At 47.4% G+C, this 141,183-nt stretch overlaps 4 protein-coding genes across 7 annotated transcripts in view; 1 reads left to right on the top strand and 3 right to left on the bottom strand.

The window, feature by feature from the left end:
* The window catches only part of URB1 (URB1 ribosome biogenesis homolog), a 39,963-nt gene extending 26,176 nt beyond the window's left edge, over positions 1–13,787 (bottom strand). Inside the window, exons 1-13 of the mRNA XM_059466027.1 lie at positions 13,641–13,787; positions 12,474–12,613; positions 11,135–11,286; positions 9,532–9,664; positions 7,530–7,626; positions 6,352–6,437; positions 5,105–5,230; positions 4,307–4,437; positions 3,800–3,995; positions 3,200–3,337; positions 2,636–2,809; positions 1,924–2,071; positions 293–415 (exon numbers count right to left, since the gene is read on the bottom strand). Coding sequence (XP_059322010.1) covers positions 293–415; positions 1,924–2,071; positions 2,636–2,809; positions 3,200–3,337; positions 3,800–3,995; positions 4,307–4,437; positions 5,105–5,230; positions 6,352–6,437; positions 7,530–7,626; positions 9,532–9,664; positions 11,135–11,286; positions 12,474–12,613; positions 13,641–13,779 — 1,783 coding nt within the window. The 5' untranslated portion in view covers positions 13,780–13,787. The remainder of the gene's footprint in view (positions 1–292; positions 416–1,923; positions 2,072–2,635; positions 2,810–3,199; positions 3,338–3,799; positions 3,996–4,306; positions 4,438–5,104; positions 5,231–6,351; positions 6,438–7,529; positions 7,627–9,531; positions 9,665–11,134; positions 11,287–12,473; positions 12,614–13,640) is intronic.
* Positions 13,788–23,085: 9,298 nt separating this feature from the next.
* EVA1C (eva-1 homolog C) lies at positions 23,086–56,012 on the top strand. Of its 2 annotated transcripts, XM_059466175.1 has the most exons (8): positions 23,086–23,315; positions 35,537–35,733; positions 38,983–39,106; positions 42,418–42,570; positions 50,137–50,280; positions 53,661–53,732; positions 54,362–54,454; positions 55,247–56,012. In XM_059466175.1, exons 1-8 carry the CDS (start codon positions 23,189–23,191, stop codon positions 55,642–55,644), a joined length of 1,308 nt encoding a protein of 435 aa, XP_059322158.1. In that variant the 5' UTR covers positions 23,086–23,188; the 3' UTR covers positions 55,645–56,012. The 2 variants fall into 2 exon arrangements, with proteins under 2 accessions (XP_059322158.1, XP_059322159.1); XM_059466176.1 differs by lacking the exons at positions 53,661–53,732; positions 54,362–54,454; positions 55,247–56,012 and adding an exon at positions 51,831–52,481.
* A 3,484-nt stretch (positions 56,013–59,496) lies between these two features.
* On the bottom strand, positions 59,497–67,641 carry CFAP298 (cilia and flagella associated protein 298). Of its 2 annotated transcripts, none has more exons than XM_059494063.1 (7): positions 67,623–67,641; positions 64,933–65,100; positions 63,724–63,791; positions 61,764–61,922; positions 61,304–61,435; positions 59,981–60,076; positions 59,497–59,895 (listed from the first exon to the last, which is right to left on the bottom strand). In XM_059494063.1, exons 2-7 carry the CDS (start codon positions 65,096–65,098, stop codon positions 59,785–59,787), a joined length of 732 nt encoding a protein of 243 aa, XP_059350046.1. In that variant the 5' UTR covers positions 65,099–65,100; positions 67,623–67,641; the 3' UTR covers positions 59,497–59,784. The 2 variants fall into 2 exon arrangements, with proteins under 2 accessions (XP_059350046.1, XP_059350045.1); XM_059494062.1 differs by lacking the exon at positions 67,623–67,641 and adding an exon at positions 66,062–66,404.
* Positions 67,642–67,864: 223 nt separating this feature from the next.
* Positions 67,865–117,432, bottom strand: SYNJ1 (synaptojanin 1). 2 transcript variants are annotated; one of them, XM_059492912.1, is made up of 33 exons: positions 117,350–117,432; positions 115,855–115,998; positions 108,555–108,641; positions 107,943–108,210; positions 105,435–105,660; positions 104,124–104,207; positions 103,565–103,626; positions 103,186–103,282; positions 102,710–102,879; positions 100,838–100,919; positions 99,499–99,651; positions 96,199–96,364; positions 94,972–94,995; positions 91,794–91,985; positions 91,188–91,272; positions 90,073–90,213; positions 89,569–89,761; positions 88,211–88,369; positions 85,904–86,060; positions 85,452–85,569; positions 85,129–85,344; positions 84,686–84,764; positions 83,535–83,697; positions 82,706–82,912; positions 81,950–82,081; positions 81,192–81,230; positions 78,081–78,128; positions 76,507–76,545; positions 76,374–76,414; positions 74,159–74,267; positions 73,086–73,276; positions 71,491–71,511; positions 69,753–69,982 (listed from the first exon to the last, which is right to left on the bottom strand). In XM_059492912.1, the coding sequence occupies exons 2-32, from the start codon at positions 115,976–115,978 to the stop codon at positions 71,494–71,496; spliced, it is 3,870 nt and encodes a 1,289-aa protein (XP_059348895.1). In that variant the 5' UTR covers positions 115,979–115,998; positions 117,350–117,432; the 3' UTR covers positions 69,753–69,982; positions 71,491–71,493. The 2 variants fall into 2 exon arrangements, with proteins under 2 accessions (XP_059348886.1, XP_059348895.1); XM_059492903.1 differs by lacking the exons at positions 71,491–71,511; positions 76,507–76,545 and having other exon boundaries at positions 67,865–69,982.
* Between the last annotated feature and the right edge of the window lie 23,751 nt (positions 117,433–141,183).

Here is a 141,183-nt window from a genome sequence, read left to right as displayed (position 1 = left end):
TGGTCCATCTTCCTGAAACCTCAGAACATTTATGTGGCAGGGTTTAACACATGAGACAAGCGTGAGACAAGCTGGCAGTTCAAAGATCTTCACGTCATGGGATCCCCAGACAAACTGCAGCTAGGGCTGGCCAGCCCAAGGTGACAATCCAGCCTCAGAGGCAGAAAAGCAAACGTTCCCTTCTGCTGGCCAGCCCAAGGTGACAATCCAGCCTCAGAGGCAGAAAAGCAAACGTTCCCTTCTGCTGTATAAACAGCCAGAGAAAACAAAAACACAAATACCCATCACATACCTTTTATCAGCTTGCTGAAATCAAAGTTGCTCTGTGCTACCATGTGGGGCACAACCTTCTGGTACAGACATATGACCTGAAGCAGGGCAGCTTTCAGAAGCAGCGTCTCAGCATCATCTGAACCTAAACAAAATGCTTCCATCATTAGTTCATTCTTCTTTCACAGCAAGAGTGCACAGTGCCACACCTCCATTAGCCAGCAGCAGAATTAATAACTGTATTTCCAGCAGGTTTGCCTAGGAAATTACCTGCTATCTTCCCAACAAGAAGAATGAGAAAAACACCCGTGGAATCTCCAGTTCCATTCCCCCAGCATTCCTGTATGAATACTTCCAAAACTAAATCTGCTTATTCCAGTTCCATTCCCCAGCATTCCTGTATGAATACTTCCAAAACTAAATCTGCTTATTCCAGTTCCATTCCCCAGCATTCCTGCATGAATACTTCCAAAACTAAATCTGCTCATTCAGTGCTTAGATTGAGAGCTGCCATTTCTCATTTGACTCGGAAGTGCTCATACATATAAAACACACCCTGAGCATCTGAATGCTCACTGTAAGAATCCCACCTGTCCTGTCCACTCCTGTGTTACATCCATACAAACATTTGTGCAGCCACAGTAACCAACTGCTAAAAAAACAAGACCTCCTGGGGAAATAACTGGGACAAACAAAATTCTCTCCAAAAATTATTTTTCAGGCATATTATCTCCTCGCCAGTTTCATTTTGTTGCTGTGAAACAGCTCCTAGCACGGAAAGGCCAAGGGCAGGAGGGCTGAGTTCAACAAGAGGAACAGCAGAGCCCTGCACCTGAGGAGGAACAGGTACACCAGTACATTCTGGGGCCACCCAAGCACACAGCAGCTGGCCAGGGAAGGATCTGGTGTCCTGGTGTCCTGGCATCAGGGAGCTGCTCCTTGCCCTCCTCTCAGCACCGGGGAGCCCAAACCAGGAGCTTTGTGTTCAGGTCTGGAGTCCCCAGAAAATGGAGACACTGGGGAGAGTCCAGCAGAGGCTCACAAAAATGGTGAAGGGACTGGAACACCTCTCCTGTGAGGAATGGCTGGGGCAGCTGGGACTGTTCAGCCTGAAGAGAAGGCTCAGGGGCATCTCATCAATGTGTATGAGCACCTGAGAGTGCAAAGATGATGGTGCCAAGCTCCTGCCAGGAGCACCCAGGGGCAGGAGCAGAGGCACAGGGCACAAAGGGAACCACAGGAACACCCTGAGCATCAGGAAACGCTTCCTGACTTGAGCACCCATCGGGTTGCAGAAAGGGGTTCTAGAGTCCCCATCCTTGAGATGTTCAGGAGCTGTGTGATGGGGACCTGGGTACCCAGGTTAAGCAGAGGAATCAGCCAAGATGATTTACAGAGATCCCTTCCAACCCCAACCACTCTGTGATCCAGGGACAGCCAAGTCAAACTGCTTCCCTTTCTAGCAGCAGGGGCAGCCTCTATGCTGAGCTGTGCTCTCAGGCAATCCTAACAGCCTGAAGAACCGAACAGAGAAAAGGTGAGCAGTAAATACAAGTGAGATCTGGATTCCGCTGAAGTTAAGGGTGGGATGAGGGTTTCACATCACTCATTCCCACAGAGATAAGAAGTTGTAACTCCACCTGCTTTGCCTACCATGCTGCTCAGCAGCTTCTGTCTCGGTCGTTGCCTTCACAGTGGAGACATCACCTTCCTTCTTCTCTGCTGGGCCATTGCTGTGTTCTCTCTCTTGCTTCAGGAGGGACTGCCAGACAGCCACTATGCTGGTCATGTCTGGCAAAACCTAAAAGCAAAAAGGGGAAATTGCAACAGCTCTCCTTTGTAAGACAAAGCTCCTGTGATAAATACATCCCCCAACATCCAACAGGAAGATTTGCAGCTCTTCACAAAGGTTGGAACTGACCTTGTGTGCAATCAGAGAATGACCTCAAATCAAGCACTGCACTTCCACTTCTGCCTAACCTAAGTACTGGAAAGAACATTTTATTGCAAAGGCTTCCTGTGAAAAATTTGTTTGGTTCTTCTTCCTCATGGCATATTTTCAACTCAAGTACCCTCTTGTCCAGTAACTTGTCAGTAACCTCTGCTGGCTGCATTGACTTAACCAGGAAGATAAATGCTTCCTGCTCCTGGAAATTGTGTGCAGCCCCACAGCCATGAATGCTGCAGCTCTGTCTCCCCACAAGATTGTATCTGCATTCCCATCAGACAGACACGGCAGGAGTGCAGGCTCCTCCCTCACACCATGTAACCCACAGCCTCCCCAGGGCACCCTCCCTCGGCTGCACCACTGCAGGACAAGGCACAGGGAGAGCAGCTGTCTGCTGCCATTGTCTCTGGCTCCCACCTTGCTGACAGCTTCCCTGTAGAGCTGCACAAACTCCTGCAGTGCAGGCAGAGTGTAGGTCTGTGACCTCTGCCAGGTTTCCTCAGACAAGCAGTGCTGAATGTTCCTCAGGGCTCTTCTCAGCACCGTGGACACCAGAGACAGGATGCTCTGCTTCACCTCTGTGCTGGGCAGCTAAAAGAGGGAAGTGCATTAATGCCATTTCGGTGATTCCTGTTATGCTAGGCACAGAATGCATACTCTGAATGTGGGTTAAAATTGGTCAATGAATCACTTATTTTCTGGATCTTAGCTAGCAGTAAGGAATCCATGGGTTTTCAGATTCCCAGCCTAAAACACTAGGGGACAGTGGCAGAACTGGTGCTTGTGAAAGGCACCTGCAACCAATATCAGTGATTCTAATTCATTTTCCAGTGCTTCACCAAGCCAGATCAATGCTGAGGCAGACAACATAAACCACAGGTAATAATCCAACTTCAGAAATTCCTTGAATGATCCCACACTAAGATGAAACAGTACAAACTAGGACAGAAAAGTCACTGAAATGCTACAGACTGCTCTTACATTTAACCCTTGGGTGAACATTGTTCTGTTGCACACTGCAGGGACTGTTGTCACCATCACCATCAACAGCAATCTGGGAAGAGGAATAAATTCTGAACTCTTAAAAGCATTGGAGATCTCTGGTTGAGCCTCATAGATCTGAAAGAAAAGAAACATAAATTTAAGCCCACTGATACAGTTCTGGAGATGACAGCTTCTTCTGGGGAGCATTTTACAGAAGGATTTTGACTTGTCAGAAGTAACGGCAACATTAAATGTCAATTTTTATGCAAAAATGCTACAGAGCATGCTCCAGACTCAACTAAATGGACCCTCTGTATGGAACCAGCATCCCTGCTAAAGGCCATCCCTTTTCAAGAGATTCCAGATCCTACTTGCCCATTTTAGGCTAAAAAAGAGGCAGCAGAACACTCACAAAGGACAAAAGGTTCAAAAGGTTTTTCCAGTTGAGCTTTGATGTTGCTGCATCTCAAAAAATATGTCCCTGATGTGATGTTTCCCACTGTTTCTTACACCAATTCCTTTTTTACCAGTTTAGTTTCCATGTTTACAAAGCTCCCTGCTCTGAGCATGGCTTTTTACCATCACCCACAGTCTCACCTTCTTGAGCAACTTCATGTTGTCCATCCAAGCAGACTTCACTCTAGGAACAAAGGAATACTGGCTCTCCTTGAAGTATCTGTTCAGTAAATCTGGGCACACTTTGAGAATATTCACCACGAGATCAGCAACCATTTCATCCTCTGTTGCAGTTTTTAAACCAAGCAGGAAGTGCAGAAGTACCACATTTCCTCCCCTGGTGAAGACAAAAAAATTACTTTGAATAAGAAATCCTTATTTTGATACTTTATATGGGATGTGAACTCTGCAGCTTCTCTAACTATTAATTGAAGGCAAAACTATTATTTGAAGGCAAGATCTCTCATCCTCCTGGCATAATTTCTGAGTTTACACTCAAAGAAGTAAGAAATTAATTCACCTGCACATTTTCTGCATGACAAACGTGAATTAACACCACACATTTCAGGGCAGACATGATAAATGCCGAGGTCTCTTTTGCTTCTAGCAAAGAATCCATGTACAAATCCCAGCTGCCCAGTGACTCACTTGCCAGAAGTTCCCAGACTTGGGTCATAGAAGGTTATGCCATGTTTCAGAGAGCAGCATAGGTCCATCAAGAAACTATGCACAAGTTCTCTCACCATTGCTTTGCCCATCTCCTCAGGACCTTGAGCCACCTGTAAGAACCAAAAAGGAGTAAAAAAGGCATGTGAGATTTGGCATCACAGGTATCAGCCTCACTCTATATGGCTCCTCTCAGAGAAATACTAAAACAAAGTTTGGCTTGTGTTCAGATCAAAAAGAGAAACTACAGGACTTGAAGGTCCCCTCCAACCCAAACCATTCTGCGATTCTACAATTCCATTAACTTTCTAAATCCAGAACAACTCAAGATGCCTAGGGATGAGAAGACTCTTGCCAACTCTGGCTGGGAAATCATGCATCATATGACTTACAGGGACTGCCAGGAACTGCAAGAACTCACAGTGATTCAGAACTGAAATGTATGCTTATGAATGGGGTCAGGGCTGCACAGCTCCCAGCAGATCCCTCCTAGACACAGATCTCCCCCAAAGGGTGTTCACGGTACATCAGCATGGGAGCGGCAGGGTCATAAGCATGTGGTAGAGAGGGCACACACAAAGGTGAAAAATCTGTAGCCAAAACCCAGCGAGAAGCAGCAGAAATCTGGGGGTTCTTTTTAAACACACTCAGTGGATTCCTCTCTTTGAGCTCATCAGGCTCAGAGCAACTGGGAGCTGTTTCAAAAGCTGGGGGCTGCAAGAGCAAGGGAAATAAAGGCAGCACAAGGACTAAGAGTAACCAAGAGAGACATGGCCAGACCTTTAAATCCTCTGGGCTGACATCAGTAATGCCATTCCAGCGGTACAGTGACGAGATGTGCAGCAACACTTCTGCAGTGAAAAAACGAACCTTCTGTGTCTTGCTGATGTTTTTGTTATGAACCACCTGAAAATGAGAAAAACGCAAACTCCATTTATTGCAGGTTGTCACAAAATCATGGCAAAACAGCATCACACCTCATTCTTCTAGTACACACCTAAGGGAGAGTTGGCTCTCCTCACCCAGCAGCAGAAAGGCTCTGCCTGTCCTGTCACACTTCTCTCACTGCTCCTGCTGCACCCTGACCCTACAGCACCCTCTGCACACCGTGCATGTGCTGGACAGACAGATGTTCATGTTAAAGAGCACAGATCATGTTTAGAGCATCGCAGCCACAGAGCAGAACCAGGGGAACCTGGGTGTAGACATAGCAAAGCCTACTACAAATGAAGTTTCAATGAAAGGGAAGGAAGTTTCTCAAAAGTTCTTCTGCTGTGCTTTACTGCTGGCATTGTTTCAATTCTCATTTTTCTTGCTGAGCTGAAAGAGTCATACAGTGTGCTGGGATCCACCAATAACACAACAGCTCATGATGTATGATTCCCACACAGGAAAAGCTTCATTTGAAAAACAAAGTTCCAAAGAGCTTTATTTTACATTTAAATGATAGCTTTTTATTATCCTTCTTTTTCGTGTCATTGCAACAGCAAAATGAAAGAACATTTTTGGCTTTAATTGGTCAGTTGAGAAAAGCCCAAGTCTGAGGCAGGCTCCTATGGCTACACTCTAAATTTGAAACTATGTTTTTCTTCATTGTCTCAACTGTTCATGCAACAGCTTATGCAACATTGCTACAGCAGCTTCGAACAGAGATTTAAAAGTCAGATTCTGGAGCTGAAAACATTTTCAAATAAATAAAATATATCACAGGTGCAGCTGCTCTACAAGCAATAAGAGCGCCCACGAAAGAGGCAGGGCCATGCTCAGAAGGTGACAGAGCACAGGAAAAGCCACCACTAAGCCAACTCTCACACCTTTCAGCAATTGCTGCTTCCCTGTTTGCATCCCTGACACAGTAATACAGCCAAGCTACCAACCTCCAACGCACATCAGCAGTCCCACACTGCAGCAGCACTCTGCCAGCAGCCCCAAGAACTGAACACTGGGGGAGAAATCCCTGCAGAACTGCTTTCAGCAGCGAGGAAAATAGAACACACGAGACAACGCAGTTCCAGGGTGTATCATACCTTAGCTGTCAGTGTGGAAAGCAGGAGATTGACAGTAGAAACTCTGTCTTCCTTTATTTCAGAGCGAAGAATAGCTGGAATGAAATCTAACAGACATTTCAAATGTTAAGTCAAAATGTGAAAGCTCTTTTCATACTAAAATCCTCCAGGGAATTCATCCCCATTCCCCTTCCATGTCACATCATTTATCCTGCTGTTACATTCCAGGATGAACCAAAGGCAGCAATCAGAGTTCAGAAGGATGATGTGTCTATGACCATGGTTATGAGCAAGTGATGCTGCCCAGCCTACTCTCATCTTGACTGATTAACACTGCTACAGCATCTGCCAACTTTAAATACATTTTGGGCCCTGAAATGCCACACTAAAATTCAAGTAATTTCATATTCCTCCCCTTGAAGCACTTGTAATTGTTTCACTGAGCGATTCTCAAATGTTGGGAGGTTCCATCTCCAGCTACATCCATCACCTTTTGCCTCACAGTGCATCCCAAAGTGAGACAGCCTCAGTTTACAGAGAACTTGGGGCTCCTACAGGGCAATGAAAGCCATCTGCCCTGACTGGGCCGAGGTGTGCCATCCCCAGCCTGACAGAACCGAACAGCTGCCAGCACCTCGAGGAAATCAGCAGCCCTGGGCTGGCAGGACAAGAGCAGTCAATGATCACAGCCAGTTCTCAGCCCCCTGCCATTACTTGCTGCCAGCTAGCATTGAGCATTTTTTTCTAAACCATAATTCTAGATCCCTTCTGATTGTCTCATAACTTTTCCAAGGGTCTCAATTCACAGGGCAGAAAGGCAACTGAAGAACACCCTTTTCAAAGGAAAAGGAATGCAACATATCCACTGTTACTGTCTTACAAGCAAGGATGGAGGCCGTGAATTTTTTTTGTTTATTGACTCCATGGCCTCAAAGTTTTCTATTAGATTTACAGGTTTTTTATCTGTGTCACCTAAGACTTTATTTTTGCAAAGTTTTAGCAGATAGCATATTGTTCTCAAGCAGGAGAGGTTTATTTACTGCACTACCAATGAAGTTTAAAGCTTTTCAGATAATAAGGTTAAAACTATATATTTAGCTTCTTATTAGTGCTCTCTACCTGGTTCACATTTTTAATTAGGTCATACTTATTATTACCTATAAATGACTGTGCCTTAAAACCAAAAAGTTATGAAGTACCTTTTAGTTCCAGCACCTGTGCCAAGATTGCATTGTCACCAGCAATGAGAAAGGAGAGAGCAAACTGAATGTAGGCCATGCGGACATCTGGTCTGCCCTGGACACACACAGATGGAAATGTAAAATTAAAAAATGTTGTTAGCACACAGATTGTACCCAATTGCAGAATTGATACCGCAACTGCTGATTATCCCTAGAAGCACCATAAATAGGTGAACGAAACAATTTCTATAAACATGTTGCATGCAGCCACAGACATACATTTACACGCAATACAGCTAAAAAACTTCCTGCATTACAGATCACTTTTACATAAAAAGGAAAATGCACTGTTTTATGTGCTTGTCAATTCTCAATGTATGAGACCAGGCCAGAAATTTAAATAAAGAGGAAACACTAACAGCCATTCCATGCCAAACCCTGCATCACTGCACCTCCTCAGTTGTGCCCTGCTGGGTCAGTGCATAGAAATGCCCGTGAAAAGGGTGAATATAAAACTGCCAGCTCAGGCACAGTGGGAGCAGTGAAAGCTTGACCTGTAACAGCACCACAGGATATGAACATTGAATCACAAAATGGTTTCAGTCGGAAGGGACCTTTAGGATCCCCTCATTGCATGCCCTGCCATGGGCAGAGACACCTCCCACTGCTCCCAGCCCTGTCCAGCCTGGCCTTGGACACTTGCAGAGTCGGGGCAGTTCCTTTCTCTGGGCAGCCTGGGCAGGACAACGTCCCATCACCCTCACGGCCCAGGATCCCCTCCCAAAATCCACTGTAAATAAATGCACCTCTTCCAAAGAGCCACCCCCCATCCTACCACTGCATCCCCTGACACAGTCCTGTCATCATTTACCATTGCTTTTAAACCTGCTGTGCAAAATTAAGCTGCATGTAAAGGAGCCTGAAAGAAGACTCTAAGTAAGCAAAAGAAAAGGCAGCAGGGACTCACCAAAGGGTTGAAAGAAGAAATAAAGAGAAATTAACAAGATTTTGCTGTAAGCTTTGGGCCTGGTATTTCTGTATTAAAATCTCACTTCTGATAGCCAGCTGTGACAGAATTTCGCTGAAAGCTGTACAGGACTAAGACTTTTTGGATGCTAGACTCTTTGTACCTTATTTAAGCAGTTTGTGGCCAAAAGACTACACCCAAGCATTTAAAATCAAGGGTGGAGCTACTCCTGCAGACAGCTCCTGCACTGAGGCCAAAATCCATGGAACCTGACAATTTGGAGCTATAAAAGGTGGTTCCAGGGGAAAAGGGATGTGTTGTTTTTTGCCTTCCACTTGATTGCTTTATAAAGAAAAAGTGTGAATTTTCATCTCAGATGGCACAAACCCAACACAAACGTACACATTCACCCTGCAAGTAATCTTTAAAATCAAGAAACAGTATATCAACACTGCAAACAATTCTGGACTTATTATACACTTGCATTTGGAATGACACAAATATTCTTGTTCTAAAGCACTGGTTTGGGTCAATCTTGACTATTTTTAGCAAACAGGGAGGGAACAAGAGATAGTTTCTTCTCGAAAAAGAGGAGTGACTTTTTCTCTTCACTCGCGTATTCCTCTTAAGGATTTCCGGATAAAGACTATTTAGAACTCTTGTTTATGTTTTCAAATGCAATTACTCTGTATAATTACTCTCAATATCCTCTCTCCAATCCCCATTTATTTCAGTGGGACCAAACCACAAAAGAAAAGACTAGTCTTCAGGAGTTTACTATCACTTTCACTCTGCTTCAGGCATTAGAAGGGCAGTTCACAGAAACTGTACATTTCTATTTCTCCACAGCCGGTTGGAAACACACGAGGCACGTTCATGTGTCCAGTTGGGCACAATCAAGGACTTCAGCCTGACACAGGACAGGAAGGGAGAGTTAAGCTCTTGCAGATGAAAATTCAGCAAACACTGGCAACAGCTTTGTTCTGAACAGGCAGCTAAAAAAGCTGGTGGAGCCCTGGCACAGCATGCCGTGGCATGCAGCACCCAATTTACCTGCTTACACCTTCTTTTCAGCAATCCAGGCAGGTACTTGTTGTTGAAGTCAAAGTGACTGTAGACATCCCTGGCTGAGTCCGGGCCCTGAGCCACCATGGCCGACAGCAGGGTAAGGCACCCCCGGCTCACCCTGAAAACAAAACCAAACCCAACAGAGGAAAACCTGCAGGCCGTTCCCAGGGTGATGGTATACAAACTGCCAAACCAGGAGATTAAAGGAGAAAACAGAAGGGAAGTTAAACTATCAAACTAATTATTTTAGGCAGTAATAACAGCAGCTGGGAAAGAGGGGCGAGGGGAGAAAGGAGAAGGAAATGCCTTTTTATGTTCTTCCCCAAAATTAGGCTGTAATGTGAGGCTGGATATTCCCTTTATAGAGTAGTTTAAAAGGGAGATAGTGACAAAATTAACAACTTGAAGATAACCTGTTCACGGCAGTGGAGTTGGACTAGACAACCCTTAATTTTTCCATGGTTCTATGAACCCCTGAATTCCTAGAGGTTTGCCATTTATTTCAACAGGAACATGTCAGTGCCACTATGCACAAGACTGCAGACCTGCATCACCCGAACAGCCACCACCATGAAGAGATCTGTAATCTGTCCATCATGTTTTTGTCATGGGCAAACTGCAAAAAGCCACCTGACTCAAGCAGAGATCCCATCCAGACACACAGCAAAGAAAACACCTCTGCACATCAAAGAGGTTGCACAGGAAATGCAGAGCATCTCCCTTCAGAGATCTGCAGCCTCCTCTGTGCAGGTTCCAGAAGGATTTCTCCAGAACCTGCAACCTTTAAACACTTCATCACAAGTGCAGATCTTGCACAGCCTCAACATTTGTTTCCAGTGCACCTATTTGAGATTCTTTGTCCCACTTAAATGCCTGCTGCAATAAGATCAACTGCACAGTGCAGGAGGCACAGAGCAGTCTATGAACTGGGAAAGCACAGAAAGCTTTTCCAATTCTGCTCCAAGACTGAAAGACGAGTCCTTGCCTTGGACAAGCCAATTTCAGTCTGGTTTTTCCTCTGCTTTCCTCCTCCTGCCAGGTTTGTACTGAAATGCCTGACATTTGCAATTTCTTTCCCCTATCCACACGAGCACGAGAACATGGATAGCTAACAACCCAAAATGACCTCAGAGTTAAGAGACTGAAAAAATTGCATAAGAAAAGCCAGTCTGAAAGAGAAAAATCCATGATAAACATGGAAAGCTGACTCTAAAAAATACAGGGAAATAAAGCACTCGAGAACAGCTCTTTTTGTCATCACAGAAGACTGCCCAGCCCTGTTCCACACCATACATTTCACCCCTCAAGTCAAGCAGCATTAAAATAACAGGACTCAAGGTACCACCCATGCTAGCTCTCACCCTGACAGCCCAGCTGATGAAAACTAGAGCTTCAGGAAAGTATCCTACTGCACTGGATTGTTTGATGTACCAGAGTTCCACAGGCAATTATTTCATGGCAAATGGAAAAGGATTAATAAATGAAGGGGCATTATTAGCAATAAGTCAAGATGAATTTTGCAACATCTAGTACAGTCCCTCCAGATCACTTGACTGAGATTCTCCACCAGAGCACCAAGCAGACTTACCTGTGATTCTCAGAATACAAAGCAGCATAGACCAGTTTCATATAGGAATGAATCAACTTTTTGACAATGTTCATTCCCACAACAGAAAAATGTGAGAGGTCACTGGCTGTCCTCAGTAAAATGGCCTCTAGAGCTTGAAAGATTAACAGCATCTGCAGGATAAAAAAGTATGTTAATATCAGACAATGACAGGTAAGGCTTGAAATTATTAGCTGAGCAAACAGTAATAACCAGCATTAATAAACAGAGCAACCCCACTCCAAGAGGAAAGCTTCCACATCTGAAAGTGACATTAACTTTTAAATTCTCTCCCAAATTAATGCTTCCTCTTTGCAAAGATCACTTCTGAGAGCATGAAGTTTCAAGGAATCAACACTTCAAGAGACAACTACTCCTAAGTGGATGACGAAAAATGAAATGTCCTGGAGAAAAAATATCATGTTCCAATCTTGCAATTAATTCCTGCCAGAAGAATTCAGAATCCACACAGCACTGGGACTGTGCCCATTACAAACATCAGCCTCTCCTAGCAACGGGATATTGAGGGAAGGCTGTCACTGAACATTACAGAGACAAAAATGATGCTGAAAGGCAAAGAACAGCAAGTGATGGTTAAAAAGCCACACAATACAATACTACATTGTAAGCAATGCTGCACCAGCATGCACAGTGAAAAGTTATTGAACTCTTTGTCCATTCATCATATTCTAAGGAGGATAAAATTGTGTCCAGTTGAAATAAGAAAAATGAAGTCACCTTTACTAGTGGCTTCCTAGAAATGCTGATGTATCAGGCACATATCTAAAAACACTTACTTTCACTAGGCTACTTTGGTTTTGCTTTCTTAAATGCTTCTGTTGATCCCCTTATTTCCTAAAAGGCTGTTTGATAACATTTAAATAACCTTAACAGTTTGATTTGGACAGGACTATTGGTTGTGTGTGTCATTAAATAGATGTCCAGGAACATCTATGAACAGAAAGGAGCATCTCCCACTTGGTAGGTGCTTCTGCCACTGCTACTTCCAGAAAAAAACCAAACCCAAACCAAAAATTTACAGAGTTATTTACACCACAAAGCATTATTTACCCATAAAACCATAGAACATCCTGAGCTGGAAGGGACCTACATGGATCATCCAGTCCAACTCCCAGCCCTGCACAAACACCTGAACAATCCCACCCTGTGCCTGAGAGCCTTGTCCAAACGCTCCAGGAGCTCTGGCAGTCTTGGCAGCTGTGACCATTCCCTGGCAACCTTTTGTTGGTTCTTCTCTAGGGTGGGATTGTTGGGACTGTAGCCGCCAGCCCCTGAATGACAGCTCCCATATCCAACTTACTTCACTTTCAGGCTTCCTTTCTCCATCGAGAAGCCTGAATATCTCAGCACACTCCATGGAAATTTTCACGTATCCCTCCACGACATCGTACACTTGGGGCGACGGCAGCGTCTTGGCGATGGACACGAAGGTCTCCAGCCCTGGAAAGCCACCGCGTCACCCGGGCCACCAGCGCCACGTGTGGGACCCGCTCTGGGCCACACAGAGGGGCCGGGCCGTGCCCGTGTGCGGCATCAGTCCCCAGCAGCAGCAGCGGCATCCGTGACATCCCCGCGACGTCCCCCGGGCCGCCCGCCCAGCCCGGGTGAGCCCCCTCAGCCTCGACCGGCCCCCTCAGCGCGGGGCAGTCCCCTCAGCCCCGGTGAGCCCCCTCAGCGCGGGGCAGTCCCCTCAGCCCCGGTGAGCCCCCTCAGCCTCGACCGGCCCCCTCAGCGCGGGGCAGTCCCCTCAGCCTCGACCGGCCCCCTCAGCGCGGGGCAGTCCCCTCAGCCCGGGTGAGCCCCCTCAGCCTCGACCGGCCGCCTCAGCCCCGGTGAGCCCCTCAGCCCGTACCGGCCCCCTTAGCCCGGGTGAGCCCCCTCAGCCTCGACCGGCCGCCTCAGCCCAGGTGAGTCCCCTCAGCCCGGATCGGCCGCCTCAGCCCGTGTGAGCCCCCTCAGCCCGGGGCAGTCCCCTCAGCCCGGATCGGCCGCCTCAGCCCGGGTCAGCCCCCTCAGCCCGTGTGAGCCCCCTCAGCCCGGGGCAGCCCCCTCAGCCCGGGGCAGCCCCCTCAGCCCGGACCGGCCCCCTCAGCCCGGGGCAGCCCCCTCAGCCCGGGGCAGCCCCCTCAGCCCGTGTGAGCCCCCTGAGCCCGGGTGAGCCCCCTCAGCCCGGGGCAGCCCCCTCAGCCCGGGGCAGCCCCCTCAGCCCGGACCGGCCCCCTCAGCCCGGGGCAGCCCCCTCAGCCCGGGGCAGCCCCCTCAGCCCAGACCGGCCCCCTCAGCCCAGACCGGCCCCCTCAGCCCGGGGCAGCCCCCTCAGCCCAGACCGGCCGCCTCAGCCCAGGTGAGTCCCCTCAGCCCGGACCGGCCCCCTCAGCCCGGGGCAGCCCCCTCAGCCCGGGGCAGCCCCCTCAGCCCGGACCGGCCGCCTCAGGGCGCGCCTCTCCCGCCTTGCAGAGCCCCTCACCCTTGGCGGCGGCCGCCGGATCCCGCAGCAGCGCCTTGAAGCGGGCGCCATTGAACTCCTCGTCCCGCGGGCCACAGGCGCGCTTGGCCGCGGGCTCCCCGCTGCGCTCCCCGGCCTCGCCGTTCCGCTTCCCGGCCATGCTCGATCCGAACCGGCCCGGGCCCGCCCCGGAACCGCCCCCGCTCCCGCAGGAAGGGGCGGGAGCAGCCCGGGGCCGTGGAGGAGCCGGACCGCCCTAGCGGGAAGGCTTCCCCAGCTACCAGTGCCGAAGTGGGCAAAAAGAGTTAAAAGTAGCTATTGGAATGGTTTCACGGGACCGTAACCTTGCCACCCCCTGCCATGGGCAGGGACGCCTTTCATTAGGCCAGGTTGCTTCATGCCCTGTCCAGCCTGGCCTTGGGCACTGCAGGGAGCAGGGGCAGCCACGGCTGCTCTGTGCCTGTGCCGCGGCCTGCCCACCCTTACAGGGAACAATTCCTGCCCCATGTCCCGTCTGCAGCAGTCTCTCACCCATCGCTGTCTGCAAGGCCAAGCGGCTTTTTGTCATCCCAGTTTCCCCAGACCGCAGCCCCCTGCGATCCTGAACCAACACGGCTTAAAGTTCGGAGTGGAAGGGGAAAGCACGGAGTGCAGGGAATCGGGGCGGGGAGAGAACTTCCTCAGATACTCCTCTCTCTCCAGGGGAGGGAAAGGCTGCGGGGTGACCTAACCGTGGCTTTACAGTACCTGAAGGGCCCACGGGAGAGACAGAGAGGTACTATTTATAAGGGAGGAGTGACAGAAAAGGGCGATGGCTTCCCACTGCCAGAGTGCAGGCTTAGATGAATTAAAACCTAAACCCTTCCCTTGCTTTCAGCAAGAGTTATTCCAGGACAAGCACAGTGATAAGGAGGAATGGAAAAAGCATTGTTCCAATAAATGGTTTCATATGGAATGACAACAGTGGAAACAGTAGTGGAAGATAGAGTAGATTAGTTCAATAAGAAAAAAATTAAAATAGAAATCTATCGAAATCCAAACCAGATTTTCTTTTTCATATGTGCAAGTAATAAAGGTAACATTAGTATCTTCCTGGGCCTTTTCAAACTGTTTTTCTTTTTGGTTTTTATTTAGCAAAATACTGTAAAAAGAGTGACCCAGAAGAGGGCAACATTCACAGCCGTTCTGAGACCTAGGATGAACAAATGCTTTCACACTGACAGAAGATGCTGCGATGTTTTGAGAGCAGAGGATAGAACAAAATAAAAGAAGCTGAAGTTAGAAGACAGAAAAGGGTAAAATAAAAAGACTACATAAGACTGGGGGGCGTGGAAAGGAAAATGGGAAAATATTAATTACTAGACATTGGGTACAAGGGCTTTTTTAAAGTAATTTATGAGAACAAAGCTAAAAACATATTACTGCTGCTAGTGACATCATGCTCCAAGCTCTGCTAATAATTCCTATTTCTAGGAATACTTAAATTTAACTCACTACATTCCAGCTATTTTTCTGCCTCTTTAGAAGGCAGTGCCATTTAGAATTCACCTCAGTGTAGCAAATTCTGTGCAAAGGTACAGACTTCTCAGCTCTTCCATAAAATATTTTTGGTGGTTCTTCTGGATGATAAGAATCCTTTGTTTCAGTCTTACAGTTTTCTTGAAATCTAAATTTATGGAGGTATCCAAATACATTTGCAGTTCCAGAAATTGATAGGCACATAATGTAGAAGGTTAAGTAACATTCTCAAGAAGGAGTTGCATTGTTATTGAGGGGATGAAAAGGAAGGCCAGAGCTAATAGAACCAGGAAAAAAAGATTTGATTTAACACAGCTTTTAAAAGGCTCAATACTGAGACTGAGATTCTGAGATCTTCCAGCTAGAAGTCCTATTTTCCAGACTTACAAGCCTGATAGTTACCATCACACCATATTTCATAGTTCTAATATTTTAAAAAGTACTGCAGAATGGTACTGAAAGTTATTTTTATTTCATTTTGTTTCAAGTTCAATTATTCTGTCCCCTCGCTGCCTGTGAGGCTGTCAGAGGCTTCCAGGAGGCTGGGGAAGGACACTGCTGCTCTCACTTCCAGCCAGGCCACTTCCATGTTGTGCTGGAGTGCACTTTGAAGCCCGTGTCCTTTCCTTTCTCTGTTCTATCTGACAGCTTTCCTCCCTAAGTCTGCTTTTTGGCAAGCAGCAATTCTGGAGGGCCAGTCAGAGGCCTCAGGCCCAGACAGAATGCATCTGCTCTGCTGTGCCTGTGTGTGCAGCAGATGGGAGCAGAGAATGAGTCAAGCAGCAACCTCTGAGCTGCCCAGCTCCCAGTAAATCAAAATACTCCTCTGTGGTTCTTGCCAGATGAACAGATCATCATATCCAAGTTACACACTGCCCCTCTGGCATTCTCAAGCCTGAAAAACAATTCCTGGTCCCTTGCATGAACCTCAGCCCTCTGCCTTGTTCAAGGAACAGCTCTGGATAGCGGGCTAAGTGAGCCAAGGCACCCTTTCCTGCCTCAGTGAGGACCTCTGAAGCCTTTACTGCCCTGGCAGTGTGTGACCAGCCAAGCCCCAGCCCTGCAGTCCTGCTGGCTTGCCTTTGCCTCCCACTCCTGAACCTTTTCCTGCACTGTGGGATCCTCACCCGTGCGGTCCTGAAGACAAAAATCTGATGTGGCAGAAAGCACAAAGCTTCACCAAGGTTTCCCTTCTGATTCCAGCCTTAAGCACTGCTGTCCTTCTCAGCCAGCCCCTCTCTCTCTATCCAGCCTTTAGCCACGGATGCTTGCTGTTCTGTAGCTAATAGTTGCCACCCTCAGGACTGAGTCTCCTGAGATGCATTTACATCACTCCCCAACCACGTCCTCGTGACCCTTCCCCAACTCAGCCTGATCTCCAGGCCCACAGCCTCTCCCTGCAGATGTGGGGCTGTCTCTGAGTGGGGCAGCTGACACAGCAGTGCATGAGCCCAGCTGTATAGCCCGTGCTAATCCCGGCCCAAACCTGTCCCTTAACCCACTGGTGCTGGGCTGCTGGAGCCCAGTTAAACCTTGAGCCAGCTATCCCAGCACAGCCTGTGCTAATCCCAGCCCAAACCTGTTCCTTAACCCACTGGTGCTGGGCTGCTGGAGCCCAGTTAAACCTTGAGCCAGCTATCCCAGCACAGCCCGTGCTAATCCCAGCCCAAACCTGTCCCTTAACCCACTGGTGCTGGGCTGCTGGAGCCCAGTTAAAGTAACCCCTGTGGTGGCTTCACTTCAAGGCCATCTATCAGTTGTGATCCCCTACCCTACACTGCTAAGAAATGCATTCATTTCTTAAATAATTATTTCATTTTATGTATAAATTAACTATAGAAAGCATTCAGAGGGAATGGATTTAATCCAAAATCCCATCTCTAAAGCTGTAGTTCTCAATGTTTGCTCTTAATTCACACAATTACTCCACAGAAAAGTTTCCTTTGGTTTTTCCCAATATTTCAAGTGTGATACAGAGCTTCTTGTCACATGTTCCTGCTTCCCAGCCTTTGACACCCTGAGGGATCACAGAAGGAGCGAGGGTGGATGCTGCAAGAGATGGGATATCAGGACCCCCTCCTCAGCACAGCCTCCCGGAGGGAATATTCCCAGCACTATCCCTTCTTTGCCATCACGTGTGCGAATGCCCTGTGCCCCACGCTCCCATGATCCTGGACAGCCCGGTGCCAGGCCATACACATGTGTGTGACAGGTCATACACAGTCAGACACAGTCATTGCAGTGCTCCAGTTCCACAAGTTCGGCATGGAGGAGTCCAGGGCATGTGCAAGGTCAGTGTGTGGACCCAGGAGATGAGAGGCTGGCCAGGCTCAAGTAAAACCACAGCTTTTTTTACTCTAGATGCTGCAAAACAAAACCACCTCTCCTCCTCTTCTCCCTCCTCCTCCAATCCCAGAATTATTTCAGCTGCACTGCAAGGAGTGCATTTGAGGCCTGACTAATGGAAATTTGTGTTCCTCCCACAAGGAATATCAGAGCCTGTCGATATGGACAGGGCATTATGAGGGTTTGAGTCAGAGCATGGTGTGAGTCTGGAGCTGGGCTGAGTGCCCAGGTGCTGAAAATGTGTGGAAAGATCAGAAAAGAAGGGAAGAGGACAGGAGAGTGGGGAGGTCAGTGAGCAGGCTGTGAAGAGCTGGAGGAGCTGGAACCACCTCTGAGCATCTACTGCAGCACTCAGGGTATCTTCTGTGTACTGAAATCCTTCCCAGCTTCTGCACATGGAATAATCCCCAAGCATCATCCACTCTGAGTTAGTTTGGCATGGCCACTGAGTCACAGAATTTACCTGAAAGCCCTTACAAACACTGCAAAAATTATTTTCAAATTTTGTTATTTGCCTTTAACTTCACAGTGCTCAGGTCGAATTAGCCTGAGGTCTGGATCTCAAACCTATCAGCTCTCACTGGTTAGATATTGATATGGGCTACTCTTTTCTGAAACACTACCAGTTTTCCATGCCTTTACATATCTAACTTGAGAGGCCCTGAAGCCTGATTTTTTCAAGGCTCTTGGAAAAGCCACAGTTTTTTTTTCAGTGTTTTGACATTGATTCTGTGGCTTTAAAAAGCTTCAGTCTTGAATTTCAAGTACATAATCATTAGTCATTTTGGAAAATCTTAGCTGAAATACTTATTTCTTAAAGGGGAACAGTGACAACAACCATCAAAGGCAGGCTTATAAAACCATAATAAAGCACTTCCACAAAGAGCTTGTTTTCCAAGAGCATGGTCCAGCCAGCAAGTCTGTCCTAATGTCCTTCCTAAGCTGAGAGGCAGGACACACATCTTTGCCAGTGTGTCTTTGAAGCATCATGTCAGGAAGTGACCAGGGACAACTTGGGTGCTTTAAGAGGGCAAGAACACAAACCCAGGACCTTTTCCTTGGTGCAGTTGCTCTGCCTCCACCTTAGGTCATGTTTTCTCTTGTTTCCAGCACAAGCTCTGTGAGATGGGCCGTGCCTCTTGCTTCATGTCTATACAAGTGCCAGGTGCACTGCTAGAAGAAGCAATCTGTGTACAGGAGAAGTGCCAGCACGACTGGCAGCGCTCGGGGGTGAGCAGTGGGGCCTTTCTGCTGTGCCTGGTGAGGTTTCATTCCAGTGAATCGTGAGGAGGCTGGCTGTACAAACCTCATGGGCCACATCCTCTGTCCTGTGAGGTGCTCAGGGTCTCTCTGGTGTTATGGCCAGTTTGGCCAAGGAGCAGCTCGGGAGCACAAAACTCAAAGCTGGTTTAGCTGAGCTTGCTCTCTCTGAAGCGAGTCAAAAAATAGCAAAACCAGCAAATATTTCCCCTCCTTCTAAACCTGCTGCGTGGAGTGCTTACTCAGGATTCATTCAAATTTCTCTTTACACACACGAGAGTGTTTCCTAACTCTGGCTCACCGAATGGTGCCCTCACATTCAAATTACAGTACACTTGAAGATCTTGTTAGATCTTTATTATTATCCATAGCACCTTGTGAGAACTTACAGCATCCAAAACACATTTAGAATTAGAAAAAAATGGTGAACAAGCTTCCCTACAACCATCTTCAGCTTGTATCCATAGAAATAGAGGCTGGATTGGGAAAAACGCAGTCTATTATTTTAAATAATCACCATAGAGTGATTACTGTAAAGTATGTGCTTTGTTTTAAGTGCTCTGACACTCATTTCCATAGAAACAGACGGAGGATAGCAACCCACTTGTTTGAACTGTCCTGTACATTCTGTCTGGGGCAGAATGCAGGAATATAAAATGTTTAAAAATGTGGGAAAAGCCTGGGGTTTTGTTCTTAATTTTTTGCTTTGTTTTGTTTTAATCCTGAAAAGCCAAAAAGAACATTAGGAAAATTCCTGGAAACTTTATTCTGGGAAAATAAAATTAAAATGACAAATGTCAGCTCTTAAAAATTTACAGGGGAGAAAGCAGGAAGAAAAAGCAGTAAGGGGTGTAGTGGTGAGAAGTGTACACACAGACATGTGTGTGTGTGTTTGTGAGAAACTCTTGAGATTTTTTTCTGACAGTTTTTGTTATTGTACAATCAATCTAGTGATTTTTTTCACTAATAGAAAAATTTAGGCCATCTAACTCAACTGTCTCTTCTTTTTTCACATTATTTTTTTAACATTCACTTTCTTTTATTTCACATTGTTTACTTCTTAACTGACACACTAATTTTATTGGAATTCCCATACACTAAGTCATGATATGAGCTTTGAATTGGCAGTTGGAGTGAAGTTCAGGGGAAAATTATTAATGTGGAGAAAAATAAGTTAAGTGCTCAGATTTTGGCTTTGCTTTTGCCAAGCTTGCATGTAACAACACAAATCCTGCATTTCTGGCACTGTGAAATGATTTCTTTTCTCCCCAAGTCCAAAAGAGAGAAACTCTCTGAAGCAGATGTGATATCTCTCCTGGGTTCTAACTCCTGGAGTTTTGTGTGATTTTTTTTCCTTTGGGGGAATAAAAAGGAATCTAATTCCTATCGCTTGTGAGGAAAGGATAAGATTCTGTAATTCAACATGCTGAACATGTCTGGATTAGTTATATTGTCTTGCAGCAGCTGAGTATTGCCAGCTTCTGGGAGCTGCATTCTGCACATCATGATGAACACTGTCTCCCTTCCTGCCTTTGTGTTCTACACTCCTGTCTCCAAGTTTACTATTTAAGCACTACCCATCACAGGGTAAAGGGAAAAGCAGAGATTTGCAAGACTACTTTTCATATTTTAGGTTACTTGGTTTTAGGTTTGTTTTGAATAGCAAAGTAGCCCCCATTCAGAGGGAAAAGAAAAAAACCCACTATATACATACATACACACACACACATACACACATACATACATACATACATGTATGTGTGTAAAAAAATATAGATGCCATTCAGTTCCTGTCAGCCACAGTGTCCATAAGTTTTCCTCCTCCACAGGAAGGCTTCCCTCGAAGGCAGATGTCTGCAAGCAGGAGCAGCCAGCTGCCTCGTGTGCAGTCACTCAGCCCTCAGTGCTTCACCTCCCTGGAGGCTGGCTGTGTTTCGAACCTCTCCCAGTTCAGTCATTCCTCTTGGAAACTGCCTCTGCCTTTGGGTTGCACCTGCAGAGTGCCAAAAGCATCCCAGGCTCATTCCTGCACTTGGGGATCATGGTCTTTTGCTTACAGCACCACCAGGCTAGGAAAAGCTGTGTTGTCTCACTGGGAACAGAAAGTTCACGAGTGCTCATTAGACCTTCTGATTCAAAGCCTTTCAAGCACAGGCATGGGATACTTCCCAGTTATTTTTGATGCTGTGTATATTCTTCTGCAGTGATTGTGTACTTGTCACAGATCTGTAGTCTGCTCAGTCACTCACAGCACACTGAGTGGTCATTGTTGACATCTGTTCCAGGGAGCAATGAGCAGATGTGAGAGAAGGAGGTGAAACACCTCCTGCTAGAGCTGGAACAGGTGGTCTGAACATGAGATATCTCTCTGTTGGCTGTACAGGGAGTGGAGCTTTGGCATCCTGAAGTCACAGATGGGCTGACTGCACCCACCTGAGGTTATGGCAGATACGAGGTCACAGCAGCTAGGAAGTTGGGATGGACAGGTAAGTTCACCCTAATTACCTGAACACCTTTCTAGAGGATCCAAGTGTGGCCTCCAAATGCTTCTCTGTGAAAATCTGTGCTGCTTGCTCCCCAGCATTCATTTCTGCCTTTCGTGGGACCGACCTGAGACAGCAAGTGCAGGGAGGGTCAGATTGAATGATCAGGTACAAGGTCAGGGGGACAAAGGAGGGGAGTAGGGGAGACTCCCACAAGTCTCCTTCCAGTTCCCTGCTGGAAGGCAGCGGGTAACTGGCTGAGTTCAGGGCAAACACTGTCCTTATCTGAAGCAGCCAGCAGCAAGGGCTTCACCTGCAGAGCTGCTGTTCCCTCTCCCCATCTGTGTTTGAGCTGCAGATGTTTCAGAGTGATTTTATACTGTTATTTCGGCATCTTTGATCCCCTTTATCTGAGTCCAGTAACACTTGATGGAGTGTCCCTGACCTCGGACAGGTTCATGTGAAACCTGTTTTGTTCTTATCTGCCCAAGACTAAGGAAGCATAGGCTAATATATGTGTTACCCTGTTGTTTTTCTGTGTGTGAAGAGTAACAAAAGTGGATTCAGATTCAAACATGAAGACCAAGTTGTTCAAAGTTCAGTGTAACCTCTGAAAAGAAGTGCCAAACTTTGGAAATTCAAATCTGGATGCATTCCAACTTCAGTTGGAACAGGAGGAGAGGAATAGATTTAACACAATTCGTTTGGTTCCATCATCTTTCACTGACTCACTCGGGGTGTTTTTTTCAGGAGATCAGTGTGATCATGCATGGATATTCATGTTTACCCACAGCCCCAGGAAAAAAGATCCTTTTGTGCCCCATTTCCAGTGTTGGTTCTAAGCTCTCTTACATGAGGACAGCTCTTACAGGAACTGGAAGCTGTCCTGATTTATTCCCTTGGGTGCCTCATCCCTTAAACGAAGCACCAAATTATATTGGAAGGTAGTTTAGCAGGTAGCAATGACAGTTTGTTTGAACTTCTCACTGGTTCACTTTTCTGTATCACAAAAGATTTCAGGGAACGACTTGAACTCTCTCAAAGTGACTTCAAGATGTTTCCTCACTTTGCAGTGAAGGCTTTAAGCCAAGCCTACACACTCCAGGCACGCTGAACTAGAGTCCGGGACTGCGGTCGGGTGGTGTCAGTGCGAGTTCCTTTTGCAGCAAGGAAGAGTCAGTGCTGTTTGCCCGCTGCAATCCCTCATCCGGAGATGCTGCCAGGCGCAGGTCCCAGCTGGCTTCCCTCAGAGACCCGTGAGCCGAGCTGGAAGGGCAGGAGCGGGGCTGGAGCAGCAGCCTTGGAGGGGTCTGGAACGGGAGCCGAGGTGTGAGGGCAGGAACGGGGCTGGAGCAGCCCTGGCAGGGTCTGGCACGAGAGCCGAGGGCGCCTGGAGTAGGGAACGCAGGGAAGCTGGGCTGCGGGAACAGGGAGTGATGGGGAGCACCTTGCACCTGTCTCGGGAAAAACACAAGCGGGGAAATGTGGTCGCGGTGTGTGTGCAAGTCCGTGACCGTCCTGCCACCATTGCCAAGCAATAATGAGGGGGGAGACGGTGAAATCGAGCCTCTTGTCCGGGAGGGAGGCGCGAACGGCTCGGAGAGGGGTGGGGAGAGCCGGGGAGGGCGGGCGAGGTGCAGCCGGCTCTGAGTCAGCCCGGCCGCGCGATGTGCGCCGAGGGCAGTGCCCGGCGCGGCGCCGCCGGGAGCCCGCGTCCCTCCCGTCCCTCCCGTCCCTTCCCGTGCCTTCCCCGCCGCCCCCGCGCCCCGAGTGCCCGCGGCCGCCGGACCCGCTCCCGCCGCGGCCGCTGGCAGGGCCGCTCCGCCCTCGCCCTCCTCCTCCTCCCACGCGGGGCAGGGGCAGCCCCGAGGGCGCCGGGGGGGCCGCGCCGGCAGCCGGGCCCGGCTGCACCATGTGAGGCGGCGGGGCTGCCCCCCGGCCCGAGCCGCGCCGTCCCGCACCATGAGGGACGGGCATGCGGGGCTGCACCCACGCCGCGCTCAGGTAGAGCCCGGGCGGCTCCTCCGCCTCCTGTCCTGCGTGCTCCTGCTGTGCGGCGCCGAGGTCGCGGCTCTCGCCGACTTCTCAGGTACGGGCGGGCACCGAGCGGCGGCTCCCGGCTCCGGGGGCTCCGGGGGGCTCCGGGGGCGGGCACGCCGCGGGCAGGGTCCGGCGGGGCTGTCAGACCCCGCAGTGCCCTGAGGGGACCGGCGCGTCCAGCGCAGCGCCGCGGGCTCCCGGCCGGAGCGCGCCCGGAGCCGCGGATTCCCGGAGCGCTCCGTGCTCCCTTCGCGGGGCCGGGGCCGGGCCTGCACCCCGGGCAGCGCGGGGCCGACGTGCCGAAAGGAGGCGGGAGGAGGAGAGGGTTAAGGGCTGCCCGAGGGGCCGGCTGGGCAGGGACACGGGGAGCGGAGCTGTCGTTGCGCGGTGGGAACGCTGGGCGTGGAGCGGCCGGGGCCTGACCAAAAGTGCGTGGAAATCCCTGGAAAGGTTCCCACTTTCTCCTGGAGACTTGGAGTCGGGCCCTGAGGGAGCGAACAAGTGCTGCCCTCCTCTCTGCTGGGAGGGAAGCTCGGAGCATGAGAGGGGTGGATGAGGGGAGTCCCTTCCCGGGAAGCAGAGGCACCCGCTGCCGCCCAGGAATCACAGATCTCTGCGAAGGTGCTGCATCACCGCGGGAACTGGGGAAATATCCTTGTTTCCATCAAGATGAGGAAGCAGCCTCTATTCTTTGTAACTTTTCTTTGTAACTTTCACTCTTGTAACTTTTCTGGTGCTCCCGGACATCCCACTGCTGTTATTAAGTCATTTAGAGGGGTTGTTTCTCTCCTCTCTGTGTGTCACAGCGAGCGCAGCATATTCCTGGCAGCTGGAAGCTTAAGGAACTGCCTCTAGGGCAGAAGGCAAACCTTTCCCGTATTGAACAGAGCAGAACTTCCCAAAAGCCAGTCGAGTGCACTGGAACAAAGTTAATATATAATTAATAGCCAATATGTGCTGTTATGCATTTTAATATAGTTCGTGTTGATACAGTTCAATATGCTGGTCATGGTTCTGCAGAAACTATTTCCTCAGCAAAATACAGAAAAATACAGTTTGTAATTTTTAAAATTATGTCCAGCTCCACGAGCCTGACAATTTCTAAGCAAGCAGCCATGAAATATAAAGACCAGAATTATGTACTTGGATAAGCTACATTTCTCATATTAAATTCCTTTCACATATAAAAGGCTCTTAAATGCTTGCTGTCTCATCCTTTGGTGGTGGTTTTTTTTTTTTTTTTTTTTTGCTTAACTGCTGGTTTGGGATGTTAGTTTTGGAATCACATGGTGGTTCTCCACAATAACATAAAACCAATGTTCACATTTTCCTTTTCAACTAGCCACTGAGTTAAAAAATATCCCTTTATGTAGGAAAGTTCCTCTCAAAAAAGTCTGTTCATTTTTAAAATTATGTTATTTAGATAAGGTTATCCAAGATTAAATTCAGAAGTACTCATTGTGCACTGAGTTTTCCAAATAGGTAGAATGACCAGAGAAAAAAGCTGTCTCACCCCAGAGATCAGTATTAAACATGACATGCAGACGTTTCAGTAAATAAAATGTAGAAAAGGAAAGCAGACTCCAGAATTCCTACCAGCCTGGGAAGCTCCCAGGTCTGAACAAATTCTGCTCACGTTTTAATTATAACATGGAGATCTAATCTAGAATGACAGAAAAGACCAAAATACTACTGTAACCTTTAAAAAACAGTATGCAGAGCATAGGGAGAAGTTTTTAGCGGCTCCCAAAGCTGGTGCTGTGTCCCAGGAGCTGGCAGAGGTGAGGGGACACCCTGCAGTGCCATCCTCAGGCCGTTTGATGCTGTTAAAGGAGTACGAGCTCCAGAACAGCAGCTTGCAGAGGAGTCTGTGGAGTTGCTGATTTCCCTTCTTTGCTCCCTCCCTCGGCAGGAGCAGCAACTGGATTCTCCTGGACTCTGCCACAAACCTGGCCTGTTCCAAGCGCCTTGCAGCTGAAAGCGCAATGAGGCCTCTACCCCCAGAGCCCAAACTCTTTTCCTCTCTCCTCCTCTGCTCGCCATTCTGAGAGCTTCCAGAATTCCTTCCTGCCCCGCTGCCAGCCTCCAGCACCTGCCCGTGTCATTTCTGTTCCTCCCCTAATGCAGGTCTCAGTTGTGCCAGCGGTTCCACCCTGCCCGGAGCCCTTTGTCCATCACCAGCCCTCGCCGTGTGTCTGTAACAACCCGGGGATGCTCCCTCTGGGATCTGTGGGATGCTCTGGAAAGGGGAGCAGGGAGCAGTGTATAGGGAAGGGTTATTACTAATATTTATAACTTGGGATTTGGGGTCTGTATTTTTTCTACTACTGACAGCTGCAAGTCCTTGCTCTCATCTGTCTAGCTTTTAACTATGAGAAAAAAAATCTGTCTATTTCGTTGGCTTTTTTGTTTGGTTGCTTAGGTTTTTTTAAGTGAGACATTTCTTCACTGTGCAATAACATTTTGTGGATTGGTATTTTCTAGGGGAGAAAAATGTTCTGAAATAAGACACCAGCAGCAGCTCAAAATTCAACTCTGTGAGAACAACTCAATTGTTTCTCTTAATGGAAATAAGAGTTTCTCTTATTTTGACACAATAGTTTCTCTTATGTTGACACAATAAAGATCTGCATAATCAATGTTTTTCTGGCAGCTTGAAGCAATAAACAAGAAATTTAGATGTTGGACTCGATGATCTTGCAGGTCTTTTCCAACCTTAATGATTCCACAAATCTATATTTATTAGTTCCATTAGTTACTGAAAGTGGAGAAGTGCTCTGAGGCCTGCAGTCCTCAGTGTGATTAATTTTTCAAAGTGGAATCCAGGTATTCATGCCCATATTTAAACTGAAAGAAGAGAGATTCAATCCACAGTTCTGTCCTTAGACCTTCATGAATATGACAGTGGTCCTACAAATACAGAATTTTCTTCCCCTCATGCCTGTTCTTCAAAGCACACCTTGTTAACTAAAATTCTTCTTTATTTTCTCAGTGATCACTGGTATCTTTCACAGTTTGGATCAGGTCCCATTGCAGGGGGCTGCTGTGAATTTTGCTGGTTCTCCAGTCTCTGAGCACCCTGGGCTCTCAGGACAGTACCACAGGAGCCATTTTTCAGGACATCAGGGCTTCAGGACATCAGGACAGCCACTTTTCAGGACATCAGGACAGTCCTTTCCTCACAGCTCCTCTGTGTTCAAGGGCTGGTTCCCAAAGCAGGCCAAACAAGAGTCCGCAAACCCAGCAGACTCTTCCCAGTGTTTCACACTGTGGGTGTCCCAGCTTCTGAGAGAGCGCTGGCTTGGCTGGGATGGTGGCACTCTGTGGGACCTTCCAAGAGCAGGGATCCCGGCTCCTCATCTTCCTCATGCCCTGCTCTCCATGCTGGAGTGGCAAAAGGCCCCAGCTCTCCATCCTATCCCCACCCCTTCCCTGTCTGTGGGACCTTCCCAAGGGCAGGGGTCCCTGCTCCTCATCTTCCTCATGCCCCTGCTCTCCATGCTGGAGTGGCAAAAGGCCCCAGCTCTCCATCCTATCCCCACTCCTCCTCCCACCTTTTCCCTGTCTGCTGACAAAGCAAACTGACCCCTTCTCCATCTGGGAACAAACTCCTTCTCTCTGGGAACAGCGAGGAACATCCATTCACCCCTTTTTGTGCTCCTTCCTCCCTTTGCTGTTCTCCTGCTGCTCTGAGCTCGGGCTGGCCTCGCCTCCTTGGCTCGCTCTCCACTCAGTCTCCCTTTCCTTACCTGAGTCCCAGCCAGGTTTTCTGGGCAGCTCTCAAGCAATGTGCCTGTAACTGAAGATCAAAAATGAAGTAATTGTGATTGCATAACTGGGGTGAGGAGTGACTTTCTGGAGTTAACAGAAAGCAGCCACTTCTCAGGGGTAGAACCTTTTAATCTCTGTCCACTGGTGTCAGGTTTTCTGTCTTTTCCTGCAAAACAGTTCAGACAGCACTGAGCTTCGCTTTAGCTCCACAGACTTGGTCTCCTGACCCAACCACAGGAACAAGTGGATCTAATGAAAAAACAAACCAGTTCACCCAAGAAATGTAATCTGCTCCTGTGACTTCTCTGCATTAAAAGTTTCCATTAAGTTCTGTGGCATTCACCCATCCCAGATTCTCCCAGCTAAAAGGAAAGCAAACAAATGCTTTGTTTGTAGTAATGTGGCAGGATCAATCACTACCAACCACAACGATGCAGAGGTTTTTCTGTTGGCTTTGTGTTGGTCAGATGAAGTCCTGTACAAATTTTCTTGAGTCAGTTCTGTTGACTCACCGTGGCAATTGTAGCATGTCCTTCCAGCAGGATGTTTAAAGAAGTGCTGCAAGGAGTGATGCAACAATGCATCTTCTCAGCACTGCCTTGTCAAAGTCAAGTGTTCATTGCTTCATTGAAGAAAAGCATTTCATGTTAGAAATGTGTTTCATTTCAGCTATGTGTGAGTTAAACCTCAAAGTCTGGTTTAAAGTTTCCCTGAGTGAAGTGGGCTCTGGTCTGGGATTTGTTCTGTGGAATAAAGAAGTGTGTGTCAGAGCAGAGATTTTAGTTTAGATCATGGTGCTGAGACCCAAGGTTTTGTTTCAGGCTTTTTCCTGCAGTTCTTTTTGCCTTTCTGAGGAAGTGTAACTTATGAAAGCACATTTCAGGTGTGTAATATTTTTTGTTAAGTCCACTGATGAATTAAGGGATGGTGTGATGCCCTTGCCCCTAGAGATGTTGGGGAATTCAGACACAGACACAGAACTCGAGTTCCTGAGCTCCGCTGCTCAGAGTCCAACACGTTTGAGTCTCTCAGATTCTCACAATTTGGGGCAGAACTCTCTCTGTTCCCCTGGCACACTGCTGGCACCTGACACCCCATATGCTATTTTTATTCCAAATAAATAGCAGGGATTGGCTTCCCTGTGCCTTCCTGTTCCATCTGCTGCTGAATCCTTCGCAGTGAGGCAGAGCTCCCAGTCTCACCTTTACTGGGGAAAGGCACTACAGACTGTTCCAGACAAATACTCCGCTCTTGTTGGACGTGTCCCCAGACACACAGGGCACTGTCTGACCAGTCAACACTTAGCACAATTCTGTCATCTGCCAGCCATAATGTACAACTGAAACAGAAATATTTTGATATATTACCCAACACAGAGAAAATAGTGTCTTAAGGGAGCTGAGGAGCAGAAGGAGGCGTGGTCATGCCTTATTTGTTCAGCATTGGTGAGTCATTTCATCTGAATTTCTAGGCATTTTAAGAGTTTTGCTTCAAAGGTCTATTGTGTGCCTTCTGGCAACAAATTAAATACCAGTGAGGTTTGGCTCTTAATTTAGAATTAATTTTAAAACATCACTCACTATATAAGACCTAATTGAAAGCCTATGGTCACTGGAACAACTCCCAAGGATTTCACTGGGCTTTGGATGAGGGTCTCAAAGCCACAAATATCTGTTTGTTTTTCTTCATTGTATTTAATCTTGGATGGGAAGACAAGAATTATTCTTTCAGAATAGTTTTGTAGTTTTTAAACTTCATTTCTTTGGGCTAGAACTGAGTAGAAGACAAAGAAATGTTGGTGTAAAGAAAATCATCAAGTGCTGAGAGTGAAGTGGGGAGTGTATTTTTGCTTTTCTAGCTTGGACTTGCTGTACTATAAACCATCATAGCACTGCAGATCTGTGAGCTGCCAGATTTCTGATTTTTTCTGATCTTTTCAGATTTTCTGATTTTTTCTGAATATCAAATATAAATGGGGATACAAAAAAATGCACAGCTTGAGTCAAAGTTGTGTTTCCAAGAGAAAACCTGTGTTTTGTTTTCTGAGGTGGCAATGAACAGCCCCCTGGCTCTCCTGGGGAACATGAAGGTCCATGATCATACATCTGAGTTTTCAGACAAACATTTTCCTCCAGCCCCTGAGGTTCTCCAGCTTGCAGGCTTTGGGAATATTCAAAGTTTTTTCTCTTTGGGCATAAAGAGTCTCTCATTCTGTCTCAGAAACAGTTGCTGCCCACAGAGCCTTTCTCTTGTTACTTCTTGTTAAAGGCACTGGAAGAGGCTACTCTGTGTCCAGATCAAAGGAGGATTTTGGCAAGGGCAGAAAAGAGCTTTAAAGTCTCCCCTAACCCATGGCTCTTGTCAGCTGCTTTAGATGGGATGGAGAAAATCTTCCTTTTCTACTGCACTAGTTCCACGTTGGGTCCAAGACACGTGTTTGCCCTTCTGGCTTCACGGAGTAGCTGAGAGAAATATAACTGGATGTTGGGTGGAGTTTACTGCAGACCCAGGGGTTTGGGGACCAGGAACAGCTTGCCTCTTCTTCCTGACACAAGAAGGAAATAAAAGCAGAAAGCAAGTGAGAAAGCACAAGTGCATAGGGATCTCTCCAGTTCAAGTCCAGGTTGATGAGGCGCGTAAGTGCAGGGTTGGTGTGTAAGTGCAGCATTGTTGTGCAAGTGCAGGTTCATGTGCTTCCCCGCTCTGCAGAACTGTAACTCACAGAACTGCAAGGCTGAGCTGAGTCATGCAGAGGCAGAGGCTTGGTGGTTCCTGGAGAAACTGGGACCAAAATTTACAGGTCTGTTGTTTACTCATGATGGTTTGGCTTTGTTTTTCCAGGAAGAGCTCACAGTTGGCTTCTTGTGTGCTGCTGCTCTCTGAATAAACCCTGTTTAAACTGGAGTGTGGATGAGGCTTTGCACTGAATTATCTGATGGCTACCTGGCCCTTTCTCTGGCCAAAGCAGAATCAAGCTCTTGCTTAATTTGACCCTCAGATTTAACACACAGTGGGAATTAGGTTCAGTAATTCAGGTTATGATTCATGTTATGATCCACAAGGGGGAAAAGGAAGAGAATCTCCTTAGGAAAGCATTCATGTGGATAGAACAGTTCATGGAAAATGTGACTGGTGTCTTGACCACTGCTTTGATTACCCAAAGGCATCCTCACCACTAACTTCAGCATTTTCTTCTTGCAGACTTCATCTGTCAGTCAGGCCAGTGGGAACAAATGCTCCCCTGGCATCAGGCTGCTGGCTCTCCAGGATAACCATCCTGCCACTCCTGCTGCCAGTCCTCTTGCAGCATTCGGCATTGAGACTGAATTGAAAGGGGCAGCTCAGGCTTCAATTGCCATGAAACTTGTAGGAGCTTTGTTTCTTTGAGCCCTGCACCCCTCAGTTTGAAACTGGCCATTAAGTTTAAAAAATGTTGAGCTGAGTAAAGGAGTGGCAGATGGACAGAGGTCAGGATCTCATAAGATTCCTCTCCTTAGAAATGGGCACCTGAAAAGTCTCAAGGACCAATTCTAAGAAAAGCAGCAACTTTGAGTGCTCTGAAGCCAAAGTAGGCATTTGGAAATGGAATGGGGTTTGTGGTCACTGTCTTATTACTGAAACTAGATTATGCCTAGTTTTTCCAGGGAAACATCTATCACTGCTTTAAAAAAAAGATTTAGATAATACAAAAAACCAGAGTGATTATATGGAAAACATTTTCCTTGCATAGAAAAACAACTTTTCATGCTATCTCTGCAATACAAGTGAAAGTTGGTAGGGTTTGAAGTTGGTAGGGTGGTAGCAAAGAGAGCAAGGGTTGAGTAAAACGATGAAGCAAGAAACATAGTGTCATGACTTTTAGAAACATTGCAGCCAATTTGCAAACAGCAGGTGACAGGAATGCCCAGAGAGCCCTGTGCACAGAGAGCCCTGGCACAGCAGGACCTGTGGCACAGGCAGGTGACAGGAATGCCCAGAGAGCCCTGTGCACAGAGAGCCCTGGCACAGCAGGACCTGTGGCACAGGCAGGTGACAGGAATGCCCAGAGAGCCCTGTGCACAGAGAGCCCTGGCACAGCAGGACCTGTGGCACAGGCAGGTGACAGGAATGCCCAGAGAGCCCTGTGCACAGAGAGCCCTGGCACAGCAGGACCTGTGGCAGAGCTGCCCCAAGAGCAGCAGAGGGTGTGGCAGTGGGATTCGGGCTGAAACTCAGGAGTTCATTTCTCCTCAGTGCTTCCTTCACAAGCCAACAGAGAAAACACTGCTGGAGAATTGCTGCAGCACCAAACACCAGTCAATATCAGAGCCGTGCTTCCAATGGTGTTTGTAGTAGAGGTTATCAACTATTCTGCTATCACTGCGTGAAATATCTTCCTTCAGATGCACCCAGCTGCCTTGTGTATTTTTAATGAGAGTTGGCACAGTTCTTCACAGAGAGCTGTGGGAGCTGATGGAGATTTACCGGATGGATTATCCTTCTGGGACTCCCACAACAACAGGTGTGCTATTTCTATCCATTTTGCTCTAAAATAGATGGGTATGTCTTTAAAATGAGCTGGCAAATTTCTGTGCTAATGAAACTAAATTGAACAATACACAGGAACTGTGTTACTAAATCTGTGTGTGAAGGCCCAGTTCTGAGGACCTCCACAGCCTGTGGACTGCTCAGCCTCAGCCTCTAAAAAGACTGCACTGCAAAGTTGCTGTCCTACCCAAAAGACATCACCTGAGCCAAGGCTGTGATTGCTTTTAGTGTGGCTGGGCACTGGGCTCACAGCCTGGAACACTCTTCTCCCTGATCCCTGCATCTGGGGAGCTCAAACACACAGAGAACTTTCAAAATTCCCAGATTCTCAGTGCTTTTCAGCAGAAAAAAAAAAAAAAAATTGGATTTCCATACCTTCAGGTCCACTGCTACTCTTATTGTCACTATTCAAAGTGATTCTGCCAGCTATAACCCCTTAAGAATTCTTTCTCATATAAAGAAATATCTATTTATTCTCCTATGCCAGTTTGGGGGTTTTTTTGTCAGTCATTTTAAAAATCATTTATCAGTTGTCCTTTTCAGTGAAAAGTGATCAGTAGGGCTTTGTCCAGCTGCTCAGCCTCAGTGTTTTGTGTGGTTCTCTGGTGCTATGTTTTTTTAGTTGAAGTTCTTTGTCAAGCCAGTGGATGCTGTGACTAATTTGGCTAATTCTGGAAGAAAGGATTACGCCTGGATTCTGTGCTGGTGTTTGAGTCTCAGTAAAAGATTACAATGAGTGAGTGGTCTGGGTTAGACAGACAGTTGGGTGTGATGATACCTTCTGGCCTCCCAATAATGGGATCTTTTTGTGCCTGTGTGCTTTGGGCTTAACTTCTGAGCCAGCCTCTAATGTCTCGTGCATGATTCCAGATGCAGGGCACTCCGTGCATTGCCATGAGTGTGTGTCCTGGATAAATGGGAAAGTGCCTGGTGGGGCTTTCACACAGGGTGTAGAGATGTTACTGGGACACTGCAGTAGTGCCAGGCTTCCTAATTTAGACAATTCTCATGGCAGTTAGCTTTTTTGGTAGAGTTTCATATTGTTTTAAAGAGTGACATCTATTATTTCTGGAAAAAGAGGAAATTTAAACCCCTCCTCATTACAGAATGATACTTGGAAAAGTAACTGGTACAGCTGAACACCATCTCCCCCTCCACTACCTAACCCAGAAAACAAGGAAATAAAAAACAATATTAGGTTTAAAACATTAAGTAACCTGAGGTTTTTTATAGGGTCTGGTTACGATTCTCTTTGCTCAGGGTAAGACACCCCAAAAGTCACGAGTGTTCTGATTGCCCAGCCCAAGTGAACACAGAGCCATGGCCTCACTGCATGCATGCTGGCTGTGCTCCAGCCCTCCCTGTGCCCTGCTCTTGGGGAAAGGGAATCTCCCTGGCCATCCAGGGGCTGGGGAAGGCCTCTCTGGCCTGCAGGGGACCAGGACTGCAGGGCTGCTGTAGTCCAGCTCCCATTTAGCCAGTAAAAGAAAGCTTTCCCCAAATTCCCAGCTAACTGATACTGATGGAGTAAACACAGTAGGACAGAACAGGGAGCTGCCCCAGGAGGAGGAGTTCAGCCCTCCCAATGCCCTCACTCTGATCACCATGGCTGTTACTACTGGTGTCAGATCAGACCCGATTGCCCCCCAGCTTTACTTTGTTGTTTGGCTGAATTTGCTCCTTGTGGGAAAATCTGTTTCTGAGCAGAAGCCAGTAACAATATGGAGATGCACATGGTCTCAGGAGGGTGAAGCTTCTGCCAGGGGACTGCAGCCCACACTGCCCAGGGAAGGAGGAGAAGCAGCAGCTGCTGAGGAAAATGATGGGTGCAGGGCAGGCAGTGCCCACCATGAGGAGAGGGGACAGGAAAGAGCCTGGGGTTTTTCAGAGGAGGGTGGGAGGAAATTGTGACTTTGGGGTGGGAGTTCTCCCTCAGCACGGGCTGTAAGCTGCCAGGGACTGACTGCTCCACGCGTGTCTGTGTGTGCAATAATGAAAAATGCAGCTTTACCTGGGCTGCCTTGTGAGATGAGCAACTCAGATACTGTGTCACCACTCCTCTTATCAGAGAACATTAGGTTTCAGCAATTTCCATTACTATTTTTATCCCTCATTGTGTGCAAATACACAAGGATTTTAGTGACAGCAGAGTCATGTTTAAGCTGCTTGGAAGGCTGGAGAGCAAGGTATCTTATTTTCACCAGCCCATCTAACGTCATTTTTACAAGTGAACCATATTGCTCCTACAGAATCAGAGCAAGTTTTTTGTAGAGACATTTTCTTACAGGATTGAATAGTTGCAATTGTTGGAGAAAGGTGCTTAGGTGCTGGATTAGGAATTTGCAGGATCAAAGTAGCAGTTAAGATGCCAGGGAACTCATCCAAATCACAGCATAGCTGATATTCTTTAGGGAATACTGGACTGTTTTGTATCCAGCACTCTTGGCCCCACGTAACTTAAAACCCGAAGAACCGAAATGATTGAACCTATTGGGTGGTACCTGTGAGGGTGTGGGGTGCCCACAGCCCATGCAGGGCTGCATGCCCTGCCCCTGTGGCCCCTGTGGCACGGGGGTGATGCCAGAGCAGTGCCACAGGAGCCCCTCTGCAGCCCTGGCCACAGCGGAGTCACCCGGGCGCACCTGGGCACCCGGCCCATTTCCCTGGCACCTCTCGGGAGCAGCCTGACAGAGGAGGGGCTCTGGCAAGGAACTCCAGCTATTTGTGATCTCAGTTACACAGAAAATGAAGGGGATGGGTCTGCTTGTGAACTTGGTTATTGTTTTTAACCCATGAGAAGCTGTGGGGATTGCTGCCAGACCGGTCTCCTTGAGCTCCAGAGTGCAAATGCAGAGCGTGACATTCGTCCTGTCCCAGCTCCAGGGCCCAGCCTGAGGTCAGTGAGGGGAACTGAGCTACAGCTCTGCTGCCCTGGAGGTGCATCTGCCTGGCTCCTGTCCTGCCTGGGCTCTAGACAGGCAACAGGAAAGGTAACAGTGGAGCAGGCTCCTCCACACTCAATAGCTGACAGGGAAGCTGGTTTTCCTTATGCAGATGCACAGCTGGGGCTGGAAAAGATGCCAGGGAACTGACACGTCTGACCCATCCCTGGAAGTGTTCAAGGCCAGGCTGGATGGAGCTCTGAGCAATCTGTTCTAGTGGAAGGGAGCAGGGGGTTGGAATTAGGAGATCTTTAAGGAACTTTCCAACCCAAGCCATTCTATGATTACATTATTTTCCTATCTTTTCCTTGGAATACTAAAGTTTCTATTTAAAAACTTTTCTGAAAATTGCTTGTCTTTGGGGAAAGTTTATGAAGGGCAGAAGTGTGAAAATTAAATGGCATATTTTACTTAAAGGGCAAATTTTAATTAAATAAAAGGAATGACCTTTTTTTCAATATTTTCTTTAAGAAAACTAATTTTTGTTTTAACAGTACAAAAAATCTCCTGATTCGGCCACAACAAGAAATGTTCCCACAAGAAAATGTGAGGGGGTTTTTTCCTCCATTTTATATATATATATATATATAAGTGTGTGAAACACAGCTGCCCACGAGCCCAAAAGTGCAGCACATCCTTTTAACAAGATGTATAAGGAATAATACCTTAGGTAGCTGGAATGCAAGAGCCAGGCCCAGAAAACCCAGCAATGCCCTTCTGGCTGCTGCAGACACACCCTGGGACCGTGAGCAGCCGGGGCTGAGCCCTGGATTGTCCCTGCAACACATCCTGCTGCAGTGCTGCAGTGCTGGGAGGGCTCCCATGCCCTGCCCCAGCCCTCGTGTTCCCAGCCCGAGTGCAGGGAGCACGTCAGGGTGACCCATTCAGAGAGCTGGGTGGCTGCAGGCCAGACCTGTAACCTTGACTGCAGTGCCCTTTCCGGAGGCTGGCTGTGGTTTTGTGATTATCTAAGGCGCTTGTAATTTCCTGTGCTGGTGGTAACGGGCTGAACGTTTTCCATGTTTTCCAGGTTACCTCACGAAGCTGCTGCAGAACCACACGGCCCAGGCCTGCGACGGGCAGCACCTGAGCCTGCACTGCCCTCGGCACTCCACCATCAGCGTGCAGTCAGCGTTCTACGGGCAGGACCCCCGCACGTGCGGGGCTGGGCAGCCTGGAGCCAGCGTGGCAGAGCCCAGGGACTGCGTGGCACCCACCTCTCTGCAGGTACCGCGTGTTGTAAACGTTCTCAAGGTACACAATGGTTTCCCTGCCGTTTCTGTGCAAGTGTTCTCAACCTGGAACGAGACAGCTCTGTAGCTATGACGCCACCCAAAGTGTTACAGCCGGAAGGGTTTGTCTGGACAGCAGGGGATTACCGTGGGATTGTGAGAGCTTTGGAGATTGCCTTCCATTGTGACGAACCTGGCTTTGGAAACCCCATTCCTAAAGTTCCCTAAAACAGTCTGCTCCTTTCCATTCAAGGGCTGCCCATGACTGAGCTGACCAGTCCTAATCCATCACACAGGCCCTCCTTGGCCCCAGGGGAGGATACAAGCCCCGGACAGAGCAGAGTTACAAATCCAGCTAATAAGATAAGATGACATGCTGGGTGGCATTTGGCTTGCTGCATGCCTGTCTTCCCTCACTGCAAAGGCACAGCAACAGCTGAACAGCAAATCCAAAGAACTTCTGCAGGTACCTGCGTTTCTGTGTCTGCCTGATTTGTATCAGCAACATCCTGTGGCTTGTTTGCTGGGCCTGCTTCAGTATAACCTAAAATGATTTATACTTCATCAATTATTACTTTCTGCTGCAGAGACTTTTGTAACAAGGTCTGACTTACCCTGCTGTCAAAGGCTTGCTCCATCTTAGTGAAAAATACCCAGTGTTGTTCCAAATTCAGTAAATCCTTGCAAAAATGAGTAGTCGGTGGAATTGAACATGTTCTGTGTGTTAAACTTGTAAATGCTTTACAGAAGTTTTGATGGAGTTTGCAGCTCCGTTTCTGTCTGTAGGCCACACGTTCCTTCTTGACATCAGGAATGTCTGTTCCCACCACCACTGAGCTGAAGGGCATTATGAAGAGGTTTGGCAGTAAAATCCTCTCTGTAGAAACAGTGTTAGGGCAGTTTTCTAAGTGTGGCTCACCCATGATGTACTGCAATTTTTGAGGACATTCCAGACATGACCTGTGGGCCATGTGAAAGTACATCTCTCCATCAAAACCAGCAGGCCAGAGGCATCCTTAATGTTATATTGCTGGCTGCAGTAAAGTGGCACCAGCTATTATTTTGGGCTTGTGAGTGCCTTTGTGAGGTCTCCATGGACAGCTTTTCCCCTGGAATATAATAAACACAGCATGGGGTAACTGTTCTATAAACTACCATCATCATTTGGCCACTGGGGCTGATCAGAGGCAGGAAAGCATTTTGGCAAGGCCATGAATTTGTGTCAGATACAAATGCTCTGCATCTCAGGGAGTTCCAGTTCTGTTACATCTTGTAAAGTGATTTCTTAGAAAAGAGCAGCAGCGACCTCATGCCTCCCTCCCTTCCCTCTGGAACCTGCAGTGTGCACAGCAGCTGACGGTGCCCTGTAGCTGGGGGAAGCACCGCAGGCACTCTGTATGCCAGAGGGCTCGTGCAGAGCTGGTCTGGCTGCAGACTGTGACTGCCCCTGCTATTTTGGTATCACTGTTTGCTTTTGTGGCTCTGCACAGCATCATGACAGGGCTGCTCACATTAGGCAGCAGAAAACACAAACAGATGCACAGGAGATGATTCAGCTCAGGTGCAAACAGAAGGTGACTCAGCAGGGGACAGCTATCTCTGTTTACTGAAGATGTAACTCTGTTTCACTGGTCCCTTCCAGAACTATCCCAATCAACAAGGAGTTATTTTTTCTACTTGCAACTCTCTAAAAGGAAAATTGACTGACGGAATTAAGTCTGCTGTGCTTTCCTCCCCTTTTAAACTCTTCAGAGTGCATTTAATGCTGAAAAAGTGTTGGATGCATGTCCTCTCTCCCTGCCAATGGGAGCTGCAGGGTCACTGCAATGTGCTGCCAATGTGTGTCACTGCTGCTTGGAGGGAAGGTTTCCAGTGATGACACAGAGACCCAGCCACTGCCAGCTCTCTCAGCCTGGAAACAGGAATGCAGCTTGTGCCACCACAGTGGGAAATCTGTCATTAGGTCTCTTGGTATCACTGAGACCTCTTCTGATGAGAAGCAAAAATTTCCATAGATTTTGAGTGACTACCTCAAACTATCAGAATGGGTTATTACAGTTACTCCTGCCAAGAGTGGGGAGACCTGGAGATAACAAACACCCTCCTTTGTCACAGCCTGCTGGGATTTTAAACACCATGAATCCTGTGTACAACCACACAGAATATCCAGAAAGAGTGTCAGAAAAGCCCTCCATTAACTGAGTTTTGGAGGCAAATAAGAATTCCTAAATATACTGCTGCATTTAACCTGGGTGTTTTTAGGTATTTGGCTTGTGACTGTTAAAAGCTGGACAGACTGGCCCTGGCAATGGTGTCATGTTTTCTGCAGCTGCAGTTCCAAGAGCACAGCTGGAGTGGGAGCACCAGTGTGAGCAGTGCAGGCACTCAGTCCTTTTGCCACACAACACTTTGCATATGACACTGCTGACCTGCTGTGCTCTGGCTCTGCTGCCACTCCCAGGGAGGCTGCACTGTCAGGACCAGGATCTATTGCTGGGCCAGTGAATTTGGAGTAGATATGGCCTTAGAACAGCACTGAAAACACCCCACAAAACCAGACATGGAGGCTGAGGATAGACTTGCACATCTGTGCTGCCCAATCACACCAGTTCTGGAATTTGCTGGTGCCAAGTCGAGTGAATACCTGATAATGCGTGAAACTGCAAGGCAGAAGGAAGTGTCCCTTAAGCAGGAGGCTCTACACACGGCTTACAGCTTGAGTGGCACCTGGCACTAGTCAGACTCTTGCAAGTGAAGGGTACTTACAGAGCATGTTCAGGCCCATGTAAGCAGAGCAAGAAGTGGTTAAGAAGACACCTTTTTTGTTGCTTTCCCTGGACATTGCACTCCCATAAATGTGCCCAGGAGTGTACCAGTGCCTCAGGTATGACAGCTGGGGCTGTGTGTCTCCCTGTCCTCTGGCTCTGCACCACCGAGGCTGTGGTGGCACTCAGGGCACCTTGGCAGCCTCCCCAGGGGCAGAGGGCAAAGTGACAAACACCAAGTTGGTGGCATCCTCATGTGCTGTGAGCGTGGCTGTGATGAATGGTTCCCATAAACTTCCCATGACTCCAAGCCCAGCACAACTGTGGCCTGGATCCAATGATGCAGATGTTTCTTGCATGTTTATAGCCTAAAAGCTGTGATTTCTCTCCTGTGTAGCACAAAGTACAACTAAGTGTTTTCATTGCTGTACAGCTTCATACCTTGTTGTCAAGACTATCCTTTTTGCCCATTGTTCTAGAAAGTACTGGATGAATGCCAAAACCTGAGATCCTGCCAGCTCCTTGTCAATAGTCGGGTTTTTGGGCCTGATCTGTGTCCGGGGACCACTAAATTCCTCCTTGTCTCCTTTAAATGCAAACCTAGTAAGTAATCTTTATCAGGCAAATGTGTTTTTCTGCGTGTTTTGTTGCTTGTTTGGGTTAAAATGCCTCTGCACAAGGCTTTGCATAAATCCATGTGAGGTTTTGGGGCTCTTGGATTGATAACAAATTGTTCTTTTCTACTTTAGCTTAGCTCTCCATTGTGTTTGCAGCTTCAGGGTGCTTTAATGAGCAGTGTACTTTGGCAAGGGCAGATGTCAGACATCAGACTAGAAAGGAAAAATGTTACGGAAATTATTTTCAGTGACATAGCAGTGATAATGTCATACCAGAAAGAGCTGAGCAGCAAAACCACGTGCTTGGGCTAAGGATCCAAATGAAGAAGGCATCCTAGGGAGGAATATGCAAAAAACACTTAAGGAGCGGGGCCCAAAGCTTTCAAAGATTGAAAAATACCTCCTGTGTATGCAATAATGGCCAGAAGATACATGTGCTGACTTGGGCAGAGGCCTTTATTGTAGAATCAGCTGCGCTCTGTGCAGGTATTCCATGCTGAATGTGAAGGGACAAATCCTGCCTCAAAGGGAATCCACTTGGTAAACACGAGAAAGGGGAAGGACGATTAAGATAATCCTGATGAGGTTTCCTCTCCTGGTGGTTTGTAATCGTTCTCATTGTGGCTGTGGTATTGAGAACGAGCTCCAGTAGCCCGGGGGCTCAGCTCTTCCCAGTGAATTCCCGCTGTGGCTGCAGTGGGTCCCAAAGAAAACAGCTGGCTGATGATTTATGGGCGGGTTCACCAGCCAACACACAAACACCGACCTCAGAGAAGCACGACGGGGTTTCTTCGATCAGGGCACTAAGGTAGATATCAGGGGTAGGACAGGAGCAGGGGGCAAGCAAACTGAAGGGCCAGCTCACCATGGGAAGTGGAAGCCAGAGCAGAGAGATGGAGTGGAGCAGGCAGATGTTACCTTTGGTAAAGCACTGACTCAGGAACTCCCAAACAATTAGGGGGAATCATTAGGGGGAAAAATGCATGGAATTTAAAATTTTCATTATCTGTTTTATATCAAAAGTTTAATTACTTTTGTATATTGCAATTACCAATTGTAGATTAATAGTCCATTATTAATAGCAGATGGATTTGAATATCATACAGTGTCTGTGTCATTAGAAATCTTTTTTTGCTAATCAAAAGTGAATTGGGACACTGTTCATTACTTTCAGAAGCTGCTCAATATTTTTTCCCATGGGAGATGAGCTTCTTTGAGTATATAGTATTTTCTATGATCTGAATTTTTAAAAAGCTGATCAAAAATGTATTCAACAGTAGCTGCTGCCTTCAGAATTGAGGACTAGTCCAATTCCAGTGCAAATGACATGATTTCTAGTGGCAGGAAATTGATATTTGTGGGTAAGATACCAATATTGCTAGTCTTGGCAGTGGAAAACACCCTTGCTCAGGAAATCCCTGCAGGATAACTTCAGGTATATTTTGCAGTCTCCTTGCCTTCAAGTGGGCACTGAAGCAGTTGTCTAAATCACTGGGGTTTTCAGCTATTTAGAATTATTGTTGCCATGTCTTTGCAGAGGTTTATGTTGGGCTCTCCTTGCCTGGTACCACTTGGGGTTATATGAAATTCCACAGCCTCTCCAGCAGAGCCAGGCAAACCCAGAGTGCAGCTGCAGGCTCTCAGTCAGTCCTTGGGCACAGACCCCAGGTTCTGGCCTGTTTATGTGTGCACAGCATGGCACGTGCTTCTGCAGAACTCACAACCTGCAGGAGCTCAAGTATTTTTCAAAATGTTTCCAAAAATGTTTTCAAAATATTTTTCAAAATCACTTTTTACACTTAAGCTCGTGGCTGTTGATGAGCTCGAATGGAAAAAACTGGACTTTTACCAGGACCATGAACCCATTGTTTTATCTGTTCTGTTCTGGATGAAACAACAGAGTTTTCATTCATGAGTACAGAGGAGGTTTTTCTCTCCAGCTCCCAAAGAACCAGCATCCACCCTTCACTCACTAACAATGAGGTTTCCCTTTTCTTCTGCTCAGCTCAGGAATCTCCTTTTCCTGTTTTCACATTTTTGAGGACAGAAAAACTGGAAGAGAATAAACTCTTCTCCCTGACCTTATCTGCAGTAGAAAGGGCTGGCACCACAGCTCAGCCAGAAGGATTTAAGAAGGTGGAGTGCCACCAGCAGAGTGGCTGCTCAGGCCAGGAAGAGCCCTGGTGGCCAGGTGGCAGGTTTAAAGGAGGGATAAGCCATAAGGGTGAGCTCAGCGCCTCCCCACCTCTGCTGAGGGTGCTGCCAGGGTGCCTGTGCCAGCTGGGCAAGGGAGGGGGATTATTTCAGGCTCCTAATTCACATCACCTTGCCAGTCCAACTTTGAAATGAGCCCTTGCTGGATGGTGCCACCCAGGGAAGCACAGCGGCCTTGGTGGAGCAGTGCAGGTACAGCTGAGAGCACTGCGGGGCTGGGATGGGGACCTGTTCTGCCCTTGTGCCCTGCCCTTGTGCCCTGCCCTTGTCCCTGCCCTTGTGCCCTGCCCTTGTCCCTGCCCTTGTGCCCTGCCATTGTCCCTGCCCTTGTGCCCTGCCCTTGTGCCCTGCCCTTGTGCCCTGCCATTGTGCCCTGCCATTGTCCCTGCCCTTGTGCCCTGCCCTTGTGCCCTGCCCTTGTGCCCTGCCATTGTCCCTGCCCTTGTGCCCTGCCCTTGTGCCCTGCCCTTGTGCCCTGCCCTTGTCCCTGCCCTTGTGCCCTGCCCTTGTGCCCTGCCATTGTCCCTGCCCTTGTGCCCTGCCCTTGTGCCCTGCCATTGTCCCTGCCCTTGTGCCCTGCCCTTGTGCCCTGCCATTGTGCCCTGCCCTTGTGCCCTGCCCTTGTGCCCTGCCATTGTGCCCTGCCCTTGTGCCCTGCCATTGTCCCTGCCTCGCCCAGCGCTGTCACTGAGTGGTGCCAGCCCTGCCTGTGACTGAGGCACCAGCAGAATGCAACAGGGTCCCCAGGAGACACAAAAGGGAAGGGTGAAACTTCTCTGGCTGAGCAGGAGTGCAAAGAAAGCCAGGAAAGCAGGGAGGCTGTTTCACTGGGAAAGGAGATTGGCAAAATGAGGGTTTTCTGTTCTCTTCAAGATGGAGCCACAGGCCCTAGACGGTCACCTGGGCACAATTCATTTGGAAGGAGCTCTCTGCTCTTGACTTTGTGCCTGGCTGTACAGGTGCCACGTGCCACTTGAACAGCATTTGCAGGAAAGCTGTTTCTGTCCTGCTGCTATCTGCTATTAACAGCCCAGCCATTTAAATTGCCTCACGCTATCATATTGCTGTTTGCTTCTACTCCAGCTGAATACAAAACCAAATCAGCATGTGAGAACCAGGAACTGAAGCTCCACTGTCAGGAATCCAAGTTCCTGATCATCTACTCGGCCACCTATGGCAGATGGGCACACGAGGAGAGCGTCTGCTCAACCCAGGCGGAGCACTCACCCCCCTTTGGTATGTCTGGGCACCACCGAGGGATTCTGCAGGCAGGAGCACAGGGAACAGGAACACAGGGGGGAGAAACTGCAGCTGCAGGAGCAATGGTGTTCTGAAAGCATCTGTGATGGAAAAGAGAGAGATTGTTTCTGAAACTCAAACAAATGGCCCCGTATGAGGGAGGAACATAGGGTGAGAAATGCAGCAAAGTAATGAACTTTCATATAGTTAATCAGTTCTTCATATGATTGGCATCAAGAACTAGTTCCCTTGCCTGTCTTGAATTTAGGTGACAAATAATAAATATCAGCTGTTGGTCTCTCTTCTTCCTCCAGCTTCTGACAGTGACCAGGTGACCTGAGTGTCAGGATTCTGTGTGCTACTGCTCCTTGTTCTCTGATCCCCGTTTGTGCCAGATGTTCCCTGCATTGGCTGCAGACTGTACACACCTGAGTGTCAGGATTCTGTGTGCTACTGCTCCTTGTTCTCTGATCCCTCTTTGTGCCAGATGTTCCCTGCATTGGCTGCAGACTGTACACACCTGAGTGTCAGGATTCTGTGTGCTACTGCTCCTTGTTCTCTGATCCCCGTTTGTGCCAGATGTTCCCTGCATTGGCTGCAGACTGTACACACCTGAGTGTCAGGATTCTGTGTGCTACTGCTCCTTGTTCTCTGATCCCTCTTTGTGCCAGATGTTCCCTGCATTGGCTGCAGACTGCACAGAGGGTCCCTGGGGCAGGGCCATTGCTTTGGATGCTGTTGGATGAGCAGAGCCCAAGGCTGTGGTGGCACACTGGGGAGTTAAACGTCCCTGTGACTTCTCCCTGGCACCCAGTCAGGAATGTCCTGTGTACCTAGGACTAACTGAATAACAGGTTCAGTGGTGACAGCAAGGGCACAAAGGTAACTTTTCACACCATGAGAAGGCCAGCAGATGAGTGTGCTGTTCCAACCCCTTGGTACCACACAGGGAAGGGCTTGCATGACTGACACCAGCCCTGTGCAAAGGCTTAACATTGCTCATTAGAAACATGTTTTACATGCCTATGACAAGCATCTCTGAACATCAAAAGATCAATAATTCATCTTAAGAGCCCTTTGTCTGCAAGCCAATGTTTCTATTTAGTTACATAGATGCTATTAGGAATTTATTGGCTGAAAATCACAATCTGTTCTTAGACAAGAACCTATTTAATATTGCCAGGTCTGTGATTCACACCAGCTCTCTTGGGCCCTTACACAGACTTAGCTGTGCCTGTCTGTCCTGTGGAGAACATTTCAGCAGGTCTCTGACAGGCCCCACAGCCCTCATGACAGTGGCATTAACAGGTGACACAAGGCAGGGCAGAGCCTCTCTGATCAGGACAGGCTGCCACCACACTCATGTCTTGCACTTCACTGACCTCTCAAAATCCCTCCCTTGCCTCTAATGCCGACACTCACAGTCCACAGATCAGAATTCTGCAAACCTTTCCTAAGGATAAAGTTTCCCAGGATAAAGAATCTGCAGGAGCAGCAAGCTGTGCTGTGGCCCCTGTGCAGGAGCAGCTGTGCAGCAGCACCCTGGCTGGCACTGCTTCTGAGCTATGGAAAGCAGCCTAGGACAGCAGGAGAGAGCATAAAGCCTGAGACAAACACAAAGCAGGTCTACAGAAGGTAGATCCTTGTACAGATTTCCTACTGCTTAATGGAAGTGCTTGGCCTCTTCCTGTGTGGTACCAGGGACTTTCTGCAGGAATTCTGTGGAATTTCCAAGAGCCCCTGTGTGGGGTGGGAGTTCACATTCAGTTATCACAGATATTTGGCACTTAGGAGCCAGACCCAACTGGGTCCAGAGATCTCTCTCGAGCCTGAATCTTATTTCTGTGGTTGTGTAAGCACCTACAGATGTGAGTGGGTGCATGAGTAGATTCCTGCAATGACCGCGTACCTTTCTCTCAGAGAAAACAATGGTAATTTCAATGTAATGACTTGGGACAGCTCTTCCCTCCTGAACCAGAACCCATGCACACATTTATGTTTGCACCAAAAGCTGAAGAGCTCCAACACACATCCATTATTGTTTCTGCTCACATTAGTGCAACTCAGCCCAAGGGCAGCACTCAGGCCATTCCAGTTCTTTCACTGCTTCACAGAGAAACTGCGAGGTGACTCTTGTAGCACTGTGCCGAAGAAAAGTTACCCACAGGTCCCAGGCAGGCCCAGAAAGTCTCTGGTGAGCTCCAAAGGTTTGCATTTCTCCCTACCTGACAGGGTCCTGCCAGGTGTGCTGGGTATTGATGGGGTGCTCCTCGAGATGGTGGCTGCCTGCTGGTGTGTGTGTGATAGCAGGGACAGACAGACAGCAGCTTTGGGCTGGCACAGACAGACACCAGCTTTGGGCTGGCACAGACAGACAGCAGCTTTGGGCTGGCACAGACAGACAGCAGCTTTGGGCTGGCACAGACAGACAGCAGCTTTGGCCTGGGACAGACAGACACCAGCTTTGGGCTGGCACAGATGGGCTCTCAAGCATTGCTGTTCTGTGAACCACCTTTAAATCAGCTGGCAGATTTTCAGAGCTTTGCCTCAAAGGGAGCCCAGGAAAACATTTCTTTGGCATAAAGGCTCTTCTCCATACAGGAAATAAACTATATACATCCATCTCTGCTGCGGGAGGGATCTGTGTGCCCTTGGGCACTTGTAGGACCCTGAGCCTCCCCCTCCACCTTTAGCATGAGTACCTGCTCATGCAGCTGGTTCTCTGAGCCAGTTTGATGGTAAAAGCCAGCTTCTGCAGCTGTCCCAGTGCCTGGCACTGTTAAACCTGCACACAATCTCCAGCCAGCAACTTTCCTGTTTTACCAAGACTATCAAAAACTTCACAAGAAAATTCTGGGTGTGGTTCTGGAGCAGATGGTTCTGCCTAGAGGAATCCATTGTGCCCAGCCCCAAAGCAGGAAACTATAGCAGTTTGTTCCTGTGAGTATTGCTGCCTTTTCTGACCCATTATCTCTTTTATATTAACATGTGCAGCAGGAAACAGAAAATTTATTGGTCAGAAAAAGTTAAAGAATTGTGCCAGAACAGGTTACCATAGAGAGCACCAGGAAGATTCAGGTCAACAAACACCTCTCAAATAATAAATTACTCTTGTTAATACATGAAAATACTTGAAGGAAGGCTTGGTAGCAGGTTGTCTCCAGGTTCAGCTTGCAAGCCAGAACACTGCAACATCCTGCCCAGAGATTCCCTGCATGCACACTGGCTGGTCAGATGTGTGTTCCTCAAGCACCACGGCCAGCAGAGCCCTGAGGTACAGCCCTGTCACATTCTCATTGCTCTTTCCAGTACTGCCCTCGCTTTTACCCGGCCCCCCTTCTGGAAGGTGAATTCAAACTCTCCTCACAGCTTGCACTGTGCCGAGGCAAACCCTGGGGCTGGGCTTGGCCTAGTCTCCTCTTCATTCCCAGTGGAATTCAGGGAAGAACGAGGGCTGAGAAAGTCAAGCAAAGGGGGGTTTTGAGAATCCTGTAGGTTCCTTCCAGTCCAGCTAGGTGTCATTTTTTTAATGGAACAGGATTCTGTGATGCTGTGATTATTTTTGTTTGTTTGCTTGCTTGGATATTGTAGCCAATTCAAAGGGCCTCTTACCCACTGACTGATCGAAAAGCTTTTGGTTTCTGTCTCTTAGTAAGAGGTGTATCTTTGCCTGGTGTGAGCCTGTGCCCTGGGAAGCTCTCTTGAGAGCAGAAGGAGCAGCAGTGAAGGTACAAGCAGCTTTAGGCAGATCTGGAAATGTTTCCACACTGCCCTGGCACTTTGGGCATGGGAGACAGGAACCAAATGAATTTTGTGGATGCAAAAGCAAGGATAAAACAGGTCAATTTTGCTTGCACCACAAAACCCCTTTAAGTCAGCTCGCTCTAGGTGCAGACATCAGCTATGAAAAGGCCCTTGCCTGTGTCAGCCTGAGCAAACTGAGAAGATAAATTGGTGCTTCGGGCCCCAAGAGGTGCCAGTAGGAGCCATTGCACCCCTCTGCCCCAGTGAATGTTGTCAATACAAAAATCCCTTAAAAGAAAAGGTTTGCAGTGCAGCAGCAGGATCAGGAGTGATTATTTGAAGGCAGGAGGAGACCAGCCACCATTTTTAGAGTCCAAATAACTTTGCACTGAGATGAACAGGGAGGATCAGGTTTTGCTGGTGGAAGTTGCTTGGAGCACACTGAGACACACATCCCTTTAACCAGCAATGATTTCTTTACCAGCAGGGTTCTTTACCAGGGGTTCTTGGGTCTATTTTTGTGAAAGGTTTGGAAAGGTACACTTGGCCCTCAAGTCCAGAAGGAGCCAGGAGCTCGTGTCTGTGCAGGAGCAGGAGCAGGGAGCGGGGTTCCTGCTGCCAGGAAATGGGGATCAGGCACACTTGGCCCTTGGTGGGACGGACCCCCACCCTGCACACCCATCTGCAAGGATGACAGACACACCACGTTGGGGTTTTTTTGTACATAAGTGCTGCTGCTCACATTGTGTGTTTCTGCTGCAAGCAGCAGTTCCATGGCCCTTTTCTGATGCACAGGCAGGACCCTGTGTCCATGCTCTTGCATAAATTACCATCTTATTTCAGCAGCTTTCTTTAGGAGCCTGCAGCCTCAGCTTGCTCCAAACTCCACAGTTTTCCCTTGTCAGTTCATGTCCCCACAGCTGGTATCTGGGCTCCACAAAGCACAAGCCATCCTGATTTGGAGGTGTGAAATCTTGGCTTGCAGCTGATTTTAAAAGGGAGCTCCTTATTCTTCTGTGTGTGGGCACAGTAAGTGAGGAGCAGTTGGGGATGAAAGCAGCTGGAAGCGTTTGGAGAGGCTGAGACAGGCACAAGATGCTCCAGCACCTGCAGCTTTTGTGTGGCAGGAAAGGGAGGGAAAGCTCCTCCTGTCTGAATTGAGAGCAGCTTTAAGAAAGCAGAAGACAAATTACTCCTCATTAAAGCCTGTGTGATTTATGGCATGTCATTTGCATGCCAAAACTTACCAAAACAAAGCTAATTAGGGAGCTGAAAGAGCCTTTCCTGCAGAAACAAGGCTTTCTGCTCCAACTGTTAAATAGCTGCAGTCAGACTGGACACTTTATTAGTGCATTAAGAACCTTTCCTGACACCCGTGTCCCGGTGCCATCCACGCCAGTGTCTGGTACAAAGGATCCACCACAGCCTTGGTGTGCGACAGGCAGCTCTGGGAGAGAGGCATGGAGAGCGGAGAGCGTTCCCAGGCACACACTGCTGCCTTGTGCACCACCAGCCTGGGAGCACTCTGGGAATGTGCCTCTCCAGAGGCAGCTGATTGAAAACCTATGTACCAGTCTGACAGGCCCCAGGTTATCTGCGTACATCAGAAAGCACCTGGTCAGGAAGAAGCCACGTGGTGTATTTATGTTCATCTCCCAGCCCACGGTGTATTTATGTTCATCTCCCAGCCCATGGTGTATTTATGTTCATCTCCCAGCCCACGGTGTATTTATGTTCATCTCCCAGCCCATGGTTTCTCTGGGGCCATTCCATGGGATTCCTTCACTCCAAACACAGCCTGACCTCTCCTCGTTCAGTCACAGCAATAAGGTGTCTGACCAGGAGGAGGGTAACTTATCCAAGATAATCCCATCATAGAACTGCTGGGAAGGCAGCAAGGCCACATGTAAACCAGACAGAATTTTTTACTAAATCACTAAAACCCAAAACCTTTTCACAACGCAAGAAGTTTTAAATAAGTTTTTTAAGTTATAACACTTTCCAGGTAACGTGTGTCCTGTCCTGCAGAAGAAGCAGCCCCGGTTTGCATTTACTCACCTGTGACACCAGGCAAGCCTTGGGGGCTCTCCCAAGCTGGCCTGCCAAGAACTGCAGGCCGTAATGATAAACATAAATCCAACATGCATAGAGATGATAACAGGCTATTCAGTCCCACAGAAACATGAGCAAAGGTAAAATGAAAAATACAGCTGCCATATCACTGAATATGTAGAAAACCATCAGCACAGCATCCTCCTGGCTTTATAAGGCACCAAGAGTAAATCCCAGGGCAGGGAATTCTATAGAAAACATAATTCAGTTTGCCAGTTTTCTTTTGTGCTCCCAGTCTATTAATTTATTAATCAATTGACAACTCTTCCTGATACTCTCCAGTTGGTTTTGTACTTGCCAAAGTAAGCCTAAAACATCCATCCAATTATATCCTTACTCACCTGGAATAGCCAGGGAGGGAAACTAAAACTGCTGAGTTTAGTTAATCAGAACTACTCACTGCTTTAGGTCAGCCCTTCCCTGCCTTCCCAGCACTCTCTTGGGACACACAGCTATTGGGATTTCAGGCCTCTGCAAAGTCAAAGAGCTCTGTCCTAAAATCCATGTCCAAAGCACCCCACGAGCCCTTGCCAGACAGATCAGCCCAGTGTCTCTGATGGCTCTGCCCAGGTATAGGACTGATTTAGTACTGGTGTCAGGGAGTTTACTCCAAAAATCACAAATATGCCCCGTTTTCAAACATTAAATGTCAAGAACTCGGTCTCAAACCTTCTCTTCTGTTCACACAGATTCAGGGAACCTTTGGTGTATCTCTGCAAACAGTGTTTGTCCTTCCTCCAGAGGCACAAGGGAGCTTCTGCAGTTGCAGGTGTCAGGAGGCCATCCTTGACTGTAGGGACTGCTTTAATCCCCAGGAATGACAGTCCAGGCCTTTAGAGCCCCTGGCCTCAGAAGCTTGGAGTGAAACACATCTGCCACACACAGAAAGCTGCACTGTGTGGGGTGGTGCAAAAAGATTCAGAGAAGTACTACTGTCTCCAAATTTGTTCTTTCTGCAGCCTTTCTGTTCAGAAACCAAAGCTACAGGGTGTTTTTTGTTTGCTGTGTGGCTTGGAGTTCAGCTCATGTGGATACAGAGAACTTAATCACATTTAGAGATGTTCTTTTTTTGTAAAGCAGAGTGTGACTCACACACTTTCCCACTCAAATAATTTCAGCTCCAGTGCAAAACCCATTATTGGAAGGCACATGTTTCCCTGGTTAAATATTGAGCACATTTTGACCTCTTCATAGTAAACCAAAAGCTACTTTTTAATACCCTGAACTTCCCTGTAACCTGAGCTGTTGCAACACAAAATCTGATCTCACCTGACTTGAACTGAACTTGGATATCCAGTTGAGTCATCTCAGTAACCCAGGGCTGACTTGGAAGCAGCATTTCACCTCTAGATGTGAGATGGCATAGATGCAGAGCTACAGGGATGTGCTCATTTTTTCCAACACATCCTGAATGGAACATTGAGACCTTACATTGGGCACCTGTTTGGAGCTTGCTGAGACTCTTTCTGCACCCTTAGTACGCACCTGTAAGGCAACAAGGGAGAGTTACCTCGCTGCAAGCTCACATTTGTATTGTAGCTGACTTCCTTGCATTGACAGATCTTAATGTTTAACCCTGAATTCCTGCTAAGGCCAAGGTACAAATCTGCACTTGATCTCAGGTGTACCTCCAGTCCTGTGTCCAGCAGCCCTCATGCCAGGTAACTCCAAGGTGATGTATATTTATTGTGTGTGTTTTTCTTTCAGACTGTTTGTCTTACACAGCACTGGAAGTGTTATCAAAAAGGTGCTATGGGAAGCAGAGATGCAAAGTCATTGTCACCAGCCGGGATTTTGGCAGCCCGTGCCTGCCTGGAGTGCCAAAATCCCTGAATGTCAGCTACGCATGTGGTAAGAGCAAATGCACAATTGTTTCCAGGGCCTCATTCCTGCTTGCAGAGACACACACATGTCCACATGTGGGCACTGAGCCTTCCAAATACCCATTTCCCTTAAACACAGGAGGTTTGGGACACAGCCATACAAAATATGTGTACAAGCCCCTGGGCACAGCAGCACCTCACAAAGACTCTGGCATTAAGGGATTTTTGCTATAAAAATGCAACCGACCATAAAATATCAACTGGGTAGTTCAATATTTTTGAGAAATACTATCAAGATAAGAGTTTTTTCCACAGAGCTCACTGGCATTGCCTGGCCTCAGTGCAGGTAAAACAGCCTAGCATAATTGAGGCATGTGTACAAGCCAGTCGTGAAACCTGACTCATCTGAGTACAGCTTCTCCCTCACAGAGGGGTTTCCTTGCTCATGGAGAGGGAAGTGAGGGTTTATGAAAAGTAAGGGCTTGAGGCTGTACATTGCTTGCAGGACTGAAAAGTACTTCAGCTCACTCCTCAAACAAGAGGGAAGTTTTCCATATGGTTAGCTATAGATTAATATAATTTCCTAAGAGGCAAGCAGAATTCCCAAAACACTCCAATAGGAGCAGCTCCACAGGTACATCCTGCAGAGTCCTGTGGCTGAATCCCCAGTGAGCAGTGCTCAAAAGGCACAGGTTACCTGAGACATGCTTTAAGAACAACACTGTGAGATTGATGGCCAGATCACCTCTGCCTGAAGATCAGAGCAAAATGAGCCCCAGGAGATTTTCAGTGTCCCCAGGAATTGGTTTGTCAGCTGTGAAAGGTGGTGCAGTAATGCACCTTCCTATGATTGGAGAGATGTGGGAATCTGCCATTGCACCAATACATTATATTATTGTGCAGCTGCCCTTATGAACGAGCTAATGGCATTCTGTTTAATTAGCATGAGCATAATCACAAGAAGTCATTCCTGTTTGCATGTCTGTGTACCAGACCAGCAGAGTGAGTTTGTTTGTGAGTTTGTTGGCACTGGAATTACGCATTCTTCTATTTAGAGATGTGGCTTTGCAGAAACACGTGGGTAACAAATAGTGTTCTTTTGTGCTGCTGGCACATTTGGAAGAGTTTTCCTTCTGCCAAATCTTACTGGGCTGTGCAGTGTGAAGCATTAGCCAATGATCTGCAGATCCGATTATTTTACAGATCATCTAGTGAACACAGGAAGAATATTCCAGAATGGCAGTTTCCATTCATTCTCCTCACTAGAGGATGCCTGCTAATCTGATGCTTCCCAAGATAATGCAAATAGACCTGCCCCTGTAGTGACAGGAACTCAGCAGAGCAGAGCAGTTTTGTTCTCAGGGCTGTACCACACTTCAGAGTATTCCTAGCATGGTCAGGAGGTGTGAAAAAACCCCACACTGCCCACCCAGTGTCAGCAGCTGTTTAGGGGGAGTGTGTCTGGCTGCTTTCTTACACTGGCACTTCACTCCTGACAGCAACTGGGAGGTGCTGCTTTATTGAAGTGTCAGTGCCCCCAGTGCTCTGCTCAGCATCATCTCCTCCTGTCTGTGCCAGGTGGGAGCTCCTGGCTCTGGCTGAGCCTGCATTCAGGATCAGGGAACCCTCTCTCAGGAAACAGCCCCTGGTGTGGATCAGGGAATGCTCTCTCAGGACACAAGGTTCCCTCAGCCCCTGCTGTGGATCAGGGAATGCTCTCTCAGGACACAAGGCTCCCTCAGCCCCTGCTGTGGATCAGGGAATGCTCTCTCAGGACACAAGGCTCCCTCAGCCCCTGCTGTGGATCAGGGAATGCTGGAATGCTCTCTCAGGACACAAGGCTCCCTCAGCCCCGTGGTGTTTGGCACTCCCTGCATGCCAGAGTCCCTTTGTGGGCTGCCTTTAGCAGGAGGTGACTGACTCCTGTCTGCCAAAGCAGTGCTGGAATACAGATGTGATTATCTTAATAAACTTTCCTGTCCTGGTCGCAGCTGTTCTGTTCAGTGACCTGATGTAGCCTATAGCAGTCAAATCCTCACATCTGAAAGGCACCACAATGAACACAAGCAATGCAAGCAGCCAGGGGCTCTTTCTGTCCATGCCATTCTGAACTAAACATTCCCCTGCAATAAATATTTGAATACACAGGGGAAAAGAGCAAGCAAAGCCCTGGGGAGCTCCCCTAGGAGAAGGAGCATCAGCACAGGTGAAGGAGCCCCAGGCCACAACAGGAGCTTTGCACTGGAGAAGGTGCCTCCTCCCAGATGCTGTTCACCACACAGGCATGCTGCTCAGAACAGCCAGGGCTGCAAATGCAGCCTGCAGGCTGGAAACAATCCTGCTCCTGTCTGCCCCCACACTAAGGAAAGTACTCTGCTGCTGGAAAACAGCTACAACTACCACGAGGTACAGGACAAAACAGAAATGAGCTTATTTACCCCTTGGATCTGTTGGCTCCACTGCAAACAGGAGCGAGGACTCCCAGAAGGATTCCTTCATCAGGAAAGGAAGCAGCTCTGACTTTGAGCCCACACAGAAAGAAAAGCTGTGCTCAGAAAGAAGTGCTATTTTTAGTTGTTTTCCAAGTGAAAACTATGCTAAGCTGCAAACCTCAGTCTCCTCTGTTCCATTTAACTCTCTCAACACTATTTCTTGGCAAATGTTTCTATGTGGGATAGAGGTGAGTGTCATACTTGAAATTTCTCCCTTTTTTACCCCCCTGTCAGTCTGAAAATCAATCAATCAGCCTTCCCCAATAGCACAGGAACAGGTGCCAAGGTCTGGGTGCCTGAAGGAGCCACTCATCCATTACAGAATATGTGAACTCTCAATGCCTCTACAATGCACCTCCTTGTAGTTCTTTTAATTACTTGGAGAAGACTGGACGCTTATCAAGGGAATAAAATAATGCAATGAGAAAGATGCAGCTCATTGATTCCCATCCTCCCCACCTTCCTCAGCAACTGTCCATCTCAGAGCTTCGCAAATGACATCACGCAAGACTTCAGCATTTATCTTAGAATGACAGTGAATTATCCTCATCCAAACCCAGTAACTAGATGCAACTCAGCATTGGCTGTAGCCCAGTTTGTGCTCAATTTAGAGGCCAGTTTCGTCTCCATGCACTGGCTGGCACACTCCTGAGGGGCTGAGGACAAGGGGCAGGGTGCCAGGCTGCATGGAGATGTTCCTGCAGCAGGCAGGGTGTGAATCCAGTCACAGCCCAGAGCTGCCCTGGCTGCACACAAACCACACAGCCATGGAAAAGAGCTCCAAGAGTGAGTCCAACCTTCAATTCCACTCTCAGAAACCCAGTTAACAAACCCAGGGTTAGCAGTGGGACTCTTCATTAACTGGGGAGAGGGCTCTTAAAAATCACAGAACACAATTTACCTTTTGTCTCTGCAGTTCCCAAATTCATCCTGACAGCAGTCAACCCCCCGGTCCCTGATAACAAGTCTTCCATCAACCAGAACGATGGTAGGTACCAGCACAGACACAGGGTTGGGATGGAGCAGTGCAAACCCTGCTGAAAGAGCTGCTCTTCCCCTTGGAGAGCAGAGGACAGGCTGGGAGTGGGGTGTGAGCACAGTCCTGCAGGAAGAGTGACCTGCCCAGCCTGCCCAGAGCCAGCATGCTGGGGAGAGTAAAAGTGAAATTGCAGCTGTTTCAGGGTGGAGAGTCTTTTACAAGTTATGCCGACAACAGCTCTTCTCCAAGGCCACAAAGTTAAGGATGAGCCTGATGTGTGTCCCCAGTAACAGGAGCACATGGCATGGTTAGGCTGGAAAGGCCACTGGAGAACTGTGAAGCTTCCTGAAGTAAAATTATTTCAGAAACCCCAGTGGGAATAGGCACAAGGGGTTTCACTTGGCAATAGACTCTTTTAACTGAATTTGCCATTTTCTAGATGTTTGATATTTTCAATAATTTGTTATTTCTATTTATTTAACTTACCGGCTGTTGTTTGGTCCAGTGTTCTGCAGCTCCCTGAGCACAGCACTGACCTGCCCGTGTTTTGGGTGGACTTGTTAGCTGGGAAGTTACTGGGTTTATAAAATATCAGTTTAGTAGCTTCATTGAATTTGCGTTACCTCCTCGTGTCACAGGTGCCGACCTTGATCCAAGGGAATCGAGACTCCCAAAGAAAGATGGGACTGTTGTTAGCTCCAACTACTTGGCTACATTTGCATACATTAGAGGTAGGAAAATGAGGCTCACATTGTTTGGCCCACTGGATCATAGCATTGTGGGAAAAGGGGGGATCAACTCCAAAGGTTACAAGTAATCCCATCTTTATGGTAATATTACAGTATCATCACAGTCTTGTGGATGAGACAATCCCAGCATAGTTGATATTCAAGGAATATTCCTTGCCTTGAGGGATTCAAACTCTCTTAGCAACTGCAGCCAAGATATTTTTAAGTTTTCAATGGGGACTGTTGGTTTTTCAGTACTTTTGAAAACCCAGCCCTGACCTGTGAGAGCACTGGAGACATCCATCTTTGGAAAGGCTGCGTTGCATACATACATGGGTCATCAAGGAGTAACAAAAAGGAGCAAAAAGCCATCCAAAGCCAGCCTTCTCTGCTGTGAGATGAAGCAGGTTCTGTGACTTAGCAACACTAAGTGCCAAGGAAGAAAAGTGCTCCCTCCTCACCTGGCCTGGAGATGCTGCCGAGGCCCTGCAGAGCCCAGAGCCACTCTGCTCATGGCCCTGGTTGTTCTGGCAGCATGGCTGGAAACACCAAACAAGGTGTGCAGAGTTCTGGCAGCTGGCTGAGAGCAGCACTGAGCTGCTCACAAAGGGCTGGGGCCATGCTGTTATTTGACAGTGCTAGAACCAGAATGGATTTTTGCCCAGCAGCTGGAGAGGCAGAGCTGGCAGGGTCGGGCTGTGTCAGGAGTTTGGGTGCCCTGTGCCCATGGAACACTGGGGAATGGCTGCTGGGGCAGTTTGCACAGTGATTAAGGCCTGGCTCTCTTGCCTGCAGATCACCCTGAAAGGCTCGCTCTGCTCTTTGTGTCCAGCGTTTGTGTGGGGCTGATCCTCACGCTGTGTGCCTTAGTGATCTGCGTGCTGTGTCCCGGGGACATCCGCAAACTGCACGGGAACAGCGATCAGCTGGTGCCACGCAGGGCCAGAGCCCACAGGAGCACTGAAGCACAGCAGGAGGAGGAGGAGGGGGAGGATTCCTCCCTTTCGGACACCCAGGGTGAGACAGACGGACTGTACAGACCTCCGTACTCAGGGTATAACTCGGCAGAGGCAGCGGAGCTGGCCGAAAGGATCGAGCGCAGGGAGCAGATCATACAGGAGATCTGGATGAACAGTGGCTTGGATATGACACCCCCTAGGAATATGAACACATTTTATATCAATGAACAATAAATGGCTTATTTTGGATGGCACTCTACCCCTTTTTAAAAAAACAAAATGTACCTTCTGTGAAGGAACATTCCTATCAGTGAATATAATTATTTGTAAAATAAAAAGAAATATATACAATAAAAAGAGGGTTTCATACCCTTGACTGTCAAGAAATCCTTCTGTGAAAAACACTCTACAGTTTTAACTAATGGTACAGATTACTTTTCACTGTAATTTACAGTTTCACTGTAACTGCCAAATGCATGTCCAGGAATATTAAAGAAGGTGGAAAATATTTAATCAGATGTATTCAACCATCAGAACAGACCTGCCCAAGACGAGCTCCTGCTGCTGCCTGTGCTGGCCCATCTGTGAAGGACGAGCTCCAAAACGGCTGCTGCTCTCATGAAGGACTCTCAAAGTTACCACACGCCAAGAATACTTCACTTAAGGGAAACACTGGGTTCATTTTCCTGATCCTAAAGCAGGGTTAGAGCCAGCAATTCAACGCAGGTCATATTCTCAGGATTTGTTATCAGTTCACAATCTTCACTTGAAAATTGTTAGACTAGTCAGATTTGGTTTCAGTTAGAGAGAAAATTAAATCAGTAATGTGTCTAAGCTGAAACCAGAACAGCCTTCCTGTCTTAAAAATGTCTCCAATATTTTTGCTGCAGCCCACAGGGAATTTACTGAACAAAAGGAGGAAAACTGTCACTTCCTACTGGTAATACTTCATGGGTTCACTGTGCTTCTCCACTTAGATGCCGTGTGCCCAGGTAGAGCGTGGTATGAAACCCTTGGAAAGAAAACAGTGACGTGGCTTGTCATTTCCTGCTGATACACAGTGAAATTAATCCTGGAAAAACTTTAAAGGGAGGAAGGGACCTTGCTCAGATGACTAAGGCACAATCCTGTGCTCAACTGGAAAAACCTCAGCAGCAAGCAGCATCCTATCAGCGGAAGGAAGAGAGGCTGAGGGGCTGGATGGAGGGCTGAGGTCACCAGAGCACTGGGAAACTGCAGGAGAGGCCAGCACAGCCCAAGAGCCTGGCTGCAATCCCACGGCTCTCCCCTTGAGCAGGAATTCATCACAGCCTGTGCTGGGCACAATACTGATCAGCGGGTTTAGGTCAGGAGAAGCCCATGCCTTGGTCCTGAGGGTGAAGAAGGTAAATTTGCCTTTGGGGAGGGCCCTGGGCCAGATCTGGCTCCTTCCTTCTGACTCACGGGGCAGGTGCCACCCACCGCCAGTCAGATACAGAGGACTGATCTACATCCCAGCAATTCCTCCTGCTGACAAAGCATGCTAGTGACAAAAACCTGATCATCTTTTCATGGAGCGGGCTGGGCTGAGGGCAGGGGCTCCCCAAAACTCTATCCTGGTTAAACTCTCTTTTGGAAAGCCTGGGGCCCACAGCCCAGCTGATCTTTTTCGGAAGTTATCTGGCTGGCAGTTAATGTTTATAGTCACTAAAACCTGCGCATTTTCTTCCCTCATTTTTCCCTGGGAAGCCTCAGTGGGGTTTCAGCCCATAAGCAGACATCCTAACAAAAGCTGGGAGTTACCTTTCCTTCACTTTACTCAAGACAAGGTAAAGTCAGGATGCCACCTGGAGAACACCTGGTCCAGCCAAAGAGGGGACTCCACAACCTTTCTGGGCAGCCCGTGCCAGTGCTCAGCCACCCACACAGTGACAGAGTGTTCCTGAGGCTCAGAGGGACCCTCCTGTGTTCCAGTTTGTGTCCATTGCTTGGCTCCGGCCACCGGGCACACGGGCGCTTTCCCCACTCTGCTCACCCACTCCTCCATCCATCCGGTACCTCTCGTTGGGATTGCCAGCTCACACCTGGGTCTTCACTCCTGGTAACAAAACTGCAGTGGCAGCACATCAGCAGAAACCTAAGGTTAGTCCCTTCCTTGGGCCAAAACGTTTTGCTTTTCCCAGCTCCCAGTCCTCTCCTTGCTTTTACAACCTTGGAGGAAAGACATTTTATATCACAACAGTGATTTAACTATGAAACAGTGATTTAACTGATGACCTGATCCCCTCCTGACTTTCCTCCTGCCTGCCACCACTCACCAGCAGGCAGACAGACAGAAATTCCTCCAGGTGCCAGAGAAGCATCTGCTTCCCAAGATGGAGCATTTCACAGACACTGGGAATGTGTTTAGAGGGGAAAACAAAGTGCAGTGCTTCATAAGGCATGCCTGTCTAAATGGATCCCCAAACACAGTGACAGACCCTGCCCAAACCCCAGCACCAACTCAGCAGGGCAGGGAAGCAGCTTCTGCTCCAGGCTGGGAGGTCAAGCCTCACTCAGCATCTGCTCCTCTGACTGAACTATTTATAGTTCTGCATTCGAGTTGCTATTTCATTCTTTTTGCATAAACTTTCCAGGCTAATTGTGGAAAGCTGTCAATTAGTGGCTCACCTCATTTCCAAATACTCACTGTTCGCAGCAGTCAGAGTCAGAATGAAGGTAAACATAAAAAAATCTGATAAACAGACATGGAATTATTTGAATCTTTCTGAAACAACACCCAAAGTATTCAGCAGACAAAACAGAAAATTAATGAGGAATGCACTTCTGTCCCAAGCCCTAAAAACCAGCAGCTGCAGTGCCACAGCTGGAACCTCTCCAGGCTGAGGGCTGAGGTTTTAGCAGTGTTCTGGTGTATGTCTCCTTGGAGAGAGAATGGATTCCCTCCATGGAAGGGCACAGCTACTCTCAAACTCCCAAAAATAAGTGGTTTACAAGAAAGAAACACCACATACAGGTTTGCAACTTTGCAAAACCAAAGTTTTGTCTATCTCATTATCTCCTTGGACAGTAAATACCCACAGGCTTTCCTCAGTTCCAGTACTCTTCAATCATTTCCCAGTGAGTTCATTCCATTTCAGCCACAATAAATGAATCCAGCAGAGCCACAAACGCTGTTGTGACAACTCCAAAAAGCATCAATGCTATGGAGAGTTCGCTCAGCTAAAGAAAAAAACAGCACCAATTACATCAGAGAACAGCAGTCAAAGGGGAGCAGAATCTGTGTTAAACGTTTCCTATGCGTGCTTTTCCCTTGCTTTCAGGGAGGAAATGAGAATATTATAAGCTCCAGGACATTGATTTTCCTCTTAGGAAGTGGAAGAACAAAGTGTTTTTTCAAGAACCTTTTCTGCCATGTGAAATAATTCCAAATAAGTTTTAAATTAAAAATATTTGAAGTTTTTTAACTCAGAAATGCTGATTTTTTCCTGTAGTAAAAAGTCATGTTACTGTAAAGTTGAGATTCAAGAAAAACTACCAGACACCAAACTTCCCTGAAAGTAAAAAGATAAGTGATTGCAGTAAAAGCACCACGAATAGTTCACTGAATGGCATTCATTACCTGTTCTGCATCCAGTCTTCAAGCTGCAAGTTCAGCAAACACTTGGCTTTCAACTTGATCGGTGTCTCTTCAACCAAACTCATACAGAAAATCATGATGATTTTTTACTTCCATCCTAAAAGATCTGGTCCTATTAAACTTGGGTTTATCCAGTCTACCTGCAAATGATGCTTATTTTTGTACACAAATTACTGTCAACCTCTATATACCAGCAAGAAAAACTAAACCCAAAGAATGAAAATGAAGCACGAGGATGTCACTGGTGTTTATATAAAAACATTTCCTTTAAACAATTATTAAGAAGTTAATTCATTTACAAATTACAGTTTGGAAAGAGCTATGTTGAAATGTGAACAAGCACATAAAAAACCCTTCCATCTCCCTGGATTAGTCAGGGGAAACTGATTTCCTATAAAATAAATTACCTTCTCCAATAGCAATGCAAGAGTGAGAAGAGAGTATAAAGAGCACTCTGAACACCACCAAACACTCCAGTGCATATTTACTACATCTCTTACCTATGAAACAGATTGACACTTCCATATCAAAATTACAAGTTTCAAATAAAATGCCAAACATCAGGAGAATCTGTTCAATTCTTTGCAGAGGAAAGTGCTGCTGCAGTCACAGAGAAACAGGAACATTTATTGAACATTTAAGGCCACAGAAGTGACACTTTCAGCTGCTGTCTGAGGAATCTACCACACACAACACAACTCCTTGCTGCAAACAACAGCATCAACCGAGCAGCTTAGGAAGGGGTGTGCAGAGCTTCATCTTGGACCCCACTTGATGTCTTTGACACCGTGAAACTGCCTTTTCAGAGCATGGTTGTCTGCCCACTCCGCATTTAGGAACGAGTCGTCGTCCTCCTCCTCCAGTTTCTGTGGCAGAGAGGGAGGGAGGCAGTGAGGGCACAGCCTGAGCCTGTCCTGTCACAGCAGCCCAGCACCACAGGCACACACCCACCTTCAGCTCCTCCTGCTTCCTGTAGTAGTACAGCATCATCTCCTTCTGCTCCTCGTGGCTGAGCACAGGCTCCCGCCCCGGGGCTCCCTGTCCTTTCTGCAAGGGAAATGGAAAATGCTGCTGATGGCTCTGGTGATACAGAGCAGAAGCTGCTACACAGAGACAGCAAAAACCTCTCTTCAGACAGCTGGATTGCTCAAATTTAATAAGGTCCCTCAGGACAGGAAAATAAATGCTGAGAAACTGTGGCTGCATTCATACAATCACACAATGGTTTGGGTTGGAAGGGACCTTGAAGATCATTTAATTCCATCCCCGTTGTGGGCAGGGACACTTCCACTAGCCCAGGGTGCTCCAAGCCCCATCCAGCCTGGCCTGGAACACTTCCACGGATCCAGGGGCAGCCACAGCTTCTCTGGGCACCCTACGTCAGGGCCTCAGCACCCTCACAGGGAAGTGAGGGCTATTTTATTTTTTCATCTCTGTATCTGGATCATGCTGTGAATTCTGTGGACATCAATGGAAGATGCAAACAGGATTAAGTCTATTTTACATAAATTTCCACTTTAAAAGATACAATACATCTGTTTTAAGGTCACTCTACATATTTCTTTAGCTCCCCAACTAATACAGACACAGCATGGCATAGGATTCAGTAAAGCAGGGAAGTAAGGGAGCTACACACCACTAGAAATAAAAGGGAATTTCTTATCCAGGCCACTGTGCCCCTGGAAGAAATGAAGGGCAAAGCAGAAAACTCGTGCTGTCAGCAAGTGCAAGCACAGCATCCTGCACGGAGATGGTGGATGCTCTCAAGAACAAACAGGTCTGAGGCAGTTTGTTCTTTGAGCAAGTCCTTCAAGTAATGAAACAGACAGCATTCCTGGGGGGCTACACTGCAGGGGCTATTGAGAGGCCACACCACTTCCCAGTGACCCTGGGAGCAATGAGAAAGCAAATCTGATCTAAATCAATCACCTAAATCCACCTGCCTTACCTCTCAGGGATGCACTGCAGAACCCACTGCAGGTGGCAAGATTTGCCATAAAACTTCCCAGTTTGTATTCCCTCTATTCTTTAAATACCTCCTTGCCGTACTTCACAAAAACACCATGGAGCAAGAAACAGCAACTACAGTATGTAACTGACAGGCTAAAGAGCTACTGAAGAAAAACTCCGAGTATAATCCATTCAAACCTTAAAGCAGATGCACAAGCTGGAACTAATCTAATCCATTTTATACTTCTATGGACAGTTCTCTTCCACAGAGAACAGAGAGCCAAGGGTGAGGAACTTGTAGAGCAACCACCCAGCAATACTCACTTTCTGGATCTTCACAATGATGGTTGTTTTCTCATTTTTGCCCACATAGTCAGAGAGCAACTTTGTTTCTTCTAACTGCTTTCCTGCCCACCACAACTGTGCTTCTGATTCTTTTATAACTTCAGTTCCAGCCTGTGACAAAAGAAACAAGGTGAAGAGTTGGAGGATATTGTTTCTTGGGTTTTTTTTTTTTTTTTTTAACCAGATTTTTTTTCAGGGGAAAAATAAAAATCTGTCTGGAATTCCTAACATGAAGTGTAACTTTACTCCTACATATTTCTCCTCATATTCATCTGTGGCATTTTTATTTATATTCCATTCAATCCTGATCTAATATAAACACTTTGGGACACAAATTCTCCACGTTGGAGGTGAAAACAACTTTCACTGACGAGATGCAGAACAGCACAGGCCATGTTTAACCCAGGACCACACACAACGGGAATACATTACTGCGTACATGAGTTCCTGCCAAGTCTTCTTTATCCTCAAACTCCATCCTGATGGGATCATGGGGAGGCAATCCCATGGGATACACGATCAGGACAGCCCCTCGGAGCTGCTCCAAGGCATCCTTCACCGTCTCCATGTCCACACACACACCGGCCTGAACTTGTTTCTGAAACACACACAGGGATCAGCGGCAGCACAGGCAAACCTGTCTGAAACACACACAGGGATCAGTGGCAGCACAGGCAAACCTGTCTGAAACACACACAGGGATCAGTGGCAGCACAGGCAAACCTGTCTGAAACACACACAGGGATCAGTGGCAGCACAGGCAAACCTGTCTGAAACACACACAGGGATCAGTGGCAGCACAGGCAAACCTGTCTGAAACACACACAGGGATCAGTGGCAACACAGGCAAACCTGTCTGAAACACACACAGGGATCAGCGGCAGCACAGGCAAACCTGTCTGAAACACACACAGGGATCAGTGGCAGCACAGGCAAACCTGCAGAGAGAGTGGTCAGTTCAAAAGTTAAATGATGGGACATCTGAGCAGAGCCAACAGGCTGCACAAAAAATTTAGGAGTGCAAATCTCCTCACTGGAATACTGACTTGGGAGTACATCTCTCACCTCTGGCCCCTCTGTTTAGCCTGCTCATGTGGGGTGGGGGAGAAAACAAAAAGGGGAGATCTTCACTAAACTGTGAGGAGACAACTGCCCCTGGAACACAGGACTGAAAGCAGGACACGTGTGACCACAATACCAGACAGGGCTGCTGGGGCTCCAGGCACTTGTGACTCATGAACGTGATTCAAGCCAGCAAAAGTCAAGTCAGGAATGGAGAAGGGGCTTAAAACTTGAGAAAAAAAATAGAGCACATGTGAGCAGAGGTGCAAAGCCTGGCAAACTGCACAGCTCATGCAGAGAACTGTAAGAACAAGTACTTGAGATCATTCCAAGCCCTACTGCAAGGACAAAGGAGGAACATGACACATCTGGAAGAACAGAAATAAAGGTCTTCCCTGCGGATTTAACAGTTTCTCAAGTACTGAGGTAAGGGAATGTTGCCTCCTTGTGGACGTTCTTGATATGGCTAACTGGCCAGTACAACCCCAAATACACAAGCATGTTTGTTCTTGTTTGTCTTTATAAACTGGCAAACCAAACAAACCACTTTCCAAACTATCCTTAACTCCATTCATAAATGTTCCTAAATTTGTGTTTCAAAGCCATACGAAGGCTGAAACATCACAGAGAGCACCTAGAGGTTTGGCACTGTGAATCTGAATGCCTGAGAGCACCGTCCCATCAGGGCAACCCTTGTGCTTGTCTTTGCACACACCCACTCAGCAGGACTGAGCTGAGTGCAAGTGCAAGTCCAACCAAGGCCTAAGCCCTGCCAACCCTGGAATCCCAGGCTGGCCTGAGCTCTGAGCACCCTGCTCCAGGGGAAGGCGTCCCTGCCCATGGCACTGGGGTGGCACTGCACGAGCTTTAAGGTCCCTTCCAAACCAAACCAGCTGGGATTCTGTGATAACCTAAGAGATTAGAACACATTTTTCAATTAATTACACATAAAAGTCAAAAGACTTCGTTAACTCCAAGAACAGCACAGCATGCAGTTAATTTCTCACCAGAAAGCACAACAAGCATTCACCCAAAGAACACAGCAGTAGCAAATTGCACGGATAAAACTGAATGTGATTTAATGGTTCCACATGGGCTGGGCTGCCAGCATTCCCTTGGAGTTTGGATCTGATTCCTTAACCTGCTGAACTACTTGCCAAAAGCCTTAAAGAAAAACATTAACCAAAATGTCAGGTCTTATTAGACTGTTCACATCACCTCATGGCATTTCTCAACAACTGTCAGCCCTTGCACCAAAAAAAGTCTGATTTTACTTCAGATGCCCAACTCCACAGCACTTACTAGGAAAGCCCCACGCATCACATGAGCAAACTCACCTTAGAGATTAATGCCTTGGCTTCTTCTATTGTCTTCTTTATAACTTGCTGCATTTTTTCATTTGGAGCTAAAAGTAAGAGAGATATCTCACAGTCTATGCTTACTGTAAAGAAACCAAGCACACATCCTGTGCAGACTCCATTGTGAGCAGATGAAACAGTATTGTATCATAAAGCAGAGTTACATAGTTCATTCCTGTATTTCCTACTAACTTAAGAAATAAGCAGTATTTTCCATGGCACAAACAAATGGACTTTTCCCAAAGAATGTGACTGGTACTTGCCCCTGGACCCCTGGAAGTGTTCCAGGCCAGGCTGGATGGGGCTTGGAGCAGTGTGGGCAGTGGAAGGTGTCCTTGCCCATGGCAGGGGAGTGCAAGTGGATGAGCTCTAAGGTCCTTTCCAACCTAAACTATCCTGTGATTCCATGGTTCTGTGATCTGGAACTTCACTTGGGACAAAGGTCCTCAGTAGAAAGCAACAACCATAACCCCATAATACCCTCCACAACAATCCAAGGCTCCTTCCCTGCTGGATTATTGTGGGCTGTACAGGCACACATGCTTTAACTGGGCAAAACAGCTTGCAGCTTTCTTTTCTAATTAAAATCTCAATCTAACAAAGAAGACAGTTTCACAAATACACTGTACATTTCATATCACAGTTATCTATTTCAATTACTACAAAAAGCCTGTCCTCAAGAACAAAATCCAGCTAAAGCATACTGATTCCCATCTTATGTCCCACTTGGGTGCATCATCTGATGGCACCTGGTTTGGCTCACATACACACCCTGTTCAATTTTCTAACTTGGTCAATATCACAAGGCTCAACTCCCACTTAGAAAAACATGCTCCGTGAATCTGAGCCCCAGTCAGTGAGAAAAAAGGAGAAATAGTAGAAAAACAACCTGTTAATGTATCTTGGGAGTCCCCGGAGAAACCCAGTTCTCGCATTTACAGATGGGGAGAGTAAGCTGAACTGGAACAGTCAAACTGGCTCCTGGTGATTGGTGATATGCTGAAGAGAGACACTGCTCTTAAGGCTTGTTAATCAGCATTACCCCAGATTCTGAGCCAAGGCAGAATTCCTACATGTGGAACTTACAGTTCAGCTACCCCACTCCAGAATCAGGGATTTGTTGCTCCCTGTTATATCATGGATTGTCCGTGCCTGTAGGAAAGAAACAAACATTGACATTTGACTTACCAAATCCATTTCTTCGCCCCATTTCATCCTTCCTGAAGACGCTCCCACCACTTGGGACACACTTCTCTGCCCACTCGTCCTTTAACTTCAGCTCTTCAATCTGCTCATCTGTCAGTCCTTGCATGTTGTAAGGTAAGGAAATGCCATGCTCTGCCAGCTCCTCCATCTCTTTAGAGAGTTTAGAGAACAAGATTAAAAGCCTCTGTTACTATAGTCCATTTAAAAAAGCCTTTCACATGATGTACATGCAGGGAAAACTTGCCCCTAGCTTTTAGCTTCCAAACAGGTAGATTCAGGGAATAAAGAATAAGGGATATAAACATACATATATAGATAGGGATCGTGTAATTATGTTGAAATTTATACATTTTACGTAACTATAAAACAATGTAACAAATTACACATGCAGGGATACAAACCCTCATGGTACTTAGTGGCTATAAACCTTTTCTTTTTGGTATTTCCCTGGTCAGATTTTTTTAAAATTTCAGACTAGCATCAGTTCAGCCTCAGACAGCCCACAAACACCGTGGCTGTTGCACGGCAGCTGTGGGTGGGCTGCAGCCCCAGGTCAGGCTTACCTGACACCAATCTCTGCTCTCACAGCCCCACGGCGGGGTTGGAAATGTTTTTTAAAGCTGCCTCGGAAGCTGCTGGGCAGGCGGGAGCACCTCACAGTGCTCTGAAGGAGGACTCTGGACAAGGGACCGTAGCCAAGGGCCTGGCATGCCAGGACAAGGGGGAACGTGTTCGAAGCGCCACAGGGCAGGGATAGATGGGATACTGAGGAGAAACGCTTCCCGCTGTGAGGGTGGGCAGGCCCTGGCACAGGTTCCCAGAGCAGCTGTGGCTGCTCCCAGAACCCTGGCAGTGCCCAAGGCCAGGCTGGACGGGACTTGGAGCACCTGGGACAGCGGAAGATGTCCTTGCCACGGCAGGGGTGGGACTGCGAGAGCTTTGAGGTCTAAACCAAACGATTCCGCGATTCCGATTTAAGCAGCCGCTGCCGGCACACGCAGCGGGACAGGTTTCAGCGCTTTGCAGGGCCCTCACTGGACACCGAAGGCGGGAATTCGCACCGAGCCCGCCAGGAGCGGAGCCGCTCCCGCCCGCCGCGGCCCCGCGGTACCTGCGCACAGGCGCTGCACCTTCAGCCGCCCGTTGTGGATGCGGGCCACCAGCGGCGCCAGCTCGGCCAGGCGGGCGCTGCCCGGCGCCTCCAGCAGGAACTCGCTCTCGCCGCCGCGCTTGACGTGCAGCCGCACCATGGCCGGCCCGGGAGCCCCCTCAGCAACGGAGCCGAGTCCCTGGATACCAGCGGCAGGGAGGCACCGCGGGCACCGGCCGCGCCCGCCGCTTCGGGGGGCCCTGAGGGCGCGGGGGGCAGCTGCCGCCCCCGCCGGTAGCACCGGGATCCTTCGGGATCCGCAGGGATCCTTCGGGAGGCTCCGGTCCCGCAGCAACGGCGCCTCCGCCGGTGCCGCCGCTGCTTCCCCTTCCGGCTTCCCCGTGAGGGCACGGGAGCGCTTAAAGGGTCCGCGCGCCCTGCCCCGTGTGGAGAACGACCGAATGTCCCGCTAACTGCAGGTAGGGAGTTTAATCACCTCTTAAATTAATTGTTTTAATTAGTCATCAGCTATATTTATATAATTTATAAGTAGCAGCTATATTTATGTAAATTATAAGTAGTGGTACTTCCGACCACTCCGTGAGGGCACGGGAGCCCTTAAAGGGCCCGCGTACCCCGCCCCGTGAGAGGAACGGCAGAACGTCTTACTAATTGCAAGTAAGGAGTTTAATTACCTCTCCAATTGATTGTTCTTATTAATAATCAGCTATATTTATATAAATTTTAAGTAGCAGCTATATTTATATAAATTATAAGTAGTGGCACTTCCGACCACCCCGTGAGGGCACGGGCGCCCTCAAAGGGCCCGCGCGCCCTGCCCCGTGAGGGGAACGGCAGAACGTCTTACTAATTGCAAGTAAGGAGTTTAATTACCTCTTAAATTAATTGTTCTAATTAATCATCAGCTATATTTATATCAATTATAAGCAGAGGACTACTCTTAAATTACGCTCAGTTGGTATTTAGCAAAGTTGTTACAAGCTACTTCTGTGAGGACAGCCTGGGAAAAGGCCTGAAACGTTCAGTTTTGATAAACTAACTCTGATATTTCCAATGAACAAAGCCCAGGAGAGAAAGAGGGACTGGGGAGGTTGGACATCTAGAACGCAGAATTTATGGATCACAAGAACACTATGCAGAAAAAAACAGAGAAAAACTCCGTATATGCACTGGAAATTCCCTACTAAAGGGAAAGATACAAAAAGACTAAAAATACGCACTAATTCGCATAAGAAGTGAGAAATAAATTACCAATAAATGACAAAATACTAATTAATTAAAGATAATGATGTAATTTAGAACCCAAGAACACTGATGTCTTGGTTTACTAAAAATGTTTAACTAAGTGAAAAAGTTTGGTATCAGTGCCCATGTGGAGGCCAGAATTCTGTCAGGCATACGGCCCCCAGCCAAGAATAAAGGAATGCCTAACCTGCTGACACTAAAAACATGGCTGTAGAGGGTTTAATTTATCCTGCTGATTCAGGAGGATTTGGTAGCATGGGGGCACAGAGAGAGAATGACCACCCAGGCCATAAGGATGGGAATATTTCAGGCATACCTGGGTGTCCTGGGGGATACAGCCATGGAAACAGAGTCCAGGGACACGTGGGCAGCGGGTCTCACCTCCATCCTCAGTGTTTGCAGAGCGTCTGCTGCTGCTCATTGCTCCCATCAACACAGGCAGGGCCTCACTGCAGCTCACATGTATAAACATACACACATATATAGAGACCCTGAAATTTGGGCACATTCCCTGTGGCCCCCGCAGTCGTGTGAGGCGCAGAGGAGCCGCACGCCGGGTACAGTTCAGACAGATAGTTTTTAATCACTGCCATTAAATATTCGACAACATATTTTATCACGTGACTCCCACTAGCAAAAGTTCCCCCCTGAATTTGGTTTGCTAACGTAAGGATATACCAAAACATCAACCACACTGCTGGATGTCTGCAGCGACAGCGTGAAACAAGGAACTCACACACCGAAGCACACGTAGTACCACTGCTGTTCCAAGTGTACAACTGGAATGACCTGAACAGAAAAAGCGCAATAGAAACTCACTATCACTCCTCTAGGCGGCTGCAGCTCGTGGCTAGCCAGGGCTGTCCGAAGGAATCGTGGATTATGTCATGGATTACTTCATGGATCATGTTGTGAGAGCGTTTGAGGCTTTCCAAAGCGGGCTGCCCCGGGATATTGCACTACTCTAAATACAATCCAAGTGTGCTGTTCACCCCCTGGCTGGCACGCTACACGGCCTGCAACTGGCAAATACTGCTTTGTACCTCAAAAGCCAAGGGGGGTTTTCCAGAGGTTGAGGAAAAGTTTGCTGTATCAGCTGTTTCCAGTTTGTGGAAAAAAAAAATAGTATAGTTAAACTAGTAATGAATAAATGGATGATATGAAACAATTATTCTGAGTTAGTGCTAGTGAGTGTAGGTCACAATAGGATCTAACAACTGAAATGTACTGACACAGGAGATTAATCGAATATATTAATATGCAAAGTTTTGTTTCTATTTTGAAAGTAAACTATTTTTGTTGTGCCTCAAATTCAAATATAAGCCTTACAAATACCCATAGCCTCTGTTATAAATTAAACGGCTTCTAAACAATACTTGTCAACATTCAAATCTCCATAAACTTTGGCAGCTCTTTGGTAAATACTTATAAATATCAACTAACAAAACAGTCAAAAGGGAGGGGGGAGGCTGCCAGCAGGGAGCCTCTTCTTGTGGAATTCCACAGAGGAGAACAGAAATGAAAGAGCTCCCTAAGCAAAATCTGTGTCCAGGATTGACAGGTTTTAGTGAGACAGGAGCTCACCCTTCTTCTCTTTGTCTATTCAAATACTATTACACCGAGATTTCCATAAACTTCTGACCATTTGTTGTGCTCTACCATATATACACATTCAAAGTTTATACACAAGCTGAAGTGGCTGTTTACGAGCAGAGTTAAGTTTCAGTGCATTTAACAATTAATTATTGCACACAGAATAATCTCAAATGCCCAATTATTCTACTGGATAAAACGCAGGAATGAATACAACCTTGTGATTCTCTGGCCACCTATCTATCTCTCTGTGAAGCCATGGCTTGGTGACACCCTGGGTGCCAGGGAGGGCTCTGCAGGGCACCTGCTGCTGCCCGCTCTGGATGGCACAGGGGGGGCAGGTGGCTTTCGGGCTGGCAGCGTGCAGAAGCAGTCGGCAGCACTTTGACTCCAGCCACCATCCAAGGCAAAGCCCGACCCGAGGAAGGGTTTGTGCTCAGCTCCCAGCAGGGCCGGGCACGCGGCCGGTTTCCCGCGGCCGAGCCGCGTAAAATCCGGGACGCTGGCGGATGGCTTCAGCTTGGTGGGGAAGTTCTCGTCCTCGTCAAACGTCACCCAGCCCCTGGGCTGCACGTTCTCCACCTTGAGAGATTTACTGCGCAGGCCAAAGGCGTTTGCAGCTGCACCCACAGGAAACAGAGGCTCGCTTGTGCCGCAGCCGGGCGGGGGCAGAACAGGGAATGGGGGGGGAGCATTCCCTGCCAGTGCCTGTGAGGGGATCCTGGACTCCCGTGTCTCCATCCTAAATGGGTTCCCAGCACTAGGAGTTCTTTCTGTGAATGGATTTGAGCAGTTCAGCCCAGTAATAAATGGGTTTGGAGAGCTGCGCTGATGTTCCTGGGATGAGTGGAAGGTTGGAATAGGAGGCGTTGCTGACATGCAATTTACAGGATTCGAATTCTCCGCATTTCTTTGCCTTGATGAAGGTAACTGTATCAACTCCTTCTGGTTTGAGGTTGGAGCGGGTGATGTTCGGACAGAACTCTGCATCTTGGACACGAGCAGCTGGAATGACAGGTCTTCAAAAGGGTCACTGCTGAGCTGGGGTTCAGGGTTAGTGCCGTGTGTCCCGTTGGGATTCTGCTGCAAAGGAAGCAACACGCTCAGGAATCATGCAGCTGGCTCCAGGGTATTCCCACTGCCCCCTTCTCACTCCCCAGCTCCAACTTCAACCCAGTTTTGTTATAACTAGAGCTGTAACAGCAGCCTGAACCCCCTCTGTCTAAAGGAAAGCCTGTGAGGTGTTAAACACCATTCCCCCCTCCTCGGTGGGGAATGCAGCTGGAATCTACTCCCTGCAGGCCCCAATCCCAGCAACAAACACTAAGGGAACTTGGCATGGGAAAATGTTCAGGAAATGGATGCTAAGCGAGGGACACTGCATTCTAAGCAAGGGAGAGCCCAGCACAGCTATGGAATGAAAAGCTCAGGTTACACTGTTTGGAGTTTACCATACTGATGTTACAAGCAGCATTAAAGCACCACAATGAAAGGCAACATGAGTGTTATTAGTGTGTGCAGTCAGACATTGCTACGTAGGGCAGGCATCCGTAAGCATCTCTTTCTTCTTGGCACGAAAAGGGACAATCGCTAATTAAAACAAGTTATCCTTGGAGAAGACAGTTTTCCCCACAGAATTTCTCAGCTTTTAAAACCAAAATATTCCTGGTTTTACACACTGCTTCAAACAACAATGCAAGGTATTTTTTACCTCGTACAAGCTGTCCAAAAAGGTGGAGTATCTACTTTGCTCAGTATGCACACTGACAGAACAGAGTTTGGAGCTTCCCCTTATCAAATGAGTTAAGCTTAAGTAAAAACTGCTTCTAAGAGTTCAAATGTCACAAAAAGATTTTATGACAAATTAGCGGATAAATTTAATGTACCAAAACAACTGAATTGACTGTCTATAGTTGAAGTTTTTAGCAGAATAATATTAAAACAAAGGCACTGAGTAACTCAGGAAAAAATGCGAAAAATTGAACTGTAGAAGGAATAGAAATCTAATGCAGCCTGGCACCAGCTGGTGCTGGTTAAGTCCTGTGGCCTTTGAAAGTACAAGATCCCAAAGAAAGCATGAATCCAAATTGCTCCTCATTCTAAGTAAAAACTTGCTTGGAGTAATTCTGGAACCAAGTGTTTTTAAAATGGTAACTGTTTGTTTTACTCTGGGTCACAGCAAGGTCTCTGTTCCCTGAGAAATGTGATATATGGGGTTTATTCTGAAATAGCATGTGGCAGTGCAGTAGCATCAGGATTTATGTGCATCAAAGAGAACATTTATTGCCAACACACATCTGTTTTTCCCTGAACAGCCTGAGATCAGGAGGCTCAGCAGTGCCTAAGCAACACAGGCAAAGGCCCCACTGTTTGACCAAAAGATGATGACACACAATAGTCTTTCTGGCCTTAATAACAGCAGTGTCATTCTCAATGCACCAGGAAAGGAAAAAGCACACTATGGTATGACGGTCACCCATGGATGCAGACAGGTGTTTAACGGGATGGGCTGCAGATGTATGAAACACCATTCATACATCTCTGCTGCTAAATGGATGGAGCCACAACAAGACTGGGAAATAGTCAGATACCTGTTACCCTGACGGTTGCTCCTGCTTGTGAAAGAGAAACACATATCAGAGCAAGGAAATTAGCAAGAAAATCCAAGTAACAAAGCAACCTCGCGTTAAAAATAATACTTTCAGAAGTTTTCACAAAGCCATTTTTTGAGTTTTAAATACAAACCACAAGTGTTTACTACACACTACACCAAATTTTCCATTTCTGTTGTCTTCTACTGTAAGCTCGACCGTTAGGAGTCATAAAAAACCAACTCAAGTCCATTCTAATGATATTTCCATACAGACACCCATTGTGCAGCTGATTATGCTACTTTTTGGAGACAAATTACAGGAACCTGAGCATGGATGGTCTAATTGTAGTCACCTATTACCATGAAAACCCCACAGCTCTCACTCTGGGAACTGCGTCAGTATCATCCCTGATCTATAGAAACAGTTTTGCAAGCTGATAAAACCCATAATGCCTCTCCTCCTGTGGAAATCCAGAATCTCCCTTCTTTGCAATAAAGATCTATTTCCAGTAACTAATTCTCTTTTTCAGTGTGGAGATCGTATAAACTCCTGAATATTCACACTGTACCAGTCATTATTTTTATAAGAATAGATTTCATTTCTCCAAAATCATAATCAAGATTTGCATAGAAGGATGGCATGGAATTCACTACTTCTCAAAAGACCTTGCACTTCTTTAAAGACGTTTACTCAGAAACCTGCACTTTTTGGTCTAAGTTTCCAAAATGAAAGGGAGTTCACAGGCAAAGAAAGAGGTTGAGGAGAAACAAAGGAAAAGCATGTAAAGATTTTTCCAGTTTGAGTTCAAAAATCAGCTCACTGAGCACTGAATTTGGCTGCTTCACTGTGGTACAACATAGGCATTAACTACTGTAGCAAAAAAGGTCTTCACATACAGGCAAAAGAAGAAACCTCAGCAGCACTGAAAATCTGCTTCTGCATTTTTAAGCAGCAATAAGAAACTATGGCTTTTCCTAGAAAAAGTTGGTGTTTTTTATCCTAACAGTCTAAATAATCCCAGAGAAAACAGAATATTAGTGTTACCGTATGAAATTTCCACATTATGTGGGTAAGTATTTTAATTGACACTGAGGAATGGGAAGAATTCTATTTCTCTCAAGTATTTATTAATATATTGATTAGACTTATTTATTTACTTATCAATGTCATCTCCCTTCTATGAGTGATCACCAACATGAAGCACCACACCATGCAGTAACAATTTAAACCTGTGCTGCCTTACTGTGCAGCTTGTCATGCACATAGCATTATCAAATCAGATTGCCTTGATCGAGAGCTTTACCATACAAAGTTGCCAAATGACAACATCATTTTAAGACTGAGCTGCCCATGAACTGTAAGGCTATCACAAGAAATCCGAAATTCAACGTTTAGTATTTAAGATGTTAGTTATTCAAGGACAATACACAAGCCATTATTGCTCTCCTTGAGCCCCAGGACCGCTGAATCCGATCTCTGGACCCTTGTTTTTGTTTCGGCGCTCGCTTTGAGGGCGCTCAGAAGCCCGCAGCACCAGCACGAGCTGCGCTCGCTCACGCAGCGACAGGAGGTCCCCGCAGGGCTTTACTCACGTGCTGCTGGGAGGGAGCAGGCTCCGAAGGCAAACTGTGAGAGGAGCGGCTGCGCGGCGGCGGCTGCGGGGGCTCCAGGCTCTGCGGGGCTGCCACGGGCACCAGGGGCTCCTGCAGCCTCAGCACAGCGGGGCTGGGCTGGGCAGGGCCCGCAGCCTGCGGCTTCAGGGGCTCAGGGAGCAGCGGCGAGCCTGCAAGGACACGGCACTGACTGTCGCGGCACGGAACAGTAACCGGCACTGGGGATGGCAGGACGGGGAAGCACCAGAGGCAACTGCAGAGAAGGGGCTGTGACAACAGCAGCTGCTCATGGCAGCGGGACTGGAATCCATCAGAAACTCGGCACACCTCCAGTAAAAATTGCTACTCAAGGTTAAGTGACAGAGGGCAGGGTTAGATGGGATATCGGGAAGGAATTCCTCCCTGTGAGGGCGGGCAGGCCCTGGCACAGGGCGCCCAGAGCAGCTGTGGCTGCCCCTGGATCCCTGCAATGTCCAAGGCCAGGGCAGACGAAGCTTGGTGGAAGGTGGCCCTGGCCATAGGCAGGGGCTTGGAATTCATCTCCAAGGTCCCTTCCAACACCAACCATGCTGTGGTTTTACACAAAACACAAACCATGTCACCCCAAAACGAGCTTCAGTTATACTGAACAGTATTTTGGAAGTCACTATTATAAAATGTGTATTTTCATACATAAAAGGATAAAGGGTTTTTTTAAACTGTAAGTTTAGGAAGTTGTTTTGAGAGTCAGACATGAATGCTGTTCCACATCTTATGATCACAGAACTAAAAATGCATAGAGCCTCTGGTGATCAACGGCCAGACTGACAGACCAGGGTGCTCAGACCAAACCCTGCAATCTTTGCACAGTTTCTCTGATACCACAGAATCTATGGGTGATCTTGAGATTAGCATCCAAAAATGCAATACTTGTGGGTGCCTAACACAAAGTGCCAAACGCTATTCCATCCAAGAATCTTATTCCCAGTGAAAAGTGGAGACATCTGTTGAGAAGAAAGCATTCAAACCAGACTGTAGCACTTGGCTGAACGGGACATTTGCGTTTAACTCACCCCGTGGCGGTTCCGCTGCCTTGGGCTGCGCCTCCGGTGCCGCGCGTGCCCCCGAGGGACGGACGTGGCTTTGTGGGGCACTGATAACTCCAGCTCGGGGGGGAACGGTCTGACAGCGAAGGTGGCAAAAGAAAGGGTTTTAGTGCAGCTCTGGAGCTGCAGTCACCTACTGCTAAATGATTCAGAATAATCATCATTCTTTCACAGAATAACCAGGATTCTGTGAGCAACAAATTCTTTTATAACAGCTGCTCAACTGATTTTTTTTATGCACATGCAAGAACAAAGAACATATTTTCAAAACATTATGATGGTTCAATTCAAAGCAAAGGATTTTTACAATGCTTTTCAACTTTATATAAATGCTTACCTGTGCAACAATGCTAGAAACAGTTATTAGTTTGATAGTCTTAATAAGATAATTTACCTAAGTCCACGAATTGTAAGCAACAAAACCAACAAGAGCAACTACTTTATTTGGAGGTCTGTTTCTCGTCAAACAGTATTAATGAAACACATCCTGTGTCATCTGAAGGCTGAAGTCTGCCTGAGGCTGATGGAATAGAAGTTAATGTGCTGGGAATGTAAATTTCAAAGTCTACATCAGTATTTGAAGACACATAGGAGGCTATTCCAGATTAGAATTATAACAGTAAATTACCAACAACACAGTGGAAGCTGAATAAAAGGCCCTGGGATAAAAATGCCAGAGATCAAGGGAAAAGGACTGAGAGACAAGTTTGTAAGACTTGTTTCCTGTAAAATGTTGTGTACCAGAGGACATGCTAGAAATGGTTTTCAGAGCAAATTTCATTGCACAACTCTACACAAAAATTTATTAGAAACAAGCGAATACTATAAAAAATAGTCTAAATCTTGATCTTAGTTTTACTAGCTATGTCCCTGGCTTTGTATCACGTGATTGCTTATGCTTGGCTGGGTCCACTGACCAACGTCCTGAACTCTTTCAGCCACCTGACCTCAAATTCCTGTCTGAATTCCCCAATCTCCTATCTGATCTGAGATTGCCAAGATGCATTTTGTTATTTCTTTCAATATTCTGATAGTAGGCAGGAGGATGATTGGATTGTACACCAAAATGTATTTTTAAAAATAAAAATATACCAAAAAGGAACAGAAGAGAAAGAAAGTGTAAAGCAGCTCTCAGGATCCCTCAGTGGGAAGCAGCACCCACTGTAGCTATTGTCCCTGGTCCTGAAATCCCTGAGATGAAATCCAACCATCACCTGAGACAAAGGCAACCACACAGTGAAAAACGAATACATTCTTGCCTATATATACCACTTTTTCTTTGCCCAAATTTTAGAAGAGGCCATTTTACATTTCCAGAAGAATAAAAAATAAAAAGAGCCAAGATCATGAATGGTTCACTGTGAGAATCAATCTCTTTGAGAAAAATGAATCTGTACAATTTGCTTCAAGGGAGACTTTCAACAGCAGTTTTCATTAGTTCCAATATTGGAATATGCTGCAAAGTCGCAGAATTATCAACAGACAGCCCCATTACTCAGTAACTCTTTAAGAACACCTGTAGCTATTCAAACACTTTCCTTTTCCCTCCCATAAGGCTCCTACTTGCTTCTGTTGAGAATAAACTAGGCAGATAGATTTCATCTCTTGGTTTCCTGTGTGGGGTGAAGCACCTGAATGCCCATAAATCCCTTCCTTCCCTCCTTCAGCTCAGTTCCACAAACAAAGGAATGAAACACAGTACTAATATCTGCTGAAAGAGCTGAAGGTTTCATTTTTACATGAAGACTCTTATGAAAATTAGTCTTTAAAACGAGGTACATCAGAAGATCTCAATTGCACAGTAACCATTAATGGCCTGTCAACAATTAACTGCTGGCACAATTTATGTTTCAGTGCAGAAGATAATGCATTTTATCACACCAAATCAGTAAGGACATAGAATAAAAACAGTAACCTTGCAGTTATTTGAAAGGAGATGTCAAATGTGTATTTGGGAGCCTATTGTGTGATTGCAGAGCGCAAAACAATCCAGTCCCATCCAGTCTGAACACACATGGTGGCTTCCCCTCAAGCCACAGTATTTTCAGTCAACAGACAAAAATTGTTGAGATCATTAACTCTGTAGATTTCTTTCGTGTGCTGTGACTAACAGAAACGTGGATGTAACAAAGAGCAGACACTGAGCAGGACAACGATCTCCAAACATTAAAACCACACCTACCGGTCTGGCTGTACCCGCCGAGGGTGGAGGCTGAGTCCGAGCTGGAACAGAGAGCAGAGATCACTGACTGAGCACTCACTGCAAAATCGACGTCTGTCTGTATAATAGTTAGTACAAAGCACGTGTCTATTACCTAAGGTATCTTTTCTTTGTGTTCCAGGGCTTTTTTGTGCTTTGCAGCAAGGAAAACAAACAGATTGTCTGTGTTAGATAAGCCACAAATGGGGATTAGAGGGCGATGTTACATTACTGCTACTGGGAATAGAAGCAAGGAGATAGCAGTGACTTTTTCAAAATCTATAACATATCCACCCACTGTCAGTAACACACTCCCATCCCACGGCACACACCAAGTCATTTGACCCTTTTTATAACAGATAATTTAAATCACATCCTATTTGTTGCAAGCTAAAGACACCACTAGTACAGGTCCCCAGTGTTCTCAATGGCGTCGGATGGAAGCTGTTGTGTTTTCTGGAATATTCTGCTGATGTTCTACCAGCAGGGGTTAAACCAAAGAGCCGATGGACAGTTCCTGACCCCACTCTGTTCATGGGATAAATGTGTCAGAGCCCCAGCTTCACCACAGCCACACTGAGGGCAACCTTCAGATGCAACATGCCAACTGGGCAGGGCAAGAGATTACAAAAACACCTTTACTTCAGACAATTCCACATTTCTAACAGGCAGGGAGGTTTGGGACTCTGGCTTGAGTTTCTGCTGCTTATTCCCCAGGAAGGCAAAGTCACCACGCCAGTGGCAGTCAGTGGAAGGAACTCTGTGGTGCATCACCCAGTTTATCAAATCAGCTTCCAGCTATCAGCCCGCCCTGGAACCAGTCAGAACGGGTTTCTGGGGCTGTTCTCAGGGAAGCAGCTCCCACCCTGAGCAACCTGGTGCCAGTTCACCCTCCTTGGAGCACAAAGCTGGAGTAGATAATCACCAAAGGGGCCTTCCCACCACAAATATTCTACACATAGAGTGGTTTTGCCAATTTAGAAAAATGAACCAGCAATGCAGCCAAAATTAATGGCAGCATCCTGGAGGAAACGCTGCCAGTGACTCTATCAGGACTTGCATTGCTATTTGCTGTGAAGGACACGTTCCTGAGAGACAAGGAAGAAACCCCAGCCCATGACTCTGCAGGCATGGCTAAAGCAGGACCCATCCACAATAATCCCATGTACTCCAGCAGAAAGGTGCAAGAGAAATGCTCCTCAGAACTGTGTGTTACACACAGCTGGCTATCAGAATCAAAACATCTACACTGTGCTCTTTAAAAAGAGGCAAAACATAAAATTATAGACCAAATTTTTGAAATTGAAGCCTCTCTTCCCAGAATATACAAACACTCATGGTCCTTTATGAAAAGTCAGGCTCCCTGGATTCCTGATTTAGTTACAGGTGCAATGGTCACTCTGATGACCAGCAGCTACAGCTTCCTCTGAGGGTCAGCCTTAAAGGCATTCTTGATCAGAGCTCTCTAAGTTTTCACTGAGCTTTTCATAAATGCCTTCTGTAACAATCCCCACCACCACTGAAAAGCAGGAAGCAGCCTGGCTGGGTGAAAGCTATGCTAAATAAAAGAACAAAGATCCTACACAATAAATGCGTTAATGAAACCACCTTTAGTGTCACAAGAGCAATAATATTATTCAGATGTTAAATCAGAAATCCATTTCTAGAACACAAAAATTGTTGTGTTACCTTCTACTTCTCTCCTAGCTACCCCAGGACTGGGAGGAGCTCCAAGACCTTTTCAGAGAAAGAAGAGAAGCTGTACATAGCATAAGAAAAGCAGTAGATTGAGAAAGAAAAAGCAGAAAGAACACTGCCACAAGTGTTTACACAACTTAGCTCTGGTGTGGATAGACTGCAGTCACCTGTAGGAAATAACTCTTTGTAGCAGCATGGGGGACCAGACTGGTGTGAATTACAAACCATCAAGTACAATCATGTTTAGTAATATCTGTTATTTCAATTTTACATTATAGTTGAATTTGATTCCTTCAGAATGTTCACTCTACACAAACCTTTGGCCATCCCGTGTGATCTGCCATGCCAGTCTTGAACAGAGCAGAGCACAGAGCTGTGCTCAAACGCTGGGGAATGAATGAGCACAGCACTGTCACCCTGCAGAACCAAGCCTGATCCCTGCCATTCAGAACACTGAGCAGTCTGTTTGTGCCATGGAGCACTGAACAGGAAACGGGATAAAGCAATACCTCCCACCTCACATAACGCAGCGTATCCTGAAGAGCTGCATTACTGAGCTGCCTCTACACAGCACTGTGCACTTGGGACAGCTGCACCCATTGGTGTAACAGCTCAAATTGAGAGAAAAGGTTTTCAATCATGCATAACCACGCTGAATAACTTCATTTCTGCAATATCATCAAGCATGCACTCGGTTCCTAAAACTATGGCAAAAACAGGGCAGGACACAGCCATGATGGAAATACTGAAGGCATCTCCTAGCTGTGACACAGCCTGCTGCTAAATCCCTCAGCTGTGACACAGCCTGCTGCTCTCTCACCAGTGCGAGATGTGCCCAGGAGCTCCCTGTGATCTGTGAGCTCTGTCAGTCACACAGTGGGCAGAGTGAAGGCTGCACATGGGGCTGAAATGGGACTGGCTCCAGAGATGCTGGATCTCTGCTTTGGCTGAAGATCTGCTTCAAAGATGCTCAGCCCCAGCACGTGTTATCTGCTCTGGCTGAGAGCCAGGCTCTGCCAGTTCTCACCACAATTCTGACCACGAACAACTAACACTGTGAGAGGAGCAGCAGTGGGGCTGCACAGGAGCAGGGCACTGCCTGACAGCATCCCTCTGCTCTTGTTCCATGCAGGACGAGGACCAAAGGCAGCTCCTCCCAGCAGCAGGGGGACACGGGCACGCGTTTCTGCATCAGAGCACCAGGCACAGGGAGCAAGATCTCTGGCATGAAGATTGGGCAAGGTAACCAACGTTCATACAAGGGGCAGAAACAGCACAGAGGGTAAACACCTGACATTCCACTTACTCCTAGTACTCATTTCACTGACTCATAGTTCTCCTCAATAGCGGGAAAGCAAAATTATTGTGCTGTGATAATGCTATCACAAAGGGCAGCACGGGAATATTTCAATCTTAGGGACAATAAAAAATATTTTAAACCAATTATAAAAGCCTTGGCTGCAACAATCAGGAAAACTGTCTAACAGTATTAAAGGAAAAAACTCCACAAATGTTATTTATTAATGTCAATTGACAATTAGCAGCCTTTATAGTTTTTAATGTTCTCTGAAAATTTAATCTGTAATGTATTACAAAAACACTGGGTTAACAGAGGGCAACATTTTAATTTTTAACTATAAACAACTGGAACTTGTAGGATCCTCAGTGAATTTTTTTTGTATTAGCATACAAAAGGTCTCCACTTTGTAAAGCCCTGCAATGAGCGCAGAGCCTTGTTCACCTGAACTCTGAGTTACTTCTGATATAAAATAGGACTAAAATAAAACACTTAGATGCCCAAAACCTTCTCTCATCTTCAAAGCATACTGAGGCATTAGAAAAAGTGCCATGGGCAATGAAGGGACTGAAGCACTTGGGGGAAAAAAGGTCAAAATATGTGAGGAAAAAAAGTTTATTTATAAGGCAACATTTAAAAGACATGATCAATGTCTCTTGGCATGTGCTATGGAAGTCTAAACCCAAAGTCTGAGCCACTTAGACACTACACAGGGATATTCCACAGAGCTTCCAGAGCCTTGCTCCTAGGGAAGAGAAACAGGTGCCCTTTCCCCACTACAGTCACCCATAAGGACACTGATTTTGGTTCCAGCCCTGGGCTAACTTGCTTGGAGCTGAGCTCAGGTACCCATGAAAATCGCTCTTTGTGCTTACACATGTACACCATGAGTGGAAAATGGAGAGCAGAAAAAAGTGAAGAGCTTCTGGTTCTAATAACATATGAAAAAATATACTAGCGTCTCAAATGATTGCATAAAAAGCAAGTTTTATGCAAGTTACAACTCTATGGAAAGCTGTGTTGGGAAAGGTGATAAAAGAAGACAACTGAGTAGTCTTTGCACAATTGAGACAAACCAGGCAAACAGGATTGTGTCAGTGCACAGAAAACCACACAGGACTGGAGAACAACGAATTAAATCTCACCTATGTTCAATGTGGTCTATCAACGGCTTCCTAAAGCTTCTGCATTTTAACTCAGCTGAAATATTCCACGTTGGGCATGAAACCTTCCTTGTCTCACCAGTATTTCAGAGCCAAGTACATTTTTGCCTGACACCAAAGTTACCTGATAGTTACAGACTATATAAAATAGTTCACGTATTTTCTGAGATTACTGCAAACTTTGGAAGCATTTTGTCAAAAATGTCTCCTACCAACTGAGGGGCAGTGCCTGGAATTGCCACTAGCACTTCTCACCCTCCCTCATGTATTGATGAGCTGATTGAAGTCCAAGCAGGACAGCAAATGTGGGCCAGAGAAGGACAAAGCCTACTTTGAGAAGCACTTCACAGCAAAGTTAGCTGGATGTGCTCACCCAGGACAAAGTAATAGAAATCTGGAACGACCTTCATCTCTGACCTTAAAATACCAACTTCTGGAGAAATATTACTTCACCAGAAAGTGAAACATAGTTCAGAGGGGGAAGAAAGAAATGGCAGTGACATTCATGAATTATCCAGTTCTGGAACTTTGAGACTTGCCCATTTTCACACCTTCAGAAATCATCACGATAAGTACTGTCACAACAGGTCCCCACTGCAGTTTTGCTACGCGGTCATATCAAAAAACAATTAAAATCGTTACCTCCAAATTCCTTTCTAGCAGGTGCAGGACTCCTACCGCCTGACAGTATTTAAGAAATGAATGCAGCAATAATGAAAAGTGTCAGTGTAGTAGGAGGGAAGAAAAAAAATGAGAGTTAAAAATCACAAGGGTCACTTTGTTATTAACTATGTAGCCCAAATGCTTCTGAACATCCAGTTTCTCTTAGTGCTCAATTGTTCACATTGTCAGATGATCCAAATGAACTCCACATTAAAAACTTGGACATGATAAAACACATATATACTGATGCCAAAACTAAAGGAATAGCAATGAATCAATGAATGCACAAGTCTATTTCAATTTTACTTTAAAACAGATGCTACAAAAAATGAAGATGTTCAGTAAACATAGCTATAAAATTTCACATTTTTAAAACTGTGAAACTAAGTTTTTATCAACTTATTCACTAATAATATTTAAATGGTAAAAATGCTGTTATTTCCCACTGCTTTTAAATGTGCCAATTAAACATTTCAATTAAAGAACCAGTGAGCCCAAAGTGCAACACACAGTTTGGGTTTTCACTTTGCAGTCCCTCTCACAGACTGGAAAGCAGATAAATGTTCCTGAGCAGCTGGGAAGGTCCCCAGGTACCTGAGCGGGGAGGCGAGCGCTGCGGAGGAGCCGGACGGGCAATGGCCAGCAATGGACACCCAGTGGGCAGCAGTGGGCACCCAGTGGGCAGCAGTGGGCACCCAGTGGGCACCCCATGGTCAGCAGAACAAGGTCCCCGTTACCTGAGGGCGGGGGCGGCCGCTGCGGCGGAGCCGGGCGGGCAGGAGGCGCCACGGGCCGAGGGGGCGGAGGGCGCTTGGGCTCCAGGCTCTGTGCAGGAGGCTCCTTCTGCTGGGCACCAGCCTGCAACTCAGCTGGAGGACAGGGCAGAAAACAAGGCACAAATTAACATCTTGGACATGCCAAACACGGCAAAGCTCCTCTAAATAACAATACAGAAGTTCTTGACAGAGGGAAAACAAGAGGAATGAACCAATGATGAAAAGAAGCAGATTCCCTACATCAAAACTTTTGCCTCATATGTTTTAATGAATTTACCTTTTCCATGAAATCCTGAACAATCTTACCAATTACAGCGTTCCACATTTTGATTTTGACTCTAACCTGTGAAGTAAATTCTCTGGAAAAAAATTCTACAAAGGGAATTCTCAAGGCATTTCAGCAGATCAAATAAACTCAATACCAAGTCACTCCAAGCACCATCGCTGTGTTCACATGTTCATAATTTAAAAAAGGGCTGTGTTTAAACAGAAGTTTTCATATTGTGCTCCCAATTTACAAATGTGCTGATTACAATTTCTGTCTTGGAGCTGACAGGAGTAGGGACGGTCAGGGGCCGTATCCCGAGACACGACTGGGGTGAGCCAGGATCCTACAGACCCACTGCAGCAGAACTGGGCCATGCCAGTGTGCAGTACTCACCGTGTGCGCACACAGGGCCCAGGAGCCTCAGAGCACGAGGGCTGTGCAGCACCCACCTTGTGAGGACACCGGGGGCCCAGGAAGCCTCCCCGGGGCCCGGCTGGGCCTGGCCGGCAGCGTGGGGCCCTCGGGCAGCGTCGGGGACTGGCAGGGGCTGGAGCGCGGGGAGGAGCTCGGGGACGCGCCCGGCCCGCAGCTCGACGTCGGCTGCAGGTGCTGGGGAAGGATTTCTTCCACTTCAGCGCTGTAGTCATCGATGTCTCCTGCAGAACACAGCCCAGGGGAGAAAAGCACATAAAAATGAGATCTTGTGAAAGAAAAGCCCCCAGGTTCCAAGGAGTTAGCTCAGCAACCAAAGTGTGATTCTCACATCCCAAAATTACACATGAAGAACACAAATGTATTCAAACCAGCTGAAAACACTTCAAGTGTCTAATATATATTATAGATATATATTAAAGGTAATTGTAACAGTGTGGCAAATGTGAAGTTGATTAATCTAAGAAACAATTATCTTCACAGGTTATTTCCTTGGTTTGCAATATGACAAGCTTCACTGCTCTTCAGAAGGCTGGGCAGGGGATTTCAAGGTACCTGTTATTTGTAACAACTTCAGCTTGCAAAAGGCGGAACGGTGTTTAAAAAAGGCTCAACATAAATGTGCTTTAGAAAAGTAAACTGTCAATTTAGAATATACTTAGAATATATTTAAATGTAGATAAGAGTGAAGCAGATTGTTAAGATACTGTTGGAAATAATGTGATTTCTAATCTGTTTTAGATATATATTTATATATGCATTACATATATTTATATATGCATTAAATTACCACATCATTCAGGACTGTAAGCATTTCAAAGTGAAGAATGCTTTATCTCAACAAACCTTCCATGTCATAGTCTGCAGTAACCTCAGCATCTTCACAAAGCAAAGTGGAGCTTGTGGATGAAGGCAGCCCAATATTGATTTTCTCTAGATTCATTTCATCTTCCAAACTTCTGATCCAATCTGGATTTTTCAAGTTGATATTTATAATCCTTCCTTGTAGCTGAATTGCCAAAAAAGGTATGCACAAAACAGAAGTTGTTAAGAGTAGGAATGTTAAAGCTCAGCATTTTAGATTTGAAAAAAAAATAATAACTACTGAAAATATCACTAATAAGGTTATAGGAATTTCTGTGACTAAACAGAAATAATTATGATTTTCACTTCATTTTGGTAGGTAACTACACTTATGTAACTTAAACTCCTCATTACAACCATTTAAATTTTTTTTGGTAGAAAAACTAGCAACTCGTCTCCTACGGTTCTTCTCAGTTAAATGGGAAGCTTCCGGTTTTTTTACTTGACACTATTATTTATAAGAAAGAGAGACTTGCTTATATACTACATAAATGAAGTAATTTTTCGAGGCCGGCACAGAGCAGGTCCTCATTCTGTAAAGTAACATTCTACCCAGAGCCCCTTTCCTGTCTGACCTGCCAGTGACATCTCAGCAGACCCAGGGATCCACCTGCAAACACCACACATCCCAAGTCTTAACAGCCACACACTAGGCAAAATTTCAACATCAGAAGTTAAATTTTCACAAGGATTAAATACTGACCCCACAGAAGTCAATGCAAGCTGAAATTTTGACACTTTTCAGAGTTTGTAGAACAGAAGTGCTAAATTTTTAATAACTGCAGGCTATAAAGATTTTTAACTGGTTAATTCAAGGAACTAAACTCTGCTTTTTAAATCATAAAAGACCCCAAACCCAACATTTGATGAATATGCATCTCAATAGCTCCTAATTTATTTTTAGGAGGATATTGTTAGAGAAATGAGGTTTGATACTTCTTTTATATGGCTTTTGAAACTCAACATATGGTATGTCGCTGCTGAGAGGAAAAAAACGAAGATGCAAAAGTCTAGTACAGAACAGAAAAAACTTGTAAGAATCAAGGAAAAACAGTAAATCCAACCCCCTAAAGAAGACTTTAAAAAGCTGGATTTTCTCTTGCTATACAAAGATTCAGTCATTTTTACATTACCTCAGTACCATTCAAATTCATAACGTTCAGAGCAGAGCTTCCTTCCAAAAATGTTACCCACATCTTGTCTTCCACAAACCTGCAAAGTTCATTGGGAACAATAACCACAAAATACCACAACACTTCACAGTACAATTGCTAGCCTAGTGCAAATTCAACATCCTTATTTTCAGTTTAAAACTATTAACCTAATTCTAGAATACAACATTTGTATAAAGTTCTCAAGAATAAGAGTATCTGGAAAAATCATGTCTGAAAACTGAGACACACAGAAATGAATTCTAAAGACACTTAAGTTGAAATTCAAATGCTAAAAATTAAACAGATCATACCTGAAAAGTTATTTCCTACCTAAGGAAATAACTTTATTCAGGATGATCCCTTTGAACCCAAACATTTCCATGAGTCTACAAGCAGAGATTAAAAGCAAGAAGTTTTTTAACCTTATAAGTATAACTTCGCCATAGCTTGCGAATTTTTGAAGAAGATCATCGATCAAGTTATCATCAAAATAGTTTTCTTCAGCTGAAGAACTTCTGATGGAGACCATCACAGTGCCATCAGGGGGACCCTGCATTGCAATCACCTCCTTGTACACTTTCTGTCTCTCTTCTGCTTCAATTTCAAATATGTCAATGTCAATCAGTGCAACCACAGGCCTTGGAAAAAACAGACAAGAAAATCCTGTCAGCAGAGTATCTGAGCAACAAAACACACAGCATGGGCATTCAATCTCAGGGAGTGGTGTACGAAATGGAATTGGAACCTGTGGTCAGATGTTTTCAGCTCTGCTCTCCCGTAGTGAAGCAAAGTGCCAGGGTTCCATGTGTAAGGGACATTAGTGTCACTGTGGAAACTGGCATTCAGGAGATCCAGGTCTTCAGCTGCAACCAGCAATGACAAAGGAGGAAAAACACAGTGATTGCAAGGGCGTGCTAATCATAAAGAGAAAACACAGGACGTAAATCCAAATAGAGTGTCTTATAGCAAGCCCCCTGCTCAAAGCTCCTTTTCCACTCCTCAGATGTCAGTGAGTGGGATGGGATTCACGGCCCTTTCTGTCAGCCTCACTGTGTTCACTGAAGGTCTGTTACCAGTGTGCTGTATCCTACCAAGCCAGGAACAGCAGCTCGGCATCACTGGCATTGTGAGCATCACTAAATGGATCCTCTGAGTCACGTAAAGAACATTGCAGACAGCTGAAGGAAAGCCTCAAACCTGATCGGTCAAAGGGCCATTTCCTCCTCCTCCAGAGGATGCGGTCCGTCCACGCCGGCGTGCGGCACTTCTCACTGGTGTCATAGTCATCGGAGAACAGGTCATACTTGTACGTGGGGGCAAAATTGATCTTCCCTTCCAGAAATCCCCTGAAAATCTGTACCAACACAAGGGAAACAGCTGAAACCAACCAGAGTTCTCTATGCTAACAATGACAACCTGTATAAACACCTGAAAACACAATTTAAAAACCTGCTACTTGTTAAAACGGATTCCTCTCCACATTTTGTCTACTGAAAACATTTGACGCTGTGACTACACACATTTGACACTATGACTAACCAGTGACCCAGACAATCACCAATGAACACAAGTATGCCAGCAGTTATATCTTGAAGCCGAGGGTTAGGAATGACCTACTGTTCCTTCAACGTCATGACCGACTGGAGGTCACCCAGAACACTGATGCTGTAACACAGCACTTTATTCTGCTGCTTATTGGTTCCTGGGTCAGCAAAAGTGGGGAATTCAGGCGCACATTTTATGGTTTATATCTATCTGAACGTGCCAAATTCTCCCATAAATTCACAGACACACACTGGTTGGGGTGGGAAGGGACCCTAAAGATCATCCAGTTCCAAGCCCTTGCCATGAGCAAGGATGCCATTCACCAGACCAGGTTGCTCAGGGTGCCATCCAAATTCTTCCAGGAAAAAGCTGACACAAGTTGCCCCATCAAATAAGTAGATTACAAAAAAAACCCAAAAAAAACCCAAGAAGAGTCCTTAATACATTCAATCTACTCCAAGTGAGCTTCTCACTCATTAAGTGTTTAAGCGGGACACAAAATAAAACCCTTTAGCTAATTCAGTCCGCTCTATTCTTGAGTTCCATCTTCTATGGGCATCTTTCCTTCACTTCAGAAATGTGTAAAATAGAAATCTAACTTGGATCTTACAGTCAAATCTGCACCGAGTGGCAGGCTGACCTGCTTCTCTTGCTGGAAATACAATTTGAAATCCAGTCACCTTAAAAGTCAATGTCAGAAGATCAGTGTCAGAATGCTGGAAGCTTCACAACTTCTGAGACAATTAATTTGGTTTCAGTAATTGTTTTCTAACCTACTTTAATGGAGCAAGCTGCTGTGTTAACACCTTTCCTGAGCAGCAGGAACAGATGTGAACCTGCCCCAGCAGGGACAGAGCTGGTACTCAGCCAGCAGTTCCCAAACCACGGGATATCAGCCCAACAGGGAATGCTGCTCCTGCTCCCCAGCCAGGAGTCCTTCCCATGTTCTGGCAGTTCCCAAACCACGGGATATCAGCCCAACAGGGAATGCTGCTCCTGCTCCCCAGCCAGGAGTCCTTCCCATGTTCTGGCAGTTCCCAAACCACGGGATATCAGCCCAACAGGGAATGCTGCTCCTGCTCCCCAGCCAGGAGTCCTTCCCATGTTCTGGCAGTTCCCAAACCACGGGATATCAGCCCAACAGGGAATGCTGCTCCTGCTCCCCAGCCAGGAGTCCTTCCCATGTTCTGGCAGTTCCCAAACCACGGGATATCAGCCCAACAGGGAATGCTGCTCCTGCTCCCCAGCCAGGAGTCCTTTCCTGGCAGTTGCATGTTCTGGCGGTTGCCATAGATTTGTCCAGCTCTCTAAGTGCTGGAGGTGTCTCCACAACCTCTACACATCATGTTTTGATCCACTTGACAGACAACGTGACAAACAGACAGTGCTGTCTGACCGTGTGAATGTACACCTTGCTTTCTCTAGCCAACAGCTGTTAAACCAACAACTGAGTGAGTAAAAAAATCCAGTGTTTTGCCTCCTGTTCTGGTGCACAAGATGCCCGCACAAATGGAAGGGAAATCAGCAAACTCTAAATCAGCAAAAGCACTGCTTGTGATCCAAGTGCTAGTGAGCAGACAGGACCAACAATTGAGGATTGTCTCTCTTTTTACCATGTCCAGCCTTCCCACACAGAGCTGCAGAGAGGGAACAAGAAACCCAACAAATGTAAAAAATGTAGCTTTCTTCACACTTGGTTATTCTGTGTTTTCTTTGCAAATAAAGCTACCATTTGGACTAGTCCTTTTCCCAACAGTAACAGCATTAGGCCTATTACAATTTAACTACAGAGTAACATCACATTATAATTATTCTTCTTGAATAGTTACATCTCACAAAAGAAAAATATTGTAATTAGCAAACTCCAGGCTGAGGATACAGATTTACAGGAGCATCAGAGCAATTGCTAAAACCAGTTATAAAAGGAAGTATTCTCAAGTCGGTGACGTTTGAACACACCTGCCCAGAGTTTTTCTGGTTGATGAGCTGGTCTCCTGCTATGAGGGGATCCCAGTTCTGCTGTCGGATCAGCTCCTTCACCTCCTCATTGGGCAGATCTATTCGATAATTGAAGTCCCCACACCAAAAAATGTAGTCATGGGAGAAGAGCATCCTTCCCTGCAAAACAGCAGCACACACTGCAAGTAAAGCAATGAGTGACACATTTACTGCTTCCAGGTTCAGAAACTCAGTTTTTTTGCTGTGAAATATGGATCATTTCTGGGTGATGAAGACAACTGAAACACACCCTAGTATTCAGTGTCCCTATGGTTACAACAACATGATCAACAGTGTGGTGTTAACATATGGAACACAAGAGAATTGACATTTCCTATGGAGTTCCCATTTCTAAAGCAACACGACTCAAGTGAATTGGATTCTAAAACTCTTCATCTTCCTCCCTCCTGTTTCAGAAGCCTGCTCAAAGGTGATGGCTGCTGCCTGTGACAGAGGAGAACAAAACACTCCCTGGGACTCCGTGACACGGTCTCCTGACAAACTGCAAATCCAGAGCTTTACCATTCACATTTAATTGAAGACTTTTCAGTTCCATCTCATTTTCATCACTAGAGAGGGACATCAGGGCTTTATTACTTTAAACAAAGCCCAGATTTTAGAGTGACAACTTTTACTTCCCCCTTTGTTTTGATTTTTCCACTGCCCATCAGTAAAACCAAGCAGATACACTGGCAGATTGAAACAACAGCATTTAGGAAACTGTTGGATACTTGCTAGGAAAACTGTGACATGACAGTGGGGACAAATTTAGAAAATAAAAACCCTGTAAAATAAGATGTAAGACTCCTGCCCAGTGCCACAGAAATTCACAAATTTAAGTTTGATGGCAAAACTTAAAACAGCTATAAGTCTCAAAGAAGCATTTTGTTGCACTGATAACCGTTTCAACTTGGCGATTTGATAATGAGAACACGGCATGGAATAATTCCTGCGTGCTGAGAACAGGGCTGTTTTGCAGGGATTTTTCCTCATAGGTGATTGTTTCCTGTGCCTACCTTCCCGCCTAAAGTTCTACTGCATGTCAGGGATCTGTAAGGTCTCTTTCCTACACCTAGTCCCTGATTCCAAATGCAAGTGAACTAATGTTCCATCATGGCAAGGTCTGTTCTTTCTGCAGTGTTCTGTTTTAATAAACATTGTGGGAGCTCAGTTATCTCTGAGATGTCTAACCCAAGGAAATCTGATTTCCACAGGAAACTGGGGAAAGGGGAAAATGCAAATGGAGCTTTGGGATGACACTGCTGGGGCTCCAAGGGTTTCACTTTGCATTTGTTATGGAATTTGAACACAGCACTTACCATTGGAAAGCCAAGCTTGCGAGAAATCTCTACAAAGTCTTCATTTCTCTCCTTGACCTGGGACTGGCCAGCAGCAAAGTGACTGCACACAAAGCAAAGGCTGGAGGTGTGGAACAGCATCCGAATGGCCACGGCCCCCTTGTTCCCCGTGGCTCCTCCCATGCCAGTCTTGACAGTATCCACAGCAACATCCCTGCAGCAGTGGAACAGCTGTTAAACCTTCCAGGAGCTGGCACAGCTGACTCTGAGTGTGACAGACACACTGTTCTCCCAGCCACAGGCTGGTTTTACAAAGTCCCAGCAGTCACCGAGCATTGCCAAGATACAACCTCAGCTTTCCAAGCTCTCTGGGCAACCAGTGCTCTCTGGGCATTTGAGAAAAGAACCTTAAGAGCTACTTCAGCAGAAGGGGAACAGCTCTCCCAGAGCCCCGCACCGCTCTGAGGAGGTTTGGGGGTTATCTCCCAACACAAGGCACGCTGAGGGTGACCCAGGCTCACTGACCTGATAAAGGGAGCGTGCTGGGGCCTGATGAACACGAAGAGGCAGACGCCCACCAGCTGCTCTGAGGCCAGCAGCACGTACTTGTAATCCCTGGAGATGGTCTTCTGCAGCTCTGCAGCCCAGAGCTTCTGGTTCGTGGTGCTGGCAGGGAGATTAAAAACACCAGGTTGGGAATGAACCAAAGCGAGCAGGTTTGAGCTGGTGACTGAGCTGAGCTACATCCAAGGACCTGAAGCAAACCTTGAGGCAGAGAACCAAAGCCAAGCTAGGAATGGTGCTCAGATGCCTCCCAGCAGAGACACAAGCTCGAGGCTGTCATGGCATCATTGTTAGCAATTCAGTCTCTACACACACTGCCTCACTGTTCCCAACACCACGGACAACTGTAGGAGCCATGGCTAGCTTTGCTGTATTTACACACCAAGACTACAGGGGGAAAACCTAAGGATTGTTTTAGAGAGTCACTCCTAGCCTAGAGCTCAGTCAATACTGGAAAACAGGTGGCACAGTCTTAGATCAAGAAAAACAGGAAAATATGAAAAATATCAGGCCTGCAAAGAGCATTAACTACACAAAGGGTGAAATGAGGGGTTACAAGCCGACACCTGGTGCCCAACAGACAAAGCCCTGCACAAAGGCTACAGTACCATAGGCTGCATGTGCTCTTCCCAATGAGTTAAACCTTCCCTAACACCAGCAAACACGCCAAGCAGGCAGAGAAAACAATGGACGCAGGGAATATGGTCCCAGGACTACAAACACTGGATATCTCTGGTAACAGCCACCACTGGGAAAAACGTATTTACATGACCCTAGTCTGCTAGGAGTGAAAAATGCCAACTCCACAGTAATGCATCCATGCAATACATGGAATGGCAGTGCAAACTAACAGTATGGAAGGAAACCTTCCTTTGTACAGATCACAACATGGCACATAACAGCACTCCAACAACACATGCTTTGGGAAAGATGTTCACAGGACTTGCTGTTAACAGCAATACCAGACACAGCAACTGAAGAGCACTGCAAGCACTGGAGAAACCACAATGTCAAATAACATATGACTAGAAAAATGTGATTATCAGCAAAACAAGTGTGTGGATTGGATCACCTACCTGGCGTTCACAATGTTTCCTGCATTTAACTCCACCATTTCTTCAAATCCAATGGCAAATATGTCCACAGGTTTGTTTTTGTGATCTTGAGGTAAATAGGGAAAGAGTTATTTCTTGTTTCTAATTAACTCAACAATCAAGACCTCATCTATCTATATATACTCATACATATATTCATTTTAAGGAAAAATAATCCTTCCTTGGAAAGAAATTCCTCCCTGTGAGGGTGGGCAGGCCCTGGCACAGGGTGCCCAGAGCAGCTGCCCCGGGACCCCTGGCAGTGTCCAAGGCCAGGCTGCATGGGGTTTGGAGCAGCCTGGGACAGTGCAATGTGTCCCTGCCCATGGCACAGGTGGCACTGGGTGAATTTTAAGGTCCCTTCCAACACAAACCAGTGTGGGATTCTGTAAAATTCCAGTTGTCTCAAAGAAGCTTATAAATAAATGCAGATCGTGCAAGGTGTTTCTCTGGCAGGGGGTGGAGCTGCATCTTTACCGTCCCTCCCCACACAGTTCTACAGTTCTGTGATTGCCGTTTCTGTGTTTGTGATCTCTGTACAAAAATCAGATCTTTGCAGTAAAAGTAATGGCAGAACACGGACGCTACCTTGGAATTCATGGATCCCAGCCAGCTTGGGGGCGTCCAGCAGCCAGTCAGTGAGGGTTTGATTTCTGAAGGCAATGCTGCGGAACTGCTTCCCCCCGTTGACGTTCCACGTCCCCACGCACACCCGGATCTTCTTGGGTTTGGCATACTTGTAGAAGTTCTCACACATGCTCTTCAGCACTTTCACAGATGCTGCAAGAACATTGGAAAAGGCATTCGTTTCACAGAGAACGTTCCAGAAAGCTGGCACTGAGATCTGCCCAATGCACGTGCACAGACAAAGCTAAAGTGCAAAAGCACAGGGAACGCAGCTTGCCCAGGGGACAGTACCCTTAGGGACACACACTGACCAAAAAACAGCAGCAATTGGTTCAGAATTACATAGAGACAGATGATACACGAGGAAACAATCCCCATGTTTTAGAAATATCTGCTGTTCTTTCATCTCATCCATGACTTGCTAGGGAAGCCATCATTTTCCGTACATATCTGGCTCATTTCCATGGATTAAATTCATGAAATCCAATCTGTTACAGAACCAACATGCACGTGTATTAATTCCCAGCAGGGTAAAAGTGGCTGATACACTACAAGTACTAAAATAGAGAAGGTACATTATTTCATCATATTAGAGTATGTCTATTTAAGCCACAAATCTGAATTCTTTTTTGATCAGTTAATTCCTGAAGAGCTGCTTTAGTGAGGACAGTAGGCTGGGATTCAAACTAATTAAACTCATTTCTCTGTCCCATCAGCCCTTCCCTGTGCCGTGTTTTTATCTGCCAAATGAAGAGAGAGGAATGACCCATATGTGAAGGACACTGTGAGAAACACAGAAAGGAAAAAGCTGATTCAGTGCTCAGGTACTTTACCTCAGTTGTAATAATTTACCTATTTTGAACGTTCTCAAGTTATCTGACTCCAAAAGAACAATTGAAACAATATTAGAGGGAATTCTTCCCTTCACTTGATGCTGTCTTGAAAAATAGTTACTGGGAACAGCATTTCCATTTAAATTCCCCAAATAAGATGATTAGTGAGCTGCTGCTGTCTTTTCAGTCACTCTTGGCTACCTGGTCAAAACAAAAATCAGGTATTCTCTATCCCTACTGGGTTTGAAAAAAACTGGGAGCAAGAGAAGGAAATCTATTGTGTTTGTTGGCTGGGAATGCTTTCCCTGCTGAACAACTCACACACCCATAACTAGGCCAAACACACAGAAAACAAAAAGGACTGGTTGGTGTCTCCCTGCTGCTCCAAGCTGATCATGCTCAGGATCATGCTTTCATCAAAAGCCAGGGAAAAGAAGTCTAGAAAACAGCAGGGAGCCCACAGGATCATTGAGCCCTCCAGGCACGAGGGTCTGAGACCCCAAACACGGGCTCTGCTCCTGCCCCACACTGCAGGCAACTCCAGCCAGGAATGGGACAACACCTGCCCCAAAGGCCACAGAGGGTGGAGGACAGGAGCCACCTCAGCACCCGGCCCCTGAAGGGAAACAATCCCAGCAACGCTGCAGCCACAGCACATCCAAAACCCAACCCATCCCAAGGGCTGGCTGGAGGCACAGCCGGAACCCCCTGAACCCAGAGCAGCCGTGCAGCGCTGCGGAGAGGAGCCGCTGCAACAGCACAGTCTGCACATTGCTCCTCTGGGGTTCCATCTTCCTATGCTCACAATTTACTGCGTCTCCGCCTCACTTTAGTCACTCCAAATCATTCGGTTGCTACTGAGCAGCTTTTAAGAAAAGCTGCAAAATTTCATTATTGACTGTTTAACCCCTGATGTTGTCATGAGACCCTAATGTGAAAAAGCCTTACCAGGTTAGACTCTAACTTGAAAAGTGAACTGACAACAAGCTTATCACAAACAAAAAATTTGTTTCTTCCAACTAGCAATCTTCCTAAATTGTAGAATGACTTTTTCTATAAATTTGAGTAATTAAAAATAAAAATTTCTACTTCTTTCCAAAATACTGAGTGAACCACGTGCTTTTCAGAGCACCTGAGACCATGATTTTCCTACATATTTCTGGTCATTGATCTTTTCAGCAAAATTGTGCCTCACTCTACAACATCAGAAATCCAATCATTTACAGTTTCTGTTATTTGCAGAAAAAATACTTTGACTGCTGCTCTTGCTAGACAAGCAGAAATTTGGAAATCAGTTTTACAAAGGGAGTGTAATTTAAAATTGTTGGGAATATTCTGTGCAACTGAGTAGAACTGTTGGAACTTGATGGAACTGTTTCACTGAAACATCCAAATTCCTGTAGGAATATTTCAATACATGCAATTCGTATCCAGCTGAAACCCTGAAATGCTAAAAAATAGTTGATTTATAACTCTTACCAAAAAAATCTAATTCTAATAAATAACAAAAATTAGACACAAACAATAATACCAAAAGTAATTGATAAATATTTTTAAAAAATAGCTGGCTTTTCTTCCAGAGCTCTAAGATAGAAGGCAATAGCATCAGTGAGTGTGAGCAGTCATTCCAATGAGCATTGGTTACACTGACAAGATGCCAGTGAATCACTTAATATCAGACATGGCCTGTGACTCACATTTCATTCTTTACATACTCACTGAGAGTTAAGCAGGTGGAGTAAAACACATACAGGAAAAGCAAAACCGGCCAATGAAAGGGCCATTTACATTTGCTCAACACCCAGTAAATTCTGCATAGATTTTAGAGCATTAGGAATATTTTAGTTTAAATAATGGTTTCTGGGAACAAGAACAGGAAGTGCTGCACAGCTGACAAGTGTCCTGCATGAACACAACCAAGTGGAACCTTTTAGCAGCAAGTAAGACGAAATTACACATTGTACTGGAGAATTTCACCTCTTATACTAAACAAAGCAGAAATACAGAAGGCTCCAAATCAGATAAAGAGGAAAATTCCTTTGCAGCTGGGGCACGTGCAAAAAATAAACCCCTGCAAATCGGCTGCCTCATTTCCTAACTCACACCCAAGCTCAAATGCAACATTTTCACCTCTTACACTCTCACTTTTATTGGACTAAAGGATGTTAGGGCACAGGAATGCCAGATCCAAACACCACCAGGAAAACGTGAGCCCACAGCCCAATATCACACAGCCACAAGAAAAGCCAGAGGACAGCAGCAGCTGCTCAGGGATTTACAGCTTATTTTACTGTGCTATACTATACCTGATTGCAACGATTGCTCTGAAACTACGGATGCAGTAAGAGGGAAACAAGAAAAGATTAGTCAAATAACTTATTGCTTTTGAGGATTTTCCAGCAATGTGTGAGAAAACATGCTGTTAATACACAATTTATTACACATAACCATTGGCATCAGTTAAGGCATATGCTTTGTGCTGCAAAATCTACCCAGTTTCACACCAGGGTTAGCAAATCCTCTCCTCCCTCACTAACAATGGATTCACACATGTTGGGGAACCCCTCTGGTTAACCTGGCACCTAGCACAGAATGCAGGGAGATCTCAGGCCAGAGGGATTAATGCTCCTCAGCCCTCAGGAGCTGCAAACACAGAAAGGACAGCTTGCATTCCCAGATAAAGGGACAGCAAATGACAACAAATCGTAACTCATTTTGAGGTGAGGCCGATTCACCAGGTTTCAGATATAAGGAAAAAACCACAATAACCTGAAACCTTGTGCTAAACAAATGGGACAAAACCACTCCCTCAGCCTAAACATTGGATGAAGATGGGGACCCTCAACATGAGGCTACAGCTGGGCAACTATTTCCCTCTTGAGCCAGAAATTTGCACTGGAGCTTTGACATATTCTTCGTCATTCCAAGATGTGTCTGGGAGAAGGAAAAAAAAAGGAAAAGGAAAATTTAAGAATGTTTCCCTAAAAATTGCAGTAACCCAGAATATTATTACCTGGGATCTTGGAAAGAAGATTCAAATTTCAGTTCCTTCTCTGCCCAAATATGAGCTCCTGTAGCTTTGATGTCCCAGGAGAGGGCTGGACACAACCCTGTGACTGACCCACTATTTTCTTGGCCACCAGACTTGCAGAGCATGGGACTGACTGCAGTTCTGGGGCCACAGAGGCTACACCTCTTTGGGGATGCACTGACACCCTGCTCTCATGAGGGGAACCCCCTTCCTGGTACAAAACCCCCAACCCTCACGTGGCTGCCCTGCACAAGCAGAGTTCCTCATCAAAATCTGTCTGGTTTTGATGTAGAACTTGACCCAAAAACCACAAACAGGTAAAGCAATTTCTGCAGCACGTTAGTTCGGCACTATTAGTAAAGCAGAAGTAACTTCCATATTTTAATAAGCCAAGAGAACATGAAATAGCATTTATACTTTCCAACAGTGCTTTGAAAACAAACTTGATACAGCTTTCTTACAGCAATAGTTATGAGAGATGAAAATCCTGAAAGACACATACCGCGTAAACTGCTGGTGGTTAACAGAGCCCGTGCTTTATCTGCTAAATCACTATTTAGGGTATTTCCCAACAACAAAACATCAATGGCCTCCTGCTTGGAGCTATCAAAAAAGTTATTTTGGATCGTTCTGGTCACAGAACGAGCACCATCCTTCAGCTTCCCAGCCTGTTGGGGAGGAACACGTATAGAATATTTTATGTCGGACACTGCTCACAATACATTGGCAATATTCAGTAATATATGCAAACTGTGTTAATGATCTTAAGGGCTAAGGCAATTCTCTTCTTTAAGTGTAAAATCAAGTTGTCTGAGCCTACTGGGCTACATGTGATTCCCCCCACCCCCAGCCCAGATGCTAAAAAGCACAGTAATACCTACAAGGCGTATCTAACAAGCAGATTGAAATTAAATGAAATAAAATTAAACAAAATACTGCAGGGAAGGGATTTTTTTTTCCCTAAACCCTAGCTCTTTAAAAATTAATTTGCTATAGCGCCATGTTTAGACCATGACAGGGATTCTGGGCTTTTCCCCAAATAGTGAGAAATGAGCAAGCACTCGGATCCAAATGCCATGACACGTGAACGTACATGTTTATGCACTCAGAAGCTCAGAATCCACATTCTGGAATACCCATGTTAAAACCAAAGAGAGCTTCGCCTTAAGACCGCCCTTAACTTGTTGAAATGACAAGCAAGTGTCATGCAGCGTCCCAGAAGGAGCACAGGCACTGACCCGTGGCCACAGACACACCCAGACACGGGTTCTGCTCACCGTGGCCTGACTGAGCTGCAGCCCAGAGAAGCAGCGTCCTACACCTGGGCTGAGCAAGGGTCTGCAGCGAAATGCGCTGCTGAGGCAGATGTACCTGGGGTCACACACACCTAAAGGATAATGTAAGTAACACAGAAGGCAGTCTGGTGCTCAGTCCCAAACCTGGCAGTGCTGACTGGGCACACACAAACACCCGCTGCTGCATGGGCTCCATCAGGGATGCTGCAAGGATTGTGTTATTATATATAGAAAGTACTCCCAAGTTCACAGCTTGCACTGTCCATGAGTCTCTTAAAAGCATGTGGAAAGAAGGCAAAAGCTTAACAGAACTGCCCTAGGATTTAGTTCTGAACTAGGCAGCAAGACAGAAGCTGCTCTTTTGGCAAGGCTCAGTGGCTTGGGCAGACAACGGCGACGTGCTGTGGGGAGCACCCTGAGCAATAGGATTGGGACAGGATGCACTCCCTGCCTGGCAGACAGGGGCACGGGTGTGGGGAGCACTCATTGCAACCCTCCCTGGCAGACAGGGGGCATGGGTGTGGGGAGCACTCATCGCAACACAGTTCTGACAGGATGCACTCCCTCCCTGGCAGACAGGGGGCATGGGTGTGGGAAGCACTCATCACAACACAGTTCTGGTAGGATGCACTCCCTCCCTGGCAGACAACGTACAACTGGTGATCCAAAAATCCACACTCACCATCCACATACCAGGCAATTAATTGAAAGGAACCCCGAGAAAGCAAAGGAAAGAGCAGGTAAGGAGTTAGATGGAACAAGTATTACAATGCTTTTAGAAGAACTGGTTTGCAGTATAGAAAGATATATTAACACACTTAAGGTTAAAATAATTTTCTCTCATGTGAAATTTCTGTATTTTTACTTCTAAGTATTCTTGGGCTTTGAAGAATCAAACTGACAAGTAGGAAATGGAACAATTTGAGGCATCAAACTTTTCATTTGAGAAATGAGAATGCAACTTAAAAACTACATTTTAAAATGTACACTCAAAGTACTCAAAACATACTGAGTCAGGTTTAATTGAAACAAGAGCAAGTATTGTATGGTTTTGCAAGCATTAAAGATCCTCTTTGAATAGACTGGACTCATGTCAGAGATGTAGGATTTGATTTACGAGATGCAGTACTAATTAAGAGTTGTTCCAGGCCAGGGATTCAGAATTATTCCAAAGACAGCAGAGTAAATGTACTGTGGTGGTTTAACCAACTGAAACCAGGACCATCTACTCTGTGTTTTGAACATTAAAAATGGAAATACATTAAATGCATCTTTTAAAGTAAAAAAGATACATCTATATAGCCAAATGCACTAGATTAAATGTATATTTATTAATTTAGGAAAAGGAATGAAGGTTGAATGGCAAAGCCAAGACAAGGGGAGACACTCCATAAAATACTTACTGCACTTTGCCAGGCAGTCTAGGTGACATTTTTGTAAGAAAATAAAACTAAACATCTTGAACCAAATTCCATTCAACAGTAAAATACAAGCAATTCCCAAATGAAGAAGTCTGGTGTGCACCAGTCAAGGGGCAGAACAAGCAACAAGTTGATTTGGTAACTTTGTTTTTATGTATTTTGTGGTGACACCTCCTACATGAGCAGAGAAGGACCCTGGCACAGAGTGACTGAACAAATGATGGAAAACCCAGAACAGCTGGCTGTGGGTACATGGGCTGTGACATGGAATGAGGAGCAGCACATTCCTGAGCAGAAAGAGCAGGGTGAAAAGACATTCTTGAAGGAACTAAGGGCAAAAATTGCTATGAGCCAACATTTGTCTTGACAGGCGTCTGGCAAAGGACAGGATTAGGGAAACAAAGAAGCAACACTGGGAGGAAAACAACAAAAGGCAGCATTAGAAAATGGGAACAAGTCAGGTATCAACCCAGACAAAACAAGCTGAAGAGAAACATGACAGTGTCATGGAGCATGGAACTGTTCTAACAGCCTTAAAAAGCAGGGTGGAAACAAAACCTGGGGTTTTTCAGTGACTGCAAAACTAAGAAGAAAAAGCTGGACAAACACACAACCAAAACGCACCAGGCTACAACTGGATTAGTACTAACAGTATTAAACATGAAAAACACGAACAACATCCCATCAAACACGCTCGACAAGGAGATACAGTGAATGGAACCAAAATAATAGGAGAGGTACAGAGAGAAAAGTAAAAGTATTCAAAGAAAAAAAAGCTGATTCAAACATACATTTTCCTGAGCTATATTCTAAAGAAATGGAAGATTTCAGAATTATCCAACAGAATAGTGTTACGTGGGAGGCAGGAGCATGGCTAGGACGGGATGTACAGGAACATGACCTGGTTAGCAACAGAACCAACCATTCAAATTCATGTTTCCGGTTGGTTGGGTTTTCTTTGTGATTGCTTTAGGATTACAAAGAGCAGCTTTTTGAAGATAAAATCTCATCATTGCTAAATTAATGGCAGAATTCATTCAAACCCGTACTGAACACTGGCGAAGCATTTGAGAAGATGTACTTTACCTTTGCTTTTCCTTCAAGGGCTCCAGTTCCAGCATAGATCTTACTGACAGAATCCCCATTGACAGACCACATGGAGCGGAAAACCTCCTGGAAGCGAGTCACTAACTGAGGCTTCTCAGCCAGCCCCAGCACCTCCAGCTGCTTGGTTAGCATCTGTAACAGGGGAACACAGCATTAGCAAAAAACCCAGCAAACCAAACCAAACCAAAAAAGAACCCCACTCATATACATTTCTTATAAGGCATGTTGTGTTTTTCAGAAGATAGGCATAAACCCCCCAAATCCTGGGGGTTTATATGTCTCATTCTGAGCAAACTGTCAGGACAAGATGCTTGAAAGGCTGCATCACACATGTAATTCAGCACCAACACTGCATCTTCCTTTGAAGATAGGCAGTAATACAGGAAAAAAATTACATAGCTGATATGTAAATGTTTTCACATTGAAGTTCACCAAACTAAACACAAAAGCCATTTTCAAGAGCTTTTACAAATCTTTAAAACCTTAGGGTGTCTGACAGAAGGAGAAGGAGCCTCAAATAACAGACACAGAATGGCAAAGGCACAATTCTGAAGGCTGGGCAGCAATTAACAAAAGATACAAAAGGAAACTTGCAAAACAAAATAAGGAAGAAATAGACAAGAAGTTTTAGAAATTGGGTGCTTGCTCTGATAATTTTAGGGGGTCATCTAGAGTTCAGTACCTGTTACTTTAAGTATTACTGTCTTCAAGTAAGAATTCATATATCTCATTTAATAGCATTTTAAATTAAAGTAAGCAGTTCCTCACGATTAGCCATTTCCCTTATTAATTAGTTGTATACTTGTAGCTCTCATACTTTAGCTGAAATAATAATTCTCATTGCTGAAAAACCTGGCACACCTGGTTTAAAAAAAAACAACGTTGTATTTATGCAGTTCTTAAAAGGATATGACAGGAAAAAACAGAGCTAGATAGCTATGTTTGACATGTAAGGACTCTACACATCAAAAATGTAAGAAGAGTCTTCTGCCACAGCAAACTGGGTAAATGCAGCAGCCAAGCACTACACAGTCCACAATCAGATAGGTCTGTTCCAAAACCAACACCTGTAAGTTGTCACAGAAATTCCTCTTAAGAGGGGAATTTTAACTCAATAAAACTCAGAAAACAGAAGGATAACGGCTTGACCTTGCAGCATGCATGTATTTGCATTTCCAAACACGCTGAAGGCCTTGTCTCTGGCGGTCAGGCCAAGGAGCAGCTCCCACTGTAGGATGCAGCTGTGAAAAGCCCATTGCCCTTCCCAGGGAAGGTGAGGCTGCTCTCCCAGCCCAGCCCAGCTGGATGCAGTTCCTACCTCCAGGCCCAGGAAGGCCTGCACGCTGTTGGTCCTGTCCAGGCAGTCCAGGCAGTTGGTCCTGACGGTGCCGCTCTGGGACCTGCGCCAAGGACAACGGGACAGGGAAAGGCTGAAATTGCTCACCCGGCACACGGCTCCTCAGCACAGGCAGGGACAGAGCGGCACGCCGGGGCACTGTCAGTGCCCCACAAGGACACCACAAACGTGGCAGCAGCACAGGGTGAGCTTCCCGTGCTCACTGAGCACAGCTCAGGCTGTTCCTGCAAATCACATCAGTCCTTCTGCTTCCCCTGCTCCCAGTCCTCCTTGCTTAGTTAAGTGCCATGCGAGATTAAGGTTTCTTTTCAAGCACTTAAACACACTACCAAAGAACCTCAGAGAGAAATAACTCGTAGTTACAACAAAAATGAAAAAAAGAAAACCAAAAAAACAAACCTGCTGAGTCAGTTCTTGAATTTTCTTTAACTAAAAGTTACAGGAATTTATGATCTAACTAAAGCCAATTCCAGTGCCTCAGTACTTGCTGATAAAAATGAAAAACTAGCCTCTCCCCTTTAGCCCAAGGGATGTTTGAGGCCTGTAAGCACTCAGGACTGCTGCACTTCCTTTGGGAAAAGCCCAGGAACTCCTGCTAGAAGCTCTCAACAGGATCATGTTCAGCAGCAACCATGGGCTGCTTGCTCAGCTCAGAGTACAAACACTGATGGCTCTCCCAAGGACACACATTATCCCTCACTGGTGGCATTCCCACTGCACACTGCCCACCAAAGGCAGGGTGGTTTCAGCACCTTTAGAGACCTAATCAAAAACTGCAAGTTCTGAACAACTTGCTTCAATATTTTTCCTTTTTAGCATTGGTGTCTCTGCATTTGATTTGAAACACAAAGCAAAAGGCCTGACATTTCCCAAGGGAGACAGTTTATGAACTCACAAGCATAACCACCTTCTATTAACACAACTCCTTGAGCTGTCACAAGCCACAACTCTTTTTTGCTTTCCGTCTGTTGAATTTTCATTTGTGATGGCATTAGTTGAATCCCCCAATTAAAACCAAAATGCCACTTGTAAAGCTTTTTGGAGCTCATCCCCTCATCATTCAGCGAGAGCCTCACTCAGCACCCTGCCCTGCATTAGTGAAAAGGACTAAGGGTGTGGAAGGGAGCAGAGGAGTGTTGCCTATTCTATCCCTGCTTCTCTTTTCCTGCTGAGATGAGAACAGCCATTGCTCCAGGAATCAGGAATAAGGACAGAGCAGAGCAGGACATGTGCATCTCAATCCTGCTCGAGAGAATGTAATCTCCCAAATGGGGGATCCAGGCACAGCCAAACCACTGTCCTGAACACGACCATTGCTCCAAGAATCAAGAATAAGGACAGAGCAGGATACATGCATCTCGATCCTGCTTGACAGAACGCAATCTCTCAAACAGGGGATCCAGGCACAGCCAAACCACTGTCCTGAACACGAACACTTACACCACACAAAAATGGCACTGTGGGTCCATCACTGAGGGAAGTGCTCAGCCTGTTACACAGCAAGATGGAAAAACAGACATTAATTCCATGTGGCTGCCTGCTAGAAAAGGGATCATTGACCCTTTCACAAAATCCTGAGGTGAAAGGCCTGAAATTAATTCCTGCCCCTTGAATGTCTCACAGAGATCATCTTTAGAGATTTTTAGAGCACACACAGAATGAGACAAGATCTCACCAGAGTAAAATGGTGACTCATATTTCAGCTGTTAAGGATCACCCAGATCCACTAAAACCACAATAACAGAGGCAACATGCCTTCTCTTATCTTCCTGCTGAGGGATGAAACACATCCCAGCACCACATTTTAATCAGAGGAAAGCGGTACACACAAACCTTTTCACTTCCTTCCCATCAAAATAGAAAAATCCACACTCCAAGAATTTCTGGACTTGAGGTTTAAGCACGCTGTGTAGTTTCTCTGCCTTTCCACCTTTAACCATCTGGTGATAGTCAAAGTTGACCATTTTGATGTCGGCTGAATGTTCAGATGCTTTCAAATGGCTCTGGCATTGGAAACAGAACAAAAAGTATCAATATACCAGTACCTGAACACACAGAAGTAGGAGCTAAACAAGAGATAAGTAATATTTTAGAAGTGCTTTTATTAGCTTTCTTTTAGGTAAAATGAAACCACTTTTATCACCATTGAAATTAATCACTCAGAACTGATTAATATTTCACATGTGCATTTTGTTTCCCTTGTCACAAAGTCAGGTTTGCCCCTTACTCCCCCCAAGGGCTCTCTAAGAGCTTCATTGCAAACGAGCAAATTCCAAGGATATGCACAGGGAAAGAAGTGCCATACTCACCTGGAAGGCTTTGCTGAGCATGTGCTCCCCTTCCTTTGCCCCCAGTAAATTTACAATAATTTGCTTGCCATATAAATTTTTAAGTGTTTGGAAATGCCTGTTAACAGAAGAAAAACTCCACAGTCATTTTCTGGCACACAAAAAATTAACAGCAACACCTCCAGCACTGAGAAGCTGGAAAGTATCAAACCAATTTTATTCACACTTGTCAACAAAGCATTGAAAGGCACAAGCAATCCCCACCAAGTTCCCAGCTTTGCTCAATTCCACATTTGTACAGACAAAGCCTCCCCTTTGGAATAACATATCCCATCTCTGTGATGGGATAGAACTTATCAGAGGTTTTTAGTGCATTAGCAAAACCTTGAGATGATTTTACCTGTCAAAAGCCGGTGCATTCGCCTCAAAGCCCCTTGACATCCTGACACGGTGGGATCCCACCTACAACACCAAGAGCACATTCAATTGTCTTGTTTGGAGAGAAATGCTGCTATGTCTAAAAAACCCAGAGTCCCTGCAAGGCACAAACTACTTTAACCTTTCCTGTGAGAAATGTGCCACAGCAGTAGGAGCTGAATCAGTCCCTCTTTCCAGAAAATTGTGATGAAATTGTATTGCAGTAACTCTTGATCCTTATTGACTTCTTGAGAACACTTCTCCTCAAGAGCAATTCAGAAGAAAACAGCCTCTTTGAATGTCCTTGGATAACCCATTTAAAGAGGAAAAAGAACTTCCAAGAGGAGACATGGAACAAAGAATGGACAAAAACTTTTGGACTTAGAGAAGCAGGTTTGGTGAGACACAATAGCACCCACATGCTCTCAAGCACCACCTCATCCTCACAGGCAGCTGGGAAGCAGAGCCCAAAGGCTACTGGCTGATGTTTAAAAGGACATGAATAACAATTATCTGTATCATTGAATCTATCTCCTGCTCACCTGCAGTCCTGGCTGCTCCCAAAATAACGGAACAGATCCTCGAATCTGTATGAAAGATGACACAGAGTCATCCAAATAGATCACCTGGTAAGGAAAGTAAAGCACAGTATTAATAATTATCACAGTGTAAGATTCTCGAAATCTTAGCTTTACCTAAACATGGAGCAAATACAACATATTTATGCATCACACACTCCACACTACAAACTAAAACACTGTTTCCAAGACTCTGAACAATTCCTACAACAAATTCCATCACTCTCATGGTTCCCTGCAGAATCCAAATTCACAACGTGTACAGAAACACAGCTTTTATTATTTGGCCTTGAGTAAGTTCTGCACTAGGAGCAGGATGTTTGAAACAACTTGGTAAGACCTTCCTGCAGGAACAGTTAAAATGAACACCAATGCACAGACAATCACCCACTCAGAGCCCTGGCACAGATTTTCTGCATCAGAAACCAACATATCACAGTCCATAAAGTACCCGGGAAAGGAAAACTGCAGGGGAAAAACACAGGAAAGGAAAACTGCAGTGGAATAGCACAGCACAGCCATTCAGCAACACTGGCACACCAGGAAACTTGGGCACAGCAAGTGTAACAAGGGTGTTCTGACTGAACAACTGGCACTGGAGGTGCACAAGCAGAGCCCTTCCTGCACGGAATCCTCCCTCAGTCACTGGGCTCTGGAAGGAGTCGGTCAGCCAAAGAAACCTGGAAGCACGAACACAGGAACAGCCCCTGCAGGCACCGCCCCTGCAGGAACAGGCTACCAAGGCAAGCCAGCACAAAGGATTTAGCAGGGTCTCACATTTCTGTGTGATGAGGGCAGAGCCATGACAACCCAAGGCAGCAGAAGGACAGTGGCTCTACAGGCTGCCTTCCAGAGGAGCTGTGCTAAGAGCAATGCTTTTATCTTTCCTGACCCACAAGGTTCCAGTGTTTTGGTATTTGCCCAAAATCCCTTTTGCCTGTTTCTCTCGCTTCAGATTAGCTCAGGCCAGAAGGGGCACACGCAGCTCCAGGGGCTCAGGGGAAGCACAGGCACCCACAGAAGTTCAGCACCTTCTTAAGCTGCTGCAACTCAGCCCCAGGCATGCCCTGCCATAAGCCACACTAAAAACCAAGATCATCAAATTACATAACCTGCTTAGCTTCCTCATTTAGCATCAAAGAAACCATTCCAATACCTGCTGATGCCAGACTTGACCTGTGATACATTGATTTAGAGCAAGAATCCCACCATCGCAATGACTGAGGGCTTCCACTGCCTCGTCAGCCCGGCTGTGGGCACTGGGGCACGCCATACCTGCTCTGTCTCCACGAAGTTGGCCACGTGCCCGTCGTCGTTGGTGCCGCGCACGTTGAAGCGGGTGCCCGCCCGCTCGCAGCTCAGCCGGGAGATGAGGCAGGCCTTGGCCTGCTTGTGCGCGGCGTAGATGGTCCTGATCTCCACCCCGCCACACATGAGCCGCAGCAGCCACTCGTCACAGCTCACCCCGTAGTGCTTCAGGTGCAAGTGCAGGGACTGGTTCCTGCAGGGGAACGCAGCCAAACAACCAGAGGGAATTGCAACTCAGCTCCAACTCTTAAGCTAACTCCTTGCATTTCACACCCACTAACACCAATGGGACCAGGAAAACAGGCATGCTACAGTTTTGTGATATAACTCTCATTAAATCTTCCTGAAATAGCAAATAGCACAATAAGAAAACGGGGTGAAGCCATCAATTTCCATGACCCTAAAATAATAACCTTCATAGCCCTTGTTTGTCACCCCCCCAAAAAAAACCAACACTCTAAGTTGTTTATACTGCTCTGCTCAGCCTTGTTTGGAGAAGCCAAAGATTACAGACTCCAGGAAAGCATGACAGGATTCCAGTGACAGGGTTACTTGTTTTGTAGTGTGTAAACACCACTCAACCTCACACCACCACAAAATAAAGCTACAATAGAATAGATATTGAATACTCCATTCTATGTCATCATTACATGCCACCTAACCCTAACCTGGTCACGAGAAAGGCTCCCAGAAACACATTCCCAGCCAATTGGCCCCCTTTGTTTCTAAACACCAGTTTCAGGGCTGGGTGCTGGTACTCCATGTACTGCATACATGACTCTCTAACAGCAGTCACTGCTCACATGAAAGGAAGATCCACAGTTTGAATGCACCTGCACACTTACCAGCACTAAGCCATGCTGCATTACGCAAGAAAGACTTAAGTTTGGGTTTTGTGAGATTTTCTGTTTGCCTCACTCTAGTGGGGCTTGGCTTTTCATCCTCTTTGGAAACATTCATTTGTATAAAAAGGGAGCAAAGTTTTCAGCACAGCAAAGAAAAGCCAATTCCAGGAAGATGCCTGGTTGTGCCTCTGCCCAGAAAACTACTGGAATTGCAAACAGCATGTTCATTATAACTCTCTAATGCATTGTAAATCTCTAGCTCTTAAATTTTAGCCTTTTCAACCTAAACCTGAGTATACAGGTGCATTATTATAGGACACACAGGAAAAAGTCTTTCCCTGGGCACTCTGAGCAGGAAAACCCCCAGGAAGCTCACTGAGGTGCCTATGCAGAACGCTTCCTGTTCTTGACTTGCAGTGCATATGCAAGAATACTTCCTGTTCTTGGCTTTCAGTGGTTGCATTTCTAGACCTTGGAATCTGGACATTCCAGCCACCTCCTGGCAGGACTGGTCCTCGCTAAAAACCCACAGAACAGGGCCACTGCCAGAGTTTTACAGCAGGGGTCAGAACCAGCCCAGCTCACTTTGACAGGGTTACCAGGCACTGTTTCTCTGAAGCCCTGAGAGATCCATGGAGAGCCAAGTGTTTTTCCAGATGCACGGACAAACACACGGTCTCCGCAAGCCCTCTAAACCTACATCAAGGAATAACGTTTCTGAAAACCTGAGCTTATTTCCTTCCTTAACAATTTCTTCTTGTATTTCACTCTGACCAGATTCCTCTACCTGACTGAGACCAGAAAAGCACTGGCTCCTATGCTGGAGCTGGTTGGGTGTATTTTGGCCAGCAGAGGGGAATGGATGTAGCTTTTCACCTGTTCTAACGGTGTAAAGCCAAATCTTCAGCACCCTACCAAGACACCTGGACACACAGAGCATTTTTAGCAAAAGCTGAGGGGAAGAGAATTTCTGACATGTCAGGGTGCATTACTGGCATTATTTATGCTGCTGATTGACAGAGAGAGCAGTATTCCTCTCACCAAAAATTCTCTCTCTAAACAATACTTTACTCAAAAAAATCCAGTAAAATGATAGTGAATGCAGCAGCCAAGCAAAGTGCACTTTGTAGCAGAGCCCACCAGCTGTCTCAACAAAACCCACAATATCACCATTTTTTGAGTAACAAAACTTTTGAAGTGCTTTCACATGTTGGAAACCCCCTTGGAATCTATCTATAAACAACACATAATTTTAGAATTCAGAACGTTCCAAAAAACAGTAATTTTCTTCCTTTGAAGTTTCATAACCACACCCATTTAAAAAACTGACACAACTGATGAAGAATTAGGAGGCACCAAAACTCAAACACAACATCACAGGCAATGTTCAGATGAAAATACAATATAAGCAGTGAAAAATCAATTAAGAAACTTCCAAGTGGTCACAGAAACAGCCTGTCATTAGTAATACACTTCTGCCCTCAGAGCTGGAGTAATGCTAGTCAATGTCAAGGCTCGTGGGAGAAAGGTGCACACGACAGAGCTGGGAAGGACAGGGACAAACACTTGCCAGGCGTCACAGTGCAAAGGAGCTCAGGGCGTAACGCTGCCGGAGCACTTGCGCACTCACCAGAAGAACCTGTTGTCAGTGGTGTGCTCCTGCATGCTGCGGTGGGCGCTGAGGCTCAGGTCCAGGCTGACCCCCGTGGCAGACCAGGCGAAGTAGAAGCTGCCCGAGTTGAGCACCTTGCGCACCTCGGAGACGCGGTCCTCGTCCGCGGGGTCCGCGCGCAGCGACACGAACTCGGTGCACGTCACCCGGAACACCTCTGAGTCCTGGATCTTGCCCACGGACATGCAGCCCGTCACCAGCACCAGGTAGTGCAGCAGCGTGTCCCCTGCAGCACAGGGAGAGAACGCATCTCAGCAGAGCAGGTGCTGATCCATTCCTGTACTAAAGGCTCACAAACCCACCCCAGTGTGCCTGACAACGCACAGAGAGCCAATGCCAAGGAGAAACTACTCCGCAAACAGCGGGGATTGCAATAACAGAAGCTATTTTTGTCCACTCGCTCATTTCTGGGAGCGCTACAAATTTCTAAGTTAGTCTGCAAAGAAAAAAAATCAAACCACACAAACAGAAAAAAATAAGCCCAGTTTCTGTTGCAAAGATGCAGTTGCACAGGAGCAGCACAGGGTTGTGCCCCAAATGAAAAACACAAGTTCCACATCTTTGACTCACCGAGGTTTAACCTTAGCACGCCCAAGAGCCCGTACGCATCCATGACTTTGGAGTACGTATTCTTGATTGTGTCCTTCTCTGCAGAGGCTGGGGAGAGGAAATGAAAGATCTGCTGATGTAAAAGCCCCAGCACTATGGCAGTGAGAACGAGACACTCCACACTGAAAACTCCAAACTGAGGGATCACAAAGCAGCTGCTTACTGAGGCTTCTGGAGAGAAATCAAAATGCATGAGCATATGGCACTTGATAACGGAAAATGAGGGGTTGACTCTGTGACAAAGTATGATTGTGCCATGTTTTTCAGCAATAAAAAAGCAAAACTCCAAGTGACATTAAAGGAGAACGCTGGCATTTTAACAACATCATCTCTTGTTATAAAAAGCATGTACAGCACAGACAAATCAGATGACTGAGAAGGCTCTCCTGTAATTAAAATTAGTGCTTAATGTTGTTTTTTTTCATGGAAAAAAAATTATCCTTTTTAAATGACCCTTTTTCTCCAAGAATAAAGCCATCATGTGGCAGTGTTATCTATGCACAAGACTATTACAAGTGCATTTTAACTATCTTAGAAATATTCCTAGCAGATCAGAACTCTTGCAGGTCCGCAAAAACTGGTATTGAAAAGCCATGTCTTACATGAATGGGGAAGACACAATTTCCACAGGCAGTTTTGAAACAAAACCCACAAAATAGCCCTATCATATTTTAGAAGAAATTCAAGTTTATCTGCCATGGCTCTCCTGGGAGTTCAGTGAATATTTGAGCCCTTCCATCAGCACTGTAACAGCCAGAGCAGCAGGATCCCTGGATGCCACCTGGCCTGAGCTTCTGCTCACGACCACGACTGCACCAGGAGAGAACACCAACAATTCCAGCCTGGCCACTGGATCTGCAGGGATCGGGATTCCATGGCTACCAACAATCAGCACCGTTCTGCTTTGGCACTGAAAACCTCAGGACATGACATGGAGAGGAGTAAATCAAAATGCCCATCTGCTCTGGCATTTTGCTGTCCTCTCTCTCACATGAGCTGCATCATTTAGAATAAAATCTCTATTTTATTTAGAATAAAACCCCTCTATTTTACCTAGAACTGCTCTTCCCAACAAGCATCCCCAAAGATCAGTACAGCCCTGCCTGTGCACAGGCACAACCCTTGTGTTCAAATATCCGCAAGCTCTTTCATTAAAGTGGATCAGACACTTAAAATAGATTAAACAATTATTTAACCACAGCCTGAAATCCAGCCCTATTAAATGTTTTATTCAGTGGACTTCTTAAAAGTTTCTTTACCTTATTGCACTAATATTCCTTTAATACAGATGTAATAAAAATAGTTTTATAGCAATATGAAGATGTACTTCTGAAGCCCTCACCCAGGGTGAGTGCTAAGAACCTGCAGCTCATCTAAAAACATTTTGTGAGCATCAGCAAACTGCGTTTGTCTTAACCAGAAAACCACTGCGCTGGGAAGAACTCCTAAACCTCAGATCCTGGTTCCTTCAGTCTGTTTTTGAGAACGGGTTTCACGATACCAACACAGTCTTCTAAACTCAGTTCCCAGAAAGCTGCCGTGTCCTCCCTCCACAACTGAAATGATTATGGAAAGATCAGGTTTCCTTTCAAACTTCTTGCAGGGTTTTCCTTAGAGGCGCCTGCTGGGATTTAGTGACATGTCAGAACAACGCCTTTTCTGTCCCACATGGATTTATTCTCTTTTTCCAGTGCAGAGAATGCTGGATATCCTTGCTAAGCCTCAAAAAGTAAATTAAGTAACGTGGGCTTTGCAAATTCAGACCAATTAAAAAGGCCCACAAAGGCCAATAGAGCAGCAAAGGGTTGCAAAACCAACTAATCAAATAAAACCAGAGCACCTTACTGTGGCTGGTCAATTGCTGTTTGCTTAAAGTGCCCAAGATCCAACCAAAAGCGTTTCATGCCGTGCTTTTCATTTCCATTGGCCCCAATTCAGTGTGACCTCAAAGCTTTTCCACAGTGACCACCTCAGCGTTTCTCTCTTACACTGCCGGCACTTTTCCCACCTCAACTTGTTTTTCAAGGCCAAAGTTCACATGAGAAAATGTCAAATTTGGCATCATTTCCTCCATCCAGCCCTGGTCCATGCCCACCAGGCTTCTGCTTTCCAGGCAGTGCCCGGTGAGGAAGTTGCTGCGGTCAGCAGTGTTACAACATCCAGGAAAAGCACTGCAGCTTCTGCAAACCATGATGGACTCAGGCAGATACAGCTCCACCACACTCCTTCCCTTTCTCCTCCCAAGGACTCCTACCCAGCCTCCTGAACAGGCCAAATCTGCTCTCTGAGAGCCCAAGGCACCAGTCCCACTGACCCCATCTGCAGCGCTCCAAAAACAGAAAGGTTTTATCCTTGCAGGGTCACTGTTAGGCACTACCAAGGAACCCAAACCAAACTAACAAAAAACTGCACAAGATCACAACACTTGCAAAGTGATTTTCAAATTCATTTGTAATGTACTCTGGAGAAAACCCAATCTGCAGTGTCAAGAGAAAAACAAAATTTCTAGTCACTATTTATTAATGATTAACAGCCAAGAGCATTTTAAAACACCATCTGTAAAAAGCACACCTGCTCAATCACCGACTCTCACAACAAAGGTGAACAATTAATTATTTTGAAGGGAGTACATCAGCCCTCCCAGTTTTACAGAAATGGAACCCCAAAGGTGAACAATTCCACGATTTTGAAGGGAATACATCAGCCTTCCCAGTTCTACAGAAATGGAACCCCATCAACAATACTGTTTTCGGGATAATCTGCTTCAACGTGTATTCCCCTTCATTCCAGATGCAGAGATCAGTTTCCCAGTTTTAACACCTGAAAGGGTCGGATCACAGTGAAAGTCACCAGGTAGGCTTTCTCTGTTCTTGGTGCGCTCACAGGGACCATGAGACAGCACATTTCAGTCAGTGCCTACAGTTCCCAGGTAGAACATGGGACTCTCAGAATGCTTTTCCTTCAGACCCAGGACTTCTAACTTACACTAGACGAGACAAAGCCCACACAACTACCATTTTAAAATGTTTAGAACCTAAAAAATCTGAAAAAATTGTGAGAAATTTAGGAACACCATTTGGTATTGATGTTTTAAGACTAAGGTTCTCAAGGGTTTTGTCAAATTACGACTGTCAGATTTTTAGTATTTAAATTAAAGCTAAAACCTAAACATTACCACAATCAGAACAGAGTCACCACTTTCACCTATTAAATTAACCAACCAAATACCTATTTTATTACTTTTGACACCTCTTCTTTTGACACTTTTTGGCTCAGCTCACAATGCTGGGGATGAGAAAACCCTGCCACACTGCTTTTCAAGGCCTGCTGAGACCACCTTGGCTGATCTGCAAGGAAGGATCTCCTCACTAAGGAGTGGTCTGAGTACCACTGCTCCCCATGGCAGTGAACAGCTACCAGGGTGCACACAGGCAGCCCAGGTGTGCCTCCCCTGCTCAGCCCTGCAGTGGCACTGAGCCCAGGGGTGCTCCCCCTGCTCCCACCTGCAGTGACACTGAGCCCAGGTGTGCCTCCCCTGCTCAGCCCTGCAGTGGCACTGAGCCCAGGTGTGCTCCCCCTGCTCCCACCTGCAGTGGCACTGAGCCCAGGTGTGCCTGCCCTGCTCCCACCTGCAGTGGCACTGAGCCCAGGTGTGCCTGCCCTGCTCCCACCTGCAGTGGCACTGAGCCCAGGTGTGCCTGCCCTGCTCCCACCTGCAGTGGCACTGAGCCCAGGTGTGCTCCCCCTGCTCCCACCTGCAGTGGCACTGAGCCCAGGTGTGCCTGCCCTGCTCCCACCTGCAGTGACACTGAGCCCAGGTGTGCCTCCCCTGCTCAGCCCTGCAGTGGCACTGAGCCCAGGTGTGCTCCCCCTGCTCCCACCTGCAGTGGCACTGAGCCCAGGTGTGCCTGCCCTGCTCCCACCTGCAGTGGCACTGAGCCCAGGTGTGCCTGCCCTGCTCCCACCTGCAGTGGCACTGAGCCCAGGTGTGCCTCCCCTGCTCAGCCCTGCAGTGGCACTGAGCCCAGGTGTGCTCCCCCTGCTCCCACCTGCAGTGGCACTGAGCCCAGGTGTGCCTGCCCTGCTCCCACCTGCAGCGGCACTGAGCCCAGGTGTGCCTGCCCTGCTCCCACCTGCAGTGACACTGAGCCCAGGTGTGCCTGCCCTGCTCAGCCCTGCAGTGGCACTGAGGTCCCAGGGATGCCGTGACGCTCACGGCTCCGTGTTTATCAGACACAATGTTCTCCATGGCAGGGACAGGAGCACAGACAGCTTAGCACTCATGTGGGATGAGTCACCAGCAGGAGAGGGAGAGAACACACTCCTGCCCAGCCAGGGAAACCTATCCAGTTCAGACATCTCAGAAAGCCCTATTTCAAAGGAAAAATACACTGCCCATGCAACAAAAACACATCTATGACACCCTCCCACTAAATTCCAAACAATTCAGCAGTGAAGCTGCTGGCATTTAAACCCAGGTGCTCTCAGCAGGTTTGAGAAGGATCCCCACACTCCAGTAACCCAATAGCAACCAAAGAGGTGTTAAATGCACACAGGAAAGCAAAGCATGGCTCAGGTGATGAGCCACAGCAACATGAGATAATCCACACAGAGCACCTCCAGGAGAAGCACGGCCTGGGCTGCTCCCACGTTCAGACTGGGGGTTACACAACCACCACCTCTGAACCATCCCTTCCACCCTGCTCCCTGCTTCCCTCGGACCTGGCTGACGGGAACAGCACATGGCACACACTCTGAACGCCAGGTGCTGCACCACCTGAGCCGTGCAGCATTTCCTACCCAGGCCGGGCTGAATCCTCTGAATCATCCTGCAGAGCCACACCGAGGGCACGGGGAGGAAGGTTCAAGCAGCTTTATCCTTCCCTCAGCACAGTGACACATGTGCTTCCTTTAAGGTGGTGTCTGCAGGATCAGTAAGCTTCCACTCCGTTCTCATAGCCCATTTCAACACCAAATTTCTGTACCTGGATATTCCAGGAGCTGCAGTTCACTAAGGCTCTCAGAACTGAGCCACATGAATCAGTTTTAATGCTAAAATGTATTTCACTGGGCTGTGCAGGTATTATCTACTCTGCTGTGCATGTATTATCCCCTCCACACACAGCTAAGAACTATGATCAGCTGTAAGGCCAAACGTGTTAATTCATCTCCAGTATTTACTAAAGTATTTGGGAAAATGTCTAACACTCTTGAGGTCAGCATTGTCAATTTTTGTACTCTAAAAAGCGGCAGCACCATCATCAAAACACAGAAGATTTTGGCAGTTTAAAGTGATGCTGTTCTGGATTTACATTGATATATACTTGGTCGGACCATTTTTCTGTCTATTCACAGCGATTTTACAAACATGGGAAATCTCGCCCAAGGCACAGCAGTATAGCATTAACTTGGTCTATATTTTGTGCAAACACCTGTAAGTTTGTACAGCTACAGCCTGCAATCTTCTGGCTGGATTCTGTGACACAACCAGTGAGATAAAGCAGCGCTTCACAAATCTTCCCAAGTAGCAATAACTGTGCTCCTTTAAATATGTGCTAAAAAGAACAGACACCAGACGGGAACAGCAAGCAGAGAAAGAGAAGAAAGAAACCTGAGCCAGGGGACTCCTGGGTCTTTTCTGCTGTCAGTTTAAGACTGTGATCTTCAACCATTAAGAAAAATATCAGCACCTAAAGAATTTAGGGAATTAGGTGGAAATAAAACAGAGGGAATTAAAGCAAAATGCCACTGTAAATATTCACTGGAAAACTATGCCCATGCACCAGAGAGAGAAAGAATAACCCGTCTCCTGGTTAAGCTCACTGCAAACAATGCTCAGTAACTACTTGCAGCTGAGAACGAGCATGCACTGCGACCCAACCCACCAGTCAGAACCCCAAGGACACTGCTGTGCACATTAATGATGAGCTCCCCCTAAGCACAGAACACAAGGGGAGCGAGGCTTCCAAGCTCCTTCAGGGCTGCCTTCCTCTGCTCGGTAACAACAAGGTGGGGAAGGACTGTGACATGGGATTTAATTCTTAGGAAAGGCCATTTATCCAGGTGCCTGCAGTGTACCCTGCCAAGAGAAGCGACTCACTGCCCTTTTCCAGCATAACCTTCAGGAATAAACCATTTCTCATCTGTTAGCCCTTAAGCAGCTCAAACACGTTCGCTAATTACCAAAAAGGATAAAACAACCTGTTCCACAAATCTTCAAAATATTTCACAGCTTGCACTAAACCTGTTTGCTGCCTTTATGACCGGACACTTAGCCGAAATCCACACCACAGTGCCTTACGGATACTGCTGCCAAAGCCAAGGAGATTACTTAAATACATGGCAAGCAGAAACTGTACCTGGAAAAGAAACAGAACTTTAAAAACAGGAGCAAAGCACCCACTGTTCACCTGGGCCATCACACAGCTGCAGCAGCCACGCCAGTCACTGCCTGGCCTCTAACAGGTGCTGGCTAAGGAGAAAACTGCTGCCATGGAAAGAAAGCTTTCTGCAGAGGAGCCAAAACCCAGCTCAGGAAAGCTGTGCAACCGGGTGCTTTGACTTCCTAAAGAACACAAACACATTTTATAATATTACCTATTTTAAAAGTCTATGTAGAGGCCTTAAGGTTCTCTTCTGCACTTCTCGTTCTAGTATTCTCCAGCAAAACAAAAAAGGAGGGGGCAAAAACTTAAGGAACTATCTCACGCGTTTTTCACTTAAGACATGTAAAAATAACTTTGCAATGCAAGACATCCTGCTTCAAAATATTACTCATTTTATTACAAGAGAGAGCAATACTCAGTCTAGAGGGAGATGAAAAAGATAGTGACAAAATAAAGCTAAAAACCAAAAAGCTATCAAATATCACACAAAATGAGATAAAACCAAATTATGATATAACATTCAAGAACACAGAATTTATTGCTATGAAATGCAACATCAGAATTAGCTGGTCAGCGAGTTATCACATGTTCAAAATAGGGTTGTTCAGAACCCAAGAAACAAGGCGATGTTGGAGGCAATCGTAAAAAAGTTTAGTGGACACGAAAATATAGATGTATAAAGAAACGTAATGAAACGTGCAACACTCTCCCTCTACACATGAAGATAAGAAACTGTCTCTTTTCTCATTTAAACCAGAAGCCTCTTCATCAGCAGACAGAAAAGCAGCAGAGTTGCTTCTCTCCCTCCCCCAAATGCAACGGCTCACACAGTGCCAGGTGTGCCACCCCTCCCACACAAACCCCGACGGACTCACAGAGGACAGCCACGGCTCCGGACTCGAACATGAGGCACTCCTCCCTGCTCCTGGTCTCCACCATCACGCTGAAGGGAGGCGGGTCCAGCTTGTGATACACTCGGAACCCCTTGCTGAAAGCCATGGTGCCTCGGCAGGGCAGCCCTGGCAACACAGGATGGATGGTGTTAGTGATCCAGCCTGTGACAGACTGGGTATCCCTTGCTGAAAGCCATGGTGCCTCGGCAGGGCAGCCCTGGCAACACAGGATGGATGGTGTTAGTGATCCAGCCTGTGACAGACTGGGTATCCCTTGCTGAACGCCATGGTGCCTCGGCAGGGCAGCCCTGGCAACAGAACGGTGTTAGTGAAACCCCCCTGCAAAGCTCGTTTGAATCCTTTCCCAGGGATTTCACGTGTTCAACAAAAACTAGCAACAAATCCCCTGCTCCCCCGTCCTACCTCATGAGATTTGGTTTCTCTAAGTCCAAAAAAATACAGGGATTACCTAAAGGTGGCATAAGAGTGTTTCAAAAACAAAACTAGCCAGAGAAACACCCTTCAACATCTGGATTTATTTGATAGCTTGCTTAAGACAACGACAATTTTACAGAATCCCACATTGGTTTGTGTTGGAAGGGACCTTGAAGCTCATCCGGTGCCACCCCCGTGCCATGGGCAGGGACACATTTCAGTATCCCAGGTTAATCCAATTCCTGTCCAACCTGGCCTTGGATAATTCCAGGGATCGGGCAGCCACAGCTTCTCTGGGCACCTTGTCCCAGGGCCTCAACACCTTCTCAGGGAACACACCTAAATCTAACCCTACTCCATTTTAGCTTAAATTTCTTTCCCAAAACTTGATAAACAGGATTTCTTCTCATGAAAATGAAACAAAAAAAAGGTTTTCCAGCTACCAGCAATATGGAAGAGCAACAGCCACCTTAATGGTATACTAGCGCCAAAAGCAGAGGGAGAGCCTTCAATTTTTAGATCTATTTCACCAATTCTGCCCTTGTACAAAAGAACAGGATATTTTAAACACTGAAGCCGTCAAGACATTTTAAAGGACTGAACAAACACGTCAACCTATTTTTGGCTTTCCCCCCGCCTTCCTTCACGAAAGCAGCGTTTGATTTGGATGCAAACCCTGCCCTGCGGCGGCCGAAGCATCGCAGTGCCGTGCTGGTGACGCTGCCTGCCAGCCACACGCGAGCGCGATCCTGAAAACCGCTCCGGAACTCTCTCAGCGCAGCAAACCATAAAGAAACGCGAGAGCAGCCCCATCGCCGTGCTAAGCATCGGCAGAACGGGCACAGCGAGGGTCTCTCGTTGCGGGGCCTGCCCTCCCTTGCCGGCAGCTCCGTGCCCTCGGAGCAGCGCGCACCGCCCGCCCCGGCCTCTGCCCGACCCCGCGGGGCCGTCGCAGGGACCGGCCTGGCCCATCCCGCAGGAGCGCCCCGAGCCCGCAGGAGTCCCCCGAGCCCCGGCCGGCCCGCGGCGCCGCCCCGCTCACCGTGCGCCCGCCCGGCCGCCCCGCCCGGTGCCGCGGACCGGCGGGATCCGCTTCCTCCCGGCCCGCGTCCTTCCTTCCTTCCTTCCTTCCGCACTGCGCCGCCCGCCCCGGAGGGGAGGAGCCGGGGGCGGGCACTGGCCCGAGCCGGGACGGAGCTCTGGATTGAGCTAACCGAGCACAGCCAGCGCCGAGCCGCGCTGCGGGAGCACCGCGAGGAGCGGAACCCGAGGGAAGGGCTCGGGAACAGCCGTGCGGACAGAGCCGCCTTCGAGTCACAGTGCCGGGCAAAGGCTGCCGTACTCACAGCGCTGCCCTACTCACAGCGCCGGGCACAGGGCTGCCGTACTCACAGCGCTGCAATATTCACAGCGCCGGGCACAGGGCTGCCGTACTCACATCGCCGCCCTACTCACAGCGCCGGGCACAGGGCTGCCGTACTCACCGCGCTGTAATATTCACAGCGCCGGGCACAGGGCTGCCGTACTCACAGCGCCGGGCACAGGGCTGCCGTACTCACAGCGCTGCTATATTCACAGCGCCGGGCACAGGGCTGCCGTACTCACAGCGCCGGGCACAGGGCTGCCGTACTCACAGCGCTGCCCTACTCACAGCGCCGGGCAAAGGCTGCCGTACTCACCGCGCTGCCCTACTCACAGCGCCGGGCACAGGGCTGCCGTACTCACAGCGCTGCCCTACTCACAGCGCTGCAATATTCACAGCGCCGGGCACAGCGCTGCCGTACTCACAGCGCTGCCCTACTCACAGCGCTGCAATATTCACAGCGCCGGGCACAGGGCTGCCACACTCACCGCGCCCCGGCTCGGCTGACAGCCGTCTGAAGCCAGCGTCTTGCAGCTGCAGTCATGGGATAGAGCCGTGGGATATCCCGAGCTGGAAAGGACCCCAAAGATCATCGCGTTCTACCCCTGGCCCTGCACTGACACGCCAACAGTCCCACCCCCAGCAACCCTGGCAGCGCTGACCGAGCCGAGCGCACAGAGCGGCTCCGAGTTCGGCCGAAGAGACCAACACAGCCGAACGCGGCCGACAATCTCCGAATTGAGCCGACAACAGCTGAATTTAGCCGAACAGCTGTCAGCCTTGTGGGCAGCGTGCATCATTGCAGGCTCGGGATTAAGTGAAATGCGCTAAGGAAACCAGCTCTGGGGAGGGAGGACGGGAGGGGGCGAGGAAGAGAAATCCTCTCTTAATAATCACCAATTCTTCTGTCAAACTCATCACAGCAGAACAGCGTGAAGACTGAACGTGTAAGAAGATGTGGAGAAAAACAGAGAATCTGACAGGAGCATCGAAGGCACAAGTGCACGAATTTCCTTTTTTGCTTGGATTTACACTCAGAAGTTGTAAGGAATTAGGGAATGAGAAAGGACATTTCAGAAGAAGAAAAAATTGCTGCTGTTACAATCCTAGCAAAATCTTTTGCTCTAGCTAATAAAAAAAATTAGTCAAAAAAAAACTACCAAAAAAAAAAACAAGTGGGCTTTTTTTTCCTTCAGTATTATATTAATTGGTGGCATATGGTATGTTGTTTCATTTCTCAGTATTATTAACTCTGTGTAATTTGTGTTTTGAGTGAAGCAAACTTTCCAGATGGATTAGTTTGTCTTTGAGATAGGACTAATTTCAAGAGGTTTCTTTCAAATATTTCTGATAGGTATTATTGATACTTTGGTTTTGTTTACTGTAAGTATAAACATACACATTTGGTAGGGCCAGCTGGGCTGCTGGAGTTTTGGGTGTGAATTCATTAGCTAACTTTTGTGAAACACAGAATAATTACGTAAGTTAACAACAAATTACCCAGTTACCCAATTTATCTAGCTACCCTACCTAAACGCAAAGTTTTACGTCTTACCAGTTTTTTTCTGTTCTTCTACTCCAAGAAGCTGTTACAAAAAACAAAGTGCTGTTATTTTTCTGAAGAGCTTTCTTCTACAACGAGCCCTTCACTGCCCTTGAGTCTGAGAGACTAAACAACTGCAGCTGCTCTGAGGGCTTTTATACCTGCTGGGATTCGCCCCCTCCCTTTTCCCGGGTGCCATGGGAACGAGAGGCGGGCACCATCGGGGGTATATTAACCCCAGCCTTGGCTGAGGGCCTTCATTCCCTCTCTGGGATGTGCTGAGGTAAGAGCTCTCCTCTCATTTCAGTAAAGAGGCTCTTTTAGCTCATATCAGCTTGTTTCCAGCAGGTGTTTTTGGGCAGCTGAAGCAACAGAGGCTTGGAAGATTCTGTGAAGAAAACACCATGGAATACAGGAAGTATTTAAGCTCATGATTTTGGGTTTTGTGCTTAGGGGTGGTAAAACACCATTGCAATTTCTTGTGTTATCTATGTTCGCTTGTCTTCTTGGTTTTAGGAGGGGCACAGTTTCCAGAGGTCCCTGGTTCTGTCAATTACAACTTATTTTGCAGCAGATATATCATGTTATAAGAGGCATCTTCCCAGTGTCAAGGACCATGTTTGAGGTTGAGGCTTCAGGTGAGTTGAGGATTGTGACTGGGAGGAGGGAGGGTGAGCAGGTATCCAGTCAGGAGTTCTTGGGAGGGGGCTTGCAGGCAGCAGGGTGAGAAATGGTGCTTATTTGTGTATTTGAGGGCCTGCCCACACAAGGCTGTTCAGAAGCCTAGCAGAGGCATTCCCATGTCTTAGAGCACACAAGGTCATCCACTGCACTCACAGGAGTGCCATTTAACTTTGCCTTTCTCTTACCCAGGTGCCACTCCTAAGGAAGGCCACAGCCTTGGAATCAGGATGAAGCTGGAGCCTGAAGGAGCCAGGCACACTCAGGAGAGGGCAAGTAGCTGCCTTGCAGGGATTTGGCCCACATAACTCAGGACTCACACTTTGGTTTTGGTTTTCTTTATTGCAGCTGACCGAGAGGCTCACAGGCCATCACAGAGCCCTCCAAGGCAGACTCATTTCAGGTGCAGCGTGGATTCCCCTCACCGATCATCCAAAAGATAAGTCTGGGGCCTTGGCCCGGAGATGACGGAGTAGCAGGTTGGGAGTTCTTGGGACAGATTCAAAAATGAGCAGAGGGAAAAGCAATCTTCTGCAAGGGCCTCTTAGGACAGCTAAAGGGAGAGGCTCTACTTTTGATGGCAGCTTTCAGGCGGGCAGTGCAGAACAGCTCCGGTCTGTGTCCTGTTGTCCGGTGTGCCGTGTTCCCTGGTGTGTCTTTGGGGTCCCTTTTCCCCTCGAGGCCCTCCCCACAAGCATGATGTGTCGTGTTTCATGTCCCCCCTGTTTGTCACGTTCTGTGTCACGGGTGTGTGCACACGTTTGTGCCGGAGCTGTTCTGCCCTGCCGCATGGCCTGCTGCAGTAGGACAAGCCTTGGGGAGTTGGAATTTATAATGTGGGCTGTACTTGGGCTCTAGATGCTGTTCCTAGATTGACATAAGGTGTTTGCAGCTTGTGAGTTATCCTGGTGGTGTTTGACATATGTTCTAACTTTCTTTCAGGTGCAGATGCATTCCACGTGTGGCAGAGGGTCGGGGTTAGGAGGTGCCGGGCCTTCTTAGGAGCGCGGTGAGTAGCAGAGTGGTGGGGTTTTGGCCGATGCGGTGCCAAGGTCAGGCACTGATGTTTGGTTCTCTTTACTCTAGCTGTCTGAGAGACACCAGCCCGGTGCCAGCAGGACCTTCCCAGCTGACGAGAGGCCTTTCTTTGCACCTGACAGGGACCAGCATCCCCAGATGTCTGAGAGATAAGTAGAGGGCTGTGACCCACAGTGGGGATGAAGGCATGGTGCTGGTTTGGGAATTACTGGGAGGGGTTTTTGAGTCCAGTTTGGAGTGGGGGGTGTTCATTAAGTGGCTCATTAGGCCCCATAAATACAAAGTCTCACTTTTGATCACAGGGCTGAGGTGTGCAGCAGGGCAGAGCAGTCCCGGTGTGTCTCGTGTCACTTGTCTGTTGTCCCTTGTGTGTTGTTTGTGTATCTCCTGTCTTTTACCTTAGGCCTTTGAGGGCCCTGTCAGTACCCCTGGCATCGTTGTTAGCCTCTGTGATCTCTGCATTCCCTGGTCTGGCTCCCGGGCCACAGAACTTTTGACTGGGGAGCTCAGACAGGCATCAGACTCTCTTCTCTCTTTGGAAGCATCCAGTCAGGTGTCTTGTCAGGTCTGGTTCTGAGCTGTATGGACAGCTGTGCCCCACCTGGATCCACTATGGTGGATTAGGACTTGCAGTAATATGAGGTTAGGTGCAGCATTCTGACCGTAGGATTCCTAGGCATCCCTCTTTGCTGTCCTTGGAATAAATCATTCAGTTATCTTCCTCCAGGGGGGGTTCTCTGAGCCTCATCAGCTCACCATCGGTCTCAGCTCGGTCATCTCCTTTTGCATTCTCTCAGTCCTTGCAGCTGTTTTCCTTGCCAAGAGATTTCTGTCTGTGTCTTGTGCCCATTGTTTGTCACATCCTGTCCTGTGTCACGGGTGTCAGCACACATTTGGGACGGGGCTGCTCTGCCCTGCCGCACAGCCTGGTGCGATAGGAGAAGTCTTGGAGACTTGGAATGTGTAATGTGGGGTGTACCTGGACTCTAGATGGGATTTGTAGATGGACACAGGATATCTGGAGCTCTTCAGTTATCCTGCAACAGTGTGACTCTTGTCATAACTTTTTTATTCAGATTGAGATGGATTAAATCTGTGCCAGAGGGCCCCATCCCAGGTGAGGGGGTTGTCCCGAGCAGGTGAGGCCCCATTTCTCTCTGCAGCAGAAGTGTGTATGGTGACTGTGTTAGAGCTCTGTTCTTTGTCTTTGTTTTTAGGAAGTAACTCTGGATACCAGCAGCCAAGGAGAGCAGCGGAGAGAAGTGGTTGTAATTGCTTAGCCCTCAAGCACAACAATTTTTCAGCAGATTCATCGTGTCACAAGAGGGGTCTGCCCAGTGGCACGGATGATGTTTGAGATTGAGGCTTCAGGTGAGTTGAGGATGGTGACTGGGTGAGGGAGGGTGATCAGGTATCCAATTAGGAGTTCTTGGGAGGGGGTTTGCAGGCAGCAGGCTGAGAAAGGGTGTTTATTTGTTTGAGGGCTCCCCCCCACAAGGCTGTTCAGAAGCCTAGCAGAGGCATTGCCATGTCTTAGAGCACACAAGGTCATCCACTGCACTCACAGGAGTGCCATTTAACTTTGCCTTTCTCTAACCCAGGTGCCACTCCTAAGGAAGGCCACCGCCTTGGAATCAGGATGAAGCTGGAGCCTGAGGGAGCCAGGCACACTCAGGAGAGGGCAAGTAGCTGCCTTGCAGGGATTTGGCCCACATAACTCTGGACTCACACTTTGGTTTTGGTTTTCTTTATTGCAGCTGACCGAGAGGCTCACAGGTCATCACGGGGCCCTCCGAGGCAGACTCATTTCAGGTGCAACGTGGATTCCCATCACCGATCATCCAAAAGATAAGTCGGGGGCCACAGCCTGGAGATGGGAGAGTATCAGGTTGGGAGTTCTTGCGCCAGATGTAAAAATTGGCAGAGGGAAAAGCAATCTTCTGCAAGGGCCTCTTAGGACAGCTAAAGAGAGAGGCTCTACTTTTGATGGCAGCTTTCAGGCGGGCTGTGCAGAACAGCTCTGGTCTGTGTCCTGTTGTCCGGTGTGCTGTGTTCCCTGGTGTGTCTTTGGGGTCCCTTTTCTCTTCCCCCCTCAATCCACTCACCACAAGCATGATTTGTTGTGTTTCATGTCCCCCTGTTTGTCACATTCTGTGTCACGGGTGTGTGCACACGTTTGTGCCAGAGCTGTTCTGCCCTGCCGCCTGGCCTGCTGCAATAGGACAAACCATAGGGAGTGGGAATTTGTAATGTGGGCTGTACATGGGCTCTAGATGCTGTTCCTAGATTGACATAAGGTGTTTGCAGCTTGTGAGTTATCCTGGTGGTGTTTGACATATGTTCTAACTTTCTTTCAGGTGCAGATGCATTCCACGTATGGCAGAGGGTCAGGGTTAGGAGGTGCCGGGCCTTCTTAGGAGCGCAGTGAGTAGCAGAGTGGTGGGGTTTTGGCCGATGCGGTGCCAAGGTCAGGCACTGATGTTTGGTTGTCTTTACTCTAGCTGTCTGAGAGACACCAGCCCAGTGCCAGCAGGACCTTCCCAGCTGACGAGGTGCCCTTTCTTTGCACTGGAGACCTACATCCCCAGATGTCTGAGAGATAAGTATAGGGCTGTGACCCACAGAGGGGATGAAGGCATGGTGCTGGTTTGGGAATTACTGGGAGGGGTTTTTGATTCAGCTTTGGAGTGGGGGGTGTTCATGAAGTGGCCCCTTAGGCCCCATAAAAGCAAAGTCTCACTTTTGATCCCAGTGCTGAGGAGCGCAGGGCAGAGCAGTCCCGGTGTGTCTGGTGTCACTTGTCTGTTGTGCATTATGTGTTGTTTGTGTGTCCCATGTCTTTTACCTTAGGGGGGCCTGTCAGAAACCTTGGCATCATTGGTAGCATCTGTGATCTCTGCATTCTCTGGCCTGGCACCCAGGCCATAGATGCGATTCTGATACCTGTCTGAGCTCCCCAGTCAGAAGTTCTCTCTTAGGAAGCATCCAGTCAGGTGTCTTGTCAGGTCTGGTTCTGAGCTGTATGGACAGCTGTGCCCCACCTGGATCCATTAAGGTGGATTAGGACTTGCAATAATATGAGGTTAGGTGTAGCATTCTGACAGTAGGATTCCTAGGCATCCATCTTTGCTGTTCTTGGAATAAATCATTCAGTTATCATCTTCTTCCTCCAGGGTTCTCTGAGCCTCATCAGCTCACCATCGGTCTCAGCTCAGTCATCTCCTTTTGCATTCTCTCAGTCCTTGCAGCCATTTTCCTTGCCAAGAGATTTCTGTTCCTGTTGTGTCCCTGTTGTCTGTCCTGTCCTGTCTGTCCTGTTTCACGGGTGTCAGCACACATTTGGGACGGGGCTGCTCTGCCCTGCTGCACAGCCTGGTGTGATAGGAGAAGTCCTGGGGACTAGGAATTTGTAATGTGGGGTTTAGTTGGACTCTAGGTGGGATTTGTAGATGGACACAGGATATCTGGAGCTCTTCAGTTATCCTGCAACAGTGTGACTCTTGTCCTAACTTTTTTTTCAGATTGAGATGGATAAAATCTGTGCTAGAGGGCCCCATCCCAGGTGAGGGGATTGCCCCGAGCAGGTGAGGCCCCATTTCTCTCTGCAGCAGAAGTGTGTATGGTGACTGTGTTAGAGCTCTGTTCTTCGTGTTTTTAGGAAGTCAATCTGGTTGCCAGCAGTCAAGGTATGCAGTTTGAGAGAAGTGGTTGTTATTGCTCAGCCCTCAAGCACAACGATTTTTCAGCAGATTCATCGTGTCACAAGAGGGGTCTGCCCAGTGTCAAGGATGATGTTTGAGATTGAGGCTTCAGGTGAGTTGAGGATTGTGACTGGGAGAGGGAGGGTGAGCAGGTATCCAGTTAGGAGTTCTTGGGAGGGGGTTTGCAGGCAGCAGGCTGAGAAAGGGTCTTTATTTGTTTATTTGAGGGCCCCTCCCAAAGCGTTTCAGAAGCCTAGCAGAGGCATTCCCATGTCTTAGAGCACACAAGGTCATCCACTGCACTCACAGCAATGCCATTTAACTTTGCCTTTCTCTAACCCAGGTGCCACTCCTAAGGAAGGCCACAGCCTTGGAATCAGGATGAAGCTGGAGCCTGAGGGAGCCAGGCACACTCAGGAGAGGGCAAGTAGCTGCGTTGCTGGGATTTGGCCCACATAACTCTGGACTCACACTTTGGTTTTGGTTTTCTTTATTGCAGCTGACCGAGAGGCTCACAGGCCATCACAGACCCTCCAAGGCAGACTCATTTCAGGTGCAACGTGGATTCCCCTCACCGATCATCTAAAAGATAAGTCGGGGGCCCCGGCCTGGAGATGGGAGAGTATCAGGTTGGGAGTTCTTCCGCCAGATGTAAAAATTGGCAGTGGGAAAAGCAATCTTCTGCAAGGGCCTCTTAGGACAGCTAAAGGGAGAGGCTGTACTTTTGATGGCAGCTTTCAGGCGGGCATTGCAGAACAGCTCCGGTCTGTGTCCTTTTGTCCGGTGTGCTGTGTTCCCTGGTGTGTCTTTGGGGTCCCTTTTCCCTTCCCCCCTCAATCCGCTCACCACAAGCATGATTTGTTGTGTTTCATGTCCCCCTGTTTGTCACGTTCTGTGTCACGGGTGTGTGCACACGTTTGTGCCGGAGCTGTTCTGCCCTGCCGCCTGGCCTGCTGCAGTAGGACAAGCCTTGGGGAGTTGGAATTTGTAATGTGGGCTGTACATGGGCTCTAGATGCTGTTCCTAGATTGTCATAAGGTGTTTGCAGCTTGTGAGTTATCCTGGTGGTGTTTGACATATGTTCTAACTTTCTTTCAGGTGCAGATGCAATCCACGTGTGGCAGAGGGTCAGGGTTAGGAGGTGCCGGGCCTTCTTAGGAGCGTGGTGAGTAGCTGAGTGGTGGGGTTTTGGCCGATGCGGTGCCAAGGTCAGGCACTGATGTTTGGTTCTCTTTACTCTAGCTGTCTGAGAGACACCAGCCCGGTGCCAGCAGGACCTTCCCAGCTGACGAGGGGCCTTTCTTTGCACCTGACACAGACTGGCATCCCCAGATGTCTGAGAGATAAGTAGAGGGCTGTGACCCACAGAGGGGATGAAGGCATGGTGCTGTTTCAGGAATAACTGGGAGGGGTTTTTGAGTCCAGTTTGGAGTGGGGGGTGTTCATGAAGTGGCCCTTTAGGCCCCGTAATAGCCAAGTCTCACTTTTGATCACAGTGCTGAGGTGTGCAGCAGGGCAGAGCAGTCCTGGTGTGTCTCGTGTCACTTGTCTGTTGTGCATTATGTGTTGTTTGTGTGTCCCATGTCTTTTACCATAGTGGGGCCTGTCAGAAACCTTGGCATCATCGTTAGCATCTGTGATCTCTGCATTCCCTGGTCTGGCACCCGGGCCATGGAACTTTTGACTGGGGAGCTCAGACAGGCATCAGACTCTTCTCTCTTTGGAAGCATCCAGTCAGGTGTCTTGTCAGGTCTGGTTCTGAGCTGTATGGACAGCTGTGCCCCACCTGGATCCATTATGGTGGATTAGGACTTGCAGTAATATGAGGTTAGGTGCAGCATTCTGACAGTAGGATTCCTAGGCATCCCTCTTTGCTGTCCTTGGAATAAATCATTCAGTTATCATCTTCTTCCTCCAGGGTTCTCTGAGCCTCCTCAGCTCACCATCGGTCTCAGCTCGGTCATCTCCTTTTGCATTCTCGCAGTCCTTGCAGCCATTTTCCTTGCCAAGAGATTTCTGTTCCTGTTGTGTCCCCGTTGTCTGTCCTGTCCTGTGTCACGGGTGTCAGCACACATTTGGGACGGGGCTGCTCTGCCCTGCCGCACAGCCTGGTGCGATAGGAGAAGTCTTGGAGACTTGGAATGTGTGATGTGGGGTGTAGTTGGACTCTAGGTGGGATTTGTAGATGGACACAGGATATCTGGAGCTCTTCAGTTATCATGCAACAGTGTGACTCTTGTCCTAACTTTTTTGTCAGATTGAGATGGATTAAATCTGTGCCAGAGGGCCCCATCCCAGGTGAGGGGATTGTCCCGAGCAGGTGAGGCCCCATTTCTCTCTGCAGCAGAAGTGTGTATGGTGACTGTGTTACAGCTCTGTTCTTTGTCTTTGTTTTTAGGAAGTAAATCTGGATACCAGCAGCCAAGGTGAGCAGCGGGGAGAAGTGGTTGTTATTGCTTAGCCCTCAAGCACAACAATTTTTCAGCAGATTCATCGTGTCACAAGAGGGGTCTGCCCAGTGGCACGGATGATGTTTGAGATTGAGGCTTCAGGTGAGTTGAGGATGGTGACTGGGTGAGGGAGGGTGATCAGATATCCAATTAGGAGTTCTTGGGAGGGGGTTTGCAGGCAGCAGGCTGAGAAAGGGTGTTTATTTGTTTATTTGAGGGCTCCCCCCCACAAGGCTGTTCAGAAGCCTAGCAGAGGCATTCCCATGTCTTAGAGCACACAAGGTCATCCACTGCACTCACAGCAATGCCATTTAACTTTGCCTTTCTCTAACCCAGGTGCCACTCCTAAGGAAGGCCACAGCCTTGGAATCAGGATGAAGCTGGAGCCTGAATGAGCCAGGCACACTCAGGAGAGGGCAAGTAGCTGCCTTGCAGGGATTAGGCCCACATAACTCTGGACTCACACTTTGGTTTTGGTTTTCTTTATTGCAGCTGACCGAGAGGCTCACAGGCCATCACGGGGCCCTCCGAGGCAGACTCATTTCAGGTGCAACGTGGATTCCCCTCACCGATCATCTAAAAGATAAGTTGGGGGCAACAGCCTGGAGATGACGGAGTAGCAGGTTGGGAGTTCTTGGGTCAGATTCAAAAATGAGCAGAGGGAAAAGCAATCTTCTCCATGGGCCTCTTAGGACAGCTAAAGGGAGAGGCTCTACTTTTGATGGCAGCTTTCAGGCGGGCAGTGCAGAACAGCTCTGGTCTGTGTTGTGTTGTCCGGTGTGCCGTGTTCCCTGGTGTGTCTTTGGGGTCCCTTTTCCCCTCGAGGCCCTCACCACAAGCATGATGTGTTGTGTTTCATGTCCCTCTGTTTGTCACGTTCTGTGTCACGGGTGTCTGCAGGTATTTGTGCCGGAGCTGTTCTGCCCTGCCGCATGGCCTGCTGCAGTAGGACAAACCATGGGGAGTTGAAATTTGTAATGTGGGCTGTACTTGGGCTCTAGATGCTATTCCTAGATTGACATAAGGTGTTTGCAGCTTGTGAGTTACCCTGGTGGTATTTGACATATGTTCTAACTTTCTTTCAGGTGCAGATGCATTCCACGTTTGGCAGAGGGTCAGGGTTAGGAGGTGCCGGGCCTTCTTAGGAGCGTGGTGAGTAGCTGAGTGGTGGGGTTTTGGCCGATGCGGTGCCAAGGTCAGGCACTGATGTTTGGTTCTCTTTACTCTAGCTGTCTGAGAGACACCAGCCCAGTGCCAGCAGGACCTTCCCAGCTGACGAGAGGCCTTTCTTTGCACCTGACAGGGACCAGCATCCCCAGATGTCTGAGAGATAAGTAGAGGGCTGTGACCCACAGTGGGGATAAAAGTGGGGTGCTGGTTTGGGAATTACTGGGAGGGGTTTTTGAGTCCAGTTTGGAGTGGGGGGATGTTCATTAAGTGGCTCATTAGGCCCCATAAAAGCAAAGTCTCACTTTTCATCACAGGGCTGACGTGCACAGGGCAGAGCAGTCCCGGTGTGTCTCGTGTCACTTGTCTGTTGTCCCTTGTGTGTTGTTTGTGTATCTCCTGTCTTTTACCTTAGGCCTTTGAGGGCCCTGTCAGTACCCCTGGCATCGTTGTTAGCCTCTGTGATCTCTGCATTCCCTGGTCTGGCACCCGGGCCACAGAACTTTTGACTGGGGAGCTCAGACAGGCATCAGACTCTCTTCTCTCTTTGGAAGCATCCACTCAGGTGTCTTGTCAGGTCTTGTTCTGAGCTGTATGGACAGCTGTGCCCCACCTGGATCCATTATGGTGGATTAGGACTTGCAATAATATGCGGTTAGGTACAGCATTCTGACAGTAGGATTCCTAGGCATCCATCTGTGCTGTCCTTGGAATTAATCATTCAGTTAGCATCTTCTTCCTCCGGGGTTCTCTGAGCCTCATCAGCTCACCATCGGTCTCAGCTCGGTCATCTCCTTTTGCGTTCTCTCAGTCCTTGCAGCCATTTTCCTTGCCAAGAGATTTCTGTCTGTGTCTTGTGCCCATTGTTTGTCACGTCCTGTCCTGTGTCACGGGTGTCAGCACACATTTGGGATGGGGCTGCTCTGCCCTGCCGCATAGCCTGGTGTGATAGGAGAAGTCTTGGAGACTTGGAATGTGTAATGTGGGGTGTAGTTGGACTCTAGGTGGGATTTGTAGATGGACACGAGATATCTGGAGCTCTTCAGTTATCATGCAACAGTGTGACTCTTGTCATAACTTTTTTATTCAGATTGAGATGGATTAAATCTGTGCCAGAGGGCCCCATCCCAGGTGAGGGGATTCCCCCGAGCAGGTGAGGCCCCACTTGTCTCTGCAGCAGAAGTGTATGTGGTGACTGTGTTACAGCTCTGTTCTTTGTCTTTCTTTTTAGGAAGTCAATCTGGATGCCAGCAGTCAAGGTACGCAGCGGAGAGAAGTGGTTGTTATTGCTCAGCTCTCAAGCACAACAATTTTTCAGCAGATTTATCGTGTCACAAGTGGGATCTGCCCAGTGTCAAGGATGATGTTTGAGATTGAGGCTTCAGGTGAGTTGAGGATGGTGACTGGGAGAGGGAGGGTGATCAGGTATCCAGTTAGGAGTTCTTGGGAGGGGGTTTTCAAGCAGCCGGGTGAGAAAGGGTGTTTATTTGAGGGCCCCCCCACCCAAGGCTGTTCAGAAGCCTAGCAGAGGCATTGCCATGTCTTAGAGCACACAAGGTCATCCACTGCACTCACAGCAATGCCATTTAACTTTGCCTTTCTCTAACCCAGGTGCCAGTCCTAATGAAGGCCACAGCCTTGGAATCAGGATGAAGCTGGAGCCTGAATGAGCCAGGCACACTCAGGAGAGGGCAAGTAGCTGCCTTGCAGGGATTAGGCCCACATAACTCTGGACTCACACTTTGGTTTTTGTTTTCTTTATTGCAGCTGACCGAGAGGCTCACAGGCCATCACAGAGCCCTCCGAGGCAGACTCATTTCAGGTGCAACATGGATTCCCCTCACCGATCATCTAAAAGATAAGTCGGGGGCCACGGCCTGGAGATGGGAGAGTAGCAGGTTGGGAGTTCTTGCGCCAGATGTAAAAATTGGCAGTGGTAAAAGCAATCTTCTGCAAGGGCCTCTTAGGACAGCTAAAGGGAGAGGCTCTACTTTGATGGCAGCTTTCAGGCGGGCAGTGCAGAACAGCTCTGGTCTGTGTCGTGTTGTCCCGTGTTCTGTGTTCCCTAGTGTGTCTTTGGCGTCCCTTTTTCCTTTTCCCCTCCAGGCCCTCACCACAAGCATGATGTGTCGTGTTTCATGTCCCCCCTGTTTGTCACTTTCTGTGTCACGGGTGTGTGCACACGTTTGAGCTGGAGCTGTTCTGCCCTGCCCATGGCCTGCTGCAGTAGGACAAACCATGGGGAGTGGGAATTTGTAATGAGGGCTGTAGTTGGGCTCTAGATGTTGTTCCTAGATTGACATAAGATGTTTGCAGCTTTTGAGTTACCCTGGTGGTGTTTGACATATGTTGTAACTTTCTTTCAGGTGCAGATGCATTCCATGTGTGGCAGAGGGTCAGGGTTAGGAGGTGCCGGGCCTTCTTAGGAGCGCGGTGAGTAGCAGAGTGGTGGGGTTTTGGCCGATGAGGTGCCAAGATCAGGCACTGATGTTTGGTTTTCTTTAATATAAGCTGTCTGAGAGACACCAGCCCGGTGCCAGCAGGACCTTCCCAGCTGACGCGGTGGCCTTTCTTTGCACCTGACAGGGACCAGCATCCCCGGATGTCTGAGAGATAAGTAGAGGGCTGTGACCCATAGTGGGGATGAAGGCATGGTGCTGGTTTGGGAATTCCTGGGAGGGGTTTTTGAGTCCAGTTTGGAGGTGGGGGGTGTTCATGAAGTGGCTCCTTAGGCCCCATAAAAGCCACGTCTCACTTTTGATCACAGGGCTGAGGTGTGCAGCAGGGCAGAGCAGTCCCGGTGTGTCTCGTGTCACTTGTCTGTTGTGCATTATGTGTTGTTTGTGTGTCCCATGTCTTTTACCTTTGGGGGGCCTGTCAGAAACCTTGGCATCGTTGTTAGCATCTGTGATCTCTGCATTCTCTGGCCTGGCACCCAGGCCATAGATGCGATTCTGATACCTGTCTGAGCTCCCCGGTCAGAAGTTCTCTCTTTGGAAGCATCCACTCAGGTGTCTTTTCAGGTCTTGTTCTGAGCTGTAGGGACAGCTATGCCCCACCTGGATCCATTGTGGTGGATTAGGACTTGTAATAATATGAGGTTAGGTACAGCATTCTGACAGTAGGATTCCTTGGCATCGATCTTTGCAGTTCTTGGAATAAATCATTCAGTTATCATCTTCTTCCTCCAGGGTTCTCTGAGCCGCATCAGCTCACCATCGGTCTCAGCTCACTCATCTCCTTTTGCATTCTCTAAGTCCTTGCAGCCATTTTCCTTGCCAAGAGATTTCTGTTCCTGTTGTGTCCCCGTTGTCTGTCCTGTCCTGTCCTGTGTCACGGGTGTCAGCACACATTTGGGACGGGGCTGCTCTGCCCTGCTGCACAGCCTGGTGTGATAGGAGAAGTCCTGGGGACTAGGAATTTGTAATGTGGGGTGTAGTTGGACTCTAGGTGGGATTTGTAGATGGACACAAGATATCTGGCGCTCTTCAGTTATCCTGCAACAGTGTGACTCTTGTCCTAACTTTTTTTTCAGATTGAGATGGATTAAATCTGTGCCAGAGGGCCCCATCCCGGGTGAGGGGATTGCCCCGAGCAGGTGAGGCCCCATTTGTCTCTGCAGCAGAAGTGTGTATGGTGACTGTGTTACAGCTCTGGTCTTTGTCTTTGTTTTTAGGAAGTCAATCTGGTTGCCAGCAGTCAAGGTGAGCAGTGGACAGAACTGGCTGTTATTGCTCAGCTCTCAAGCACAACAACTTTTCAGCAGATTCATCATGTCACAAGAGGGGTCTGCCCAGTGTCAAGGATGATGTTTGAGATTGAGGCTTCAGGTGAGTTGAGGATTGTGACTGGGAGAGGGAGGGTGATCAGGTATCCAGTTAGGAGTTCTTGGGAGGGGGTTTTCAAGCAGCCGGGTGAGAAAGGGTGTTTATTTGGGCCCCCAACCCCCCCCCACCAAGGCTGTTCAGAAGCCTAGCAGAGGCATTGCCATGTCTTAGAGCACACAAGGTCATCCACTGCACTCACAGGAATGCCATTTAACTTTGCCTTTCTCTAACCCAGGTAGCAGTCCTAATGAAGGCCACAGCCTTGGAATCAGGATGAAGCTGGAGCCTGAATGAGCCAGGCACACTCAGGAGAGGGCAAGTAGCTGCCTTGCAGGGATTAGGCCCACATAACTCTGGACTCACACTTTGGTTTTTGTTTTCTTTATTGCAGCTGACCGAGAGGCTCACAGGCCATCATAGAGCCCTCCGAGGCAGACTCATTTCAGGTGCAACATGGATTCCCCTCACCGATCATCTAAAAGATAAGTCGGGGGCCACGGCCTGGAGATGGGGGAGTAGCAGGTTGGGAGTTCTTGCGCCAGATGTAAAAATTGGCAGTGGTAAAAGCAATCTTCTGCAAGGGCCTCTTAGGACAGCTAAAGGGAGAGGCTCTACTTTGATGGCAGCTTTCAGGCGGGCAGTGCAGAACAGCTCCGGCCTGTGTTGTGTTTTCCGGTGTGCTGTGTTCCCTGGTGTGTCTTTGGGGTCCCTTTTGCCTTCTCCCCTCAAACCCCTCACCACAAGCATGCTGTGTTGTGTTTCATGTCCCCCTGTTTGCCACGTTCTGTGTCACGGGTGTCTGCAGGTATTTGTGCCGGAGCTGTTCTGCCCTGCCGCATGGCCTGCTGCAATAGGACAAACCATGGGGAGTTGGAATTTGTAATGTTGGCTGTACTTGGGCTCTAGATGCTGTTCCTAGATTGACATAAGGTGTTTGCAGCTTGTGAGTTACCCTGGTGGTATTTGACATATGTTGTAACTTTCTTTCAGGTGCAGATGCATTCCCTGTGTGGCAGGGGGTCAGAGTTAGGAGGTGCCGGGCCTTCTTAGGAGCGCGGTGAGTAGCAGAGTGGTGGGGTTTTGGCCGATGCGGTGCCAAGATCAGGCACTGATGTTTGGTTGTCTTTAATCTAGCTGTCTGAGAGACACCAGCCCGGTGCCAGCAGGACCTTCCCAGCTGACGAGGTGGCCTTTCTTTGCACCGGACAGGGACCAGCATCCCCAGATGTCTGAGAGATAAGTAGAGGGCTGTGACCCACAGAGGGGATGAAGGCATGGTGCTGGTTTGGCAATTACTGGGAGGGGTTTTTGATGCAGCTTTGGAGGTGTGGGGTGTTCATTAAATGGCTCGTTAGGCCCCATAAAAGCCAAGTCTCACTTTTGATCCCAGTGCTGAGGTGCACAGGGCAGAGCAGTCCCGGTGTGTCTGGTGTCACTTGTCTGTTGTGCATTATGTGTTGTTTGTGTGTCCCATGTCTTTTACCTTTGGGGGGCCTGTCAGAAACCTTGGCGTCATTGGTAGCATCTCTGATCTCTGCATTTCTTGGCCTGGCACCCAGGCCATAGATGCGATTCTGATACCTGTCTGAGCTCCCCAGTCAGAAATTCTCTCTTTGGAAGCATCCAGTCTGGTGTCTTGTCAGGTCTTCTTCCTAGCTGTACGGACAGCTATGCCCCACCTGGATCCATTGTGGTGGATTAGGACTTGTAATAATATGAGGTTAGGTACAGCATTCTGACAGTAGGATTCCTAGGCGTCCCTCTTTGCTGTTCTTGGAATAAATCATTCTGTTAGCATCTTCTTCCTCCAGGGTTCTCTGAGCCTCATCAGCTCACCATTGGTCTCAGCTCGGTCATCTCCTTTTGCATTCTCTCAGTCCTTGCAGCCATTTTCCTTGACAAGAGATTTCTGTCTGTGTCTTGTGCCCATTGTTTGTCACGTCCTGTCCTGTGTCACGGGTGTCAGCACACATTTGGGATGGGGCTGCTCTGCCCTGCCGCACAGCCTGGTGCGATAGGAGAAGTCCTGGGGACTTGGAATTTGTAATGTGGGGTGTAGTTGGACTCTAGATGGGATTTGTAGATGGACCCAGGATATCTGGAGCTCTTCAGTTATCCTGCAACAGTGTGACTCTTGTCCTAACTTTTTTTTCAGAGTCAGATCGATTAAATCTGTGCCAGAGGGCCCCATGCCGGGTGAGGGGATTCCCCCGAGCAGGTGAGGCCCCACTTGTCTCTGCAGCAGAAGTGTATGTGGTGACTGTGTTACAGCTCTGTTCTTTGTCTTTCTTTTTAGGAAGTCAATCTGGATGCCAGCAGTCAAGGTACGCAGCGGAGAGAAGTGGTTGTTATTGCTCAGCTCTCAAGCACAACAATTTTTCAGCAGATTCATCGTGTCACAAGAGGGATCTGCCCAGTGTCAAGGATGACGTTTGCGACTGAGGCTTCAGGTGAGTTGAGGATTGTGACTGGGAGAGGGAGGGTGAGCAGGTATCCAGTTTAGGAGTTCTTGGGAGGAGGTTTGCAGGCAGCAGGGTGAGAAAGGGTGTTTATTTGAGGGCCCCCCCACACAAGGCTTCTCAGAAGCCAAATAGAGGCGTTCCCATGTCTTACAGCATACAAGGTCCTCCACTGCACTCACAGCAATGCCGTTTAACTTTGCCTTTCTCTAACCCAGGTGCCACCACTAATGAAGGCCACCGCCTGGGAATCAGGATGAAGCTGGAGCCTGAATGAGCCAGGCACGCTCAGGAGAGGGCAAGTAGCTGCCTTGCTGGGATTAGGCCCACGTAACTCTGAACTCACACTTTGGTTTTGGTTTTCTTTATTGTAGCTGACCAGAGGCTAACAGGTGATCATGGGGCCCTCCGAGGCAGACTCATTGCAGGTGCAACATGGATTCCCATCACCTATCATCCAAAAGATAAGTCGGGGGCCACGGCCTGGAGATGGGAGAGTAGCAGGTTGGGAATCCCTGGGACAGATTTAAAAATTGGCATGTATGTAAGCATGTCGCCTTATATTGTGTGTACTTAGACTCTATGTGGACTTGCACTGTATGCATCAGCTTATATTGTGTGTACTTACACTGTACCACTTATGATCGCAGCTGCCCTGCCCTGGCACGTAGTCACAGTTAGGTAGAACAGTTATAACAACTTTACTGTTCATCTGTCTTTCGTGGGATTTTGGGTAGAAAATTTATCAGTCCAGAGTGGGGACAAGTCCTAGCTGTCAGCCACCTGTTGACCCTTCCTGTTGTCTCACAGGTCCTCGTGGCTGCTGTTTTCCCCAGGATCTGCCATTTACCTCAAAGAGCGGCAGCCAGAAGATGTGTCAAAGCACCTTCTTCAGCATCGCAGGTAAGGGCCACAGTGAGCATGTAAGTGGAAGGAGTATGTGTGAGAGCACGTGGCTGTGTCTGTCTGCTCGTCTCTGCGTGTGTGAGCGTATGCTGACTGGATTTAACCTTGTGTGTGTGACTTTTGCTTTCCAGGTTTTGCAACTCCTTGTTAAATTTAGAATAAAAAATCCCCAGCTGCCTTCCACCCTGGCTGATTTTTTTTTTTGGTCCCGGCCAAGTAAAAACCCAGAAAAATACCACAAGATAGGCTAGAAAAGAACCAAAAAACCAAGAAAAAAAACCCAATATGGGTGAGAATACCGAGAAAAAAACCCCCAAGATGGGCAAGAAAAAAATGCAGAAAACACCCACAGAAAACCAAGAAAAAAACCCCAGGATGGGCAAGAAGAATCCCAGAAAAACAATGCTACACGGACCAGAAAAAATCCAGGAAAAAGGAGAAAAAAAAACGGAAAAAAAAGGGAAAAAAATCCCAAGATGGGCAAGGAAAAAAACCCCCCCAAAAAAAACCACAGGATGGGCAAGGAGAAGATCCACAGAAAACCTGAAAAATCACAGAAAAACCCCCAAGAAGGGCAAGAAAAAACCCAGAAAACACCCACAGAAAACCAAGGAAAAAACCCCAAGATGGGTGAGAAAACTCCCAGGAAAAAAAACCAAGATGGACCAGAAAAAACCCTTAAAAAACCAAGGAAAAAAAAAACAAAAAAAAAAAAAAAAAAAACAGAAAAAAACCCAAGGATAGGCAAGAATACTCCAGAAAAAACCTCAGAAAAAATCCTCAAAATGGGCAAGAAAAAACCCAGAAAAAAACACGAAAAAAAAACCCCAAGATGGGCAAGAAGAAATCTGGAACAAACACCCCAAGACTGGCAAGAAAAAACGCCAAGATGGGCAAGAAAAAACTGACGTAAAACCGGCCGCAAAGCGCGACTGTCGTAAAAGGTGCCGTAAAGCGCGACTGTCGTAAAAGGTGCCGTAAAGCGCGACTGTCGTAAAACCGGCCGTAAAGCGCGACTGTCGTAAAAGGTGCCGTAAAGCGCGACTGTCGTAAAAGGTGCCGTAAAGCGCGACTGTCGTAAAAGGTGCCGTAAAGCGCGACTGTCGTAAAAGGTGCCGTAAAGCGCGACTGTCGTAAAACCGGCCGTAAAGCGCGACTGTCGTAAAACCGGCCGTAAAGCGCGACTGTCGTAAAAGGTGCCGTAAAGCGCGACTGTCGTAAAAGGTGCCGTAAAGCGCGACTGTCGTAAAAGGTGCCGTAAAGCGCGACTGTCGTAAAACCGGCCGTAAAGCGCGACTGTCGTAAAAGGTGCCGTAAAGCGCGACTGTCGTAAAACCGGCCGTAAAGCGCGACTGTCGTAAAAGGTGCCGTAAAGCGCGACTGTCGTAAAACCGGCCGTAAAGCGCGACTGTCGTAAAAGGTGCCGTAAAGCGCGACTGTCGTAAAACCGGCCGTAAAGCGCGACTGTCGTAAAACCGGCCGTAAAGCGCGACTGTCGTAAAAGGTGCCGTAAAGCGCGACTGTCGTAAAACCGGCCGTAAAGCGCGACTGTCGTAAAAGGTGCCGTAAAGCGCGACTGTCGTAAAAGGTGCCGTAAAGCGCGACTGTCGTAAAAGGTGCCGTAAAGCGCGACTGTCGTAAAACCGGCCGTAAAGCGCGACTGTCGTAAAAGGTGCCGTAAAGCGCGACTGTCGTAAAACCGGCCGTAAAGCGCGACTGTCGTAAAAGGTGCCGTAAAGCGCGACTGTCGTAAAACCGGCCGTAAAGCGCGACTGTCGTAAAAGGTGCCGTAAAGCGCGACTGTCGTAAAACCGGCCGTAAAGCGCGACTGTCGTAAAAGGTGCCGTAAAGCGCGACTGTCGTAAAAGGTGCCGTAAAGCGCGACTGTCGTAAAAGGTGCCGTAAAGCGCGACTGTCGTAAAACCGGCCGTAAAGCGCGACTGTCGTAAAAGGTGCCGTAAAGCGCGACTGTCGTAAAAGGTGCCGTAAAGCGCGACTGTCGTAAAAGGTGCCGTAAAGCGCGACTGTCGTAAAAGGTGCCGTAAAGCGCGACTGTCGTAAAAGGTGTCGTAAAGCGCGACTGTCGTAAAAGGTGCCGTAAAGCGCGACTGTCGTAAAACCGGCCGTAAAGCGCGACTGTCGTAAAAGGTGCCGTAAAGCGCGACTGTCGTAAAACCGGCCGTAAAGCGCGACTGTCGTAAAAGGTGCCGTAAAGCGCGACTGTCGTAAAACCGGCCGTAAAGCGCGACTGTCGTAAAAGGTGCCGTAAAGCGCGACTGTCGTAAAACCGGCCGTAAAGCGCGACTGTCGTAAAAGGTGCCGTAAAGCGCGACTGTCGTAAAAGGTGCCGTAAAGCGCGACTGTCGTAAAAGGTGCCGTAAAGCGCGACTGTCGTAAAACCGGCCGTAAAGCGCGACTGTCGTAAAAGGTGCCGTAAAGCGCGACTGTCGTAAAACCGGCCGTAAAGCGCGACTGTCGTAAAAGGTGCCGTAAAGCGCGACTGTCGTAAAAGGTGCCGTAAAGCGCGACTGTCGTAAAAGGTGCCGTAAAGCGCGACTGTCGTAAAACCGGCCGTAAAGCGCGACTGTCGTAAAAGGTGCCGTAAAGCGCGACTGTCGTAAAAGGTGCCGTAAAGCGCGACTGTCGTAAAACCGGCCGTAAAGCGCGACTGTCGTAAAACCGGCCGTAAAGCGCGACTGTCGTAAAAGGTGCCGTAAAGCGCGACTGTCGTAAAAGGTGCCGTAAAGCGCGACTGTCGTAAAAGGTGCCGTAAAGCGCGACTGTCGTAAAAGGTGCCGTAAAGCGCGACTGTCGTAAAAGGTGCCGTAAAGCGCGACTGTCGTAAAAGGTGCCGTAAAGCGCGACTGTCGTAAAAGGTGCCGTAAAGCGCGACTGTCGTAAAAGGTGCCGTAAAGCGCGACTGTCGTAAAACCGGCCGTAAAGCGCGACTGTCGTAAAAGGTGCCGTAAAGCGCGACTGTCGTAAAAGGTGCCGTAAAGCGCGACTGTCGTAAAAGGTGCCGTAAAGCGCGACTGTCGTAAAACCGGCCGTAAAGCGCGACTGTCGTAAAACCGGCCGTAAAGCGCGACTGTCGTAAAAGGTGCCGTAAAGCGCGACTGTCGTAAAAGGTGCCGTAAAGCGCGACTGTCGTAAAACCGGCCGTAAAGCGCGACTGTCGTAAAACCGGCCGTAAAGCGCGACTGTCGTAAAACCGGCCGTAAAGCGCGACTGTCGTAAAACCGGCCGTAAAGCGCGACTGTCGTAAAACCGGCCGTAAAGCGCGACTGTCGTAAAAGGTGCCGTAAAGCGCGACTGTCGTAAAACCGGCCGTAAAGCGCGACTGTCGTAAAACCGGCCGTAAAGCGCGACTGTCGTAAAAGGTGCCGTAAAGCGCGACTGTCGTAAAAGGTGCCGTAAAGCGCGACTGTCGTAAAAGGTGCCGTAAAGCGCGACTGTCGTAAAACCGGCCGTAAAGCGCGACTGTCGTAAAAGGTGCCGTAAAGCGCGACTGTCGTAAAAGGTGCCGTAAAGCGCGACTGTCGTAAAACCGGCCGTAAAGCGCGACTGTCGTAAAACCGGCCGTAAAGCGCGACTGTCGTAAAAGGTGCCGTAAAGCGCGACTGTCGTAAAACCGGCCGTAAAGCGCGACTGTCGTAAAACCGGCCGTAAAGCGCGACTGTCGTAAAACCGGCCGTAAAGCGCGACTGTCGTAAAACCGGCCGTAAAGCGTGACTGTCGTAAAACCGGCCGTAAAGCGCGACTGTCGTAAAACCGGCCGTAAAGCGCGACTGTCGTAAAAGGTGCCGTAAAGCGCGACTGTCGTAAAAGGTGCCGTAAAGCGCGACTGTCGTAAAACCGGCCGTAAAGCGCGACTGTCGTAAAACCGGCCGTAAAGCGCGACTGTCGTAAAAGGTGCCGTAAAGCGCGACTGTCGTAAAACCGGCCGTAAAGCGCGACTGTCGTAAAACCGGCCGTAAAGCGCGACTGTCGTAAAAGGTGCCGTAAAGCGCGACTGTCGTAAAACCGGCCGTAAAGCGCGACTGTCGTAAAAGGTGTTGTAAAGCGCGACTGTCGTAAAAGGTGCCGTAAAGCGCGACTGTCGTAAAACCGGCCGTAAAGCGCGACTGTCGTAAAAGGTGCCGTAAAGCGCGACTGTCGTAAAACCGGCCGTAAAGCGCGACTGTCGTAAAAGGTGCCGTAAAGCGCGACTGTCGTAAAACCGGCCGTAAAGCGCGACTGTCGTAAAAGGTGCCGTAAAGCGCGACTGTCGTAAAAGGTGCCGTAAAGCGCGACTGTCGTAAAACCGGCCGTAAAGCGCGACTGTCGTAAAAGGTGCCGTAAAGCGCGACTGTCGTAAAAGGTGCCGTAAAGCGCGACTGTCGTAAAACCGGCCGTAAAGCGCGACTGTCGTAAAACCGGCCGTAAAGCGCGACTGTCGTAAAAGGTGCCGTAAAGCGCGACTGTCGTAAAAGGTGCCGTAAAGCGCGACTGTCGTAAAAGGTGCCGTAAAGCGCGACTGTCGTAAAACCGGCCGTAAAGCGCGACTGTCGTAAAACCGGCCGTAAAGCGCGACTGTCGTAAAACCGGCCGTAAAGCGCGACTGTCGTAAAAGGTGCCGTAAAGCGCGACTGTCGTAAAAGGTGCCGTAAAGCGCGACTGTCGTAAAACCGGCCGTAAAGCGCGACTGTCGTAAAACCGGCCGTAAAGCGCGACTGTCGTAAAGGGTGCCGTAAAGCGCGACTGTCGTAAAAGGTGCCGTAAAGCGCGACTGTCGTAAAACCGGCCGTAAAGCGCGACTGTCGTAAAACCGGCCGTAAAGCGCGACTGTCGTAAAAGGTGCCGTAAAGCGCGACTGTCGTAAAACCGGCCGTAAAGCGCGACTGTCGTAAAACCGGCCGTAAAGCGCGACTGTCGTAAAACCGGCCGTAAAGCGCGACTGTCGTAAAAGGTGCCGTAAAGCGCGACTGTCGTAAAAGGTGCCGTAAAGCGCGACTGTCGTAAAACCGGCCGTAAAGCGCGACTGTCGTAAAAGGTGCCGTAAAGCGCGACTGTCGTAAAAGGTGCCGTAAAGCGCGACTGTCGTAAAAGGTGCCGTAAAGCGCGACTGTCGTAAAACCGGCCGTAAAGCGCGACTGTCGTAAAAGGTGCCGTAAAGCGCGACTGTCGTAAAAGGTGCCGTAAAGCGCGACTGTCGTAAAACCGGCCGTAAAGCGCGACTGTCGTAAAAGGTGCCGTAAAGCGCGACTGTCGTAAAAGGTGCCGTAAAGCGCGACTGTCGTAAAACCGGCCGTAAAGCGCGACTGTCGTAAAAGGTGCCGTAAAGCGCGACTGTCGTAAAAGGTGCCGTAAAGCGCGACTGTCGTAAAACCGGCCGTAAAGCGCGACTGTCGTAAAACCGGCCGTAAAGCGCGACTGTCGTAAAAGGTGCCGTAAAGCGCGACTGTCGTAAAACCGGCCGTAAAGCGCGACTGTCGTAAAAGGCCCTAGGTAGGTTCTAGATACAGTTCTAGGTCTAGTTCTAGGTGCGTTCTAGGTATGTTCTAGATGTAGTTCCGTACACTGAATATGGTCTGGGTGTGGTCTAGATTACGTTATAGGTGCGTTCTAGACTGCGTTCTAGGCATGTTCTAGATTGTGTTCTAGGCGCGTTCTAGATTGCGTTCTAGGCGCGTTCTAGATTTGCGCTCCAGGTATGTTCTAGATTGTGTTCTAGGCGCGTTCTAGATTGCGTTCCAGGTATG

This window comes from Ammospiza nelsoni, chromosome 2 (assembly GCF_027579445.1).
Source record: "Ammospiza nelsoni isolate bAmmNel1 chromosome 2, bAmmNel1.pri, whole genome shotgun sequence".
Lineage (NCBI taxonomy): Eukaryota > Metazoa > Chordata > Aves > Passeriformes > Passerellidae > Ammospiza > Ammospiza nelsoni.
This window is presented reverse-complemented; position numbering and strand designations above follow the sequence as displayed.

Bases quoted from the DNA above. Each gene is read 5' to 3' on its own strand.
- EVA1C (XM_059466175.1), top strand. From the start codon at position 23,189: ATGAGGGACGGGCATGCGGGGCTGCACCCACGCCGCGCTCAGGTAGAG. The intron at 39,107-42,417 runs GTAAGTAATCTT...CTTCTACTCCAG, and splicing joins CTCCTTTAAATGCAAACCTA to CTGAATACAAAACCAAATCA. The intron at 42,571-50,136 runs GTATGTCTGGGC...TTTTTCTTTCAG, and splicing joins GGAGCACTCACCCCCCTTTG to ACTGTTTGTCTTACACAGCA.
- CFAP298 (XM_059494062.1), bottom strand. From the start codon at position 66,200: ATGGTGCGGCTGCACGTCAAGCGCGGCGGCGAGAGCGAGTTCCTGCTG. The intron at 65,101-66,061 runs GTACCGCGGGGC...AACTCTCTAAAG, and splicing joins GGTGCAGCGCCTGTGCGCAG to AGATGGAGGAGCTGGCAGAG. The intron at 59,896-59,980 runs GTGGGTGTGTGC...TCTCTGCCACAG, and splicing joins GGAAGCAGGAGGAGCTGAAG to AAACTGGAGGAGGAGGACGA.
- SYNJ1 (XM_059492903.1), bottom strand. From the start codon at position 115,978: ATGGCTTTCAGCAAGGGGTTCCGAGTGTATCACAAGCTGGACCCGCCT. The intron at 103,283-103,564 runs GTAAAATCATCT...TTCTGTTAACAG, and splicing joins AATGCACCGGCTTTTGACAG to GCATTTCCAAACACTTAAAA. The intron at 96,365-99,498 runs GTAAAGTACATC...CCTCCCCAACAG, and splicing joins CCCTTGAAGGAAAAGCAAAG to GCTGGGAAGCTGAAGGATGG.